The 108,477-nt window shown below is 55.1% G+C and overlaps 7 protein-coding genes across 15 annotated transcripts in view; 5 read left to right on the top strand and 2 right to left on the bottom strand.

Annotated features, from left to right (window-relative positions):
- Positions 1 to 10,927, top strand: part of MYH14 (myosin heavy chain 14) — a 90,641-nt gene extending 79,714 nt beyond the window's left edge. For all 7 annotated transcript variants that reach the window (XM_032387957.1, XM_032387953.1, XM_032387955.1 and 4 more), the window contains 4 exons: positions 5,296 to 5,504; positions 8,170 to 8,278; positions 9,864 to 10,036; positions 10,144 to 10,927. In XM_032387957.1, the coding sequence (XP_032243848.1) occupies positions 5,296 to 5,504; positions 8,170 to 8,278; positions 9,864 to 10,036; positions 10,144 to 10,297 (645 nt within the window). In that variant the 3' untranslated portion in view covers positions 10,298 to 10,927. The remainder of the gene's footprint in view (positions 1 to 5,295; positions 5,505 to 8,169; positions 8,279 to 9,863; positions 10,037 to 10,143) is intronic.
- Positions 10,928 to 18,894: 7,967 nt separating this feature from the next.
- On the bottom strand, positions 18,895 to 27,267 carry KCNC3 (potassium voltage-gated channel subfamily C member 3). Its single transcript, XM_032387964.1, has 4 exons — positions 26,383 to 27,267; positions 21,086 to 22,193; positions 19,249 to 19,440; positions 18,895 to 18,998 (listed from the first exon to the last, which is right to left on the bottom strand). The coding sequence occupies exons 1-4, from the start codon at positions 27,265 to 27,267 to the stop codon at positions 18,895 to 18,897; spliced, it is 2,289 nt and encodes a 762-aa protein (XP_032243855.1).
- Positions 27,268 to 31,619: 4,352 nt separating this feature from the next.
- Positions 31,620 to 40,251, bottom strand: NAPSA (napsin A aspartic peptidase). The gene is made up of 9 exons (XM_032387982.1): positions 40,083 to 40,251; positions 36,598 to 36,739; positions 36,386 to 36,509; positions 36,076 to 36,194; positions 35,528 to 35,727; positions 34,422 to 34,544; positions 34,035 to 34,179; positions 32,193 to 32,291; positions 31,620 to 31,984 (listed from the first exon to the last, which is right to left on the bottom strand). The coding sequence occupies exons 1-9, from the start codon at positions 40,154 to 40,156 to the stop codon at positions 31,745 to 31,747; spliced, it is 1,266 nt and encodes a 421-aa protein (XP_032243873.1). The 5' UTR covers positions 40,157 to 40,251; the 3' UTR covers positions 31,620 to 31,744.
- Positions 40,252 to 51,994: 11,743 nt separating this feature from the next.
- NR1H2 (nuclear receptor subfamily 1 group H member 2) lies at positions 51,995 to 58,572 on the top strand. 2 transcript variants are annotated; one of them, XM_032387979.1, is made up of 10 exons: positions 51,995 to 52,127; positions 52,246 to 52,379; positions 53,023 to 53,084; positions 53,165 to 53,296; positions 53,633 to 53,923; positions 54,005 to 54,267; positions 54,487 to 54,666; positions 55,323 to 55,422; positions 57,401 to 57,609; positions 57,988 to 58,572. In XM_032387979.1, exons 3-10 carry the CDS (start codon positions 53,042 to 53,044, stop codon positions 58,132 to 58,134), a joined length of 1,365 nt encoding a protein of 454 aa, XP_032243870.1. In that variant the 5' UTR covers positions 51,995 to 52,127; positions 52,246 to 52,379; positions 53,023 to 53,041; the 3' UTR covers positions 58,135 to 58,572. The 2 variants fall into 2 exon arrangements, with proteins under 2 accessions (XP_032243870.1, XP_032243871.1); XM_032387980.1 differs by having other exon boundaries at positions 51,995 to 52,131.
- A 1,389-nt stretch (positions 58,573 to 59,961) lies between these two features.
- On the top strand, positions 59,962 to 84,498 carry POLD1 (DNA polymerase delta 1, catalytic subunit). The gene is made up of 27 exons (XM_032387959.1): positions 59,962 to 60,034; positions 69,251 to 69,496; positions 69,827 to 69,940; positions 71,659 to 71,808; positions 71,891 to 72,016; positions 72,087 to 72,255; positions 72,334 to 72,415; positions 72,492 to 72,621; positions 73,109 to 73,275; positions 73,589 to 73,693; positions 75,302 to 75,442; positions 75,525 to 75,635; positions 75,996 to 76,187; positions 76,373 to 76,461; positions 76,532 to 76,648; positions 76,848 to 76,961; positions 77,277 to 77,424; positions 79,927 to 80,022; positions 80,135 to 80,272; positions 81,172 to 81,347; positions 81,693 to 81,845; positions 81,987 to 82,089; positions 82,854 to 82,986; positions 83,073 to 83,186; positions 83,531 to 83,583; positions 83,673 to 83,770; positions 84,315 to 84,498. The coding sequence occupies exons 2-27, from the start codon at positions 69,295 to 69,297 to the stop codon at positions 84,418 to 84,420; spliced, it is 3,327 nt and encodes a 1,108-aa protein (XP_032243850.1). The 5' UTR covers positions 59,962 to 60,034; positions 69,251 to 69,294; the 3' UTR covers positions 84,421 to 84,498.
- Positions 84,499 to 85,443: 945 nt separating this feature from the next.
- On the top strand, positions 85,444 to 90,694 carry SPIB (Spi-B transcription factor). Of its 2 annotated transcripts, XM_032388017.1 has the most exons (6): positions 85,444 to 85,466; positions 86,434 to 86,461; positions 88,099 to 88,171; positions 88,458 to 88,672; positions 89,050 to 89,200; positions 90,396 to 90,694. In XM_032388017.1, exons 1-6 carry the CDS (start codon positions 85,444 to 85,446, stop codon positions 90,692 to 90,694), a joined length of 789 nt encoding a protein of 262 aa, XP_032243908.1. The 2 variants fall into 2 exon arrangements, with proteins under 2 accessions (XP_032243908.1, XP_032243909.1); XM_032388018.1 differs by lacking the exons at positions 85,444 to 85,466; positions 86,434 to 86,461; positions 88,458 to 88,672 and having other exon boundaries at positions 88,106 to 88,171.
- Positions 90,695 to 94,243: 3,549 nt separating this feature from the next.
- The window catches only part of MYBPC2 (myosin binding protein C2), a 24,201-nt gene continuing 9,967 nt past the window's right edge, over positions 94,244 to 108,477 (top strand). Inside the window, exons 1-15 of the mRNA XM_032387958.1 lie at positions 94,244 to 94,416; positions 95,499 to 95,588; positions 96,128 to 96,214; positions 96,424 to 96,572; positions 96,990 to 97,107; positions 97,802 to 97,850; positions 98,032 to 98,091; positions 100,182 to 100,375; positions 100,628 to 100,760; positions 102,618 to 102,742; positions 102,821 to 102,926; positions 104,284 to 104,456; positions 106,304 to 106,469; positions 107,861 to 107,967; positions 108,318 to 108,347. Of these exons, the coding sequence (XP_032243849.1) occupies positions 94,398 to 94,416; positions 95,499 to 95,588; positions 96,128 to 96,214; positions 96,424 to 96,572; positions 96,990 to 97,107; positions 97,802 to 97,850; positions 98,032 to 98,091; positions 100,182 to 100,375; positions 100,628 to 100,760; positions 102,618 to 102,742; positions 102,821 to 102,926; positions 104,284 to 104,456; positions 106,304 to 106,469; positions 107,861 to 107,967; positions 108,318 to 108,347 (1,606 nt within the window). The 5' untranslated portion in view covers positions 94,244 to 94,397. The remainder of the gene's footprint in view (positions 94,417 to 95,498; positions 95,589 to 96,127; positions 96,215 to 96,423; positions 96,573 to 96,989; positions 97,108 to 97,801; positions 97,851 to 98,031; positions 98,092 to 100,181; positions 100,376 to 100,627; positions 100,761 to 102,617; positions 102,743 to 102,820; positions 102,927 to 104,283; positions 104,457 to 106,303; positions 106,470 to 107,860; positions 107,968 to 108,317; positions 108,348 to 108,477) is intronic.

Raw genomic sequence — 108,477 nt, 5'->3', positions numbered from 1 at the left:
CCTTCATTCTTCCCCTCCTGCTACATTCTTCTTCTTCTTTTTTTCTTTCTTAACATATATTGCATTATTTGTTTCAGAGGTACAGATCTGAGATTCAACAGTCTTGCACAATTCACAGCGCTTACCAGAACACATACCCTCCCCAGTGTCCATCACCCAGTCACCCCATCCCTCCCACCCCACCCCCCACTCCAGCAACCCTCAGTTTGTTTCCTGAGATTAAGAATTCCTCATATCAGTGAGGTCATATGATACATGTCTTTCTCTGTTTGACTTATTTCGCTCAGCATAATACCCTCCAGTTCCATCCACGTCGTTGCAAATGGCAAGATCTCATTCCTTTTGATGGCTGCATAATATTCCATTGTATATATATATACCACATCTTCTTTATCCATTCATCTGTCGATGGACATCTTGGCTCTTTCCACAGTTTGGCTATTGTGGACATTGCTGCTATAAACATCGGGGTGCACGTAGCCTTTCAGGTCCCTACTTTTGTATCTTTGGGGTAAATACCCAGGAGTGCAATTGCTGGATCATATGGTAGCTCTATTTTCAACTTTTTGAGGAACCTCCATACTGTTTTCCAGAGTGGCTGCACCAGTAGAGCCTCTGTCTTAACTGTGATCACTACTCTATCTCCAGAACCTAAAACAGTGCCGGGTGCTCATTAGAAGTGAGGTAAATAAGCCTACCTGCCCTAGTGAAGGGAGCACAGGATCCTACAGCCATACACGGAATGATGGGACTTAACCGAACCTGCGTCCTTGGCTGTTAGTGAAAAGGAGAATGTCTTTAAAAATCAAAATGGGGGTGGGGCGGTGTGCCTGGGTGGCTCAGTCAGTGAGGCATCTGACTCTAGGTTTCAGCTCAGGTCATGATCTCGGGCTCCTGGGATCGAGCCCCTGAGTTGGGTCTGTACTCGGCAGGGAGTCTGCTTCTCTCCCTCTGCCCCTCCCCCCTGCTCATGTATGTGCACACACATGTGCTCTGTCTCTAAAGTAAAATAAATAAGTCTTTAAAAAAAATCAAAATGGGGGCAGAGCACCTGGGTGGCTCAGTTGGTTAAGCGTCTGACTTCGGCTCAGGTCATGATCCCAGGGTCCTAGGATGAAGCCCCACCTTAGGCTCTGCACTCGTCGCGGAGTCTCCTTGGGACTCCCTCTCCCTCTGCCCGTCCCACCTTCTCTCTCTCTCTCTCTCTAAAGTAACTCTTTTTAAAAATCAAAATGAAACTTAAAAAGACACAAAAAAGGATTTACAAGAAAATAGCAAATATTGAAGACTGGCTAAGAGGATTCAACATACAGTAATGGGAGTCCCCAAAGAAGAAGACCCAGGCAGGAGGACAGAGCAAATAACCTGAGAGCATAATGCAAGAACTTTCCTGAAATAATACAGTTGGAAGCTACATACTGGAAGAGCACACTGTGTACCCAAGGATATTGACCTATCAAAACTTACACCAATTGGGACATCTGGGTGGTTCAGTTGGTTAAGCGGCTGCCTTCGGCTCAGGTGATGATCCCAGGGTCCTGGGATTGAGTCCCTCATCAGGCTTCTTGCTCAGCTGGGAGCCCGCTTCTCCCTCTGCCTGCCGTTCCCCCTGCTTGTGGCTCTCTCTCTCTCTCTCTGACACATAAATAAAATCTTTAAAAACAAACGAACAACAACAAAAAAACCACAAGAAAGAAAAAAAAACAAAAATCAAACAAAAAAAATACCAACGGGCACCTGGGTGGCTCAGTCAGTTAAGCATCTGCCTTTGGCTCAGGTCATGATCCTGGAGTCCTGGGATCAGGCCCCACATCAGGCTCCCTGCTCAATAGGGACTCTGCTTCTTCCTCTCCCTCTGTCCCTTCTTCTCTTTCTCTCTCACTCACTCTCTCTTTCAAATACATAAATAAAATCTTTAAAAAAAACTGATACCAAGACAGATGCTAGTGAAACTATGGAACAAATAAGGGGGGTGGGTATCCTTATTCATCTAGGGAAAAATGAGCACATGATCTGCAAGGAAAAGAAAATTAGATTGTCATCAGATTTTTGAGAGCAAGATTTCATGCTGCAAGAAAATGGAAGGATATAGTTAAGATTCTCAGAGAAAGATATGAGCCATGGGTTTTGCACCCAGCAAAACTTCCTTCCAAGTTTAAAGGACAGAGACGAGGTGCCAGCATGCAGGAGCTCAGGGGCCGCGTTCCCACAAGTGATTCCTGAGGAATCTACGAGACCAGTGGTTCTCAAAGTGACCCCAAGGCCGGCAGCATCAGCATCACCTGAGAACTTGCTGGAAATGGAAGTTCGAGGGCCTCAGCCAAACCCAAGTGAGTGAGGAATGCCAGAGGTGGGGCCCAGTAATCTGCTTTAACAAGTCTTCCAGGTTCTGAGGCACGCTGCCTCTGAGAGCCACCACCCCAGAGAACCAGGTTCAGATGATCGATCGGAATCATTAGAGAGACACCAGCGTGAGGGCGTAACGAGCGTGAGGTTTGCTCATTGTTCTAAGACTCAGTGAGGGCTGAAAAGGAGTAAAAAAGGTACAAGCTGTCTGCTCAGTTGTGTGTAGTGCAACTATTTTTAAATTAAGAGAATGGGCAAATATGTAAAAAAAAAAAAAAAAGTATTACTAGATTGAGTAATTATATTGGTGGTGACAGTATTTGCGGTGTGTTTCTGAGACCATCACGTGTGTAACGTGGGATAAAGTAAATGAGTAAAGATGGCACATCCACATTCTGTTGCCGTCCGAGCCTGTAAGCATGTAAGCACCTAAATGTAGATGTGTCATGAGGAGAGGCTAAATTAAAACCAAGCAAAACCCTGTGGTTCTGAATTGGACTTGCACGTGTTCACATGAACTTGTGAGGTATTTTGTAGAGAGCCATCCTATCTGTCCAGAAGGCCTGAGAACAATAGCCAGTCCAGTAGCCATGAGCATCCCTGGTACCCAAGTTTGTGGTCCAGAAATGCCATGTTCCGCTAAAAGAAACTGCAACTTCTTTACAAACGGCTGATTCCAGATCTGAAACAGGAAATGAACAAGAGGAGCCTGGAGTGTCTGGTCATACCATGCCTTGGTCTGCTCAGGCTGCCGAATCGGCTGCGGGTGGGGGGGTGGATGGCGGGTGCCTCACACGACAGACATTTATTTCTCACAGTTCTGGAGGCTGGGAGTCCAAGATCAAGGTGCCAGTGAGGTAGATTTTATTCTGAGGCCTCTCTCGTGACTTGGAAGCAGCCACCATGTGGGCGCATGCGCAGGGAGAGAGTGCTTTCTCTCTTTTTCTTTTTTTTTTAAAGATTTTATTTATTTATTTGACAGAGAGAAAGGGAACACAAGCAGAGGGAGTGGGAGAGGGAGAAGCAGGCTTCCCGCAGAGCAGGGAGCCCGATGCGGGGCTCGATCCCAGGACCCTGGGATCATGACCTGAGCCGAAGGCAGACGCTTAACGACTGAGCCACCCAGGCGCCCCGAGAGAGTGCTTTCTCTTGAAGCTCCTTATAAAGGCGCTGATGCCATCATGGGGGTCCCACCCTTATGGCCTCATCTAACCCTAATCGCCTCCCAAAGTCCCTGTCACAAGATCCCACCACATTGGGGCTTAAGGCTTCAACATAGGAATTTTGGGGGGACACAAGCATTGAGTCCACAACATACCAGTTATCAAGGAAGCTAGCATGCATTTTTTTTTTTTTTTTATAGATTTTATTTATTTATTTGAGAAAGAGAGAGAGCACAAGCAGGGGGAGCAGCGGAGTAAGAGGGAGAAGTAGGCTCCCTGCTGAGCAGGGAGCCTGATGCAGGACTCGATCCAGGACTCTGGGATCATGACCTGAGCCGAAGGCAGACGTTTAACCAACTGAGCCACCAGGCGCCCCAGGAGCTGGCCTACTTATGTTAAAAAACACCTAGACATCAACCAGGAGAGGCTCCTGTTGGCCCCAAATGGAGCAATTGGAGCTTCTACAAGAATAATAATCACAACTGCTTTAAATCTGTCCAATCTGTTTAAATCCATGAGTTCACAGTGATTTTCTTTCAATACTCATTAGTCACTACATTAGTTTCCTAGGGCAGCCATGACAAAGTACCCCAAACCAGGTAGCTTTAAAACAATGGCAACTTAGGAGCTCCTGGGTGGCTCAGCCAGGTAAGCGTCTGACTCTTGAGCTCAGCTCAGGTCTTGATCAGGGTTGTGAATTCAAGCTCAACACCAGGCATGGAGCCTACTTAAAAAAATAAATAAAGTGTATTCATAGGGTTTTTTTTTTTTTTTAAAGAAACATACACAAAAGTTTTCAAATGGGCAAGATTCAATTATAGGATCTAGGCCTTCATCTTTGAGTGATAAAACTTGAAAGAGGAGCAAAGAAGTGATTACCGTGAAAGTCAGGGTGGTGTGCTGTTTTGTGGGGAAGGTAGGGGTTGATATTAGGGTGGTGACATGCAGGGCCTTCTGGAATGGCAACATTCTATTTCTTCACCTGGGTGGGAGTGACAGTGGTGTTTGCCTTTTGTTAACTCCTGACGTCATAGACTTGATCAGTTTCTGACTTCCTGCATTACAGTTTCGTTTTCCAATAAAAAGTTAAAAAAAAAAAGCATATGCTAATCACCATGCCGATGTGTTCCTGTGAGGACACAGTGTAATAAAGTATGAATCAGACTGGATCTGACTCACTTCCTTAGCCCCGGCGCAGGACCTCACTCGGAGTACGAGCTGAATAAATAAACAGGAACTATTATTAGAGGTGTGTTTACACATTCTCAGTGTAGTAGTTACTGTTGTTGAGCTGGCATTTCTTAAAATGATCCCGCACGTCACCCATATCAGAACCACCTGAGGTGCTTGTTGAAAATACGGAATCATGGACCCACCCACCCCCACCCCAGATCAGCTGGAAGCAGAATTTCTGGGGGGTAGGACCCTGCGGTCTGCATCTTTTTCACAAGCTCCCCAGATGATCCCAGTGCAAACAGAAGTGTGATAACCCTTCGAATGGACTCATTCACAGAGGTAGAATTTATAGCATTTAGTTTGTGATAGTCTTGTGGACTTATTAAAATAGCAGAAAGCTATTGAAAAGGTTAAAACCCGGGGCTGGCGCTGCTGTTGGCTGCTAAGCCAATCAGGAAAAATACATGTTGACATTTATTATTTAGTATGTACCAGGCTCTGTGCTCTGCACTTAACCATTGTCAACTCAATTGTGGGAGGTGCCTGAATTTACCTACCGTCTTCCCTCTGAGACTTCCCCATGATGGTTCTGCTTTTCCCACTGCTACAGGTGGAATCACTGACTGCAGAGCTGTCAGCTGAGCGAAGTTTCTCGGCCAAGGCAGAGAGTGGGCGACAGCAGCTTGAGCGGCAGATACAAGAGCTCCGGGGGCGCCTAGGTGAGGAGGACGCTGGGGCCCGGGCCCGCCAGAAGATGATCATCGCCGCCCTTGAGTCTAAGCTGGCCCAGGCTGAGGAGCAGCTGGAGCAGGAGAGCAGGTGGGTGTTAGAGGAGGGCACAGCTGGAGGGTGATCCCCACATTCTGGTCAGGGAGATGAAGGGGAGCTGTGTTACAAGCACCTGGTTTAGAAACATCCAAAAGGCATCATAATATTAATGATTGCTGATTTCCTCTATTATTTAGGATGCTTTGGGCTGCAAGTAACTGCACTCCCACTAAGAATATGATTTAAACAGTAACGTAGGGGCGCCTGGGTGGCTCAGTCGGTTGAGCATCTGACTCTTGGCTTTGGCTTGGGTCATGATCTCAGAGTTATGGAATCGAGCCCCATGTCAGGCTCCATACTCAGCATGGAGTCTGCTAATCCCTCTCCCTCTGCTCCTCCCTGCTCCCACACAGTCTCTCTCTAAAATAAATAAATCTCCAAACAGTAATGTAGCAGTTAGCTCTAGCTGCATAACAAACAAGCCTAAACTTTAGTGGCTTAAAACAACAACCATTTCTTATTATTCATGAGTCCTTGGCTGGCTGATAGGTTCTGCTGATCTGAGCGTGGGGGCTTCATTCATGCATCCATAGCCGAGTCAGTTAGATGGATTTGCTGATCTTGGCTGGGCTCTCATTTGCTTAAGGTCTTGCCTGGGACACTGAGGCTAACTAGTCTCTGCTCCAGACTGGCCCAGGATTGTTCACATGGCAGAGTCCAGGTTCCAAGAGTGAGGGAAAGTGTTAAAGGCTTCTTGGGGCCTAGACTTGGAACTGGTACAATGTCACTTCTGCTGCATCCTCCTGTCACTAAAGCAAGTCGTGTGGCCAGCTCAGATCTAAAGGAATGGTGAAATAGATTCTGTCTCTTGGTGCGAGAAGCTGCAAAATCCTATTGCAAAGGCTGTGGATACAGGAAGAGGTGAGAATTGAGGCCATTTCTGTCCCAGGCAGAGCAGCAGCCTTGGGGACACATGCGGGAGACATCAGGGCATTTGGAGGAGGGTGACTGGTCCTGGGAGCCTGTGACTCAGGAGAGAGATGGGGAGGTGAGAGCCTTGAATGCCAGGCTGAGGAACTCTGTCCTGGGAAGTTGGGAAACCATTGGGGGCTGTGAGCTGGGGAGGGGCAGGACCAGTGCTGGCTGTAGAAAGTCTCCCTGGGGGTCAAGTTGGGAGCAGACTAGAGGACAGAGACTGGGAGCTGGGAGGCCAGGGAAGAGGCTTGGTGCTGGTCCAGGTGGCAGGAGATGAGGCCTAAGCTGGGGCTGGGGTGTGAGGGGATGAAAAAGAGGGGCAGGAGGGATGGAGCTGGGGGCTGATAGGCTGTTGTGGGTATGGGGGAAGAGGACAGTGTTAGGGCTTAAGTCCTGGTGACTGCGGGAATATTGGGGAAACAAGTTGAGTTCACTGGGGAGCATGATGAGCATGAGAGGTCTCAGGGACAGGCAATGGGAACCAGCCCCAGATGGTCATGAAAGAAGGTATTCTCATCCCAGGGCCTGGCCAGGGGCCCAGGGGTTCATGGGAGATGTAGTTTGGGGTCTCTGGGGAGACCTTCCAGAGGTGGATGGATACACCAGTCTGAGCTCCTCCTCCACCGTTATACAGATGGAGAAACTGAGGCTCAGAAGGTATTCATGACCTGCTCAAAGTCACCCTGGGAGCAAGGAGTGGCCAGGGGATCTGTAGCTGAAGGAGCCTCCCCCACCACATCCCTTTCCACGGCTCAAGCCCTCCCACTTCCCCCAGCCCGTGCCTGCCTCTCAGCACACCTGAGGCTGCCGAGCACTGCCCATCGCTAGGGGCCCCTTCACATGGACTTCACCCCGGGTGTGATGGTCCTTGCAGGAGAGGGCAGATGAGCCGGGACCACGGATGGGGAAATTTGGGAGAGGGGAGGGAAAGGCTTTGAGGGGACAGGAGGTGAGGATGGCTTCAGTGTCTGACCTGCAGATCTAGGGGGAGCACAGGGGAGGAGGAGCAGGTTGGGGAGAAGGTGCTGAGCCAGGCGGGGAATGTGAGGCGTGTGCGGGGTCTCGTGGTTGGCCGACGCTGGGGGCCCATCCAGGCTGGAGCTCAGGAGACAGATTTAGCAGATTTAGCAGGCTGCTGATGGGTGTGGAGACCTGGGGTGCAGATGAGCTTGTCCAGAGAAAGGGTATGTGTGTGAGAGGGGAGAAGGAGCCAGCGTGGCTGAGGGGGGAGCTCTGGGCTTCCAGAGTGTCCCACACACATGTAGGGACAGTGGAGAAGGGAGTTGAGAGGGAAGGGACAGGCCAGGTCAGGTGGGAGAGCACAGGCTTGAGCTGGGGGCTCAGGCTGGAGGACAGAGAGGAGGGGACAGGACAGAGTTCAGGGGGCAATGGGACAGGCTGGGCGAGGATAATGCCCCATATCTGACCTGGGGACTGGTGGTCAGTGAGTCAGTTCCCTGAGAGGAGGACTGGGGGCACACAGTGGGGTATGGAGAACTGGTACAGACATGGAGACACTTTCAGGAACATCAGGCATCTTGATACAAGTCAAGGACTAGATGCCCTGGAGTCGGGAGCCTGGGAGCCATGTCTGACCTGAGTAGACTATGGGAGCCACTTGGGGGTGGGAAAGAGGGAAGAGGCCACTCTGAAAACAGGACAGCAGCCACTGGACAAGGCTGAGGGGACAGAACCCCACGTAAGCACCTCTCCTGATTGTCTCCTTCACACCCCTCTCCAGGGAGCGCATCCTCTCCGGCAAGCTGGTGCGCAGAGCCGAGAAGCGCCTTAAGGAGGTGGTGCTCCAGGTGGAGGAGGAGCGGAGGGTGGCTGACCAGCTCCGGGACCAGGTGAGCAGCCAACGTCTCTGGGGAGCACTGTGGGGGATGGTCTCCATGCTATCTTTGTAGGCCGTGAGTTCCCATCGCGAGAGGCCACGTGCGGCCACCATCCTGGGGCTTGGTACATCAGCAGAGAGCTGGAATCAGTGACTTTGTGATCTGTAGATTGTGGAATCTAGGACAGGTCCTGGTGGGGAGCTGAGACAGCTAAGGAGAAGGAAGAAAAACCCTCCCCAGAGGCTAGGCCGGGGCTAAAATCATAACATGTAATGTTTACAAAATGCCTTCTATGTGCCAGGCACTGTGTGAAAGACATAACGTGTAGTACATTTAGTTCTTATCAGAACCCTGTAAGGCAGGTACTATCCTTTTCCCTCTTATTCAGGTGAGAAAGATGAGGCACAGAAAGGTGAAGTAACTTGTTCAAATTACTTAGCTCATAAGAGATGGAGTCTGGGTTCAAACCCCAGGACTCTGGAGGCAGAGTCTGTGCTCTTAATTATTTATTGAGCAGCAACTGTGCCCCCAAGTACTGTACCATGTGGTTTAAAAACAAAAACGTGTCTGCATTCTTTCACCTGCCCCAATGCACAGGTGGGAAAACGGGAAACTTTAAAAGGGGACACAGTTTGTACCAAAGTCACACGGTTAATAGAGACAGAGCCTGCATCAGATCCCAGGTCTCTCTAACTATAGACAGAGTCACCGTGCCCTTAAAAGCTCAGCTGCGGCTTATTCACCCTGCATTCCACAATTATCGGGCACCCAGTACTATATTTGGCATTGGAGATATGGCTGTGAACAAGACAGAGAAGGTTCCCCCGTTCACAGAGCTCACATTTGTAGCATAGGAAAAGGAAGATACCTATAAACAAGGAAAGATGAGGACAGATTGTGACAGGGGCTATGAAGGAACAGGAGAATGAAGAGAGAAGATGTGGAGGATTAGGGAATACTCCCTAGATTGGGGGTGGGGGAGTGGTGTCAGGAAGACCGCTCTAAGGAGGTGTCATATGAATTGAGAACTGAGGGGAGAGAAAGAGCCAGGCAGCGGGAGCAGCAGGTGCAAAGGCCCTGGGGTGTGGAAATAAGTCTGGTGAGTTTAGAGCAAAAAGCAGAGCAGTGTGGCTGGAGAGAAGAATGGGGAAGGGAGTTTGAGTGATAAGAAATGAGGCCAGAGGGGTTGGTGGGAGGCAGATCACACGTGTCCCCTCCCTGGAGACAGAGATGGCAGGGTTTGGGGAGGGTCTTGATGAAGATGGTCTGGCCAATGGGTTTATGGGAAGAAGACCCTGCAGGGCCTGGAACGCCGGACTGAGGGGCTGGGACCTTGTCCCAGCGCCACTAGGGAGCCATGGGAGGGCTTTGAGCAGAGGAGAGATGGGGTCAGCTCTGGGCATAGAAAGACCAAGTGGGGGACAGCCTCACATTTGAAGCTGGGATGGAGGCTGGCAAGAGGATCTAGAACAAAGCATGAACAGAAGGCAAGGCACAGGGTGTGGGGTGTGGGGCAGGAGGGATGGGGCTCTGGGGGCCAAGGGAGTGGGTGAGGACGTCACCTGGAGACTCAACCCAGCCCTCTGCTCCCACCAAGCTGGAGAAGGGCAACCTTCGGGTGAAGCAGCTGAAGCGGCAGCTGGAAGAAGCTGAGGAGGAGGCGTCCCGGGCTCAGTCAGTCCGCCGGAGGCTGCAGCACGAGCTGGAAGATGTCACAGAGGCCTCGGAGTCCATGAACCGCGAGTTGAACACGCTGAGGAACCGGCTCCGGTACGGCCAGCTGCGCATGCGCACCGTCGCTCCATAGGCGCCGCCCCCCAGCTCTCTCTGCCGCCCTCCTTTAACCTCTATCTCTTGGTTTTCCCTTCTCCCTGCAGACGCGGCCCCCTCACCTTCACCACCCGCACGGTGCGCCAGGTCTTCCGACTGGAGGAGGGCGTGGTCTCGGAAGAGGAGGCCGAGGAGGCGGAGCCTGGGGCTGGGCCGCCACCCCAGGAGCCTGATGGGCCCCCGGTGTCCCAGCCCCAGTGACCCCACCCTGTCTCCAGCCATGGCCCCTCCCTCCCTGGCCCCTCGATGCTCCAGTCCCAGGAACCCTCCCTCCGGCTTCTTGCACTTTGGAAATGGTGCCACCCTCTGGCACTGCAGCACTTACCAACCCCATGGTGGGGGGGCGGGGGCGCTGAGACCTCCTGTGAACTCCTACACACAGAGGAGCAGACGAGCAGGGAGACGAGGATTGGGGCTCTCGCTGGGAAGGAGATCGAGGTGTAGTTGGCAAGCTGTGGTCCCGAAGGGCTCCCCTCTATCCTTAATTATTAATGATCTTTATTAGCAAGGGAGCATGGCTCCCCTGCCCTGCGAAGCTAGGGTTCCCATTCCCTTCCCCCACTCCCTCTCTTCCTCTCTCCACTTAGCCCCTGACCCCTGAACTTCTGATCGACAACAGCCTGAGCCCCAGGTCTCCACCAGCCTTTGACCCTTGCAGAGGGGCGGGATAAGGGGACCCCTCTCTCCCCACCTCCCCGCCCCCCCCCCTCTGCCCTCCTTTCTGGTTGCTCTTGTGTGATCACAATTCGGTTGGATTTTCCTGCGGGGGCTGGAGGAGGCCCCATATCCTCCCAGCGTCCAGGCTCTCGCAGAAATAAACTCCAACCCCAACTGGACCTCCATGGGGCTGTAGTGTGTTCCTGCGCAGGGATCTCTGAAGGGGCAGCAGGTGGGGCAGTCTGCTGGTTCGAATCACAGCTGACCAGTGTTGGGAGCCTCCGGGGTACCGGCATTTAATGTGGAAAAACTCATTTCAGCCTCCTTCCCAGGTATTCCCTCCATTATACAGATGGGGAAACAGACTGAGCTGTGCTGTCCCTTGCTCCAAGCCTCCCCGTAAGTGGCAGAAGGGATGCTGCACTCTGGCTGACCCTCAAGTCTTTGCAAAACAGTGACAGAGTGACTGTTGAGCCACCTGTTGAGTAGTGATCCTTTGTTTAACTGAACATGGGCTAAACGTGGGACGCTCGTCTCAACCTTCAACACAACCCCTAGAGGTAGGGATTCCATTGCTTTCCAGCACCTAGAATAGTGCCTGGAATTTAATTGGAATTCATATATTTGCTGAATGAATAGATCACCCCCTCCTGCCCTGTTAGAGTGGTAGAAACAAGCCCGAGAGTTGAGAGACTTGCCCAAGAACACACAGCTACCAAGGAGTTGAACCCACACAGTCTGGCTTCAGAGTGGGCGATATGGAGCATGTGACCCTTGGCCCCTAACCTCTTACTGGAGACCTAGCTCCACTCCTCTCCTAGGGTTGTCACCCTCACCTCAGAGCTCCTATTACCAGGTGCCCTCACAGTTTCAAGTTAGGGGTGTGGATCCCCATTTTTACCATCAGGGAAACTGAGGCAGTCACTTCTCCCCCCCCCCCCCAATCAAACCTCAGAAAAGTGACAAGGTGAGAGCCAGCCATCAAGGGGATGTCTGGACCCCCTAAAGCGCACACCCTTGCTACTTTAATATGACCCCTGTTCTTGAAGACCCAACTCCTCTGCTCCCAAAACTCCCACCCCGGCCCAGATCCGGAGACCTTCCCAGCAAACAGGATGCAACTTTTAAATGAAAAGGAAACTTTTATTTTGGTGGGAAGTGAGAGGGTGGGTGGGAAGGGGGCATGACACTTTTTCTTTGGGGAGGGCAGGTGACATGCGGCAGCTTCTGCATTGGGCGGTTCATGCACCCAGGGTGGGCGTGGGGGAGACTTGGGGGAGGGGCCATACCGACCCCTCCCTCCCTGCCCTGGGGGTGGGCTGAGAAGACCCGCCATTAGCACCAGAGTTGGACGATTTGCAGACCTCCCCTCCCCACACTGACTCCGGACACCCGCCCCCATCCCTGAGAGCGCCCCCTCGCCACTCCTCCCACTTCCCACTGCGACAGGCCAGGCCCGCCCCGCCCACATTTGAGTGAGAGAATCTTATTGCTGTGTGTGTGATGGGGAGGAGGAGCCGCTGAACTCAGGAAGACCCCCGCCGTTCGTTCCTCCCCAATCGCCCCGCCCCCCGCCCCGTGTCCGTGCGTTCCCGGAGCGCAGGAGGGGCGCGACATGCGTGTGGGGAGCGCGTCATGCAGCGCATGCGTGTAGTTGCAGGCACCCTGGCGGCCGGGGAGAAAAGGGGAGCGGGACTTGGAAGTTGTCCCTTTAGCTCTCTCTCTTCCTCCCCGAATCCCACACTGTTGACTTGGGGGATGGGGTCGGTGGTGAAGGACGTGAGTCACGTTCTGTAAAGGGTTATGATTGTGATTATTTTTAAAAGCTGAACTAAAAAGCTGGGTACGTGTGGCAGATTGGCGAGCAGGGGGAGACGTTGGGAAGAGGTCTGTACCCTTCGGAAAAATCCTCACCCCCTTTCCCCGCACTGTTCGGCTTCCGTGAGGGTCAGGGGAATCGGGGGGCTATTTTTTTTTTTTTTTAAAGAAGTTAAACCCTTTGGCAATATAATCAGTCCCCATCCCCATACCCTGGTGTCTGGAGTCCCTAGCCCTTTGCCTCGCCCCACCCCGCTCCCACCAGAACCTGCCCCACCCCTCACCCCTGATTCGTCAGGGTTTAGGGTCCGAGGGAAGGAGGGGGGGGGACTCAAAATGCCCCTTGCATAGGAATCGTTGCATCAAGAATCGTGCTCAGTGACACCCCCCAACCCTCGGGTGGGTGGGGGGTTCCTGAGGCCGTGGGAGCAGAGGGAGGGAGGTTGCTAATTCCGTGGGCCTCCAGCTCCAAAAGGGGGGGGTCCCCTCTAAGGATTCTGGGACCGGTGCGGTCTCTGGGCTTGGGGGAGGTAGCGCATCCTTGAGCCAGGATGGGATATGACAAATGATCTTCCACCCGCGAGCATGGCAGGACGAGGAATGCCGGGGAAGGGTGGGCTGGGATCCCAGCCCCGGTAGGTTTGTCGTTTCCCAAGCTTCTGATGTTCGTGTCCCTTGACGGGGGCACAGGCTCTGCTGTAAGTGGAAACACTCTGCCCTAAATAAACGGTGTCTGGGCCAGGCAGCAGTATCTGGACTTACCGGCTTCTGTGCAAGATGCCATAACGGACACAACTTTTTAGATTAAGTGTCCTTGTACTGCCTAAAACCTTAGCACATCACCAGGGGTACAAATATAACCCTCTGGGAAACATTGATGTCCATTAAGAGGGTCCCTTTGGGGCACCATTTAAGGGGAGGGGCTCTTGGAAGAGGCAGGGCTAGGCATAAGAAAGGGGATGCCCGGGGGAAGGTCTGGTTCCCTGGCATTGCAGACAGGTTGAGCCTATCTTGGAAATTCTAGCATCAGGAGAACCTGAGGTGGATGTCTGATGTCAGAGATTTGGGGATATTTGGAGGAGGGCAGGCCTGAGGATTTGGTGGTGTCCAAGAAATGTCCAAGTGTGGGAAGGATTTGGAGCATCCCAAAGGCTGAAAGTGAGCTGAAGGGCTGGGTCAAGTCTTGGAGGTTTGAGGTGCTGGGATGCAGTCCAGGCAATGGGTGGGGAGGGGCTTGGGGGCAGCATCTGTATGCAGAGGTTAAGTCCCAGGACCCTGTGGGGATTTAGGGGATGCGGGGTGCCAGGGTTGGTCTCAGGAATTCTGGGTGCAGGTCTCATGTCCTGGTAATCTGGAGGGGGTGTTGGGGAATTTTGTGTGCTAGGGCCAGATCATCCCAGAAATTATGAGATGGGAGGTCTGAGTCCATGCAGCAAGAATAGAGGCGAGCAGATCCCTTGGGGGGGGGGGGGGGCCTGGGGAGGGATGAAAGGGTCACATCCACCAGAGGGATCCTCCTAAAGGCTGAGGGAGCAGCTGTCCACAGCACAGCCCTGTGCCTCTGCTTCTACCATCTGAGCTCAGCTCGTTTTTTGGGCTTGAGTGACTGTTCCTCCTTCCCCCACATTGTTGCTAATATATATATTTTTTACATCAATGTGATGGGTTGCCCTCCTGGGGTGAAGGGTAGGAGGCTAGGATACCCTCCCGTGGCTGAAAGGCCAGCCCGACTCCCTTGAGGTCCCCGCCCCCTTCCCAGAATGCCCCTTCCCTCATTCGCGTGGCATGCAGCCCCTGGCGGCTTATTGCTGAGGTGGAGTTGGGGGCGGGGTCCAGGTTGAGAGAGGCATGCAGAGTAGGGGAGAGGCGCCCCAAAATGTAATTGGCATAATTTGGACGTATTTACAGGAGTTTATGGGAGCGGGAAGTCCTATGGCTCATGGAGACCTGAGAAGGCTTTATTTGGGGGTGCGGGAGTGGAGAGTTGGGGGGGCTGGACTTTGGCTCCTCCCCCTCCATCCTGGGGGCCCAGGTAGGGGTGAGGGGTCCGGGGGTGTCTGCTGGCGTCGTCGTCTCGGTTGCATATTATTAATGACTTTTTGATTTTTTAAAAAAAAAACCCTTTCCCCCACCCCCCACCCCCAGCTCCTTTGACCTTCTTCCCTGTCACCCCCGAGTCCCCCCACGGGGGGGAGGGGAGCGCTAGAGGATGGAGGGCAGGGTTGGGGGAGCGCGGCGGGCGGCCCTGGGAGAGCCAGGGGGAGTGGCAAGGGGCGCCAGGCGCAGGGACACCCCGCTCAGGCCCGCGATGCTGCTCAGGCTGCGGGATTTCTCGTAACCTGGGGGGGGGGGGGGGGGTCAGAAACACGGGAGGAAGCATGGAGATGGGGGTGCAGGGAAAGGGTCCAACAGGGAAGCAGGGGAGAAACGGCCAGAAGGGATAAGAGACGGAGAAAGAAAGAGAGAGAGGCAGAGAGACAGAAAGAGGTTAAGCAGAGGGTCAGGGATAGAGACGGTGAGGGAGACAGAGGGGATGAGAGACGAGACAGTCAGACACCAAGACATAACAAGACAGATGGCGGAGGCAGAGAGATGGACAGAGGCGGACCAAGGAGATGGAGAGAGAGAGGTGAACAAATTGGACAGTCAGTCAGCATCAGGGAGAAAGGTTCAGACATGGGGAAGGGGGAGAGACCCGGGGTTAGGAGGCAGGGTGGCGCCCGCCCACCGAGCCTCCCTCACCCCAACCCAACCGCAGCCCGCCCCCCACCTCCCCCCCCCTCCCCCGTTGGCCCCCTTATCTGAGGCAAAAAGGTGGGGGGGCAGCAAGGCGGATGGTGGGCAGCACGGGCATGGGGAGGGAGCTCGGGCATGGGGAGGGAGCTCGGTGGAATGCATGTAGGGGGAGCAGCCGGTGGGAGGGCTCAGGTGGGGGCTGACCTAGTTGTGGGGAAAGGGGCAAGGCAGGAGATGGGGCTGTGAGGGGGGGCAAGGAGGTAAAGCTGGCAGTGCCCCCGGAGGGGCTAGAGAGCAGTCTGAGAGGGGCAAGGCTCACCTGAAGGTTGTAATGGGGTATCTTTAAAGGGTCATGAAGTCTTGAGGCGGAAACCTTCTGATGGGAAGGTTCGACAGTGTCTTGATAGCCAAAGGGGGTCTAAGATTGGGGAGTATGTGTGTGGTTTCTTGAAAGCTTGGGAAGATCTGAGTTCTGCCAGTGTCTGGGGGAAGTTCTAGTGCTTCTCTCGGCGATGCCAAGAGGTCTGTCTGGATAAGGGCATCTTGACCAGAGGAGAGGGGGCCTGGGGGGTGGGGGTTGGAAGCCCAGCATCTTGGGGAGACCCCCTCCCAGCCATTCCCAATTGCTAACCTGGGGGGAAGGGGCAGGGGGGGACCGAGGGTCTCGCGAGGTCTCAGGCGGTGACAAGAGCTGGGGACAGAAATACACAGAGTCACGGTGGGGGGAGGGTGGTCAGGGGGAACCCCCCAACACAGCCTCACTGTTGGGGGGACGGAGAAACGCCGGAATCTCTTCTTCCTCTCTGGTGTTTTCCGGGGGAAGGGGAGCAGTGAAATGGGGGCGGCCAAAGACATCAAATATGGAAGGAGCTTCCGGGGTGGCTGGGGGTGGGTGGGGAGGGTGGGAAGGAGGACCAAGGAAGGGAGGTGGGGGGAGGGTTGGGGAAGAAGGGGGTACAGGTGTCAGGTGTTGGACTCAGGAGGCTGGTGTAAGAAGAAGGGAAGGGTCATGGGGTGGGCAAGGGGCGGGCCAGGGGGAATGGTCTTGGGAGAAGGAGTGGGGGGACAGTAGTGGAAGGGGGGGTCACCCAGGAAGGACAGAGAGAAAGGGAGGAGCTTGGGAGTGCAGGAATGGGGAGGGATCCAGGACCCAGGGGCAGAGAACTCAGTCAGCCCCATCAGCTCCAGCCATTATTTGAGTTCAATGAATGGATTTTGGCATCAGAGGCAAGAGCAGCGGAGACCTCCACCCACCCACCCCCACTCCACCCTCCCTTCCATTCCCAAATCCTCCACACTCCCTCTGCCCCTCAATTCTCTGGGGGCCCACCTAGACCTGGGGGGGGGGGACAAAGGGTGGAAGGGGACTGGGTGCAAGCAGGGGGAGGGATGAGGTGGGAGCAGGGAAGGGGGGGATGAGATGAAAATGGAGGATGAATTGGGGCAGATGGAGGGATGGAATGAGAAGAGCCACAGTCCCTCCTGGACTAGGAATCTGGAAGCCTGGGTTCTCATCCCTGTCTGCTCTGTGGATGGGTTTGTTCATGGCCCCCCTGAACTTCTGTGAAACAAGGGGCTTGAGACAAGGGTGTCCCTGCAGGCTCCCCAAGTCCCACGACAGCATCTTCCTAGGCTGCAGACAGGGACTCTTTGGGCTATATCTCTGTATTTCTAAAGAAGGTTCCACAGATGGTTGCTGACGGATTAAGTGATAGATAGGTCAAGTGCCATCAGGCAGCTTCCTGTCACTTTGAAGATCAAATCCAGCCTCTCACCAAAACCCCTCATGATCCTCCCCCCCATACTCTGTCTGACACCCCCCTCCCCTCAGCTACTCAGTTTCAGCCACACTTCCCTCCTTGCTCTTCCTTTGACAAACCAAGCTCATCCCACCTCAGTATCCCCTGGAACTTTGCACTTGCTGTTCCTTCTGCCCCACTGGTCCTTTTTACCGTTCAGATTTCTGTGTTACCTCCTCAAAAAGGCCTTTGCAGAACCCCCTCATCTGAAGTGGCCAGAGTAGGCATCTTGTTCGTTTATTTGATTTTCTGCTTCCTCTGATCAGGAGGTGGCAAACTTTTCCTGCAAAGGGCTAATTCCTAAATATTTTCAGCTCTGCGGGCCACACGTTCTCCGTGGCAACTCTTCCACTCTACTGTTGTAGCACGACAGTGGCTGTGTTCCAATAAAGCTTTATTTACAAAACAGCTTGCTGGCAGACCTGGCCCATGGGCTGAAGTGTGTTAACCCGTGCTGTAACGTGTACGCTCTGTGATGGCAGATTCTTGCTTTGGGCGCTGCCAAATCTCCAGTGCCTGGAACTGTGCCCTCAGTAATTAGCTGCTCGATGGATGGATGGATGGATGGATGGATGGATGGATGGATGGATGGAGGAAGCAAGCTCTATGTGTTAAGTTAGGGTTGCTATGAAGATTGCAGAATATGTGTTCACTTCCTGGCATGAGATAAATGCTAGACTGTGTTTGCTGAAAGATTCATCTACTACCTCGCCACTCTGTCCCCGACGTCTCCTCACTGCCAGTCCCCCAGCCTTGTCCCTCCCCAGCCCACCCGGATCCCTGACTCCCTCTACCTTGTCCCTTCCTCTCCATCCCTGTGCACAACCCTGAGCTGGGCCCAGGTGGCATCCTCCCCCTGGACCTTCATCCCAGCCTGTGACCTCCAGCCTCCTGACCTCCAATCCATCCGCACACAGCCCAGGAGCTGACCTGCCCTCCCCGGGGCCCTAAACAAGGTCCTGGCCCTTCAGCCCAGCCTGGCTTTCCTGCCTGTCTGCCTGCCAGTCCCCAGTGTCCTCAGCTTTGCTTGTGCTGGTCCCTCTGGCCGCTACCCTCTAATGGGATCACTTCTTCACTTGAGGTCAGGCTAACTCCAGACATCAGTTCCTTCAGGAAGCCTTCCCCGTCACTTCCCTCCTACCCGGGGGAGTTTCGAGTGTTCCTCATACTGCGCATCCCCGTGCTACCTCCACTTCCAGAGATCACCTCAAATAGGGACTTTCTAGGTCGGTGTCTGTCTCTCCCATCAAACTGGGAGCTCCTCTGGGGGTGGGGGGATGGTCTTCTGCCCTGCTGATTCCCTGTGCCTAGCACCGCTCCAGGAACGTGTGGGTACTCTGTAAGCGCTGGCCAGTTCACAAGCCACTGGGTGAGTGACTGAGTCTTCCTCACCCCGGCGTGCACCCAGAAGTGTCCTGGGTGTGCACCCTGTTTTCTTAATTGAATAATAATAATAATAATAATAATAAAACACCCGGGGGGAGGCAGGGAGAAAGATGTGGATGGGGGGTGAGGATGGGGGGTCAGTCGTGAGGGCAGGGAAGGGAGGTCAGGCACATGGTGGGGAGGGCTGGGTTAGTTCTGGGGGGTTAGTGAGGGGCAGGGCAAGTCCTGGGCAGGTGGGTGTGGGGTCAGTGTCGTGGCTGCAGGTTAATCGGATGGAGCTGTTCAGTGAGGGGATGGGAGTCTCGGTCAGTGGGGGCTGCATGTTCTCAGAGGGGTTAGTCAGGAGGGAGGTGGGGATCAAAGGGTGGGGGCTACTTACCCCGGGGGGAGGGGATTCGTCCGCTAGGGGGATATCCAGGCTGCAGCGTTGGCGTTGAGGTCGGGCAAGAAGCTTGGGGGACCTGGCTTACGCCAGTCTGGGGGGGGGAGGGGGGGGGCACCAATGGCTGGGGGTGGGGGAAGAGGCCAGAGGGTCCAGGGGGGGGGGGGGGGGGGGGGGGAGAAGGAAGAAAGACAGGTGAAGGGTCAGTGGTGAGGAAATTTGGGGGTGGGGGGTCTGGGAGGAAGGGAATTTGGGGCCAGGGGATGGGTGAAGGGAAGTCCAGCACCTCCTCCCCCATCTCCCTCTCCCCCCTCCCCTGAGGGAGGGAGAGAGAGAGAGGGAGGGTCCCAGGGGGCCGGTGGAGGGCACCTCACCTTTCCGGATGGAGCCATCAGGGGAAGGGGCATAGTCGGTGAGGAGGAAGCAGGCTCGGTCCCGGCTATAGCGTCCTCGGCTCCCGGGGGTGATGGGGCTCTTGTCTTCCGGGGACATGGCGGGCTGGTCGATGGCTGGGCAGTCCTCGTGGGCAAGCGCAGCTGCAGCAGGGTCCCCGTTGGGGCGTGGATCTGCACCAGGGGGTCAAACAGAGACACAAAGGAGGTGTGGGAACTCAAGGTGGGGGTGAGACTAGCAAGGAGGGTGTTGGAGAATGTTGGGTGCTGGAAGTAGATGATTGAGGGGCAGGGGGTCTCGAGGAGGTGACAGGAGGGGTGCACAATTGGAAGCAGGGTGTCAGGGCGTGTGCCTGGTGGGTTGAGGGAGCAGGTCATTGGGGGAGGGTGTTGAGTACTGGGAAGGACAACAGGGAGAGGGAAGGGTGGTTAGGCGTGGGTGTGGAGGGAGGGCGTTGAGCGGTAGGAAGCGGTGGTCGGGCCAGGTGTTGGGTGCTGGGAAGGGCAGGACTGGGGTGGGGTGTTGGGCACTTGGAGGGTGGTTGGGAAGCGAGCTGGGTGCTGGGAAAGAGGCTGGGTTAGAGTGCTGGGTGGGCAGTTGGTTGAAGTGAACTAAGTAGGGCAGGACTAGGGTGCAGTGTTGGGTTGGTAGGGTGCATGGCTTGGGATGGGTTTGGAAGGATGGCTGGGGAATCTAGGGGGTTGGGAGGGAGTTGTTTAGGGAAGGTGTTGGGTGCTGGAAAGGGCACAGTGGGGAAGGGTTGGGAAGGTGACAGAGGAGGGAGGGGGAGGTGGGGGTCCCCCAGGCTCTGACTTAAGCTATTTTTAATTGGTGTGAAACTGGGTCAGTGGCTGAGGGAGCAAGATGAGGGCTGGGCGCCCAGCTCCCTTTCTTGACCTACTTAAGTCACGGGGGTGGGGCCCACCAGCCTCTCCCTGCCCCGGACTGCCGCCCCCAATCACCGCCTCAGAGACGCAGACTCTCTGGCGGGGGGTGGGGGTGGGGGCGCAACACTCGGTCAACTTTCTTCTCCCTCATCTCCTTCGCTTCACCTCTTTATCTCGGCAGCCTCTCTGTGAGTCTCTCAGACCCCTCTCAGGCTGCTCTCAGAGCCAGAGACGGGGCCCTGGGACCCGAGTCACTGTCACGTGGCCGGTCACCCTCTGGGCCTATCTTCCTGGCCTCTATCTGCCTCTGGGTTTTTAAGTCTTGTCTCCTCTCTTGGGATGCGAAGGATTCGGACAAAGTGGACAACCCGCAGGAGGCCCAGCACGTCTTTAGCAGCCTTGGAGCTGGGGCCTGAGAGTCCCACCTCGAGATAGAAGGGCAAGATGGCCACACAGTCGAACCTGAACTCTCTGCCACTGACCCCCCCCCCCCCCACTGCTCCCTCCATCTGTCCTCTCTCTCCCGCTCTCAGGGACAATCGCTTGGTTTCTGACTGTCGCTTTTAGACGCTCTTCTCAGGGTCATGGCTGGAAGACTCAGAGACTGCAGCTGTCCCTTGGCCAGGTTTCCGGCCGGCCTGTGATTCCCCCTCGCCGGAGGCTGATTACTCTGCCTCCCTGGTCCCCCGGAATATCTTGGCTGTCCCTGGAATATCTGTCTCTCCCCAAACTGTCTCTCACACAGAATCTGTTTCTGTGCCTTTTCACTGACCTCAGCAATAGCCTTTCGCTCTTCCCTCTCCCCTCTGTCGTGACCCCCCCGTCTCTCTTAACCTCAGCAGTGACCTCCTGCCCCCTCGAAACCTCTCCGCCTCCTCCCACGGGTCTCTGCCTGTACTCCCCCCACCCACCCCTCATGCACCCTTCTCACCTGCTCGGTTGATCTCAATGACTTCCTCCTGAGCCAATGGGCAAGGCTCCCCAGGGGCTGGCAGAGGAGGCAGCCCCATGATCCCGAGCCCACCCGCTCCCCCCCTGAGCAGCCCGGGGTGCGTGTGGGGGCCCGGTGGATAGGCCCCAGCCACAGTCACCCCCACGGAAGGTGGGGTGATGGGGGGCGGGGGGCTGATACCACCGCTGCCGTGGTGGGGGTGGTGCGGGGGGGGCGGGGGAGGGTCGGGCTTGCAGTAGTTTGGAGAGCCGGGCTGCGGGGGGCGGGGGATATGTTTGTTCTTCTTCTTGGGCAGCTTCTGCTTGGCCATGGCCAGCGAATAGTACATGCCAAAGTTGTTGACAATGACGGGCACGGGCATGGCGATGGTGAGCACCCCCGCCAGGGCACACAGTGCCCCGACCAGCATCCCCGACCACGTCTTGGGGTACATGTCTCCGTAGCCCAGGGTCGTCATGGTGACCACGGCCCACCAGAAGCCGATGGGGATGTTCTTGAAGTAGGTGTGATTGGAGCCCAGGATGTCATCGGGGTCAGCGCCGATGCGCTCCGCGTAGTAGATCATGGTGGCGAAGATGAGCACGCCCAGCGCCAGGAAGATGATGAGCAGCAGGAACTCGTTGGTGCTGGCACGGAGTGTGTGGCCCAGCACGCGCAGCCCCACAAAATGGCGCGTGAGCTTGAAGATGCGAAGGATTCGGACAAAGCGGACAACCCGCAGGAAGCCCAGCACGTCTTTAGCAGCCTTGGAGCTGAGGCCTGAGAGTCCCACCTCGAGATAGAAGGGCAAGATGGCCACACAGTCGATGATGTTGAGGCTGCTCTTGAGAAATTCCACCTTGTCGGGGCAGAAGGTGATGCGCATGAGGAACTCGAAGGTGAACCAGACCACACACACGCCCTCCACATAGGTCAGGAAGGGCTCCGTCTCCACCTCCACATTGGTGATGTTCTCTGGTGGAGCCCCGGGGATCGGGGAGGCCTGTGTCACCGTCTTGTTGCTGATATGGATGAAGCCTTCATGGGTCTCCAGGCAGAAGGTGGTTATGGAGATGAGGATGAAGAAGAGGGAGGCGAAGGCTACATACTGTGAGGCAGGGCAGGAGAGAGAGGGCAAAAGGTGACCCAGGCATCTGGTCAACCAGCCATATCCACAAGACCCTCCCAGTGGCCCCTTTTCCCAGCCCCCCAAACCCCGAGAAACCCCATGCCTCCATCACAGCCTGCATCCTGCTGTCCCCTCTAACGCTGAAAAAAGGGAGGGAAAGGAGGAGGCAGCTCTCCCCAGCTTGGGATAGGAGCTGGCTCCAGCAGTGGAAACAGATGGGCAACTGTTTTCATGGAAACAGCGACTTCTGGTCCTTTACTCTGTCTCCCAGACCACTTCCCCATACCCTGTGTCCCATCTCAGGACTCCCCAGCAGGGTCCAAGGATTCTGGGGGAGGGATGGGGTGGGGTGGGGTGGGGTGAGACCAAGATCACTCACCCTCTGTGTATCAGAGGCTTTGGAGCTCGGCTTGGAGCCAAGGGAAGGAGAAGAGAAGGTGGGTGGGGAGGCGGAATCCCCGAGATGGTTAAGAAAACCTGGATTTGAATCCAGCTTTTCCTGTGCCTAATTTGGGCAAGGAGATTAAGCTTTCCACACCTCAGTGTTTTTTTGTTTTGTTTTGTTTTGTTTTTACCAGATTATTATGAGGATTATATGAGTATACAAAAGTCTTGGCTTCAGAAACAGTGCTTGGCCCAGCGTCTGGAACTCAGTAAGAAAGTCTGAGCTCCTATTAGGGTATGCGGGCATCAGTTAGTTGGGGGCAAGGTCGAGGCCTTCAGAGAGGAGCCAGGGTTTTAAGGACCCTGGTTCCAATGTCTGGCCTCAGAGAAGGGAGAAAGTTGGGTGTCACCCTCACCCAGAGAGGACAGTAAATGGCTGGAACCACAGAGGGGTATTAGGGCCATAAATAGGAAAAGAAGTGAAGGGTGAAGTCTGCAAAAATTGAAAAGGATAGAAGGAAGGAGGGTTGGGGTTTCAGGCTCTGGAGAGGAAGGGAGGGTGGGGGGCCTAAGCGTCAGGGGAGATGGTGGAGCTAGGGCCACAGAGGTGAGGAGGCTTTAGCCAAAAGTGCAGAGAAGGGGGTGGGGCACACATGGGTTATTTCAGGATGGGGAGGACCAGAGTCCTGCACGCAATGGTGTGGATTTTGAAGAAAACCTTGAGGAGCAGAGGGGGATGCAGTCAAGATCTTAGAGAAGGAAGGAGACAGAGCTGGCCCCTGGAGGTGACAGTGGGCTTTATCAAATATGCAGAGAGGAGAAGAAAAGAGTGGGGTTAGTGCCTTGCAGGAAGGAGATGGGTGTTAAGGCAAAGAGGGGGCTTTAGTCAGTTGGGTAGAGGAGGAAGGAGGGCCTGGGTAGCTTGAGTTTTAATGAGGGATGCAGAGAAAAGCGGGGGCCCAGGGTCCGACTGCAGACAGGACCCCAGACCTTGCGGTGGGCTGGGGGCCTGCACAGCCCCTCAGCCACTCTCCTTCCTCCACAGGCCTGGGGGGCGGGGTCTGGGCTTGGGGAGGCTCAACTTTAATCTGAAGCGCAGAGCAGAGAGGGCCCTGGACCTTGGGGTGGGCTGGGGTCAGCGCTGGCCCTCTCTGCCCCGTCCCCCTCCTCGTTTCTCTGCAGTGGTTTAAGAGGCCGGAGGCCGCCGCACAGCGCATGCCCGGTGCTCCTCCGCCCCCTCCGAGCCGGGTGCGCGGCGCAGGCTGCGGCACCGCAGTGGGGGCGGGCCGGCCGGGCCGGGGGGCGGGGCGCGCAGCGGCCAGCACCGCGGCCAGCTCCCCCGCCGCAGTGCGCAGCCGCCGCGGCTGAGAGCGGTCTTAACCCCTTCCGGGCCGGAGCAGAGCAAGGAGGGCGCAGCCGCAGTGCCGCCGCTACACCTCGGGAGGCAGCGGGCCAGTTTAACTCCTTCCCTCCCAGGGCAAGGAAGGAAAGATGGGCACACCCGTCGCAGTGCACAGCTGTAGAGGCTGGACAGCGTCGGGACCGGTTTAACCCCTTGCCCCGAGGTGGTTCAAAAGCAGAAGGGGCAGGAGGGCAAGGAGTCCCTGTAAGAAGGAAAGGAAAAATTACGGGGAAGGGAGCGAGGATGAGGTAGGGCCGTACTCTCCACGTTGCACTGGCAACTCCAACTCTGTCAAGCTCTCTCACTTGTAGGCTGGAAAGTACTTGGCAAGCCGACACTCAAAACCATTTGTGGAGTAAGTGAGTGACAAGCCCCCCTCCCCTGTAACTGTCCCGAACCTCTCTTCTCACCTCAGCACCCTTCAATGGGGTTACGAGAGAAGGGCGCCCCAGGCCATGGGGGAGGGGGCCACTCAGAGGCCTGAGGGGGCATTTAGGGTCAAGTCCCTTCGGAACCTCGTCCTCCCCACCTCCCCCCACCCAGCCCCAAATCTCGCCAACTCAGCGCTTCCTGGGACCAAACTTTATGCGGTGCCTCTGGGCTTCCCCCCCCCCCCGCTTCGCTCCCTCCCCTGGCGCGAATGCGGCACTGCGGCTCCGCGTCCTTCCCGGCCCAGGACACGGCACGGTGGGGGGAGGGGGGCGGACCGGTTCCTCCGGGTGTTTGGGTCCCCGGGAGGCTGGGGGGGGGCCCGGAGTTGTTCCTCTTTCTCCTCCTTTCTGATCCCCCCATTTTGAACTGTCCCCCTCTCTTTCAACACAGGGAGGAAGTTAGTAGGAGGAAGAGGTTCAAGGGAGAACAAAGGGGGAGGGTAGCTATTTAACCTAGGAAGTTAGAGATGTTTGAAGGAAGTTTTGGGGGGAAGATGAAGGGAGCTTTGGGGAAAATCTGGCATTTCAAGGGAGATAAGGCTAGAGTGTGTGCGCTCTGGTTCACTCTGGGGGTAGGTTTGGATGGTGGGAGGGCGGGGAGCTTGGGAAAGACGGAGTGAGCAGGGTGGGGTAGGGGCCAGTGGAAAGATACCAAGGCAGAGTGGAAAGAATTGGAAGCTACTTTGGGAAGGAAGTTTTGGGACAGATAAATGGGGGGTGGGGGGGAGGAGTCCCAAAGATTGAGGTTCATTAAAGTTCTGGAACAGGAGGAAAAGTCAGTTGATTGACTTGGAAAAGGACTGGGAGGCTCTGGATAGGGGATCCCAGAGATAAAGAGTGGGAAGGGAGAAGAAGCTGGGAGAATCTGTGGATGAAGAAGAAGGCATATGGGAGCTTCTGGAGAGGAAAGACATATTATGGGGGCTCAAGACTCTTCTGGAGACACTGAGGAGGAGTGTGAAAGGCTTGGGGGAAGTCTGGAGCTTTATAGGGAAAGTCCTTGGGATGGGAGTTGGCGTGGAAGATGCAGGAAGCTATGTGAACACAGAGACACAGAGGGGACTGGATAGGGTCCCAGGAGGGAAGGCTCCCCAAGACTCCGTGTTGCAGTAGGGGGAGGGGGAAAGTGTGCTAGCCAGAGCAAGTGGTTTGGGGATTCACAGGGGTCCAGGAGGCTCTGAGATTGAGGCGGAGTCTTCTAAGACTTTAAGAGCAGAAGTGGGGTTCAAAAATAGCCAGAAGACTCAAACTTGGAGAGAGGGGGAGGTGCAGGGAGAGAGGCATAGGGAGAAAGAATCAGGGAGGTGTTGGGAGAACCCAAGGGACTGAGGGTTGGAGAGGGGGCTTCCGAGGAGCTGCAGGGGGGCAGGGAAAGGAGGGGACAGTGGTCACAGGGTCTGGGACGCTGGAGGTTAAGAAGGGAGGTCTTCTGAGGGTCTGGGGATGGTCCAAGAAGCTGAGGGTTGCAGAGGGGTTCTCTAGGGATCTGAGGGGTAACCAAGAGAGGTGAAAAGGATTCACAGGGGCTCAGAAGACTCGGGACTGGAGAAAGTTCTTCTGAGGGTCTCAGAGGAGTCCAGGAATGGGGGTAGTGAGGTTGTTCAGAGAAGCCCAGGAGATTCACAGTCGGGGCAGAAGTTTCTAAGAGTGTTGGGTAGCCTAGGGAAGCCGGGTGGGGTTTGGAGGGATCTGGGGGATTCTGAAGGTTGCGGAAGCGTCTTCTGAGGATCTGGGGATGGCAGGGAGAGGGGGTGTGTTCAGAAAAGTACAGGAGACTCGGGGTTGGAGAAAGAGGCTTCTTCTCTAGAAGAGCCTGGGAGGCCCAGAGACCAGGAAGGCCAGGAGGGGCTGGGACGGGCCAAGGGATTCTGAGGGTTAGGATGGGGCACTCCTGAGGGGCGGGGATCTGGAGGAAACGGTGGAGGGATGGGGGCTCCGAGAGCGCGCTCACCCTGGCGGCCCGCGACGAGTAGGGGTCCTCGAAGAGCGCCCACACACGGGGCTGCCAGCGGCGCCACCACGTGCCGCCCGCGCCGCCCGCGCCCCCTGGCGGCCCCCCGGCGCCGCCGCCCGCGTCCTGGAAGCAGAGGCGCTTGAGCTCGCCGCCCGCGCCGTCCAAGCCGCCGCCGCCCGCACCCGCCTCGTCGTCCAGGCCCGCGTCGTGGGCGCCCGCGGCGTTGGCGGCGTTGGCTGCGCCCGCTGGGTCCGGAGACTCGAAGGAGTCGAGCGCCTCTTCGGCGTCGCGGTGCTGCCGGTAGGTCATCCAGCAGCAGGCCTCCACGTCGGTCTCGTCGATGCCCCAGAAGCCGAGCTCCTCCTCGAAAAGCGGCCCGCACACGTCGGCCGGACAGTGCAGCTTGCCTGTGCGGTAGTAGTTGAGCACGTAGGCGAAGACTCCCGGGTGCCGGTCAAAGAAGAACTCGTCAGCGCCGGGATCGTAGTCGAAGCGCGCCGCCGCCTCGGGCTCCGTCAGGCCGGCCAGCCGCGTCCCCGGCAGGGTGCGCAGCGTCGAGCGGTACGTCTCATGGCGCACGCCGCCCACGTTGATCACGATCTTGCCGCTGTCGCCACCGCCGCCGCCGTGCCGCCCCATGGCCGCCGCCGGCAGCCCGGGGCATGGCTCGGCGCGCCGGCCCCCGGGCCCGCGAGGTGCCGGGGGGCCCGCCGAGGACGCGGCGGGGCCGGGCTGCGCAGACTGCTGCTGCTGCAGCGGCGGCGGGGACGGCGGCGGGGGCAGCGGCGGCGGGGACTCGGGCGGCTGCGGCGGTGGCGCCGGCTGCTGCTTGCTGGCCCCCTGGCGCCCGCGGAAGGACGAGACGCAGACTGAGCTCAGCATTGGTCGGGGGGCGGGGCGGGAGGGGCGGGGCGTAGGGGGCGGGGCCGCAGGGGGAGAGGCAGACAGGATTGGGTGGAGGAGGCGACTAGTGGAGGGGGCGGGGCCGCGGTAGGGGAGGAACAGAACGGATTGGTCTGGGGGAGGTAGGGCGGGGCTGAGGCCGCTAGAAGGTCGGGGACTCCGCACAGCCTAGCTGGACGGGGCGGGGCTGCAGGTGAAGCACACCGATTGGATCTTTCCGAGAGAAGGGGCGGGCGGAGCGAGGTGTTAAGGGGGCGGGACCGGCAACTAACGCTGCGGGGCTGGGCCGCACCGGGAAAACGGGGGAGGTGGGACTAGATATGAGATCTGATTGAACTGAAAAAAGGAGCGGGTGCAGCAGAGGAAAGGGACACGTCCAAACTATTTAAAGATTTCTGACTGGCATGGGGGAGACGGTCCTGATTGGACAGAGAAAGGACCTAAAGGGCTGGCAAGCAGGACCGGGTGGGGAGGGGCGGATGGAGACAGTCGGCTTGGGTCCTTTGCTTTGTCGCGCGGCAGGGCGGACCTTAAGAGGCAGGGCCTGAGAAAGAAAGAGTCCTAATTGGGCTGGGCGAGTGAGGGGGCGAGACTGAACGAGGGGCGGGAACTGAAAATGGAGTGTAGGGAGTACTTTCGCGCGAATAGCACTAGGCTGGACTGACAGAAGGAATAGGGACTGAGACCCAGTGAGGAGGAGCGGACATAAGTGAAGCCTGGAAACCTGAGAGCGTCTGGCTAGGACTAAGAAAGGGGGCGAAGTAAGGAAGGGGAGGGGCAGGGGCTGCAAGTTTGGCCTGGTTAGACAGGGCTGAGCCGGGAGAATGAGTGTCAGAATGGATGGAACGGGACTGAGGAAGGTGGGTGGGGTCTACGAATGGTAGAAAGCCTCTTGAAGGCCCTGTGGGAAGGCAAGACTAAGGGAGGAGCCGGGTTCTAAGAGGCTTGAAAGCAACCAGGCTAGGCGGGGGTGGGGCAGGGTTCAGAGTAGAGAACGGATAATGGGTCCGCTACGGGAAAGGTGAGACCTGCAGGGTACAAAGCTACTGGGCTGTTTGGAAGGGTGGGACCCGGAATGGGGAGTCTTGGGGCTCAGAGAACCTGGGAGAGAGTCATAAGAGTCAGTGGGGCTTCAGAGGGCGGTACAAGAATTTCCAACTGGTGATGAAAAAGGGACCAAGTCTACACAACAGCGGACTGCAGACTGGAGAACCAAGGGATGGATGAGGACTGGTGAAGAGGGAGCCTTAAGGGCGGCGGAGGGGAGAAACCTAAGCGCCGGGAAGGCTAGGCTAGGCTGAGGAAATAAGCGGGGCCAATGAGAAATGGGGCGGGGCTAGGTGTCCAGGAGTCCCGGCGGGAGGGGAGAGAAGGCGGGTTGGGGCGGGGCTAGCTGAGGGGCGTGTCCGGCCCCGCCCCCCTGGCTGGCCAGACGCCGGGTGGCAGGGCGCAGGCGCTGGGGCGGGGCCAGCGGCTGCTGCCGGGGCTGCGGCGGGAGGAGGCGGTGCCTGCGGGAGCGAAGGGGGCGGGTCAGGGGCTGCGGGCTTCCTCCCGCGGCACTATCCCTGGCCCGCCGCCTCCCTCTGCAGGTGCGGCGGCTGGTTCGTATCGCCTACCCACCCACCCCCGCTCCCGTTTCTGTGTCTCTCGATGTCTTTCTCTCCCCTTTCTCTGAGTATTTGTCCCGTCGTCTCTGCCCTCATCACTCTGAGACTCTGGCCCCTCTTTTCTAAGCCTCTACCCTCCCTCTGGGTCTCTGTCCCATTGTTCTCTGAATGTGTCCCCCTCCGAGTCTTTGCCCCCATCCTCTCCCCCAACTGTGTCTCTGTCCCCCACCCCAGTCTCTTTCTCCTGGTCTCTGTACCTTTTCTTCAGGGATTTGCCTCTCTCTCTGGGTCTCTGTCCCCTCCCGGTCTCTGTCCCTCCTCTTTGTGTCTCTGTCCTCCACTCCTCCTCCCCCGCTCCCGCCTCGCCAGTCTGCCCCCTCTCTGGGTCGCTGTCCCCCTTGCTCTAGGCCCCTGTCTCCCTCTCCCTGGGTCTCTGTCCCCTCCAGCCCTCTGTCCCTCTTCTTTGTGCCTCTGTCCTCCACTCCCCTCTCCCAATCTGTACGCCCCACCCCAGTCTCTGCCCGTTCATCTGCGTTTCTGTCCCCCTTGCTCATGTTCTCTGACAACCTCCCTCCTAGTGTCTTTTTTCCCTCCTCCACAACTTTCCCTCTTCTGTAAGTGCCCTTTCTCTTTCTGCCCTTTCTTTTTCTCTCTGTCCCCCTATTCAGGTCTCTATCCTTGCTCCCTGTGTCTCTTTCCTCCATATCCTCTTCCCCCTTCTGAGTCTCTGTCCCCACTTCTTTGGTACTTTGTCCCGCTGTCCTTTGGTCTTTGACCCCCCCCCATCACCCCCTCTAACCCCCATCCTGGCCAGGACTCCAGGCTGCGTCACTGCGGAGAGAGTTGCAGAAGTGGGGCCTGTCCTGCAGACCAGGGAGGTAGTTTCCCTCACCCCCAGACCCTGGGCTCCCCCACTGCCTCCAATTCAGTATCCTTAATCCAGTATCCTTGGGCAGTCCTGAAGCCCCCGATGGGACCCAGGAAGGCAGAGAAAAGACATCGGAGCTTCCCACTCCTCTCTGCCCTGAATTCTGGTGTATCCCCAGGCAGAAGCAGTGAATCTTGAGGTGAGGGACTGGACTTAGGTTGAGGCTTGGGTTGAGTGAGGTTTCTGAGCAAGTCGGGAGTCGGGGTGGAGGCTGGAGCAGGGGTTGGGTAGGCCCGAGGGGTGGGAGTAGGGGCTAGAATAAGAACCTAAATCAGCCATGCTCCCTTATATCCTCTCCCCTCCCCCCAACTCTACTTTTCTCTTCTGCTTTTGACAGCAGCCGGGCACGGGATCAAGTGACCAAATCAGCGTTTTTGCAGAGGCCAGAAGGTGTGGGAGAAGGTGTGAAGGAGAGGGAGGGGGCTGCCATAGGGGAGAGTATGGGATGAGACTCCAGATTAGAGACCATGGGAGTGGCGAGGAGGCCCCAGGACAAGGAGTAACAGGATAGTCCAGACTCCATCAGGCCCTGGGAAAACTGAATGCCATCACTCCCTCATGGCCCTCCCCAGGCCCCAGCAGGTTATCTGGGGGGATTTGTGAGCCTGGGTTCTGTACCCATGGGGTAGGCTTCTGGAGGCATAATGTAGGCTCCGGTTATGGGACACCCAGCCCTGCAAACAGACCAGAGGGAAGTGGACTCGATTTTTGGTGATAGACACCAGTAGGGTGTAGGCCAATGTCCGTCCTCGTCTTCAGATCTTTCCCACCCCTCCTCCTTCCCAGTCTATCCTTTCCCTGCTCCTCCAGGCACAAAATTCCTGAAAGCTCCAAACTCCCACCTCCGTCATCCTCGGTGCCCTCTCTTAATTAACTTCCCCTCCCCCATTCTCCAAGACCCTGGAATTGGGAAAGGGTCTCCCGCTTCCCGATTTCTAGGACCCCAGCTTCGTTCCTCCGCCCCCATTCCTATCAGTTCTAAATCTAGGAAAGAGGGTCTCCTGAGCACTAAAGCTGAAAATATGGAGACTCTCTGCCTACGATCCTTGGTTCCCCAGACCCTCCAAGAACCCTGGCCCCCAAACCTCGTTATTAAGGAAGAATCTCTCCGCTGTAATTTTTGAGTCCTCATCTCCCGGGTCTCCCACCTCCAAAACTGGGATTTGGGCCGTCTTACCGCCCCCGGACCCTGTGCCTTCTCCCCCTCCCCCGTACTCACCCCAAGTCGAGGCGGGGCGGGGATGGGGGAATCCGGGGATAGCGTTGGGGGAGGGGTGACCCAGCCCCGGCAGCTCAGGGCAGCAAGAGGCTGCGGAGGGGGGGGAATGACATCATCGCCGGAGGAGGGACAGCACAGCTCCCCCCAACCCGGGGGCTTCAAGCCCCGCCTTTATGGCGGACCCAGGGGTCTCAGAATCCCAGGGGAGAGAGGAAGAACAGAAAATGAAGTCTGCGGGAATCTCATCCCCACCCCTTAAAACAAGGGTTGGAAAGCCCTTTACGATTCAGCCACCACCCCCCACTGCCACCTGTCGCTGCCGTCGCGACCTGTCGCCTCCCACGCATGTTGTGGCTGCGCCCGCCCCCGGCAAAAGAACACGGCCTGGAATACAAGGTCCGTGATGCTCCGCGGTGCCGGGCGCCTTTGTCTATAGGCGGCATAGGCGAAGGGCTTCATGGGATTCGTAGTACAAGGACCCCCCCCCCCGCACCGGTGGGAGCCCTGCACTGGAGAAAAGGAATGATTCCTTTCTCCTTCCTTTCTTCCTCAACTCCAGAGAGCTGAACACTTATTTTTCTCTCCAAAACTCGTGCGCTTAAAATTAAAAAAAAAGGGCGGGGGGGACCCAGGTAGGGTCAATGTAAATAACGGATTTTTACTGAGTGGCTGGGCCTCGGCTACCACTCGGTGCGCATGCGCCTAGCCAGGGCGCCAACCGGAGAACTGCGCCCGCGCGGGCCCACCCCCTTGTGGTCCTGCTCCCCGAGAGCGAGCGCGCGCCAGCCCCACTCGGGCACCGCCTGTTAGGTTCCCGCGATCGAAGACCGCTACGTAGGACCGCAAGAAGACATCGCCGAGAATCCAGAGGGGCCCTGCAGGCGGAGGCATGTCCAGGGCCTGGAAGCCAGACAAGCAGAGGCGGACGCCACCCCGAGCAATCTGCAGGGCGACAAGAGAGGCCACTGGGTGTCACGCGCACCGAACCCTCCTCTTCTTCCCGGGGAGCCAGAGCTTTGCCCCCGCCCACTATCCCGGGCACCAGAAGTGTTTCTGTGGCCCCTCTTCGGTCCTGGTGATGTCTCATTCCTAGCTCCATCCTCTCAAATCACATCTTATTGCATCACTCTGACTTGTGACGGCCACCTACCTGGATGACATAGTCCTGGGCTGTAAGGTTAAACCAGACCCCACCAAGGAGGAAGGAGATTGGAGGAAGCGTTGGAATTTTCGAGCACTGGATGAGGTACTGAAGGAGAAGAGGAACAAGTGGAGTTGAGGGATTCCTGCTTAAAATAGATGCTCAGGGCCTTGTGTGGTCAAGCTCTGCTGCCTTCTCTAGCCTTCCCAGCTCTCCCCCCAACACACATAATTATTGCCACTTCCTTTAGACTCCCTTTTGATCAAACCTTTTCCTCTATCTACTTGTGGATCAAAAACTGCTGGCCCCGTGAGGGACACCGAGCCCACAGTTGTATTGAAATTGTCTTAGAGTTTCAAAAATTATTTACCAACTGTACACCACGGTGGTACAGGTTGTATCCTTGGCGTCTGCTGCTGTGCAACCTTAGACAAGTTACTTAACCTCTCTGTGCCTCACTTTCCAATTTGAAGGTGTAGTTGATAGTAATACTTCATAGAGATGTTGTGTGAGAAATAAATGAGTTAGTTTGGAAGAATGCCTGACACACAGTAAGAGTGTTACTATTCACGAACCAGGAGGTTTCAGATAATGTTTTCAGCTTTCTCCAGCAAACCAGAAGATCTGGCTTTCCCTGCATGGAAACACTTGGCTGGAGCTGAGTGGCCTAGAGCTGCACTTTTTAGACTGATGGGGTACCTGCTCTCCAGTTTGCCTCCAATCCCACCACCCCCAAGTACCTAAGAATACAATATTAGGCTGTAAATATTGTAAATGTTTACATTTGTAAATGACTGTAATGTCAATGACTACCAGGAAGTCTATCTTCCTTAAAAACCAATAGTAATTACCTTGTTGGGAAGGTAAGGAATGTTGAGAAGTTGATTTCGAGTGTATATATCTCTCTTAGAGACGACAGCATCGAAGTATTGTTCTAAGTACCTTAAGTGGGTTAATTGATTCAATCCCCACAACATACCTAAGAGGTGAGTATTAGTGACCCTACTTTAGAGGTTAGGAAACTGAGGCCAAGGAACATTAAGTGACTTGTCCAAGACAGCACAGCTCGTAAGTGGCAGAGCTGGATCCCAACCCGGGCAAGCCACACCGAACCGCCATGATCTCCCTGGCTCCCTTGGCTCATTACAGGCCCACGTCCTAGGCATTTGACTTGGAGACCCACAAACGGAGTTTTCTCCACCCTCGCAGAAGTGCCAAAGAACAAAGGGATAGAGACAGAAAACCTGACCTGGAAGGACCCTGCCCCCACCCCAAGAGCTGCAGGGCTCCCCGACAGAGAAGTGAGTGAGCAGCTTTGATGTTGCACCAGAGAAGTGAGTGAGCAGCTTTGATGTTGCACCGTGGCCCCCCTCCGGGCCTGAAACTCTCTTGGCACGCTTCTGTGAGCCTCCACTCTCCTGTGTCTCAGGCTGCTTCTGCCCTATCTCTACTTCTACTCTATGTGGATGTTCCCCAAGGCTGCTCCTGGGACCTCTTCTCGCTCCCAGAAGGGGCTCCCCTCTTCCATGGCTCTGAATACTGTCTGAGGGCTGATGGCCGCTAACCATTTCTGGGCTTCCTCCACACCTCCCCAGACCTCTGCAGGCTCCTTAGGCTTCTCATTCCCATTCAGTCCTGAATAAACCTCCATCACCATCTTCTCCTGTCCGGAGTCACTCAGCAGAGGCCTAGAAGGTGTCCTTGCTCCCTCCCACTACCCCCCAGCCTGTCACTCATGATGCCCAGTGCCTTTTGCCCTGGGATACCTCTTAACCACCTATTCCCACCCTCAGGCCCTAGCATCATGCCCAGTGTTTACCATCAAAACCCCACCGGACACTGGGTCCTCACCTCCCCCAACAGCAGGGAGAGTCCTCCAATGGCTGCATGCAGGGCCTGGATTTCTTCAGTGGGTCCTGTGATGAGGGATGTGCCCGTGTCCAGGATGGCAGCACAGCCCTGGGCACAAAGAGTCAGCCCTGTGTCCACGTTCACACTGTGAGGGGGCAAGGGGTGGACGTTGGAGCCAGTGTCCTAGGAGTCCAGGCCCTCAGCCCTTCCTCCCTCAAACACAGCAGCCCTAACTGAGTCCCTTCCTCCCTCAGACCCAGGAGTCTGGGTCCCCAGCCCCCTCCTCCCTCAGACCCAGGAGTCCAGGCCTCCAGCTCCTTTCTCCCAGGACACTGGAGATTAGGCTCTAGCCCATTCCTCCCAGACCTAGAAGGCCAGGCCCCTCACCGCTCCATGTGGATCTGCCAGTAGGCAGGGATCGTGACTGGCAAGAAAGTGAGGGGTGGGATATAGTGAGCTGGATCTGAGCCACCCAGAACCAGCTCTCCTCCATCTGCGGCCGCAGGATCCCTGCAGAGACAAAGTGCTGTCAGTGTCTTGGGTGTTTCCCTTGCCAGCCCCAGGAGGGGCCAAGGAAGGGAATTCCCGCCAAGGGAAGGTCTCCTGGTTCTAGGTGCGGGTAGCGGAATACAGGCAGAGCCTAGATATTGGGACTGGGAGCAAAGCAAGAAGTGAAGAGAAAGGGGACTGTTCTCGATGAAGGTCAGGACTGTAGGGTCCTGGGGGCTTTCCGAAGTGGGGATGGGACTTCCTGATATGGCTGTGAAAGATAAGAACCTTTGGGGTGGAATTTAAGTGGAGCATTGGGGTTTGTGAATTGGCTCTGGCAGGTGTGACTTGGGTAGAAGTGAGGTGGCTTCCTGGGTATGGTGAGACCTTCTGAATTGTAGGTCTCATAGTTCAGAGGTGGTAGACTTCCTAGTTGGCTGAGAGTGGCGGGGAAGAAGGGCAGTGATTCCTGGAGGTGGGGGAGGAGAGGATCTACCCAGAGGTAGATGGGACTTCCTGAGTGGGTTGGACATCAGGGTAACTGAAAGGGCATAAGATTTTATGCCTGTGGGGGATGGGCCTCCAGAGGGAAGGTGGGGACTTCCTGGATGGTGGTTGGGGCTTTCTGAGCATAAGGTCCAGCTTCCTAAAAGGTAGGTGGGACGTCTTAGATTAAAATGAGTAACTTCTGACTTCTGGAATGTGTTCTCAAATGGCATTTGGGCTTTCTGTACAGTGAAGAGGGGGTTCCTAAGTTGAGTAGGTAGGGCATGGAGTTTCCTGGTTTGGGTTTGAAACATGGAGCATTTGAAATGATGGTGAGTGTCTTTAGTAGGTCTTAAGGTTGCTTGGTGAGTGGGACTTTTGAACAGGAGTTACTTATATTGGGTAGGTGATTTGGTGAGTGGAGGATGAGACTTCCTTTATTGGATAAGGGACTTCCTGAAAACAGAGTGTCCTTCTTGGGGCTAGGACTCATAGGAAGGTAGACTCTTCCCCATTACCTGTTGAGGTAGAAGGAGAAGACAGGCTTATCCAGTAGCCCCTGGTCCACCAGTGTATCCAGCGGGGGCCGAACTCCTCCCACAGCCAGAATGGGGAAACCGAGGCCCAGTATCCCATCGAAGTGGGCAAAAGTGAAGACCAGGCTGGGCTCCCACAGAGCCTCTCCAAAAATCACTGATGCACCCTTAATTCCTCCAATCTAGGGATAGATGCAAATGGGGCAAGTTACTTCTTGGAGGACATTACCTACATAACCATGAGTTCTTCCAAACCAAGGCCTGAATCCCATACCTGGAGACTTCTGAAAACAACTCCAACTGCCTAGGATGCTTTGCTTCCGGACTTAAGAAGCCCACCCCTTTAACCAGGAAGCCCCACCCTCGCTTGAGAAGCCCTGCCCCTTTTACCCAAGAAGCCCCGCCCCCTACTTCAGAAGCCTCATCCATTTGCCCTGGAAACCCCACCTCCTAAACCACCTCCCTAAGCCAGATTATTTTAGACATTGGGGTTCTCCCAGGCTCAAGTCTTGGGGTCAGTGGTCACGCACAGTCAGCCTGTCCTCACTCAGGATGCCATCTAGCTTCCCAGTTCCATACTGAATGGCAAACTTGGTCCCATTGGGTTGGAAGGAGCTGGAGGCTTTGGAGTTGAAGCGGTGGTGGAACCCTAGGTCAGAAGACCAGGGAGGTGTCACTGGGGAAAGGGAATCTCCCCAGTGCCTCCTGCCTTTGTGACCTTGTCACCCCTGAAGGCAAGTCAGAAGAGAACAGTGCCTCGAAAATCCTTGGGAAGCCAAGAACCAGCCCCCCTCTTCTCCCATCACCCTTGTAGCCTTATTCTCCGCCATGAAAGCTCACAGCAGGGCACACTGAAGAAGTGGCATCTTATGGACGGGACCCAGAGATTGGAGGAACCAGTGTCAAAGACGACAGAGAAGTTTTGTGGGGGTGTTCCCAGTCCAATTTCCCCATAATACTGGACCTGATGGCAAAACAGGAGAGAGGGGGAATGAAAAGCTTGACTTCTTAAGCGGGGAGGAGGGCAGAGGCTCTCTGGGGCTATGACTCACATTCATGTAGTTAGAGAGAGGTACCAAGATGGGCTTGTCCCCAGGGGATGGGGCCCCCAAACTGGGGGGCACTGCCGGCTTCCCCCATCCCCTCAGTGGGTTCAGGGTCCCACGTCCAGGGTAGACTCGGCGGAGAGGGATCCTGTGGGGGAGAATACTGACAGTTAGGAAACTACTCTTCCTGGAGACTCTCTATAACAGAATTTTCCAAATAGGATATAATGATAAAGGGAATGTCTCTATGGCCCTAAAATAACTGTCATTACCAGAAAGCCTACAATAACAACGTTCGAGGAAACCCAACCAAACACATATCAAACCATGATGACAAATTTCCCCAAAGACTTTACAAGAGCGAGCCATCCCAAACAGACCTTTCCCAGAATCTTTCAATAAGAGACATTCCAAATAACAGAAAATAAGCCATCCTCAGGAAGTTGACATTCACAAAGGTTTCCAAAGACCCTAAACATAAAACTAGCCTTTGCAAAAACCCTCCCGTGCATGCTTCTCATCATGATGTAGGAGGCTATTTTCCTTACTATTGGGGGGGGGGGGGGGGACAAGCACCAAATCCCAATTTCATTCTTTATACTAAACTACGTTCCAGGGGCGCCTGGGTGGCTCAGTCGGTTAAGCATCTGCCTTTGGCTCAGGTCATGATCCCAGAGTCCTGGGATTGAGCCCCGAATCAGGCTCTCTGCTCAGCGAGGAGCCTGCTTCTCCCTCTCCCTCTGCCTGCCACTCTGCCTACTTGTGCTCTCTCTGTCAAATAAAGAAATAAAATCTTAAAAAAAAAAACAAAACTACATTCCAGATAATCAAAGACCTAAGGTGAAATGTAATATTTTTTTAAGATTTTTTTTTATTTATTTGAGAGAGAGAGTGAGCGAGAGAGAGAGAGAACGAGTGGGGGAGGAGCAGAGGGAGAGGGAGAAGCCGACTCTCCCCTGAGCAGAGAGCCCAACGTGGAGCTTGATCCTGATCATGACCTTAGCTGAAGACAGACGCCTAACTGACTGAGCCACCCAGGCGCCCCGTGAAATGTAATATTTAAGAGCACTAGAACGAAGTAAAATGTTTAAATAACTCTGGCTTTTCAAAGCGTGATAACAAGATCAGAAATCTTTGGGGAGAATGTTGATGAATGGGACTCTAAAATTTTAAACCTTTGTACTCCCTGCCTCCAATGCACAAAGCTGTTAAAAAAGTTTTTTAAAATCTAGGGGAAATAATTACAAGTTATATGTCAAAGAGTTAATATCTTTAATATGCAAAGAGCTTTTACAAACAAATAAGAATAAGATAAACAGCCCAGCACTGGGGAGACAATTCTCCAGGTTCTCTCACATTTTCAAAGAGGGACTTTGTCAAGGATTTCCTTTAGTGAACAGCCTTGGGAGAGTCAGTGTCTCCCTCTGGGGCAAAGAGCAAGCAGGTTTATGATCCATTATAAAAGGTTCAAGTTCCCTAAACTTAGGGTTCCTTTCCTGTATTGCACCTCACTGCATGTGCACCTCAGCCAGCCCTCTTCATCTCACCCTGTGGGAACGGGTTCAGAGAACGGATACCCTGGCTACTACTGTTGCCAAGAGTAGTAACCTGTCCTTGTCTCTGACCTGGGAGTCTTGTGTCTTCTTTGAGCAGCCATGAAATGAAACTGTGGCAAACTTGACATTCGGTAGGAAAATAGGCAAAGGACATAAACAGGCAAAAGAAGTACAAACAGCTTCTAAACAAATAACATCTTTTTATGTTAGATGTTCAACCCCAACAGTCATCAAAGGAATACAAATGACAAGAGTCAGAAACCTTTTCTGACCCTGCAGATTGGCAAAGAACCATGAATACTCACTGTTGGCTCAGGGCTATAGATTGATACAAACTTTCTGGAGGATGATTTGGCAAGTATGTATCATAGGGCTTAAAATTGTACACAACTTAATTTCAGTTCAATGAATTTCATCTCTAGGAGATCACTGGACAAGTGCACAAAGATGTGTTTATGAGGATGTATCTAATTTTGAAAACTGGAGACCAACTAGGTAGGACTTGGCTCAGCTACGGAACATGAATAGAATGGAATCCATTCAATCACTAAAAAGGAGAAAGTAGGGGCGCCTGGGTGGCTCAGTCGGTTAAGCGTCTGCCTTTGGCTCAGGTCATGATCCCAGGGTCCCGGGATCGAGTCCCGCATTGGACTCCTTGCTCAGCGGGGAGACTGCTTCTCCCTCTGCTGCTCCTCCTGCTTGTGCTCTCCCTCTCTTTCTCTGTCAAACAAACAAATAAATAAATAAATAAAATGTTTATGTAGTCAAATTAAAAAAAAAAAATAGGAGAAAGTAGCCCTCTATGCCAGTGGTTCTCAAACTTTAGCAGGAAGAGGAATCACCCAGAGCAGGGGTGATGGGCAAAGTTTTTTGTAAAGACTTTGCCCACCATCTGTCTCTGTTGCAACTGCTCACCTCTGTCAGTATAGCATGGAAACGGCCCTGGACAACATGACTGGGTTTTGTCAAACTCCATTTGCAAAAAAACAGGTAGCAGGATGAATTTGGCCCTTGAGCTGAGTGTTTGTCAACCCCTGACGGAGAGTTGAAATTCAGATCTTTTAGTTTCTGATTGACTAGGTCCAAGATGGAGCCTGAGAATTGCATTTCTACCAAGTTCCTGGATCATGCAGATGCTGTTGGTCCTGAAATGACTCTCAGCAAATCACCGCCCTTTGCGCTGGCTTAGGAAATGGCCGTGACCTTTTAGTTTCAAAAAGCAGGTTAGCAAACATCCTGTGTGCTAATATTTTTGTACCTGCTTGTAGTCACTCCTTGGAGCCCCGCTCCCTCACTCACATCTTTGCTGTGCCCTCTCCCCCACCATGACTCAATCTTTGAGAGGTTCAAGAATGTCAAGTGGGGAAAATGTTTCTTGGAAGGGGACCCTCCTCCCCCCCATCAAGAGTTCCAGGGGATGGGAGAAGAGAGGAGAGGAAGTGAGAGATTTGGGTTGGGGGGGACCAGAGGCCAGGGGAGGGGGGAGGTCACTGGGGTCCCCAAAACTGGACTTCTTGAGACCTAAACAGTTTGGAAGTTTGGGGGAGTCACAGCTCTGAGTCTCTAAGATCTTGTTGGGTTGGGGTGTGGGAGTCACATGTCTGGAGACCCCAGTACCAGATCATCAGAGCTCAGGGTGGGATCTGTGGGGTCCTCCCAAAATTTGTCTGGAGAGGAGAGAGAAGGAGTCATCCCAATCGAGGGTCTCCGGGTTGGAGGACCTTGGACTGAAAGGGCTGCCCTCTTAGGACCTATCAGGGTAGAAGCCCTCTTGGGGTGAGAGCCCCGTTTGGAGATCTGCGAACCCAAGAGATAGGAGTCATGGCTCCTGGGATGCCAGGCTTGGGAGTCACTGAACTGGGGGGCCCCCAGACTTAAAGGGCAAGAGGGGGAGAGTCCGTCCCAGGTTTGGGGTGGTGATGGGGTCCCCAGTACCGGATCAGCGAGGCCCCGGCAGGCTCCACAGTCAGCGGCGGCAGCAGCAGCAGCAGGAAATGTAGCCGGGACATCTCTGGGGACCCGGTGTAGACCCGTCCGCGTTTTCTTCCCGCGGAGACTCCACCCTGTGCCCCGCCCACCTCCGGGGTTCGGAGGTGACCGGGACGGGAAGGCTCTCTGTGGGTAAGGGGGCCGGGGGGCGGGAAGCGCCTGGTGTTCCTGGAGGGAATGTGTGGAGTAGTTTTGTAGGGTCCGCGGAGGTGTCAGCGCGCCTCGCTCGCGACTTCAGTGGTGGGGGAGGGGCGGCCTCCCACGGGGGGGGGCGGGGCGATCCTTCCACTACGGTCGCTCTTATTTATGACTTTCATTTCACTTCACTTTTCTGAGACTCATTAACCACAAGGGTTTTCTTGGGCAAGAGAAGGAAGGGCGGGTGTTTTTGAAGGGTCGGGGGGAAGGCGGGGAGGGTTAGACTAGAGGCGCTCCGGCCCATGATAAGTGGGACCCCCGACTCTTACGGGTTTATTTGGGAAATACTGAAACACACACACGCCAATAAAAATAGCCCATAGCCCCATCACCATCGAAAGAGCATAAAAATAGTTGGCAGCGTCTTTGTCTCTGGGCCTGCCCCCTTTTACATTGACTTGGTGTCTCAAATATGAAATGAGCATCAGAAAATCTAGTTAAAATGCAGATTCCTGGGCACCACTCCCAGGGATTCTGATTCCAAAAGCCTGAGATAGAGCCCTAAGAATCTGCATTTTTAGACAAGCCCACTGATCAGGGAGCTGCAAGCATTTCCGAGAAACTATTTGTTTTTTTTGTTTTGTTTTTTTTAAAGATTTTATTTATTTATTTGACAGAGAGAGAGAGAGAGCGAGAGAGGGAGCACAAGCAGGGGGAGTGGGAGAGGGAGAAGCAGGCTTCCCGCGGAGCAGGGAGCCCGATGCAGGGCTCCATCCCAGGACCCTGGGATCATGACCTGAGCCGAAGGCAGACGCTTAACGACTGAGCCACCCAGGCGCCCCCCGAGAAACTATTTGATGTTTTGGTTTTCTAGCTTAGATTTACAAATCAATATCAGCTTGCACATTTTTTTAAGTAAATAAAAGCAGACTGTACTTACTGATCAGTAACTTGTGTTTCTTTTTCTTCACTTAACCATATACCTTGGGCTTCAAGAAAAGTTGAGAGGTGGGGCGCCTGGGTGGCTCAGTTGGTTAAGCCTCTGCCTTTGGCTCAGGTCATGATCCTGGGGTTCCAGGATCGAGCCCCGCATCTGGCATCAGCTCCCTGCTCAGCAGAAGCTTGCTTCTGCCCCTCACCCCGCTCATGCTCTCGCTTGCTCTCTCTCTGAAATAAATAAAATCTTTAAGAAAAGAGAAAGAGAAGGACGCCTGGGTGGCTCAAATGGTTAAGCGTCTGCCTTCCGCTCAGGTCATGATCCTGGGGTCCTGGGATCCAGCCCCACATCAGGCTCCTGGCTCAGCGGGGAGCCTGCTTCTCCCTCTCCCTCTGCCTCTCCGCCTGCTCATGCTCTCTCTCTCTCTCTGTATCTCTGTCTCAAATGAATAAATAAAATCTTTAAAAAAGAAAAAAAAAAGAGAGAGAGAAATTTAGATGTAACATACATATGGTAAAATGTACAAATCTTAAGTGCACAGCACTATGGCTTTATTTATTTTCCCTGACAATTTATTATGAAGATTTTTCAAGCAGTTAACAAAGTTGAAAGAATTGTGTAGTAGGGGTGCCTGGGTGGCTCAGTCGTTAAGCGTCTGCCTTCGGCTCAGGTCATGATCCCAGGGTCCTGGGATCGAGCCCCACATCGGGCTCCCTGCTCTGCGGGAAGCCTGCTTCTCCCTCTCCCACTACCCCCTGCTTGTGTTTCCTCTCTCGCTGTGTCTCTCTCTGTCAAATAAATAAAATCTTAAAAAAAAAAAAAAAAGAATTGTGTAGTAAACCCCATTACCTACCACCTAGATTCTACAATTCACATATTTTGCTGCATTTCCTGTGTTACACATCTATCTAGCTGTCCATTCCTCTATTCGTCCAACAGCCCATCTGTTTTTATTTTATATATATTTCAGATAAGTTGCAGACATTATATTCCTCACCCCTAAACACTTAGCATTTATATCGTTAGCTTGATGGATTTTTGCATATGTATATGCTCCAGTAAACACCACCCAGATCACGATATAAGACATTTCTAGCTGCCCAGAGTGAGAAGGTTCTTTCTCACTCTCTTCCAGTTGGTGTCTCCCCAAAAGTAACTAATACCCTGACCTCTATGACCACAAGTTAGTTTTGCCTGTTTTTGAATGTTACATAAAATGAAGCACATGAATACTCCCTTTGTGCCCCGTTTTATTACTCAGTTTTATGTCCTTGAATATCTTTAAAAACCAGGTGGGGTACTTGACTGGCTCCATCAATAGAACATGCAACTCTGGATCTCGGGGTTGTAAGTTCGAGCCCCATGCGAGGTGTAGAGATTACTTAAAAAAATAAAATCTTAAAAAAAAAAAAAAAAAGGATCAGAGCATATAGATTTACTTCATTCTTTTTTTCCCAAGCCCTTAATTATGAAAAATCTCAGACATACAGCAAAATGGAAAAATTTTTACACTGAACCCTCATATACCCACCACCTAGATTCTACCATTGCTATATTTGCTTGATCACATTTCTTTTTTTTTTTTTTTTTAGGAGATTTTATTTATTTATTTGACAGAGAGAGAGCGAGAGAGCACAAGCTGGGGGAGAGGCAGAGGGAGAGGGAGAAGCAGACTCCCCGCCGAGCAGGCGGCTGTATGCAGGCTCGATCCCAGGACCCTGGGATCATGACCTGAGCCAAAGGAAGATGCTCAACGGACTAAGGCACCCAGGCGCCCCTTGGTCACATTTCTATCCATCTCTCCATCTCTTTATCTAAGTGGTTCTCAACTGGGGAGCTCATTTCCCTATAGGGACATTTGACATTGTCTGGGGACGTTTTGGCTGTCACGACTGGGGTGGGGGTGTCCTGGCATCTAATGGGTAGCGGCTAAGGAAGCTGCTAAGCATACTACAAAGCACAGGACAGCCCCCCCCAACAAAGAATTGCTTGGCCCCAAACGTCAGTAGTGCCCTATTCTGTCTATTCCTCAATCCATCTGATTGTCTTGCTTTCCAGGTAAGTGGTGGACATCAGTATCCTTCGCCCTTTCTACTCAGCATGTCTCATTCTTCAAACAGCTACATTGTATTCCAGGGGTGCCTGGCTGGCTCAGTAGGAAGAGCCTGGAACTCTTGCTCTCAGGGTCCTGAGTTCAAGCCCCATACTGGGTGTAGAGATTACTAAAACAAACAAACAAACTTAAAAAAAAAAAAAGCTACATAATATTCCAGAATATAAATGTAACACTATATAACACTTGCCCTAGGTTGGTTATTCTCCTTTTTCAATATTATAAACAATTTATTTTATAAATAAAATAAAATCTTAAAAAAAAAACTCAACTAAATCTTTAAGACTCATTATAACAAGTCCTGTGCCACTCCTTCTCCCATTTTTTTCCTCCCAAGAAGCAACCACGTTCATTTCTTTTCTTTTCTTTATTTTTTAAAAGATTTTATTTATTTGACAGAGAGAGAGACACAGCGAGAGAGGGAACACAAGCAGGGGGAGTGGGAGAGGGAGAAGCAGGCTTCCTGCTGAGCAGGGAGCCCGATGTGGGGCTCGATCCCAGGACCCTGGGATCATGACCTGGGCCGAAGGCAGACACTTAACGACTGAGCCACCCAGGTGTCCTATTTTCCTTTCTTTTAGCTAATAAATTTGGCATTGTTTCCACATCTCTAAGCACAGTTATATTGCTACTTCTTGCTTTGTTGGTTTTAGGCATTATCCTCTGTTCTGCTGACTCAGAATTCAGGATTTAGCTCTCTTTCCTTTCCTCCCTCTACCCACACTTCTTACACACACTCTCCCCTTTCCTGTTTAATATGGTTATGTAATTATTTTGGTTAGATCAATACCAAGCATTGGGGCTCCTGGATGGGGTTACAAAGTGGGGGGAGGGGAGCTCAGGCAGAGAAGTGGGTCTAAGGTCCCCAAGTTTCAGGAAGTATTCTTAACAGCACCATGAGGAGGTGTGGGCATTTGGTGAAGGGGAATCCTAAAGGAACAACAGCTCAAGGGCTGTAAAAATAATGATGCAAGAGAGAGAAGGAAACATTGCAAGAGGGAAAGTTTTGAGTAGGGAGAGGGAAGGGATTCAGAGCCCAGGTGGAGGGGTTGGCCCTTATGGATGGTCCAAACATGGTCATGGGAGGGCCAGCAGTGTATGTACCTCTGTATGTGAGATAGCAGTGTCCCTGGGGTAAGCACAGGGAAGTTTTCTTCTCGCGGCTTCTATTTTTTCAGCAAAAGAAGAAGTGAGAATGAAGGTGGGGAGGGGCGCTGGAGGTTTTGAGAGAGAAGGTGAGAACATGATTGCTTAGAGGATGGAGAACAGAGCCAGAGAGGCCTTGCAGATCGGTTCTGAATGTTCACTTGAGCTTTGCTGTCACACAGCTCAAGTACGTCCACTCTCAAGCTCAGCTGGGTGGGAGCAGGTACAGAAAAGGCAGAGTCCATTTTAACCAGGGTTGGGGTCTGGCCAGGCAGGTGTGAGCGAGGGAGAAAGAACAAGGAAGGTAATGTAATGTGTGCAAGGACATGACTGTGGTGCTTGCCCACAGCATCTAAGAAAGGGAGAGAGGACATGAGAGGTGGTGAGGCAATAGAGAAAAAAAGGGTAGGACCAAAGGATCAGAGGTACCAATGGCGTCACGGAATTGAAAGGCCCTTTATGGGGCGTCTGGGTGGCTCTGTTGGTTAAGCATCTGCCTTCGGCTCAGGTCATGATCCCAGGATCCTGGATTTGAGCCCCGCATCAAGGCTCCCTGCTCAGTGGGGAGTCTGCTTCACCCTCAGCTCCTCCCCCCACTCATGCTCTCTCTCTCTTTCAAATAAATAAATAAAATCTTTAAAAAAAAAAAAAAAGAAAGGCCCTATATGATTTTGACCCCATTCCCTCTCTGACATTACCTCTCCCCACTCCTCCTCACTCATTCAATCTAGCCACATTGGCCTCCTTGTTGTTCCACAGACAAACCCAGTCACGCTCCTGCCTCAGGGCCTTTGCACAGGCTGTTCTGCCCGAGTGTTTTCCCTCCAGAAAAACCCTATTCAGCTCCTCTCCTCCTTCAAATCTTTACTTAAATATCACCTCCTTAGGGAAGTCTACCCTGAGCACCCTATTGAATATGGCAACCATCCTCTCCCCAAATTTCCCATCTCCTTTACCCTCACCTATTTTTTTTAATAGTAGTCAACCTCTTTGAACATTTAATTGACTCTAAGATGTCATCAGTTGTAAGCCATGTGTATCTTAGAATCAGTGATACTGTCTAAACTGGTAATTCTGTTATCACATTGAATACCCGTTTCCCCATTATAATCTAATCTCCACAAGAGCAGGGATCTTGGTTTGTTTCATTTGCCACTGTGTCCCCAACACCGAGGACAGTGCCCAACACCCAGCAAATGCTCAAGAAAATACTTCCAACAACCCACTTTGAACACCACTGCTTTAGGGGATTTCCCTGACACAGAAGACGGAGAGTCGGTTTCTCCACAATAAATCTTGCTACATCTCCCCCTCCTCTGTCTTGGCAGCTGGAATATTCAGTCTTGACCCCTCAGAATCCCCTCATCCAGATTCTGCCTCCAGTCCTAATTCTTGCTTGCCGCGAGTAAGTGATTTCTGAAAGGTGCTGCCTGCAAATTCCCAAAACGGCCACACGGTGGTGGTGTGGGCCTATTTTCCCAGCCAAGATTAGTCTGTCCCCACCCACCTCATCAGTTTCTTTGGGGTTTTTTGTTTTGTTTTGTTTTGTTTTTGTGTTTTTGTTTTTGTTTTGGTTTTGGTTTTGGTTTAAGAGTCCTAGTCATGATTTATGCACTCTGAGAACCATACTCCCAACACGTAGAAATGAAAAGCCTTGTGATTATTCCCTATTCGGTATAGTGGAAAAACATCTCTAATCAGTCTATTTTACATGACTTCCGATAATACAGTTTCATTTGGTTTTTTTCACATCAATTTCAACATACATTTTCTGAAAGTCTTAAAAACTTAGTATACATGCTATAAAAATGGTGGACTCTACGCACAACATTTTTACATTAACAATAATACTCAATGAGCTTTTTGGAATTATGAAGAACCAGTCTCTCTCTTTTTTAAAAAAAAAATTTTTTTTTTTGGGTGGTCAATCGGTGGCTCAATCGGTTAAGCGTCTGCCTTCAGCTCAGGGTCCTGGGATCGAGAGCGCCGTATCAGGCTCCCTGCTCAGCCAGGAGCCTGCTTCTCCCTCTGCCCCTCCCCCCACTCGTGGGTGCTCGCACTCTCTTGCTCTCTCTCTGAAATAAATAAATAAATCTTTTTAAAAAGTTAAAAATTTATTTATTTGAGAAACAGCGAGAGAGCACGAGAGAGCAGAGGTCGGGGAAGAGCAGAGGGAGAGAAACAAGCAGACTGTGAGCTGAGCTAGACTCTCACAACCCCTGAGATCATGACCCGAGCCAAAAGCTTAACTGACTGAACCACCCAGGCACCCCTTGAGAAACCAGTCTCTTAATTTGACATAATTTACTGTAATCCAACAGGCATTTAAAAAAAAATATGTATTTATCTATTTATTTATTTTAGAGAGAGAGCTTGGGCGAACAGGGGAGGGACATAGGTTGAGAGAGAGAGAAGCAGTCTCCCCGCAGAACTCAGAGCCCCACGCGGGGCTCGATCCCACACCCTGCGACCATGACCTGAGCTGAAATCAAGAGTCAGACGCTTAACCAACTGAGCCACCTAGGCACCCTGGCATTTTGTGTTGTTGTTTTTTTTAAGATTTTTTTTTTCATTTATTTATTTGACAGAGAGAGACACAGAGAGAGAGGGAACACAAGCAGGGGGAGTGGGAGAGGGAGAAGCAGGCTTCCCTCGGAGCAGGGAGCCAGATGCAGGGCTCGATCCCAGGACCCTGGGATCATGACCCGAGCCAAAGGCAGACGCCTAACGACTGAGCCACCCAGGCGCCCCTGGCATTTTGTGTTTTTTAAGATTTTTATTTTTAAATAATCTCTACACCCAACGTGGGGCTCAAACTCCCAACCCGGAGACCAAGAGTCACATGCTTTTCCGACTAAGCCAGCCAGGCACCAGCGGGCAAGCATTTGTTAAGCTCCTACCCTAAGGAAGCAATTAAAAAAAATTTTTTTTTAATTTTTTATTTGTATTTATTTATTTATTTCTAAGATTTTTATTTATTTATTTGATACAGAGAGAGAGATAGTGAGAGAGAGAGAACACAAGCAGGGGGAGCGGCAGGCAGGCAGAAGGAGAGGGAGAAGCAGACTCCCTGCTGAGCAGGGAGCCACATGTGGGACTCCATCCCAGGACCCATGAGCTGAAGGCAGATGCTTAACCAACCTAGCCACCCAGGCGCCCTTTTTAAAATTTTTTTATATGTTACCTCCCCAGTTTCTTGAGCTGAAGTCCTGAAACATCAGGGTCTTTCCAGCCTCCCCTCCTTTGTAAAAGAAGTAGAATAAATGCTTCATCCCTGGCTGCCCTCTGCCCAAGGTAGGTGGGAGATGTCTTCTGAACACACTCAACAAATGGGACCCGATCACCCCTCTTTTGTCACACAGTGGTTTGTGACCGGGTAGACCCCCTCTACCAGACCAGGAGGACTTGGAAGTGAGGCTCAGTCCTCACGCCTTTCTGGGCCTCCAGACTCAGTTTAGCACAATCCCACCGAGGGACTCAGGATTCAACGGGGTAAAGGATTACCAGATTTTTCAAGCCACCATTTTATGTAATCACCCAGCAGCCTTGTAAGAGAGGGATTATGATCCACACTTCACAGAGGGTGGAAACTGGGGTGTGGGGATAGGGGAGGGAATGGCCCTGGTGTGCTCGGCGGGATTTGAACCTCGGTCTTGAAGTTTCAGACACCTTGGAGTCAGCCCAGACACTGGCTTTCACTCAAATCGTCTATTACTTTTGCTTGTGTTCCATTGGCCAGAATCCAGTCACGTGGTTGCAGATAGCTGCAAGAGTATGCTGGGAAATGTAGTCCGCTGGGGTCACCTAGGGTAAGGGAACGTTTTTGTGAACATTGAGCCAATGTTGGACACATCCGACCCACAAGGCCTCCTGATCCGACCGCCCTCTGGCATGATCTTGTCTTGCACCCTCCCCCCGTCCCCACTTCACTCAGCTGCTTCTACTCTGGCCTACTTGCCGCTTTTTTGAATATGCCAAAATTATTCCTACCTGTCTTATTGATCACTTTATTAAGATTTGGCCACAACTTTGGGAAAATTGTGTCCCACGTGGCAATGCTGCCTGAGGCATTTGAGCTGATGATACAGCCCTCCTGTGTCAGACTGCTGTGTCGCTTTTAAATTTACAGTAATTCTCTCTTTTAAAGTAAAATCTGGCTGCCATATTGTGTCTCTTGTGCACCTATGTTGAAGTGGGTATCACTTTATTAAAAATTAGTTTCTATTTACACATCATTTCTGTCGCAGTTGGTGAAGTAAAATGATATTTTGGTATGGGCCCATAATTCAGCTATCTTATCTTTGGATTTCATTTCAGAATAGTAAAGGCAGGGGCACTTGGGTGGCTCAGATGGTTAAGCATCCCAGAATTGGTTTCAGCTCAGGTCTGATCTCAGGATCATGGGATCGAGCCCTGCGTCTGGTTCCGTGCTCAGCAGGAGTCTGCTTGAGTTTCTCCCTCTGCCCCTGCACCCCACTCTCTCTCTCTCTCTCAAATAAATAAATCTTTAAAAGAAGAATAGTAAAGGCAGAATTACACATTACAAAATAACTGTGAGAAAAAGGAAATAGAATTAGCCATCAAAGAAGTATAAATTAAAACCACAGTGAAATATCACTTCACACCCACTAGAATGGCTATAGTCAAAAAGACATAAAAACAAGGACTGGTAAGGATGTAGAGAAATTGAAATTCGTAAATATTGCTGGTAGGACTGTAAAAGGTGCACACAGTTAAGCAGTTCCTTGAAAGGTTAAACATACAGTTACCATATGACCCAGTAATTCCCCTTCTAGGTATATACCCAAGAGAAATGAAAGCGTATGTCTGCACAACAGCTTGTATATGAATGTTCATAGCAGCGATATAGCCAAAAAGAGAAACAATCCAAATGTCCATCGCTGATGAATGGATAAATAAAATGTGGTCTATGCACACAATGTAATATTGTTCAGCCACAACAGAAATTAAGTACAGAAGCGTGCTACAACATAGATGAACCTTGAACACATTATGCTAAATGAAAGAAGCCAGACACTAAGACAGATATTCTAAGATTCCCTTTGTACAAAATGTCTAGAATGGGGAAATCCATAAAGACAAGGAGTAGATTAATGGTTGCCTGGGGCTTGGGGGATGGGATAATTGGGGGTGACAGTGGGTATGGAATTTCTTTTTTCGGGGGGTGACGAAAGTTTTTTTTTTTCTTAAAGATTTTATTTATTTATTTGATGGAGAGAGATAGCGAGAGAGGGAACACAAGCAGGGGGAGCAGCAGAGGGAGAAGCAGGCTTCCCACTGAGCAGGGAGCCGACGCGGGGCTCCATCCCAGGACCCTGGGATCATGACCTGAGCCGAAGGCAGACGCTTAACGACTGAGCCACCCAGGCACCCCCACAAGTGTTCTAAAAGTGATTGTGGTGACAGTTGCAACAATTCTGTGAATCTACTAAAAACCATTGAATTATACACTTTGAATGGGTGAATTTTATGGGTATGTGAATTATACTTCAATTAAGCTGTTACCAAAAAACTAGGGGACATTGGATTTGTTATTAATGAAGACATTGGTCTGCAATTAGGGTCAGATAACAAAACTGCCACTGACAGTGTTGACCTTAAAAATAAAAGTTACTTTACCAGCAAAAAAAAAGGGGGGGGGGGCTTATTTGGGAATAGCAGAGAACTGCAATTCTGGATAAACATGCTATGGCAAAAAACCACAGGTGAGCCCAACAAGAGAGGAACATTATTTAATGGAGAAGAAAGAGGAAGTTGGGAGGGGTTGTTTTGATCGAAAGTCCATTGGAGAAAAGCAAGAGTTCAAGGTGATGACGGTTTCTCATTGGCTGAGTCTGGGGTAGCTGATTTCTTGGAGGAGACGCAATGTACATCTTTCCCTTGTGGAGCCTGTCACTGAGGATTCTTTCCTGTTGAGGATTCTTCTGTTGGGGTCTGTAATTGACAATTCTTCCTGTGATTGACCACTGGAGTGGTCACCACAATCACTTTTAGAACACTTGTGGGGGCTCCTGTGTGGCTCAGTCGTTAAGTGTCTGCCTTCGGCTCAGGTCATGATCCCAGGGTCCTCTCTCTCCCCAGGAGAGCTCCCGCTCCATTTTAGTGAGGTTTCCCTTTATTAATTTTCACACTGGATGCTTAGATGTGCAGGCACTTCCCTTCCTGAATTTTCACACCCTTCCTAAGAACTAGGAATAATTTCCTCCATTTTACAGGTAGGTCAACTGAGAGTAAGGGCGACGTGACTTGCCCCCAATCTGTTGTAATTTACTTTCAGTCTACTTCAGGCTTTTGCACTGTTCTATAGTGAGAAGTTAAAAACAACTTTGGCATCCCCAAGAACAAACACAGTTCTCACGTATTAGGCTCCCCAAGAACACAGTTCTCATGTATTAGGCTCCTTATTTGAATCTGGCCCTGTTCATGGTTTTTGTTTTTGTTTTTGTTTTTACCTCATTTAATTGTAATGACAATCCAATGAGCTCTTGTTGAACCCACTTTGGAAGAGAAAACTGAGGCACAGAGTAAATAGCTTGGCTCCACATTACACAGCCGAGGAAGTGATAGACACTGGTTCATACATCATAGTAATCACTCCTTTTGTTGGTAACATCCTCAGATTCCATAGCTTCAAGGCCATGTGGGAAGGGACAAGACGAACTATAAAAGAGCATGGCTTGGGGCGCCTGGGTGGCTTAGTCGGTTAAGCGTCTGCCCTTGGCTCAGGTCATGATCCCAGGGTTCTGGGATCGAGCCCCGCATCAGGCTCCCTGCTCAGCGGGGAGTCTGCTTCTTCCTCTGCTGCTCCCCCTGCTTGTGTTCCCTCTCTGTCAAATAAATAAAAGCTTAAAAAAAAAAAAAAGAGCGTGTCTCATACGTTCCAACTTCTTAAAGAAATGGTTATATGCTCCATAGAGATCTGATTATCATCAAGAAAAGATTTCGGGACAGTTTCCTTCTTCTACCTATTCAAGTACTGTGAGTTTTCTTTAAAAGCTATGATTTTTATCATTTTGGTATGAGAAGGCTATGCTTCTTTTTTTTTTTTTTTTTTAGTTCTTCCTATTATTTTTTAAATGTATTTTTCCTGGGTCTAAGTTTGTAATCGCGCTGCTTTAAATTCAATTCATTTAAAACCAATAAGCAGCGCGCCTCTAAAATCAGGAAACTCGTTAACAACCAAAAAAGGACAAACATGCTTCAAATCAAACGTGTGCGGAAAGGAGCTAAAGGTCGGGAGATCTATGCCAAGTGAATCCTTGGCCGCGATCCCCAAGAGGCACGGGGACGAGTTAAAGCCGCCCAGCTCCGGGCCGGAAGGTTTGGGACTGGCCACGCCCCCCCCTCCGGCCCGCGCTCGATTGAATTGGTCCGGAACTCTTCTGCCAGGCCTCAGTGGAGCTTCCCCAGACGGTAAACTTCCGGTGAGTATACAACTTCCGTGCGGGGCAGCCGATTTGGCTAGTCCTAAGCGGACCGGAAGTCCGTCACTCCTGACTACCCGCCCCTTTCCTAAAGTGACGCACGGCGGGGTTGCCGGAAGAAGTGGCGAAGTTACTTTTGAGGGGATCCGAGAAGCGGCGGCGTGCCAAAGGATACAGAGAAGGAGGAGGAGGAGCAGAGCAAGGGGACAGAGGCAGGTGCATTAGAGTGTGGGGAGACGCGGGAGGCGCCCCGGGCCCGGGGCTTCCCGGCGTTCCCCGCGCCGCTCCGCTCAGCCCCCTTTCTCTCCTTTGCCCCCTTCCCTTCCGTAGCTCGCGCTGTCTCCGGTTGTTTCCAGGGCAACGGAAGTAGGAGACCCCGAGAGAGGCTGCCCACAAGACCCTCGCGCGCAGCCATGAGCCCCGCCCCCCACTGGTGTTCGGAGAGGGGCGGGACCTGGAGCGAGGTGTGGGGGCGGAGCGTGATGGGAGGAGGGGGAGGCGGGGCATGATGGGAGATGGGGCGGGATCTGGAGGGAGGGGTACCGGAGGGGCGGGGCAAGGGGGAGGGGCGGGGCAAGGGGGAGGGGCGGGGCAAAGGGGTGGGGCGGAGCGTTATGGGTAGAGTGAGGGTGGAACCTGGAAGGTTTGGGCGGGACTTAGAAGGAAAAGATGGGGGCGGAGCATGGGGAGGAGGTGGGGTCAGAGTGGGGGTTGGGGGTGCTCCTTCCGCAGAGGTGGGGAGTAAGAGTAGGTAAGGTGAAACTTGGTGGGGTGGAGGAAGTGAGGGCGGAGCACGATTGAGGCCGAAAGGGCAAGACCTGGAAAGAGGGAGTGGGCGGGATCTGGAGTGGGTGGAGCCTACGGGGGGCGGAGTCTAGGTGGGGTCAGGGTTTGAGACCCAGCAGAGACCTGGAGCGGTAGGGGGTGGGCTCTGTCAGACCCGGAGGAGAGGCTTTATAGGCTGGCAGGGGTTAGAGGTGGGGTCTGTATGCAGTAAAGGAGAAGTCTGGAAAGATGGAAGACAGAAGTGCCCCATCAAGCCCTGGGGCTGGCCTAACCTGACCTTCCCTGGCCCCACAAGGCTCTCAGTCCCTCTGTATTCCGCAGGTTGCTCCGTGACTCCACCATGTCCACCCCCACCACCAGTTCCCTGGACACCCCCTTGCCTGGTGAGTGACCTCTTGCCCAGCCCAGCCCCCACCCCCAGTGCACACTTGTCAGGAGAACTCACTGTGCTTCCCTCCGCCAGGAAATGGCCCGCCTCAACCCAGCGCCCCCTCTTCTTCACCAGCTATAAAGGAGGAGGGTCCTGAACTGTGGCCTGCGGGTCCAGACCCTGATGTCCCGGGCAGTGATTGGGCCCGCTCAGCCTGCAGCGTGGGTGAGCTGGGGCTCAGGGACAGGCGCTGGGAGCTGATGGGCGGTTTGGGAAGGGGGATCTAGGAAGGGAAAAAGATCGGAAATGAGGATGGGAGCCTCCCAATTCCTCATTGATTTTTTTTTTTTTTCCGTACCTACTTGCCCCTTCTTTTTTGGCCTGTGGGCGTATTTTTTTTTCCTACTTGACACCTCTTGTCGTTTGGTCTTTGGGGTTCACTGACACACGCGCCTTTTCTTCTGAATTGCCATCTCCCTGGGTCACTCTCTGTACTCTGGCTCTCTGTTTCTTCTGTCTCGCGGGGCTCCGCGTCTCATGGCTTCTGTGCACCCGCCCCAGTCGTTCCAGACCCTCCAGAGGAACCGGAGCGCAAGCGGAAGAAGGGCCCGGCCCCGAAGATGCTGGGTCATGAGCTGTGCCGCGTGTGCGGGGACAAGGCCTCCGGCTTCCACTACAACGTGCTCAGCTGTGAGGGCTGCAAGGGCTTCTTCCGGCGCAGTGTGGTCCGAGGCGGGGCCAGGCGCTACGCCTGCCGGGGCGGCGGAACCTGCCAGATGGACGCCTTCATGCGGCGCAAGTGCCAGCAGTGCCGGCTGCGCAAATGCAAGGAGGCGGGGATGAGGGAGCAGTGTGAGTGCCGGGGCGGGAGCCGCGCTGGCCGGGCCGCTGCCCAGCCCTGGGGCCTCTGCTGAGGCCCGTGTCTCCCGATAGGCGTCCTCTCCGAAGAACAGATCCGAAAGAAGAAGATTCGCAAGCAGCAGCAGCAGCAGCAGTCGCCCGCGGGGCCGGCGGGCCCCAGCAGCTCAGCCTCCGGGCCCGGGGCCTCCCCTGGAGGGTCTGATGGAGGGGGCCCGAGCTCCGGGGAAGGCGAGGGTGTTCAGCTGACAGCTGCTCAGGAACTAATGATCCAGCAGTTGGTGGCCGCGCAGCTGCAGTGTAACAAGCGCTCCTTCTCTGACCAGCCCAAAGTCACGGTACTGCCCCTCCCGCGGCGGGGCCGCTAGCCCTGAGCCCCGTGGGACGGCCGTGAGCCCCGTGGGGTGGAGCCGGCAGGGCAGGAGGGGGCCAGGCTCCAGAGGGCAGGGCCTTGCAGACGAGGGTCTCCCGGGGCGCGCTCTTTGCCTCCAGGTGTCCCCACAGCCTTGGGCTCAAGGGAGGAGGCCGGAGAGTGACCCTGGCCCCTGTGTCCCCAGCCTTGGCCCCTGGGTGCAGACCCCCAGTCCCGCGATGCCCGCCAGCAGCGTTTCGCCCACTTCACGGAGTTAGCCATCATCTCAGTCCAGGAGATTGTGGATTTCGCCAAACAGGTGCCTGGCTTCCTGCAGCTGGGCCGCGAGGACCAGATCGCTCTCCTGAAGGCGTCTACCATTGAGGTAATGGGCGGCCTGGCCCTTCCTTCCTGCCCACGAGGAAGCCCAGGGTTAAGCCTCAGGACAGCTGTCGGGAGCATGGTGATGAGCCACGTTCCTCCAGTTGTTGCCCTTGTGGGGAGGATACCCTACAGGGGGATGTGAAAATGCTAAACAGGTCATGCGAGCCCCCCATGAGCCAAGGAGAAAAAGGAAACGGGCTGAGGCCGAGAAAAATTGAGGATTGGGCTGGAACGCCGCACTTTAAAGAATGTGGTGCTGGGAAGGCTGTTCGGGAGAGTTGACATTTAAACCAAAGCCACCGTAACAAGTCGGCATTGAGTTCATAGCATATACCGGGCTCCATTCCAAGTGCTGGGGGTGTGGCAGTGAACGAAACAGACAGTTCGTGTCCTCGTGCCTCGAAACCAGCTGGGGAGGGAAGCCTAAGTGGAGGGTGCCGTGGGCACTAAACCCGCAGGAGAGAGAGCTTGGAGTGTCTGACACGCTGACCGCAGGCTGGGGTGGCTGAAGGAACGGGCAGGGGCTGAGGGGCGAGGGATGATCCTGGCGAGATTAGGTCCCCCCCACAGGCCAAGAGAGGAGAGACCGGTGGCTAAAGGGTCATAGGGACTCCTGGAGCCCCTGCCCCTGTCTACTCCTCTCCCTGCTGCCCCCAGATCATGCTGCTAGAGACGGCCAGACGCTACAACCACGAGACGGAGTGCATCACTTTCCTGAAGGACTTCACCTATAGCAAGGATGACTTCCACCGCGCAGGTACGGCAGAGTGGGCTGGGAGGGGGTGGGGCTGGTGCCCCTGCTGGGCCACTACTGGTAGGAGACCTCAGGCCACCTCATTCTTGTCAGAGCCTCCATTCCTTTGTTTCCAAAGCCGGGTGAGCCAGCCTCACGTTGAGATAAGGGTATCTGTATTGAGTGCCGTGTCTCCACAGTGGGATGCAGTGCAGGACGAGGCAGAGGGGTTTCTGCTCACACAGGACATTTTAATACGAATTAAGAGAAGACACTCCTTCCTCCCAAAACCTGGTGTCACTACAGGGAGGCTGGATCTCAGTCCATTGTGAAGTATGCAGCCTACCCAACTGTACAGGGCAGTCCTGGTCCCTGCCCTCCAGGGGCACTTACCTGGGGATGTGACCTAGGCAGTGGGCTTCTGGAGGAAGTGCGGTTGAACTGAGGCCTGAGGCAGTGAGATATGTCAACGATTAGGAAAAGGGAATTGGGGAATAGCATTGCCCACCAGGGAACCCCATGTACAAAAAGGCTGTGTTTCTTCAGTCTCAGTTTTCTCTGTAAGTCCTGCTCTCTCCCATCATTTTTTTCCTGGGGCACTTGTCTGTACTCCCACAAGTGTGTTCCTAACCCCGTCTTCTTCCCTTCTCTAATCCCTGATCATCTCAACCTGCTTTGAGTATGAGCTTGATAGGGGAGCACTGGGCGGGGAGAATGTTTCTGGCAGGGGGCTCAGCATGTACAAAGGCCCCGAGGTGAGGGAAGAGCTGGAATTACAGGGAGGCCCAGGCATCTGGAGCACAGGGAGATGGGGCTGGAGAGAAAGTTGGGGTCCTACCACTTCCCTCCGTGCTCTGCCACTGTCCAGCATCCCTCCCGGGAACATTGCCGGGTGCCCTCACTGGGTTCTCCCGAATGTGTCTGTTCACACAGCAGTCAGAAGGGTCCTGTTCATACCAAGTCAGCTCATGTCCCTCCTCTGCTCAGTACCCTGCATGGCTCCTGACAAGCCAGAGTCCTCGCCATGGCCCACAGGCCCTGCAGGGACCTCTCTGCACTCTTCTCCCATTGCTCACCCTCCTTCTGCCACATTGGCTTCCTTCCTTTTGTTTGAACCCACCAGCTGTGCTCCCACTTCAGGGCATTTGTAGTTGCTGGTCCCTCGGCCAACACGGGTGACCAGCTCATCCTGGTTCACGTGGGAGCTTCATAGTTTCAACATTGAAAGTCTTGAGGCCCAGAAAGCTGCCCAGTTCTGGGCAGAACAGACAGGTGGTACCCACCTGGAGCATTCACACATCCTCGTGACTCGTCGCTTCTCCTCCTTTGAGTTGTCCCTCAAAGGTCCCCCTACAGTGAGGCCTTCCTACAGCGTCACTTGGTAGTGGCCACCTTGTCTGAGATGTTGATTTGGTTCTCGGTGCCCCGTTACCCTTCTGTGAGTTAACCTTGGTCCAGCAGCACCCATCCCTCTGACGGGCTGAATGGTTTACTGACGTGTTTGCCTATCGTCTGTCCTCTCAACCCCCAAATGCAAGTTCCACAGGAGGGGAGGCTTTGTCTTGGAAACAGCTCTACCCCGGGCCTGGCACGTAGTAGGTGCTTGATGAAGTTTGATGACTGAATTAATGAACCACTCTTGGGAATGAGGTTAGGCTTTACTCTAAGCCACGGAAGCCACTTCAGGGTGATGCAGTGTGACCTAGCTTTAAAAATCCTTCCTTTTCCTTAGGGGAGGTACAGGGAAGGTAGGATGGGGTAGTAGGAAATACCGAATAAATGTTCACTCTCGTCACTCATTCCTTGATTCAGGCAAGGGCTAGGGCACACTTACCATGTGCCAGGCGCTCGTCTAAGTGGGGACCCAAGTGAACAGACGTGACGAGAACATTAGAATTACTGCTGTTTCCTTCACCCCGCTGACTAAGCAGCGTCAGGACCCGGGCGTGGGGCCAGTTTGGGGCTGGGGGAGCTTATCAGGCCAGGCCTCCTGCCCCCACAGGCCTGCAGGTGGAGTTCATCAACCCCATCTTCGAGTTCTCACGGGCCATGCGGCGGCTGGGCCTGGACGACGCCGAGTACGCCCTCCTCATCGCCATCAACATCTTCTCAGCTGACCGGCCCAACGTGCAGGAGCCGAGCCGCGTCGAGGCCCTGCAGCAGCCCTACGTGGAGGCCCTGCTCTCCTACACGCGCATCAAGAGGCCACAGGTATGCGGCTCCTGGAGCTACCCAGAGCCCAGCCCCTCCTGAGGCCTTGGCAGGGACAGGAAGTCCACACCCACGTGGAGTCAGCCTGGGGCTGAGGTCTTGCTTCCTCATCTGAGCCCGGCTCCCCTGGCAGCACTCTGAGCTCTGGTTGATGTCCTCTCCGTAGAGTCTGTCCTCAGGCCTCTGTCCCCGACCAAGGAGCCAGGCCTGGTGCAGGCATAGGGGTGGGAGGGCCCCACACTCTGCCCGGCCACTCCCCACACTGCTGTCCTGGATCAGCCCAGGGAGGGAGGCTCTCCTCGTGGTCCAGGTGGGCTGCCCAGAGCCTCACAGGGCAGGAGCCCGGCCAGCGCCCACCTTCGTCCTGTCCCCCTGCAGGACCAGCTGCGCTTCCCTCGAATGCTGATGAAGCTTGTGAGCCTGCGCACGCTGAGCTCTGTGCACTCGGAGCAGGTCTTTGCCCTGCGGCTCCAAGACAAGAAGCTGCCGCCTCTGCTGTCTGAGATCTGGGACGTCCACGAGTGAGGGGCCTGGCCACTCTGCCCCACAGCCCTGCACCCTCCAACGAATGGACATTGTCACCCCTTCCTCCTCCTGGAGTGGGAAGGGGCCGGGCCTGGGGTCCCACCTTGTGGCTTAGAGCACAAGCCCTGGCCCCACGAGCCCTCAGCCCTCAGATGAGCCCAGTTAGGGTCCAGGAGGCTCCCTCCCTGCCCACTGAGTCTTCCTGGGAGGGCTGGATGGGTCATAGATCCCAACCTCTGACTCTCCTAGCACTACCAGCTGCCCTCCCCACCCAGCTTACACCTCAAGCTCACTGCGCAATGCACCTTGAACAGAGGGATTGGGGGGCCTGTGGCTCTCCCCTACAGACTGAGAAACCACAGGCCCCCTCTCTCTGTTCCTTTTATTTAATAAAAACTAAAAAAAGACAAAAACAGGAAAATAAAGTATGACTAGAAATCTGCCCTGAGCCAGAGTGAGTCTAGGATACATACAGGGGATGGGCTGTTAGGGTCTTTATTGATACCAGCCCCCCGAACTTTTACTAGGCTGGTGGAAGGTTCAGGGTGATGTGACTGGGCTCTGCAAGGGGGGGGGGGGGGAATTGCAGGAGAGGCTGACAGCCTTGGTGTCCTCTCCGTGTACAAGGTGAGTTGGAGCCTATTGAAGGACAAAGGGAATTTCAGTGGATGAAGGGACCAGGGCTTTCACTAGGCAAAAAATACTTGCTGAAGCCACTTGTGGGCTAGGAACTGTGCTGGCCCTTGTGGGGATGCAGATGTTATTCATCCAACAAATATATATGGGGCACTTATTATGTGGCAAACATAATTTTAGGCACTGGACACATGGGAGAACAAGATAAAAATCCTCAGAGGTGCCTACCAGTCAGGGCTGGCAGTGCGGGGATGGTAGGGGCCAGCTAGAGGGTGAGAGAATAGGGGCTTTAATGGGGGGCAGCACGCTGCTGTGTGGGGACCTAGAGGTAGAAGGCAGGGAAGTCCTCACACAGGATATCATGACCCATCTGGGATCTAAAGCAAGACGAGGGGGCTTGGCCCCCAAATTGAGGGAAGGGCACATGCCAAGTCTGGAAGGTGAGCGGCTCAGGTGAATTCAGAGTCAGGTCGGGCTGTGGAATTCTCTTAGTTCCTCCTTCGCCTGGGCCAGGCCCTGAGCGGTCACCGCTGTGAGCTGGATGCACAGCCCTGGCTAAGGGTGAAGGGGGTGTTGCTTGGAGGGATGGGCTGGGTACTGAAAGGTGTGTTTTTTAGAGCGAGTTGGCGGGGGGAAGGTGACGGAAGTGACTAGTTACAAGCCGTCGTCCCATTCCAAGCAGTCTGCCTGGCGCCCCCAGGTGTGGCCGCCCTGCGCGGAGTCTAGTTCACGGATGGGTAAACTGAAGCCGTGAGACAGGAGGCTGACCAGACCTCCCCTCCACGGGGAGGGCAGACGTCGGGTGGCCAGCAGGACAGCAGCCAGGAAGTCCTCCCGACGTAGTCTCCGGCACAAAGCACGCGGGCAAGCAGAGGAGTGGCGCGCCGCGCCGGCGGGCGGGAGGCGGGGCCGGAAGGACAGGTGGCGGGCCGCGCAGCTGCGCGCGCAGATAGTGGAAATCCGCGAAGGTATCGTAAGGAGGGGGCGTGGTTTGGCAGGAGTTGCACTCCCTCAAGACGGGGCGGGGTTTGGCGAGAATTTATAGGAAATGGAAAGAGGCCACCTGCCAAGTTGGAAAGATGGGGCGTGGCCTATCCCCAGTCGACGGAGGGGCGCGGCCCCGAGCCCCTGTGGGGCGTGGTCTCGCCCTACTTGGGCGGGAGGGGCGTGGCCCAGCTCCGCGCCCAGTGGCTCTGAGCCTGCGCGCGCCGGAGTCAGGGGTCACGGCGGCGTAGGCTGTGGCGGGAAACGCTGTTTGAAGCGGGTGAGTAAGGGGAGTAGGGCGATTGCAGGGATTCGGCCCGACAGGGAAGGAGGATGGAGGAGCTGGGCATGGAGGCCTGAGGAAGGGGGGCGAGGGGCGAGGAGGCGGGAGGGATCCCTTTGGCTCTGGGGCGCGCGGTACACGGGCAAGGGCCGGTTGTCGTGGGAGCGTGCGCCGGGTCGCGCGGGAAGATGACTGGGTCTGGGGGGCCCTCGACGTGCGGGGGGCGCTTGTGCTGGGCGCCTGGCCCCCGGGGCGAGCTGGGGGATGCACCCTGGAGGGTCTTTGGGGCGACGGGATCCCGGACGCATTGGAGGACTGAATTGGTGCACATGGGGGCATGGTGTCATCCTTTATTCACTAAATATTGAGTACCCTGTGCCAGGCACTGTTCTAGAAGCAAAGGCTACAGCCCGAACAAGTCAGAGAAAGTCCTTGCTTGGGGAGAAGACAGACAGTAGACAAGTGATAAGTAATAACGGTAAAGCAGTACTTTCGGTGTTTGATATATTATACGAAGTGAGATAAAACAGGGTAGACAGTCTCTTTAGCTGGAGTCATAAAAAATCGCCCCTCTGGGGAAGTGACATTTGACAGAGAAGTCGGCCATGTAAAGAAAGGCCGGAACAGAGAGACCATCAAGTGCAAAGGCCCTGAGGCAGGAAGAAGTTTGGTGTGTTTGTAGCTGGAGCCAAGAAAACAGGTGACGTTGGAAGACATGTTGGGAACCCGATCCTTGTAGAGGTTGGTGTGGGGTTTGTCTTTTATTCTAGCTTCCACAGGGAGCCATGAAAGGTTTTGAGCATCAGAGCAACAGGACCCGCCTGCGTTTTGAAAAATTCACAGGCTGCTGAGTGAAGATGGGATTGTAGTGGGAACAAGAGTGGAAAGAGGAAGGCCAGTTAGGAGGCAAGAGGGGATAGTAGGTGGCTCAGACTGCAGTGCTGTCAGTCTCAGGTTGTCTTTGGAGTTTGAGCCAGCAGGGTGTAAGGAAGAAGAGCTCAGATGGCTGGGATATGTGGTTTGAGTAACAGGTTGGATGGAGAAGGCTGAGGTGGAACGGGTTTGGGGTGCCACTCTGAGGTGGCAGTGAGTGGGCAGAGTGATGTCAACTTCTCAGCTTCATAGCCCCACTCGTGCCAGGAACCTGTGGTTACCTGTCTCTCCCCCTCCTTGCTGTATATCACCACCCAAGCCTCCTGTCCCCTAGAGAGGTTCCTTACTCACTGACGGCCTTTGCAACGCTGTGTCCTTCTCATGCAATGCTCTTCCTTCTCTTCAGTCCTTCTTTCAGTCAGCTGCTCTTATGGCAGGCCCTTTGCTGGGCAGTGGGAAGCCGATGATAATTCAGTTTGGTTGGGGGGAGGACAGGAGATCTCAATCCAGAGTGCTATGAACCAATACGAGGCAGCACTAGTCTTGGGGAGGCGAGAGAAGCGGCAGGGGCTCAGGGAAGACTTGTAGAGTTGGTGATACTTGAGAGGAGTCTAAACTGACACAACTCGAAGTGGCCTGTGTTGCAGGCACTGTGCTGAGTGATGCTGGGACCCCAACTTGAGCGAGACCCTGACCCCTGTTTTTGAGGAGCTCACATTCTGAAGCAGTTCCGGGTGCAGTCGGTGCCTCCAGGGGCTGCTGCGTGTCCTGGAAGAGTTTAACTGGAGCTGAGTCTCTGTGGATGCAGAGGAGTTAAGTGGCTGGAAAAAGGGGTGATCTCATCCAGCAAACACTTCCCAAAGCCAGGCCCTGTGCTGGGCAACGTCGAGGACCCAGAGAAGCGGCAGACCCTGCCCTGTCCTGAAGGGATTCTATCTGGTGAGGGAGTCAGACACAGGCCCAGATGGTCCCTGGCCTGCCACAAGGGTAGCAGGAGTCAGGGAGGCCCACGGGAGGGACAAGGCCAAAGCATGGGAAGTGTGTAGTTTCCTGGAGGGCAAGAGCGAATAGTTACTTTTGTGTGTGAGCCAGGATACGGGGGGTGAGCAAGCAGAGGAATCCATCGCCAGTCTGTGTCCCCTGCTGGACAGAGAGCAGTTCACCCGTGGAGGCCGGCAGTCTGCGATGCTGGTTAACAGTGGGGCTCTGGAGCGAGCCTGCCTCTCTTTGAACCCTCCAAGCTAGCTGTGCCACCTTGGGCAGGTAGCTTCACCTCTCTGGGCCTCTTGGTTCTAGTCATTGTGTTGGAGGGTAACTTTTGCTTACCTTGGAAGTTTTTGTGAAGGTTCTGTGAGTTCCTTCATTCTTCATTCGGTAGATGTTAATATATAGAGCACATCCTCTGTCCCAGGCCCTCTTCAGGGTGCACGAGACATAGCAGGAAACAAGACAAAATCTTGGTCACACAGAGTTTTTCATTCACATTGTGGGACGGACAGTGAACAAGATAAGTAAGCAGTGGTTCTCAGAATCAAGTGGCCTTGGAATCCCTGCAGGGCTTGTTACCCCAGATTACGAGACCGCACCCCCAGAGGGTTTGATTCTGTGGGGTCTGACCCTGAGCATTCCAACAAGTTTCTACCTGAAGCTCAAGCTGCAGGTCCGGGACCATGCTTTGAGAACGCTAAGAACTGATACAGTGCATCCCACAGCAATAAGTGCCATCTGGAAAAAGGAAGCAGAGAAAGGGGTTGGAGAGTATCAGCATGGGGCACTGGAGATTGTCCTTTTAAACAGGACTCACTGGGGGCACCTGACTGGCTCAGTCAGTGGAGCATGCAACTCTTGATCTCAGGGCTGTGAATTCGAGCCCCACGTTGGGTGTAGAGATTACTTAAAAGTCTTAAAAAAAAAATAAACAGACCTCACTGAGAAGGTAACATTTGAGCAAAAACCTGAAGGAGGAAAGGGAGGAGACCATGGGAACATCTGGGGAAGAGTATTTGGTAGGGCAGAGGGAACAGTCTGTGCAAAGGTCCTGAGGTAGGACCAAGCCTGGAATGCTTAAGGAACAGAGAGGAAACAAGTGGCTGGAGCCAAATGAACAAGAGGGAGAGGGCAGGAGATAGTGTCTAAAAAGGAAGGGGGTGATTGCACAGGGTCCTGTGGGCCACCCTGCGGACATTGCTTCAGCTCTGCATGAGATGGGACCCAGGGGCAGGTTCTGAGCAGAGGAGGGATGGGATCATCTGACCTATTCGTACAGGATCCCTCTGGCTGCTGTGTGAAGAATACACTGATGGGGGCAGGGTGGAATGAGGGACACCCTGGGAGGAGGCCCTTCATTCATTCAACAGATGGTTTTTAAGCACCTACTGTGTACCAGGCTCTGCGGCAGACTCTGGAACGCTCCGGTGGTAAAACCGACCAGATCCCTGCCCGCTCTGGGCTCGTGGCTTGTCTTCCAGCAGGGGGAGACAGACCAAAAGCAATGCACAAAAGAAAGTTGCAGAAAATCTTAGCCAGAGGGACCAGGCTGGGATCCGTGCAGGTGCTGGGAAGTGGTGAGACTCAGGTCTCGTAGAGCCTATGAGATTTGCTGGTGGAACAAGCATGTGGTCTGAGGGGAGGAGAGAAGCTGGAGTGACTCCAAGGTTGGTGACCTGATGGGAGCTGCCTTTTGCTGAACTGGGGGAGACTGGGAGGTGCAAGGAGCAGGTTTGCAGGGAGATGAGGGGCTTGGCTTTGGAGTGCAGGATGCCTAAGCAGACATCCTCATGGTGAGCAGCTGCCTCTGTCAGGCTGGGGCCCTGGGGAGCGGTCTGGGCCAGAATCAGGAAGGGAAGCCTGGTGAGCATAGAGGTGGCAGTGAAAGCGGTGGGATTGGGAGAGATGGGATGAGAACACCGAGGGAGGGAGCGTCCCAGAAACCAGCGTCTTAGCCGGGGCAGGGTGTGCACCCAGCATTGTTGTCTCTTTGCCAATGGAGGGTCCAGAAAGGGAGAGATCACGTGTTTCCCCAGCTGCTGTCCTGTGCCTGGGCAACTGAGAGGACACACAGGGGCCTCTTTCCTTCTCATGCTACCTTGCCTGACTGCCCTCCCACCACACCCTCCAGGTCCCTACCTGCAGCTCAGAACTCTGTGTCTCTCTGGCTGCTTGCGAGGCTGGAGCAGAGGCCTCCAGGCTTTTTCCTCCTGTGAGATAAGCTACCTGTAGACACAGTGCGCATTCAGAAGTCACAAAAGGAGAGTCTGTTCCAAGTCCTCCTTATACAGAACTCTTGTATGCACGGTCAGAGCAGCGCTACTCGTAATAGGCAACAGGTGCACACAGCCCCGATGTTCACTGACGGACGAAAGGATAAACACAACGTGATACAGCCACATGGTGAGGAAGTATTCAGGCATGAAAAGGAACGAAGCACTGACCCATGCTGCATCATGGGTAGACCTTGAACACATTATCCTAAGTGGAAGAAGCCAGACACCAATGGACACGTATTCTAAGGTTCCACATCTAGGAAATGCCCAGAATGGGCAAATCCATAGCAACAGACAAAGTAGATTAGTGGTTGCTTTGGACTGGGAGAAGTGGGGTGGGGGTGATGGCCAAGTGGTGTGGGGTTTCATTTTGGGGTGATGAAAAGGTTCTAAGATTGGCCATGGTGATGGTCACACGAGCTCTGAATATACTAAGAGCCATTGAACTATACACCTGAAACGCATGGGTCATATGCTATGTGAATTCTATCTCAATAAAACTGTCCCGTTCTGTCCCCCCTCCCCCCCACCCTGGGAAGCCAGTGTTACCAGTTTATTATCTATTTTTCCAGAATTAGGCATTGACAACAGACATGCTTTGGGGTGCCTGGGTGGTTCAGTTGGTTAAGCATCTGCCTTTGACTCAGGTCGTGATCTTGGGGTCCTGGGATCGAGCCCCCTGTTGGGTTCCCTGCTCAGTGGGGAGTATGCTTCTCCCTCTCCCTCTGTCCCCCCCCAAAAATAAATGAAATCTTAAAAAAATAAAAAATAAGTTTCCTGCCCCTTCCCCCCCACCCCCTTTCATGACATTGACATTTTTGAAGATTCCCGACAGGTAGTTTTGCAGCCCAGTCCTTTGGTTTGTTTCCTAATGAAAGAATCAGGGCAAACATTTTTTAGACTTTTTTTTTTAATACAAGAAGATAACAGTGTGAGTAAGTACACCATTTTACACCTCGCTTTCTCTAACTATGGGTCTTTGAGAGCCCTCCACATCAGTACATAGAGCGCTTCCTCATTCCTTTATACAGCTGCATAATATTCCATGGAACGGAGTTAATGTAATTTATTTAAACAGCCCCCCAGGGGAGGACATTTAGGTGGTTTCCAGTCTTTTGTGATCGCAAACAATGCTGCCGGAAATAACCTCGTAAATGCAGATTTTCATACGTGATAGTATATCCCTAGCATAAACCCTAGATGCAGAATTGTGGCCTTCCAGCTTTCACGTTTTCATTGAGGTGGAATTTACATACAGTGAAATGCACATGTTCTCAAGTGGACAGTTGTAGGTAAGTTAAAAATTTTATTTATTTATTTGAGAGAAAGAGTATGAACGGGGTTGGGGGCAGAGGGAGAGGTAGAAGCAGACTCCCCCGCTGAGCAAGGAGCCCGATGCGGGGCTCAATCCCAGGACCCTGAGATCATGACCTGAGCTGAAGGCAGACTTTTTTTTTTTTTTAAGATTTTATTTTATTTTTTGACAGAGAGCGACAGCGAGAGAGGGAACACAAGCAGGGGGAGTGGGAGAGGGAGAAGCAGGCTTCCCGCCAAACGGGGAGCCTGATGCGGGGCTTGATTCCAGGACTCCCAGGACTCCGGGATCACGACCTGAGCCGAAGGCAGACGCTTAACGACTGAGCCACCCAGGCGCCCCTAGGTGCCTGAGGTTAACCATTTAGTACGTTCACAGTGTTATGCATCCACCACCTCTGTCTACTTCCAGAACATTTTCATCCCCCCAAAAAGGAAACCCCATGCCCCTGAGCAATCATTCCCCGTTCCTCCGATGTGTACTGTGCGTCTGGCTGTTTCCATGCAGCATGTTTTCGAGATTCGTCCATCCTGTGTGTCAGTAGCTGCCTACTGTCTAATGCTGAGGAGTAGTCCAGCGGCCACCAGCCCAAACATTTGCAACAACACATCCCCAGTCAGTTCAGAATTTTTCTGTGCTGTATTTGTTAAGGTCTAGGCTAAGCTGCTGTAACAGAGACCCTACAGCACAGTGGCCCAGGCAAGACACAAGTGTATTTCTCCACACAACTGCCCTAAGGTAGGCAGCTCTGCCCCAGAAGGTTGTCGAGGGGCCTGGGTTCCTTCCGTCTTGGAGCCCTGCATTCCCTGCAGTGTTGTCCATGTCCCCGTGGTCAAGGTCGGTCACCACCACTATATCCATGTTCCAGCCATCAAGAAGGGGGAAGAGGCTATAGAGGGAAGCTTCTTTTGAAGGATGTCCCGGAAGTTGCACACCTCACAGTCATTCTTTCCATGAGATAACAATGTGACCATCCCTAGCAGTGCACCCTGGGAAATGTAGTCTTGGGTTGTGTTTTCTGTGGCAGCCGCAAGGCAAGAGGTTGGTTACAAGAAGGACGAAGGGGAGACTGGGTATGGGGTTGGGTGGGGGGAGTTATGGGATCCAGAGGTGTTCACTGGAACCCAGGGCAGCTGACCTGTCCCCTCCCCACCCTCCCTCCCAGCTGGGTCCGGAGTCTGCCCTAGGTTCCTATAAATCTCTCTCTAGGCCTAGATGCCAGGAGACGTGTACTTTTTAAAAACTTATTTCTCTTTTTAAAATAATTTTAGGGGCGCCTGGGTGGCTCATGGTTAAGCGTCTGCCTTCGGCTCAGGTCATGATCCCAGGGTCCTGGGATCGAGCCCCACATTGGGCTCCTGGCTCAGCAAGGAGCCTGGTTCTCCCTCTCCCTCTGCCTCTCTCCCTGCTCATGCTTTCTCTCTCTCTCTCTCTGTATCTCTGTGTCTCAAATGAATAAATAAAAGTTTTTAAAAAAATAAAATAATTTTAAACTATGGGAAGATCAAAAGAATAATAATACAAAGAACACCTGTATACCCTTTACCCAGATTACGTGTTTTAACATTTCTCCCTCTGCTTTTTTTTTTTTTTAAGAATTTTTATTTATTTATTTGACAGAGAGAGAGAGAGCACAAGCATGGGGAGCAGCAGGTAGAGGGAGAAGCAGACTCCCCACCGAGCAGGGAGCCCGACGTGGGGCTCGATCCCAGGACCCTGGGATCACGACCCGAGCCGAAGGCAGACACTCAACTGACTGAGCCACCCAGGCGCCCCTTTTTTTTTAAACAGGTACTTCTTTCGTTTCCTAAGTGCTATGCATCGTGATGGCACTAACTCCCCCCTCCAAGGTATCACAGAACACAGAGCAGGTTTGAAACTCCCGCTAGGTTACAGATCACAATTACTTCCAAGTGGTCTTCACAGTTAAGAAGGGCATATGTTTCAGAAGGCATGGTCTTTTTGTTTTATGATTTGCACGTGCTCAAGCTTTATTTTTCTCCTCTCTACACATATGCCACCTAAAGACTTTTTTTCAAAATAGGTTGCATGTATCATGGCTATTTACCCTTAAACAGTTGAGAATGTATTTTCTTAGAATATTCTCTTACTGAACCAGAGTGAAGTTACCAACCTGAATGGGCTTAATTTGAATACGGTCTTTTGTCAAACCTACCAGAGGTTATGTACTTTCATGGCAACATATCTTGTCAAAACATGCCGCAAAATACTTTTTTATATGTTGCAATTAAGAAAACATATAAACAGGGGCACCTGACAGGCTTAGTCAGAAGAGCACGCAACTCTTGATCTCAGGGTTGTGAGTTCGAGCCCCACGTTGGGCATAGAGATTACTTAAATAAACTTAAAAAGTCACGTTTATAAAAGTACAACAACAAAACATAAATGTGTAAATTGCAGCCTTCTTTTGGTTTTTTGTTGTGTTTGCTACCTTGGATCCTGGATGGGGAAGAGTACTATAAAGGGCATTTTTTGGAAAATGGACTCTTTGTTTATGTCGTTACTGAGTCGTTGTTAAATGTCCTGGATTTGATCACACTGTGCTTGTTTAAAAGAATGTCCTTAATAGAGGGCGCCTTGGTGGCTCAGTCAGTTAAGCGTCTACCTTCAGCTCAGGTCATGATCTTGCGGTCCTGGGATCAAGCCCTGCATCGGGCTCCCCACTCAGCGGGGAGTCTGCTCGTCCCTCTCCCTCTGCCTCTCCCCCTGCTCGTGCGCGCACTCTCTCTCTCTCTTTCTCTCAAATAAATAAAATTTTTAAAAAGAGAGCATGTCCTTGGGGTGCCTGGCTGTCTCAGTTGGTAGAGCACGTGACTCTTGATCTCAGGGTCGTGAGTTCAAGCCCCACGTTGGGTGTGGAACGTACTTAAAAAAAGGAAGAGAGAGAGAATGTCCTTGTCCTTCAGCAATACATGCTAAAGTATGCAGAGGTCAAGGGGCATGGTATCTATCTGACAGGCAACTAGCTCAAATGGCTTGGGAAAATAACGTAACGACGTGTGCATATTTTTTTTTTTTTTTTTTTTTTTTTAAAGATTTTATTTATTTATTTGAGACAGAGAGAATGAGAGAGAGCGAGTACATGAGAGGGGGGAGGGTCAGAGGGAGAAGCAGACTCCCTGCTGAGCAGGGAGCCCGATGCGGGACTCGATCCAGGGACTCCAGGATCATGACCTGAGCCGAAGGCAGTCGCTTAACCAACTGAGCCACCCAGGCGCCCACGACGTGTGCATATTACATCTATTACATACAGGGGGCTGCTGAAACCAGTGTGGCAACAAATTGATACTCGGGGAATCTGGGTGAAGGATATGCAGTTCTGCAAATTTGAAATGATTTCAAAAGAGAAAGGGCTTCTTTTTTTGTTTTGTTTTGAAGGGAGATGGGAAGCCTCTGAAGTGTTTTGGGCTGGGAAGGGACCAGATCAGATTTGTGTTTCAGGCCTGGGCAGGTGGGGAGACGGGTGGGCGACGGCATCAGAGACAGAGGTTTATGGGAAAGAAAGGGATGTGCTAAGGACCAAGTCTGTGGTGGGTGGAGGGCAGGCAGCCAGGTAAAGGGATGTGGAAGGTTTGAGCGTGTGAGGAAAGGGTTAAGCTGAGGTGGGGAGTGGGCTGTAATTATAGTAACTAATGATTATTCGGCATGGCGACTGCCAGCACCCTGTGAGCCTGTGGGTAGAGTCGTGCGACTCCTGGGAATTAAAAGGCTCATGGTCATGGTGGGTGCATGGGGGGCCAGGAAGAAGACAGGAACCCTCCCGCAGCCCTGACTAGCCCAGCGGGATGGATGGCAAGCGGCGGCCAGGCCCAGGGCCTGGGGTGCCCCCGAAGCGGGCCCGTGGGGGCCTCTGGGATGAGGATGAGCCATCTCAGCCATCCCAGTTCGAGGAGGAGCTAGCGCTGATGGAGGAGATGGAGGCAGAACACAGGCTGCAGGAACAGGAGGAGGAGCTGCTGCAGCCGGGCCTGGACGGAGCAGTGGATGGTGAGGCCTGAACCCCCTGCACCCACACACCCATCCTGCCTGGGAACCACGTCAGCCACGGAGCTCACCTGTAACCTCTGGCCTCTGGCCCACACTGAGCCCCCACGGAATGCTGACCTTTGACCCTGTGCCAGTATGCCACCTTTGTTGCCTGCAGCTCCTGCTCTGACCTTGACCCCCTAATCTCTCCTGAGTTACCTGCCGGATCCAGAGTACCACGTCCACCTGACTTTCCTTTGGCACATCAGATGCCACCTGAGAGGTCATGGGCTGGGCTGGGTGGACCACGACTCCATGTAGCCTGCTTGTCTCCCCTTCCCCCCAACCCAGGGCAGTTCTCCCCAACGGCCATAGATGCCCGCTGGCTGCGGCCCACCCCGCCCCCCCTGGACCCCCAGACGGAGCCCCTCATCTTCCAGCAGTTGGAGATCGACCATTACGTGGGTGAGCTTGGTGGACAGAGGCCTGGTGGGGGGGAGGAGGGGCCCTGGGCTTTGAGGGAGGACATGGACACAGTGCCCACGCAGGTGGCCAGGGCTGTGGGTGCCCAGAGGGGCAGCAAGAGGGGAAGGGGGCACGGTGTCCCGCAGGGCTTTTTGGAGGTGGGGAGTGTCTCCCAATTGAGGCCTGAAGGTAAGAGCTGGCTCCTTGCTGAGGGGACACGCGTGTGGTTTGACGTCCATCCGTCCATCTGTCCATCCAGTGTCAGGAACACAGCATCTGCATTGAGCTGGGCCCTGTTTCAGTCAGACCAGGTCCCTGCTCTTCGAGGCTCACCTTCTGAAAGGATAGGCAAAATAAAAAAGGAAATGGAACCTCAGGTGGCGATGAGGGTTATGGAAGGACCTAAGGTAGGGCAGAGGTGCCAGACTGCGCATCTCGGAGGTCTGAGGAGGCACCAAGGAGCCATGGGGCGGTCTGGAAGAGGGATTCTGGACAGAGGGTCCTGAGGAGGGAGAGTTCTGGAATGTTCAAGGAACAGCCAGGAGCCCAGGGCGGCAGGAGCAGGGGGCGAAGATGCGGGTAGGGGCGGCCTGTGTGACCCTGTCTGCCCAGGCAAGGACCTGGGGGCTCCGTTCTGCGCGGGTTGGAAAGCCTTTGGCTGGAGAGACCCATGCCGACTCGCAGGTTAGAAGGCTGCCCTCTAAGAGAGTGAAGAGACAAGCTACAGGCAGGGAGGAAACGTTCACAGTCCACATATCTGACACAAAACCAGTACCACGAATATGTAAAGAACGTTCAGATCTCAACAGTCAGAAAACAGTCCAGTCTGGGAGGGGGCAGAACACTTGAACAGTTCCCTCGAGGATGCACAGTGGCAAATCAGCCCTGGAGGTGACGCTCCGTGTCACTGGCTGTCGGGACGATGCACATGGCAGCCACGGTGAGACACGCTCCTATCAGAAGAGCTAACGCACACGCGCACCGAGGACACCAGGTGCTGATGAGGATGCGGGGCAACTGGAACGCTTGCTCGCGCCCTCCCGGTGGGAACGTGGTGGGTGGCAGCCCCTCTGGGAAACAGCCTGGAAGTTTCTTAGAGTTCAGCCTACCCTTTTCCACCACGCCCCCCAGCTTTATTGAGATACAAGACTTAAATCTCCTCTTTTCATAGGACCAGGCAGTCCCCCCCTAGATATTTCCCCTAGGGTTCCTCTGACGGGAGCCAGCAGACCGTGTAGTTCCATTTCTATGGACAGTCTCAAAAAGACAGAAGTAAATGGCCGAGAGCGGACGGACCACCAGTGCCCGGGCTTGTGGTGGGAAGGGGTGTGGTGACAAAAGCACGTCTCTCAGGAGCTGTTTGGAGTGACAGACCTGTCTTGCGCCCCGATTTTGGTGGTGGTCACACGACTCTGTATGTGTGTTAAAGCTCATAACACTGTACACGCGAAGTCGGTGTTATTTTCTAAAAGAAAATATTTTTTTGCAAAAAAAGGCAGGGGGCTCGCTCTAGCCCTACGGTAGCAAACGGACTCTAGGGGGACAAAGATGGAAACGGAGGCCAGCGGGGAGGCGGTCAAGGCGGAGTGAACAGCAGGCAGATGCCCCCCAAACTGCAGGAACTAGGGGGCTGTGTTCCCAGCCCAGGAGGAGCCTGGGGAGGCAAGCCTTTAAGGAGCCTGAAGGGGTCGCCCCTGCGATATCCCGTGACCCCCCAGGCCCAGCCCAGCCCCCGCCTGGAGCACCCCCGCCGTCGTCGTGTGGCCCCGTGCCCGTGCTCCGTGCCTTCGGAGTTACCGACGAGGGCGTGTCCGTCTGCTGCCACATCCACGGCTTTGCGCCCTACTTCTATACCCCAGCGCCCCCTGGTGAGTGGCCCTGACCCTCGAGACCTGCTCTCGCCCCCGCCGCCCCCGCCCCCCGTGCTTCTGACCGGCTCGCCCGCACCAGGTTTTGGGCCCGAGCACCTGGGTGACCTGCAGCGGGAGCTGAATGCGGCCATCAGCAGGGACCAGCGTGGAGGGAAGGAGCTCACGGGGCCGGCGGTGCTGTCTGTGGAGCTGTGCTCCCGGGAGAGTGAGTGCCGCCCCGGGGGCCAGGCGGGTCGGGGTCCCCGTGGGCCGGTGCCAGCCTCATCTGTCCGCAGGCATGTTCGGGTACCAAGGGCACGGCCCCTCCCCGTTTCTGCGCATCACCCTGGCACTGCCGCGCCTCATGGCCCCCGCCCGCCGCCTCCTGGAGCAGGGCATCCGTGTGGCAGGCCTGGGCACCCCCAGCTTCGCGCCCTATGAGGCCAACGTCGATTTTGAGATCCGGTACAGCCCCTGCCTGTCTTCAGCTCCACCCCCGCCGCCCCCGCCAGCTTCCCCCTGCTGATCCTCGTCTCCCTCCAGGTTCATGGTGGACACGGACATCGTGGGCTGCAACTGGTTGGAACTCCCGGCAGAGAAATACGTCCTGAGGCTGGAGGGGAAGGTCCGGGGCTCCCCAGGGCGCAGGGGGGAGCCCAGAGCCGGGACCCCGCAGCCCCTGACAGGCCCCATCCCTACAGGCCACACTGTGTCAGCTGGAGGCGGACGTGCTGTGGTCTGACGTCGTCAGTCACCCGCCGGAAGGGCAGTGGCAGCGCATCGCACCCCTGCGCGTGCTCAGCTTTGACATCGAGTGTGCTGGCCGCAAAGGTCTGTCTCCGGGGCCAGGAGCTCCTCCTGCCCTCCCTTTAGATACTGGTGACATGCCGGTCTTGCCCCAGCAGTCCCCGCACTTCCTGAGCTCACTCTCGGGAAGAAGGGAGTGAACATGCAAGTGGATAGGTCATCGTAAGATTCTCCATCGAAGGAGGATGGTGGTGACAGTGACAGGGCAGCTCAGACAGGTGGGCAGGGAAGGCCTCCGGGGTGATGAGGCAAGCCTTGTGAAGAGGGATGGGCAGCCTCCCCCAACACACACACACACACACACGCGCACACACCCCTCTGCAGAGAATAGCGAGCACAAAGGCCCTGGGGCAGGGCCATCCCAGTGGGTTGTGCGGGGTCTGCAGGCGGTGGGGGTAGAGCGGAGTAGACAGGCTGGGGAGATTTGGAGGTGCAGCCGCCCTGATGTGTCATGAAGGAAAAGGAGGAGTCTGGTCCCCTGCATCCATCCCCCTTCTTCTTCCCTGTGCAGGTATCTTCCCTGAACCCGAGCGGGACCCTGTGATCCAGATCTGCTCACTGGGCCTGCGCTGGGGTGAGCCGGAGCCCTTCCTGCGCCTGGCGCTCACCCTACGGCCCTGCGCCCCTATCCTGGGCGCCAAAGTGCAGAGCTACGAGCGGGAGGAGGAACTGCTGCAGGTGGCCCTTGTTTCATTTCCCCTCATTTCCTCAGAACCCCCCCACCCAGCCTCCACATCCCAGGCTCAAGGCCTCTGGACGCTGAGACACCCAGTCCACGGGTTCAGATCCCTTTGCTTTGCAGGGGTGAACATTTCCCCTCTGAGTTCTGTGTTATTTTCAGGAGCACCTGCTCAGTCTTTCTACAATGGGCAGAAGGGCTCTAGGGTTGCTCTGGGGGGGCTTCTGGAATGTTCCAGGAGTGGGGAGGACCCACGCCAGGGGGACGATCAGGATGACAAACCAGGGTGACCTGGTGTGCTCCCACCCCCAGGCATGGTCAACCTTCATTCGCACCATGGACCCTGATGTGATCACCGGCTACAACATTCAGAACTTTGACCTTCCGTACCTCATCTCCCGGGCCCAGACTCTCAAGGTAGGGCAGGCAGGTGGGGGAGGCTTGCCTTCAGAAGCCCCACTGGGGGCTCAAGGGGTGGGCGGCCACCCTGCTCCTCCTCGCTGCCTTCTCCCTTGTGGCTCTGTCCCCCGCGGTGGTCTGTCTTGCTGTGGACCTGCAGCCCACCGCCCCCCAGTGGCTCCAGGGACATCGCTGAAAACAGCCCTGGCCCCATCCCTGCCCTGCTCAAAGTCCAGAAGGTTATCGTGGTTTTTGCCGAGGCAAGGAGGGCACTTATGGTTAAGTAAGGAAAGGCTTGTGTGTCTGAGGGGCAGACTGAAGCGTGCACAGGTATAGCGTCTTATCTTCTGGACTTTAAAATATGTCAGTAAAAAAATAAGGGAAAGGGGGGGTTCCTCGAAGCGTGTGGCAATGCCTTGAGGCTTGTTGAATCTGGGGGTGACCGTGTGGGGTGCGTTCGCTTGCTAGGGCTGCCAGAACCCAGGACTGCGGACTTGTGTCATCCCAAGCCCAAGATCAGAGCCTCCCAGGGCTGGTTCCTTCTGAGGCCTCTCCTAGCTTCTGGTTGTCTCAGACATTCCTGGGGTGTGGAAGGCCATCTCCCTAATTCTTCAGCTTGTCTTCCTTCTATGAGTGTCTCTGCTCAAATCTCCCCTTTTTCTTTTTTTCCCCTCTTTTTCTAAGGATGCGGTTGTAGGGGATCAGGGCCCACGCTGGTGACCTCGTCTTAGCTCGATCACCTGTAAAGACCCTATTTCTGAATGAGGTTACATTCTGAAGCGTTGGCAAGTTAGGCCTTCAACATATTTGGTGGGGGCGAGGAGACAATTCCGCTCACAGTGGGGGTTATATTATATTATTCATTCTTCTTCCTTATGTTTGGTCTGTTTTGTAATGAAAAATAAAAAGCACGTTTGGGGAGCCTGGCTGGCTCAGTCACTAGAGCGTGCGGCTCTTGATCTCAGGGTCGTGGGCATGGAACCTACTTAAATAAAATTGAATGCTATTAAAAAAAAAAGTCACGTTAACGGCCCCCAACAGCGCCAGGAAGAAGTCCATCCCTGTCCGTCAGGCATTTATACACGGGGCACTGCTCCTCTCCCCTCCGTCCCCTGACCTGCTATTCCACCGGCTCAGACCTCTCCTCTCTACCCTGGCCCTCCCGCCTTCCCTTCCGGTACCACTCTCTCCTGACCTCAGACCTAGCTGTCCGTGCTGCCCCCTGCTGTGCTCCCACCCAACTCTCCCCCAGGCCCCCCAGCCCACGCACACACCACCTTCCCACTGAGCTCAGATCGTCCCCAGCTCTGCTCCTCCAGCTGCCCATCTGAGGGCAGCTCCCCAGCCACTGGGCACCATCCTTAGCCTCTCAGCCCCACGGCCATCAGGCCTCTGACTCTCCCCGTCCTGCCACGCCTCCCTGGCCCCAGAGGCTTTTCCTGCATCAGAACTGCCCCTGCTTCTGGCCACCCAGCCCTGGGCTCCCTGCAGGAAGAGCGTGGCATCCCAGGTGGCGTCGTGGCCCGTCTGGTCTCCATGCCTCTGGCGTGGCCCTGTGGGGGGCAGGTCCCCAGATCTGGCTGCTCCCCACCGCAGCTCCGCCCTGCCCGCGGGCTTTGCCTCCAGGTGCATACGTTCCCCTTCCTGGGCCGCGTGTCTGGCCTCCGCTCCAACATCCGGGACTCGTCCTTCCAGTCCAAGCAGACGGGCCGCCGGGACAGCAAGGTGGTCAGCGTGGTGGGCCGCGTGCAGATGGACATGCTGCAGGTATGCGGGCCGGGCCGGGCGGGTGCCCGCCTCACAGGACTGCCGCCGGGGCCCCGGGCCCACCCTGCGCCCCCTGCCGCAGGTGCTGCTGCGGGAGTACAAGCTCCGCTCCTACACGCTCAACGCCGTGAGCTTCCACTTCCTGGGCGAGCAGAAAGAGGACGTGCAGCACAGCATCATCACCGACCTGCAGGTGCCTGGCTGCCGGCCTGTGACCTCTGACCCCTCCTTCCACCTGCTCTGACCTCAGCCTCCCGCCTTCCTGACCGGGGGCTTCAGCCTCCCAGCTCTTCTCCCGACTTTGACCTTGACCTCTTGCTTTTGATTGGCGACCTCACCCTGCAGGTGTGACTCCCCATTCCTGCCCGCTCACATGACCTCTGGCACTGCGACCTTTATTCCGCTCTCCTGCCCGCCCCTCTAGTCCACACTTGCCCTTCAGACGGCGCCCTCCTCCCTCGGACCCTGTCAACTCCCTGACCTCCCCCCGCCCGCTCCGTACCCAGACCCTCGCCCTCTGCCTGACCCTGACGCCAGCCGTGCGTGTCCCCAGAACGGGAATGACCAGACGCGCCGCCGGCTGGCTGTGTACTGCCTCAAGGACGCCTTCCTGCCCCTGCGGCTGCTGGAGCGGCTCATGGTGCTGGTGAACGCCATGGAGATGGCGCGGGTCACTGGCGTGCCCCTCGGCTACCTGCTCAGCCGTGGCCAGCAGGTCAAGGTCGTGTCCCAGCTGCTGCGGCAGGTCAGTGGGCGGAGCTGAGGGTGGGCCCGGTGACAACACCCCCAGCAAGTGCCACTCCTGGCCTCTGGTCGCTCGTTGTGGCTCCTGGGCCGTGACACCCGGCTGCCCTTCCCTGCTCCTCCTCCTCCCTCTTCTGGTCTGCCCTGCCCATTCCTGCCTCCACTTACCGACTTCTGCCCTCCCAGGCCATGCGCGAGGGACTGCTGATGCCCGTGGTAAAGACGGAGGGCGGCGAGGACTACACGGGAGCCACAGTCATCGAGCCCCTCAAAGGGTGAGGCCCCGTGGCTGCGGGGGGAGGGTGGCTCGGGATTCCTGGGCCTGATTCCTCTGCACCCTCCTAGGTACTACGATGTGCCCATCGCCACCCTGGACTTCTCCTCTCTGTACCCGTCCATCATGATGGCCCACAATCTGTGCTACACCACGCTCCTGCGGCCCGGGGCTGCCCAGAAACTAGGGTATGGCCCCCTCTTCATCCTGTGTACCCCAGGACTGCCTGGGGGCTAGCTCTAGTCTGGGCAGGGCCGGGGGCCCAGAAATAGTGGGGAGGGGAGTAGAGGGGAGACTCGAGAGGTGGGGAGAACCTGAAGGGTCTGGAGGAGGAAGAGATGGGGAAGCCAGGTTCACGCCCTTCCCCCCCCCCATCCTCTGACCCAGGCTGACCGAGGATCAGTTCATCAAGACACCCACAGGGGATGAGTTTGTGAAGACATCAGTGCGGAAAGGGCTGCTGCCCCAGATCCTGGAGAACCTGCTCAGCGCCCGGAAGAGGTGGGTTCTTGAGCATCACACCCACCCCCGCTCAAACTTGCTGAGGCTCCTCGTCAGTCCCTGTCCCTTGTGGGTCACTCCAGGATTGCTATGCCACACTTAACTGCAGCCCTGTGCGACTTAGAACAAGACGCCCCTCCAGACTGCTCCCATCGGCCCCCTCTGCTGGGCGCCTCTCTGCAGTGCCCAGCCTCCACACCAGTACACGGCACTCATTTCTAGAAAGGCACCCTAACCGGTGCCAGGCCCTGGCCTCTCATCTCTCCCTGAGATCTGGGGCACTGTGTCAGTAGCCTTGGCTTCCTGTCCTTCCAGGGCCAAGGCTGAGCTGGCCAAGGAGACAGACCCCCTGCGTCGGCAGGTCTTGGACGGGCGGCAGCTGGCACTGAAAGTGAGCGCCAACTCTGTCTATGGCTTCACTGGTGCCCAGGTGGGCAAGCTGCCGTGCCTGGAGATCTCTCAGGTGAGTGCTCGGTTTCCACAGTAGGCAGGGGGGAGCAGACAACCCCTCCCTAGGAGAACCAGCTCTCCGTGTGGTAGAGGTCACGTTGCCCCAACTCGCTGAACATTCTCTGTGGGTCCAGCAGGTGGCAAAACGGACGAGGGTTCCTGCCCTCCTGCAGCACGCAGCCTCGGGGGTACACGGACGGTGACAGCAGTAAATGCGTGTAGGAAGGCAGTTGGCGCCAAGGGCTCGGCAGGCAGATGAAGCAGGGGAGGGAGGGGGAGTGGTGGGGTGAGCGGAGGTTTTGTTCATTGCTCATTCATTCCGTTTGTCATAGTCGATCTGACAGACCCCGCCCACCTCCTCCCCTGGTCGGGGTGGGGATGCAGAGGGCAGGTTCCCTCCCGCCTGTTGGGAGAACAGGGCTGTGTCTCTGTTCATGGGGGCTGGGGCAGTGCGGGGGGCCAACCAGTAGCCCAGCCGGGCTCTGACGCTGGATTTGCTGGGCGCGCTCCGTCACTGAAGGAGCGGGTGTGAAGGTGCTTCTTCCCACCCCAGGTGTGAAGGTGCTTGGTCCGTGCTCTGCTCTGAGAGCCCGCTGCCTCCCTCCCTGCCCTGCAGCAGCGTCCCAGGCCTGTTTACCAGAGGCAGCTCTGCTGCTCGGACAGGAAAACAGATCCACGGTCAGATCACAGAGGATCTGGGTCTGAGGTTCTGCCAGGCTGGGATCAGTGCCTCGGCTCGTGGCCTTAGAAAGGTCTTCCTGTCCAGCTCCTTTCCCTGGGCTTTGGGTCTCGGCACATTCCAAACTTGGTTGCTCCCAGCCATGGGAAGCTCCCTCTGTATCTGTCACTATGTCAGTCCTCATGTGGCTCTGGGTGGAAGACTTTGAAGAATTGCCGGTGACTGGGCTTTTTGGTGGGAGAGGCCTGTGTACACACCCACCCACCTTCAGTCCCAGGGCCCCCGAGATCACCCTCCCCTCCTGTGATCCACTAGAAGGACTGGAGGAACTCAGAAAAGCCATCACACTCGTGATTATGACCTAATACAGTTAAAGGATAGGGATTAAAATCAGCCAAGGGCAAAGGCACGGAGCTTCTAATTGTCTCTCCCAGTGGAGTCATGCAGACAGTGCTCATTCCTCCCAGCACTGATGTGTGACGACGTGCACGGAGTGTTTCCCACTAGGGGAGCTCACTGGAGCCTCTGTGTCCCGGGTTTTTATTGGGGTCAGTCACGTAGGCACGGAGCCATCTGTGCGACTGACCTTCGTTACTTGGTCTCCGGCCCTTACAGACAGAGGTCAGGCTGATACCGTGTGGCCCAAGGCCTCACTGTGAGTCATGTTGTTAGGATAGTCCAAGGTCCTAGGTGAACAAAGACACTCTCTTAGGATGTTCCAAGGGCTTAGAGGTTCCCTGTAAAAGCCAGGCCTCTCTTTGGGCAAGGTTCATCCCATAGTGCATCCCACCCAAACTCCTCTCATTGGCCTTTCATAGTTCCTTGGGGCGTCCCCAGCCTCCTTGGTGGAAAGAGGTGGGTGTTTGGCTGCCAGACTCCAGCCCCTGAGCAGAGGCCAGGCCAGGGGGGTTTGGCTTTCTTTCCCCTGGAGCTCCCTCATCAGGGCTACTGCTTCCTCATCTTGTCTGTCTTTTCCTTCTTCACCCTTTCCTCTGTCCCTCTCTCATGCCTGTTTCTTAGCCTCTTTTCTTATTGCTGTCTCTCAGGCTTATAGGGGCAGGGAGATGGAATAAAAAACCAAAACCGAAACCACAGAATCATTCCAGGAAAAGATGAAGGAAAGAAAAAGGGACACAGAACAGGTGAAACAAACAGAAGGCAGATAGTAAAGTGGTAGATTTAAGCCCAGATATGATCAATAATTACACTAAATGTAAGTCGCCTAAATGCTCTAGTTAAAAGACAGAGGTCTTCTGACTGGGTCCAAACAAACCAAAACAGAAGAGTCACACCCATTTCTCCTTGGTGTGTGCCCCCTGGCCCCCCACTGCCCCAGCTTCAGTTTCCTGTAAAGTAAGACTGTTGGAAAGTTTCTCCATCAGGCTAGCACAACTCTCGACCCTGGGGGGCATTTAACAGCATGTAAGGTCATTTCCGGTTGCCCAAGGATGTGGGGTAGCACTGCTGGCTTTCAGGGAGGGGGCCAGGAGTGCCGGCGGTCCTGCACCATGGAGAGCTGCCTGCAGGGTCACCACATGCAGGGCATCTCTGTGGAGGGAAACGGGGTGCTGATGGCCTCTTCTGGCCTCGGCCTTGCCAACATGCCTTTTTTTGCAGTCATTCCTCTTCTGTGCCCAGAGCTCTGGGCCAGGGAGCCAGTTCTTTCCAACAGACCTAAGGAGCAGCTTAGTAGCCCCATTTTGTAGATTCGGAAATCAAGGCTCAGAGGGGCGGAGTCACTCGTCCGAGCCCCCAGGAGGTCGCGGGTGGCACCCAGAGCCTGTGTTCACTGTAGATGGCTCCTGGGCCCTCACTGCCTGGTTCTCTCCCTGACAGAGCGTCACTGGGTTCGGGCGCCAGATGATTGAGAAAACAAAGCAGCTCGTGGAGTCCAAGTACACGGTGGAGAATGGCTATGGCGCCCACGCCAAGGTCAGAGGCCACCCCACCTGCTGTCCAGGGATGGGCCCGGGGCTGGTTGGGGGAGTGCAAGGGGTTGGCCCCCTTCTCCCCCTGCCTCCCCATCACACACACCCCTCCCCAGGTGGTGTATGGTGACACTGACTCAGTCATGTGCCGATTTGGTGTCTCCTCTGTGGCCGAGGCGATGGCTCTGGGGCGGGAGGCCGCAGACTGGGTGTCAGGCCACTTTCCCCCACCGATCCGGCTCGAGTTTGAAAAGGTAAGTGGGAGCCTCCCTCGGGGCTTGGAGTGGGCAGGTGTGGGCCTTGCAGGTTTCAGAGGATCTCTGATTCTTGGTGCCTGCGAAGTTTAAGAATGCATTCTCGTGAGGTTCCCTTGGTATGTCAGCATCTGGAGAACCCCAGTGTAGCTCAGGGTCTCTCCATTTTGGGGTGCCCTGATCTGGGTACTCTGGGTATCCCATTCTTTATGTTCACATGCCCCAGTTTTGAGGTATTTTGCTGGCTGGATTCTCGTGAGTTTGAAAACCTCTAAAGCCTTGGGCTTTGCTCTACAGGACAAGGTGTATTTTTTGAAAACCTTGTCAGTCTTAGAGCATCTCTGGTTTTGGGTGTGGGGGCTGCTTCGGGCGCTGGGGACCCTGATGGGGCGAATCTTGGATCGGGGCACCATTCATTGGCCAGTGCTCCTTGGCGCCCAGCAGGAATCAGGCTAGGGTCTGGGGACTCACACTGCATGTTATTCCCAAGGTTCAGACTTGGGGTCAGGTCTTGGGTATATCTGCTCACAAATTTGGAGCTTCCCAATTTTGAGAAGCCCCTACCTCAGGGCTCACTCCTGGGCCTAAGTCTCAGCTCCTTGTACCCCTGTCTGCCTCAGGTCTGTTCTAGACCCAGATTTGGGGCTCTCCAGGCTACACCCCCATGTCTGGATCTTGTGCTTTAGGACCTATCTCTAGGTTTATCCCAGTCTCTGTTTCACATCTGAGGCCCCTGGAATGCTGAGGGTGTCCCTGGGCTCAGGCGCTGGGGTCTTAGGGTCCATGCCCCCCAGTGTCCCAATCCTGCATTGCACAGACCAGCCCTGTGTGTCCTGTTTCTGAGGGAAGTCTCAGGCCTCTGGAAGTCTCGAGGGTCTCAGCCATGGGTCCCCCTCCAGGTCTACTTTCCCTACCTGCTCATCAGCAAGAAGCGGTACGCCGGCCTGCTCTTCTCCTCCCGGCCGGACGCTCATGACCGCATGGACTGCAAGGGCCTGGAGGCCGTGCGCCGGGACAACTGCCCCCTCGTGGCCAACCTCGTCACTGCGTCCCTGCGCCGCCTGCTCATTGACAGGTGGGTGGGACCCTACCCTACCCGCAGCCCCTCTCCCTCAGACCCAGGGGTCCAGGCCCCCAGCCTCCTCCTCCCCTGGGGACACAGGTGTCAGGGCCAGTTCGTCCTCAGTGGGGGAACGGTGGAAAGAGTGTGGGGTTGGACAGCTGTGGGTCTGGGCCCCGCCTCTGCCACCTTGCAGCCTGTGGCCTGGCCCTGTCCCTCCCCGCCTTGGGCCTCAGCCCCCAGAGCACATCCTGGCCCCCCAGGCTCGGGGGTGGTGGAGGTACCAGCCCGGCCCGCGGCAGCCGCTGGCGACACACACACATCCTCCTCCCCCCCCCCCCCCCCCCCCGGTCCCTGCAGAGATCCCGCGGGCGCTGTGGCCCACGCGCAGGACGTCATCTCCGACTTGCTGTGTAACCGCATCGACATCTCCCAGCTGGTCATCACCAAGGAGCTGACCCGCGCGGCCGCGGACTACGCTGGCAAGCAGGCCCATGTGGAGCTGGCCGAGAGGTCCGCCCGGCGCGGTGGGGGGTGCGGGGCCGCCCAGAAAGAGCCCCTCTCCTGCCAGCTGGGCGCCGCTTCCTACGCCCCCCGCCCGCCCCCGCCGTCCCACCTGCTCTCACCCGCCCGGCCGCCCCGGTCTCCCCGCAGGATGAGGAAGCGGGACCCCGGGAGTGCGCCCAGCTTGGGCGACCGTGTCCCCTACGTGATCATCGGCGCTGCCAAGGGCGTGGCTGCCTACATGAAGTCCGAGGTCAGGCCCACCTGGGCTGCCAGCCCCGCCCAGCTCCCCTCAGCTCTCACTTCTGCTTTCCAAGCCTGGCGGCTGGTGGGGGGGTGTGTTTCCCTCTGTGGGCCCCATGGGGCCCTGAGAACCGCCCCCAACACACCCCTGGGAGTTGGCTCCATGCTGCCTCTCTCCCAGGCCTCCTGTGCCCTCTGGAGGCCCCCCCATTATTCTGACCCCTCCTTCACTCCCCCTACAGAGGCCCCAGCCTCACTGTGCACACCGGCTCTCACCGTCTCTGTTTCTGTGTGTCTCTCTCCTTGGTCCTTGCTCTCCAACCCATAATTCTCTAGGATTCATGTCCTCCCCCATTCCACCCTGATGGCCAGTGACCCCCACGACCCCTTCCTCAGTCCCCAGTTCCGGTCCCGCCCCCCCATATCTTGGCTTCTAGCCTTCGCCCCCCCCACCCCCACCCGGCTACTGTCCACCTTCACACCCCCCAGCAGTGACCTCTGACCTTTGCTTGGTAACCTGAGGACCGCCACCCATGGACCCCAGCGTGGATCACAGCTCACGGCCAGGGACCCCTCCTGGTCTCTGACACCATCCCAGACCCATGCCCCCCGTTGATGCCACACTCCGCGGGGAGGCCCCTGTGCCCGCTGACTGCCCCACGCCGCCGCCCGCAGTCACGCCTGGGAGCCCCACGCCAGCGGCTCCCAGCGCCCTTGGCCGCGCAGCGTGCTGCCGCCGCCCCGCATGACGGCTGCCGGCCGCTGTGTCCGCAGGACCCCCTCTTCGTGCTGGAGCACAGCCTGCCCATCGACACGCAGTACTACCTGGAGCAGCAGCTCGCCAAGCCGCTCCTGCGCATCTTCGAGCCCATCCTGGGCGAGGGCCGCGCCGAGGCCGTGCTGCTCAGTACTCCGGGGGAATGCCCGGCGCGGGGCGGGTGGGCGCCGGGGCGCGCGGACGGCCCCAGGCCCACTGCTTGCTCTCACCTGCAGGGGGTGACCACACGCGCTGCAAGACCGTGCTCACGGGCAAGGTGGGCGGCCTCCTGGCCTTTGCCAAACGCCACAGCTGCTGCATCGGCTGCCGCACGGTCCTCGGTCACCAGGGTGAGCCCCGGCCCCCGGCCCCGGGCCCCCGGCCCCCACCCCCCACCCGGTTCCTCCATCGCTGAGGTTCCCGGTCCCCGCCCTACGAGCTGGCAGCGCCACCCGGATGGGCCCTGGCCCCTGGGTGGGGGCTCCCGTTTCCAGGCACCCCCTCGAGGGTCCTGGGCCCCCCGCCCAGGGAGTTCCCCGGGGAGTTTTCTCCCACACACTTGCTCCCTTGTTCTCTTGTCTCCGGGGACTTTCAGAAGCCGGGATGGGCAGCGGGTGGGGAAGGGGCAGGGATAGGGCGGCCCGGGCCCTGGCTGGGCCCCAGCTCCCCTGTGCCGCCCCGCCCCCTCTGCCAGGAGCCGTGTGCAAGTTCTGCCAGCCTCGGGAGTCCGAGCTGTATCAGAAGGAGGTGAGGGGCGGAGGGGGTGGGGGGGCGGGGGGGCGGCGAGGGGAGGGCGCGGAGGGGGCCGGGGCCACCTTCAGCCCTCTCGCCCCCAGGTGTCCCACCTGAACGCCCTGGAGGAGCGCTTCTCGCGCCTCTGGACCCAGTGCCAGCGCTGTCAGGGCAGCCTGCACGAGGATGTCATCTGCACCAGGTACGCGGGGGCCCGCCTGCCGCCTGCCCTCCCAGCTCCCGGGCCTGGGCACCGGAGCCATGACCCGAAGGCCCTGGGGGGCGCGCTGGCTGACTTTCTGGGTGTCCCGGCCTTGCTGCGGGGAGGGCTCGCTCCGGGGGCCAGCAGCTGCCCAGGAAATGACCGCGGTTCTCTCTCTTCTGCTCTTACACGCACACACACACACACACACACACACACACACACACACACACACACGCACACACACGCATGCGCACCTCGGCCCTGGCCCCCTCCCCCAGGCCGGGCCAGGCTTTCCCCAGGGAACAGGTGGGCGGGGCTGGTTCCCACGCCAGGTGACAGGTGATATACGGCTGGTGGAGCCCAGCGCCTCCGCGGGTACCCGCTGTTACAGCTCCCCCCATGCCCGCTGAGCAAACAGCCTGCCCCTGGAGGGGGGTTGGGTGGGCAGCAGGCGGGGGCCAAAGTCCTGGGAACGGCCCCGGCCCCATCAGCGGGCCGGGCAGCGCCCCAGTCCTGACCCTGACCCCCACCCCACCCACAGCCGGGACTGCCCCATCTTCTACATGCGCAAGAAGGTTCGGAAGGACCTGGAAGACCAGGAGCAGCTTCTGAGGCGCTTTGGCCCTCCCGGCCCTGAGGCCTGGTGACCTCTGACCGGGGCAGGCTTCTCACCAGGGCTGGGGGGCGGGGGGGCAGTATTGGCAGAGAATTAATAAAGTTCAGGCCTTTTGTTTCCTGGCACCTTGTGGTCTTTGGTGGGTGGGGTCCACTGTCATGAACCCTGGCCCAGGTGGGTCATCTCCACTCACTGGGGTCCCCTGACCCCCAGGAAACCCCCGCTGACTTCCTCACCTTCCCTCCAAGACCCCTGGGCTCCCAGCACTGCTGCCAGCCCCATGAAAGTCGTGCCTGCCTCAGTCTCCCCCTGTGACCCTCCCTCAAGGCCCTGAGTGAACGTCTAACCACACATCCTCCTCTGCCTGGACCGCCCCGCCCTCCAGGTGCTGACCTGTTTCCTCCAGGCCTGGGGCAGCCCCTCGCACAGAAGCTCCCACTCCCCGGCACAACCCAGGGGACGCCCCCCGTCCCATGTCATACACCCACGATGTTTCCACCTTGGGGTCCTCACAGGCTCTGGGCCTGGGTTTTCCTCAGAGACACCCCCCCCCCCCAGGCCACATCCACTCCTGAGAGTCCCGGCAGCCCCGCCTTGCTTTCTGACCCCATCGGTGCTTGAATCTGCCCCTCGATGTCATGTGCCCCCCATCCCCAGCAACCCACTCCCCCTCTGGTTCCTGGGCCTGGGTCGAGCCCACCCCGTTTACTGACCCTCACTTCACTGACCACAGGACCCCTTGGCTTCCCTACTTCCTTAGGGTCCCCCTGAATCCAGTTCCTCTCCCATCTCCACCCCTCAGGGTCAGCCCCCCATTCCCACCCCAACTGTGGGGATCCCCAAATCGAGATGGCCCCTGGGCCTGCCCTCTCCACCACGTGACCAAGGGGTTGTGCAATCCAGCCCCCTCCCCTGACCCTCCCCGAGGGGATTTTCGAGGAGGGCTGTGTTCTGTGCAGGCCAGCCGGCACCCCTGCCCCCCCCCAGGGGGCTGGGCCAAGGTATAAATAGGGGTGGTGGCTGAAGCAGGCAGCAAACCCAGCCCAGCGCCACCATGCTTGCCCTGGAGGCTGCACAGTAAGTGCGGGTTCCCTAAAGGAAGGCGTCCCCCTGCACTTAGGCCCCTCTGCTAGGCCTCCCTCAGGGGTGGTGGTCTGCCCCACTCAGGGGGCAGGGGGGTGGGAGGGAGGGGGTCCACACTGCCTTTTGCCCCTTCTAGATCTCTCTTTACCTCTCCTACCTCGGCTTCCTTCCTCCATCCTATCCCTGTCTCTCTCAGACCTCGAAAATCTCTCCTTAGGATGCTTGCCTGTCTCCCCTCCTGCTGACGGCCTCTTCTAGGCGGCCCTCCAGGCCTGTCTGTCCCCCCAGCCTCCCACTGGGCCTCACCAAACCTCTGGCTTGCTCACTTGTTGCCCACTCTGCGGCTCGCCATATCATTTTTGTTTCTGGGGCTCTATTCTCTGCTTCCTGCTCCCTCTCTGTCTCTGTCCCCGTCTCTTTCCAGTTCTTTGTCTGTCTGTCTGCTCTCTCCTGCTGTCTCCCTGTCTCTCCCCTGGCCCCATCTGCCTATCTCTGGGACTCAACCACTTCCTGCATCAGCGAATGTCTCTCTCCACACCTTCCTCCCTTCCCTCCTCTCCCAGCTCCTTCCCATCCCTGCCCAGCGGCTCTCCATCTCTCCTCTGGTCCAAGGTGGACCCATTTAACCGACTCGCTGACGGAGGCCCCCTCCCTGCCCCCACCGGCCCACTGGCGCCCACACCGCCTCTCCAGGGACTTTCTCTCCCTCACTTTCCCTGCCCCCCAACCAGCCTCTCTCTATGCAAATCCCAGGGGAGGGGGGACATTTGCCTGTTCCCCCCCACCCCCACTTCCTGTCCCCGCTCGAGTGTGGTGGGGCTGGTCTCGCACAAGGACATACAGCAGCAGAGCTGCAGTGGTCGCAGCTGCAACCGCCGCCCCCCGCCCCATCGGCTCCCAACCACTCAGACTCAGGTGGCTGAAGGCACCCTGACATGCCCCTGTGTCTCTCCCCCTCCAGGCTCGACGGGCCACACTTCAGCTGTCTGGTGAGTCGGGGCCCTGGGGGCCAGGGTGGGTGGGGGGAGACCCACATGGCCCACCTTGACCGCCTGCCTCAGTTTCCCCTTCCACTCTTTCCTGTCACTTTGTCTTTCTGACTCCCCCTCCGTATCTCCCACCAGCACCCTCCTCCTCACCTGCCCCATCCCCTTCATGGACCTTTCTCCACCGTCTCTTCAGCTCTCAGGCTCTGGGTCCACTTCCTGGCATGGGGAGGATGGGGGTCCTTGTGTCTTTGGCTTTGTGTCTCTTCCTCCGCCCGCCCCACATTCAGCGAACCTGTTTATTCCTTCTTTCCTTCTCTTCTTTGCTAAACTGTATTTTCGAAAGCCAGTCTAATAGTTCGGACACGCAGGGTACTCTACTCACCACCCATAACCCACAACCCCGTCTGAGAACTAAAACCTCACTCACTCGTGGACGCCCTGCCATCAGCATGGCCCACCTGCCCTCAACCTGACAAGTTTTCTGCTTTTTTTTTTTTTTAATGGAGGTATAACCTACAAGTTGGCAAAGTGGCAGATCTTGTGTGCAGCCCGGTGACATTTCACATTACGCACACATCTGTGTAACAGCGAACCAGACCAACACATAGAACATTTCCTTCCCTCTGGAAGATTCCCAATCAACAATCACCCCTCCCCCCTGGAATCTTTTCCAACACGGATTAGTTTTGCCTGGTTTTGACCTTGATCCGAAGTGCATCATGCAGGATGTCCCCTTTTGGGTCTGGCTTCCTTCATCAACGTTCAGTGTGTATCGGGCATTGTTTTGTTGTTGTTGTTGTTTTTAAGTAAACTCTCTCCCCAGCGTGGGGCTTGAACTCATGACCCGAGATCAAGAGTTGCATGCTCCACTGACAGCCAGCCAGATGCTCCAGCCTTGCTTCTTTTCCCTTGCTGTATAGTACTCTGCTATAGGACCCCCCCACCCACCCACACCCCAACACCACCAGTTTATCCATTCTCCCATCCACGGGCTATTTCTCGCTTGGGGATATTAGAAAAGCTGTTCTCGAACAAAGCTACTTTGTGGACGTATGTTTTCAGTCCCTTGGGGGAATACCTGGGAGTGAGGCTGCTGGGACGTCTGGATGTCTAGCTTTGGTCTTTACTATAATTGCTAAAGCAACACACGACTCTTGGGGTAGATCAAAGCGATACAGAGGTGAATAAAGAAGCATTGAGATTTTCTTTGCCTCTGTAGAAACACTTCCACCCCTGGGACAGGCGAGCCTGGGGGAATTGGTCCACACTTTCCCCACGCCTTCCTGGAGCCCCCGGTCTTAGCAGGTGCTGGCTGCCATGTCCCTCTCTGAGAGCCTGGGTCTCGGGGTTTCTGCGCATCTCCGCCTGTGTCTTTCATTCTCTGTGTGTGTGTTCTAGCTGTGTTGTGGGGTGTGGGGGTGTGCTCCTGCTGTGTTGTGTGTGTCCCTGCTTTCTGTATCTCTGTATATCTATCTCTTGGCCCCTGTCTCTGGTGCCCGGTCTCTGTGTCTCTTTCTTTCCTTCTCCCAGCCCTCCCCTCTTCTCCCCTGTCCCTGTCAGAATCCTCCTGCTGGCCCAGATGGGGTGGGGGCTCCCCGAAGCCTGGGATGACCCCTCTTCCTCCCCCACCCCATCAGTACCCAGATGGCGTCTTTTATGACCTGGACAGCTGCAAACATCCCAGCTACCCCGACTCAGAGGGGGCTTCTGGTGAGTGGCCCTGCCCTAGCCATCCTCCTGACCTGGACCTCGGGCCCATTTCACAGATGGGGGAGCTGAGTCCCAGGGGAGGATGTCACCTAGTTCAGCAGGATAAGGTTAGCCCAGGTCTCCAGACCTCCTCCCCTTTCCTCTCCCACCCACCCTCTTGCCCATGCAAATTCTGGGGCCAGAGATTTGCAAGGCCCACAATGGCCTCTCTGTGCTGGGGGCTTCGAGTGGGAGGGGCTGAGGCCAGACCTGACTTCTGACTCAGCGCCCTCCCACCCTCCCCCAGACTCCCTGTGGGGCTGGGACCTCAGTCCAGCTGTCCCAGCCGCCTCCTATGAAGCCTTCAACCCAGCTGTGGCTACCTTCAGCCACCCCCAGAGTGTCCAGCTCTGTTATGGACCCTCAACCTACAGCCCCGTGGGGAACCTCGACCCGGCCCCCAGCCTAGAAGCCCCGGGGCCCAGCTTCCCAGCGTACCCCACGGAGGACTTCACCAGCCAGGTGAGGGGAAGGGACACGATTAACATTCCCATCATTTGATCGAGATTTACTAGATGCCAGGCAGCTTGTGAAAGCCTTTGTAAACCTCTGAGGTTAGGGACCGTTTTCACTCCATTGCATGGACCAGCCAACACAGGCACGGATGTTAGGCAAGGGGCAGCCTAGAAGGCCATGATCTGTGTTGGGCAGGCTTTCAGGGAGGGGGCCTGGGCGTCCCTTGGCCATGCCACGGAGATCTAAACCGAGGCCAGAGTGCAGGCTGTAAAGAGAGTGGGGAGGGCCACAGTGGGGACCCAGGAGGAGGAAGCTGAGGGAAGAGCGCAGAGGGAGGGAGGGAAGGGGGTCCTTGGACTGCAGGTGATCCTGACCTTTTGCAGACCATGGGCCCCCCGGCGTATGCCCCATACCCCAGCCCTGTGCTGTCGGAGGAGGAGGATCTCCTGCTGGACAGCCCCACCCTGGAAGTTTCAGACAGCGAGTCGGATGAGGCCCTCATGGCTGGCCCCGAGGGGAGGGGATCTGAGGCAGGTACGTAGGAGCTAGTGGGGTGGGGTGGGGCTCCAAATGGAGATGGGGGGCTAAAGGAACCCCGGCTTCTCAAGCATCTACTGTGCTGAGGGCGGTTCCCTGTGTGACCTGGGGCAAATGACTACCTCTCTTTGCCTGAGTTTCCGATCTATAATGGGGATGACAGTAAGTGTCTATTACTGGTGTGCGGGGGGGATTAAGTGGGATGATATAGGTAAATGAGAGCAGTGCTTGGCCCAGAGTGGGCAATCAGTAAGTCTCCACCGTTATTGAAACAACAGCGCCGGACATAATCACCACATCAACACCAGTCCATGGAACCCCTGTTTCCACCCATGTCCCTCACATGTAGTATGCTCAACTCCTGGGCGGTTAGGATCAGGAGTTACTTTCCCTACCTGGCTCTCGGTTTCCCATCTGTAAAATGGGCGGCAGCAGCCCCATCTCCTGGTGTTCTGAGGAAGATGAAATGAGCTCATAACTGCAAATGCCTAGCACTAAGTGCTTCACTTAGTTTGTAAGGTTTGTAAAAGTAACACGCGCGCACACACACACACACACACACACACACAGCCTCATTTATAGCTGAGGAGAGGCCAGCTCAGAGAGGTTAAGTAGCCACCTCAAGGTCACTCAGTGCTGGGGAATGGCAGACGGGGGGTTCTTGTAGCCAATGCCCTGCTATGAAGAGCCCCCTCTCCGGCTTCGGGGGGCCTTTGCTCCTTGTAGGAGCCCAAGAGTCAGACCCCCGAAGCTTCCAGGATCCCAGGCCCTCTGGGGCTGAGAAATGGCTAGGCGGGTTCAAACCCACTCCAGATCTCGTCACCACCACTCAGCGCCCTGTTATAAGCCTTTGAGGAGCCCTGGCAGCCCATTTCACAGATCCTCTCATCCATACGCAGGGCAGATACGTGTTACTACGTGCCGGCCACGGGCAGGGCAGAGGAGAGACGCACAAACCCAAGATAAAGCAAAGCAGGGGGATGGGAGCTCCGGGGGAACAGCTTCAGGGAGGAGAGCGGCTGGCCTCCGATGGGGGTGGTGGCCGCCCAAGTCGGAGCCACCTCCCTCGCCCCAGTGCTCTCGGCCGGGAGACTGAGGCTTGCCGGGGGCCCGGGGGCGGGGGCGAAGCGGGGTGGGCGTCGGGGCGGCGCCCAAAGGCCCCCTCCCCCTAACGCGTCCCCGCCCACCGCAGGGGCCCGCAAGAAGCTGCGCTTGTACCAGTTCTTGCTGGGGCTGCTGACGCGCGGAGACATGCGCGACTGCGTGTGGTGGGTGGAACCGGGCGCCGGCGTCTTCCAGTTCTCGTCCAAGCACAAGGAGCTCCTGGCGCGCCGCTGGGGCCAGCAGAAGGGCAACCGCAAGCGCATGACCTACCAGAAGCTGGCGCGCGCCCTGCGCAACTACGCCAAGACCGGCGAGATCCGCAAGGTCAAGCGCAAGCTCACCTACCAGTTTGACAGTGCACTGCTGCCCGCCGCCCGCCGGGCCTGAGCCCCGCGCGGGCTCTCCGGGGCTCCACGTCTGCGGCACGTTGGCGTCCCCACACCCTAGGTCATAGGACCCGTGGATTCCCCACACTGCGGGGAGGGGGGGGTGCTGCCTTAATCCCTAAGCCCTGCTCAGGGCCCCTCTGGGACACGCCCCCACTCCAATCGTGTCTGGGGCCCCTCTGGGATTTCCTTGTCATGTTCAGGATCCCCAGGGTCCTCATGTCTTGGGTCACAGGACCCAGAGAGGACTATACTATATGTCTGCGTGGAGGGGGTGGGCAGGACCGTGCTTCCAGAATCCCAAGAGCTTCTCTGGGATCCCCTTGTGGTGTCTGAGATCGTCCAACCAAGCCTGGGACCTCTCTGAGCTCCCTTGTGTGTCTGAGATTCCTTAATCGCATCTGGGAAGGGTGAGCCCACAGATCATCACACAGGGAGGGGGTTGCTGATGGCGACCCTAAGCCCTGTCCAGCCACGGTTTCTCTGGGATCCCCTTCTCATGTCTGACACTCTCCTGTCAGATCTGAGATCTCCTACTTATGTATGGGGCCTTCTGGAAACCCTTTATCACATCTCAGATCTCTGTGCCCATCTGTGACTCTCTTGTCCTGTTCCCCCAAATACGTTTGTCATCTTGAGATCCCCAATTCTCTGGAACCACTGTGCTATCACTTTTTTGTGTGTGTCTGGAATTCTCCAATCACATCTAGGGTGCCTCTGGGATCCTTTGGCCATGTCTAAAAACACCCTTGTCAGGTCTAAGGGGGGACCTCAGTGAACCCTGTCTTGTCCAGGCCGCCTCTGGGATACCCTTGTCTGTCTGGGATCCTTCCAATCACATCTGGGGCCTCCTTGGGATCCCCTATCTGCTAGGCCCCTTTGGGGACCCCATCAGCAGAACTGAATTCTCACAGGGACCCTCCCTTTCCTGCGGTGCCCTCTGTAGGGCCAAGCTAGGGATCGTTCTGGCCAGTCAACTGATTTCTGGGTGATCTTGGCAGCCCTCCCATGTCATCTCTAACCAGAGGTCTCACATTGGTACCCCCACTCCTCCAGATCCCTTTGGGACAAATCAGATCTCTGGTGGTGGGTCCTTCTTTAGTTCACTGCAACAGTGAGGGAGATTTTGCATATTCCTTTCAAACTTTGCACAATCCAGCAAAGGTGGGCAGCTCTGCGGTGCAGAGAGGCTGGAGGAGGGGGCAGCCACTCCTAACAGGGCACCTGTTCTCCAATCTGTCCCAGTCCCCGCTGTCCCTGGCTGTCAGACCCCAGTGGCTTCTCTTGGTCGCCTGTTGGCCCCCAACCATTTGCATTTCAACCCTGGTATGAACCCACGGAGGTGAAGCTTGGGTTCACCGTGGGAGCTCTGATTCGAACCCTGTGGGGGTGTCACAGACTGTGGGCTAAGATGCCAGAATCCCAGGTCCTTGAGTCTTCGTGGCTGGGGGATCTAGGGTGAAAGACTTGCTGCTTCTGGGCCTCAGTTTGTCCCTTCTGTGAAAGGGGAGAGGAGGAGGAGGAGGAAGATAGAAAAAGTCCCTTGCAGCCCTGCTGAGCCTTTGATACATCTTCTGGAAATCTACCCCACCACCCATTCATTGACGTCCAGGAGGAGGAGGACAAGGAAGGAGCTTCAAGGACCCAGAGAGGGAAGAGGTCCTTGTGGGGCACATAGCTGCTGGTAGCAGAGCCCAGGCTGGGACCTGCCCTCCAAAGGACAGCACACACACCCTCACCCTGGAATGGGGGCAGGGTGGGAAGAGAGTGCCAGGGACAAAATGTCCCCAGGGCCTCCTCTTGCAAATGAGGTACCTTTTGCAAAAACTATCTTCATCACCCCAAGTGTGGAATAAAATAAAATAAAACAAAATAAAACAAAACAAAACAAATCAAGGTAGACAGACTTCCTAGGACCCTTTGTTAGGGACGGCAATGCTGTCTGTCGGCCCAGGCCTGCTGACCTTCAGAGACACTGCGCGGCTGCGACGCGAACCACAAGACAGGAGATGGAAGAGGCCTAAGAGCCTCACCTTTGAGCTTTGAAGGCCGCGGTAAAGGGCTTCAGATGCGGGCACTGCTGGTTCGGTTCAGTTTCTCTCTCTCTCTCTTTTTTATAAAGATTTTTTATTTTTAAGCAATCTCTACACCTAACAAGGGGTTCCAACTCTCAACCCCGAAATCAGGAGTCGCCTGTTCTTCCAGGCTGAGCCAGCCAGGCGCCCTCCCTCTCTTCCCCACCGTCTCCCTGCTTCCCTTTCCGTCAGGGTCTCTGTCCCCCCTTCTGCATTTCTGTCCTCCTTCTCTGTACGTCTGCCCCCCTCTCTCTGGATACAGCACCCGGGCGGGCAGGCCGGGCGGGAGGCTCCTGGTGGCAGCGCAGCCCTCTGGCTCCCGCCGCTACACCTCAGAACTGGGCCCGCGGGAACGGTGTGGCAGTCTGCCTGGCAACCTGTGACGTCACAGAGAGGCTGCCTCCGGGTTGGCTCGACGCTCCCGGGAGGCGGGGCAGTTTCCGGCTCGCAGGGGGTTTTGGAAAAGCGGGTGAGGGGGCAGATGGACAGGAAGAAAATCGGGAGGGACTTGTCTTCACTCAAACCTGCTCCCTCAGCCACAGTTGCTTCCTCTCCCGTCCTCCGCCTTAACCCCAAGCCCCCACACCCTTCTCCCTCTCACACTCACCTCGCCTTCCTCCCCATAACACCTACTGCCCCTCAAAGACCCCTCTCTTCCCCCAATCCCCCCCTTCTGGCCTCCTTCACCTCCCCCCATCCGGCGTCCAGCCACCACCACCCCCATTCTGAAAGCCACAGGTCCCCCTGCTGGGAAGGGCGCCAACGTCCGGGCAGCCCTCCAGGGCCTTCCCGGTCTCCCCACCCGCCCCTCTGGGGGCACTCGCTCCCTCCCCCGCGTCCGGTGCCCGCCGCGCCCGCTCCGGGAACCGTCGCGGGGAGCCGGCCGGCTCGGTCCCAGGAGGGGCAGCGGCCAATCCGGGGTTCCAGGTGGCAGGGGCCGCAGGCCTTCGGATGTGCTCTCGCCCAGGGGCGGGACTCGAGAGTCGCCGAGCCTCAGTGCCCCTCCTGCTGGCACAGAGACCTCCCCCCACCCCCGCAGCCGTCCTGCCTACGCTGGGAAACCGGACCCTCCCTCGCAGCTCCGGTTTCCCGAAAACTCCTGACTTGCAGATACTAAGAATGGCTTTCTAGACCGTCTTCCCCTTTTGCCCCTACGGCAGAGTTCTGGCTCGGAGCCCTCACCCATTTTAGACCCCAGCCCCTTCCTCCCCCGCCTCCTAGGAGGTAGGAGTCCAGGCCCTCATCCTTCTCCATTTTCCTGGACCCAAGAATCTGAGCCCCAGACCCAGAAGTCCAGGCCCTGCTCCCTCAGCGGGAGTCCTCGCCTCCAGCACGCCCTTCCTGGGACCCGGGTGTCTGAACCCCAGGCCACTTCTCCCCAGGGACCTGGCATTCAGCCATCTCTCCTGGTCCAGATGTTATTTCTCACCCTTCAGAACTCGCCCCGGGAATGTGGGGCAGCCAGGGAGGGCCGGGAGGCAAGTCTGATGCCTCCCACAGCCTCCTGGGAGTCTCTGGACTCCTTAAAGAGCTCCCTCTGGGGGCCCACCTGTCCTCCCTAGGGCCCTGAGGGACAAGCTGCCTCCGAGGAGCGAGGAGCGAGCGAGGAGCGAGAGGAGGTCTGCTGACATGCCTGAGGCAGAACCAGGTGGCTTTCAGGACTGCCCTCCCTGGGGGGAGAGGCGCTCCCCTTTTCTGAATGGGGGCTAAGGGCTCCTCTGTAGGTTTGGGAGAATGGGATGTGTTCTCTGTGTGGGGAGGGGTTCCCTTCCTTGTGTGGGGTGGGGGGGGTCCCATATCTGTGTTGGGTGGGTGGGTCTCCTTCCCTGTGCAGTGAGGGTGTTCCTTTCTCTGTAGGGATTTGGGGGGGCCCATCTCTGGGTGCAGATGAAGATTCTCTGAATTTGAGTCCTTTTTCTCCATAGGGATGGGAGTGCTGTGTACGTAGACCAGGGAGTCTTTGCATGGTGATTGGGGTCCTCTACCTTTGGGGATGGAGTCCTCTTCATAGGGAGCGGGACGCTTCTCTGAGTGAGGACTGAGTCCTTTCTCTGTAGGGGAGTGGAGTCCTTGTGTGTATAGAAATTAGGGGGTCCTGTCTCTGTGGTGAGGAGAGCTCTTGTCTGTATAAGGAATTCTATAGGAATCTGGGCTTCCCCATGAAGGAATTAGGGGGCCCTCTCCATATAGGGGCCCTTTATGTGACCCTTTATGTGCAGTTTGATGCTCTTCTTTGAATGGGACAGGGGGCATTTGTTTACATGGGGATGCTGCTTTCTCTCTCTGAAGAACTGAACAGAAGAGATGCAAGTCCCTGGGAGGGACCCTCCTCCTGGGGTGTCCAGACTGCTGGCATCAGGCCAACCAGGCTGTGGAGTGGGGGGTCCAGGCCCTCACTGCAGCTGGGGTGCTGGTGGGCCAGGAGCCAGTAGGCAGGGCAGGTGAAAGATGTGGTCAGCACAAGGTGTCCGGTTTCCAGCCCAGGGAAAGAGCTAATTATACCCCCAGGACCCAAAAGGTCAGGGCCTGGTGGCCTGAGTGGATGGGACATGGCTTGCCTGGGGCAAGGGGAAACCCGATAGCTGAGACTCTCAGGATTACAGATAAATTTACACATGAAGGGGCAGGACTTCTGGATCTGAGGGAGGAGGGGGCGGGCCTGGACTCCTGGGTTTTGGAAGAGGAGAGCACTGAGCACTTGCTCAACTGAGAACATCTTTTACCTCGCAGTAGCCAAAAAGGCCCCCAAAGGCAAAGAGGCTGCCAAACCAGCTCCCAAGGAAGCCCCCCCTGAGGAGGCTCCTGTAGAGGCCCCCAAAGGTGAGACAATGTTCCTGTGGGATCTGCAGAACCTGGCTCTTCATCCTCCAGGCTCCCCTTGCCTCTCTGCACCCACCCTGCTCTCTCTCCTTTAGCCCTACCTCCAGAGCTAATCCATCCTTCCCCTGCTCACAATCCTCCATGGCTCCCCAGTGCCTCCAGGTTAGAGCCCAGCCCCTCAGCCTGGCCCTCAAGCCCCCCGGCGACTGGCTGATTCATCTCCGAGTTCTGCCCAGCTCTGAATGCCGCAATCTATCTCCACACCTCTCCTACCCCAAAGCCGCATTCAAACAATCCAGTCCACCTCCCTCCAGTTCACAAATGGGGAAACTGAGGCCCAAAGGGGTGGGGGAGACTGGCCAAGGTCATGCAGCCACCTGGGTGACACATGGTATTTCCCAAGTCAGGAGAAGCCACTTTGCTCCATGCTTTGGCATTTGAGCAGAGGGACCCTCACAGGCTCTAAGCCCCACTCCTTAAGTGGCCTGCTGCCCCTTCCCCAGCCTGCCTCAGATCCCCTAATCCTGTCTCCTGAGCAGAAGCCCCACCTGAGGACCAGTCTCCCACTGCTGAGGAGCCCACTGGCATTTTCCTGAAGAAGCCAGACTCTGTGTCGGTGGAGAATGGTGAGGGGGGATGAGGGAGGAGGGGTTGGGGACCAGGACTCCTGGGCCTGAGGGAGGAGGGGCTGGAGGTCTGGACTCCCGGGTTAGATGGAGGAGGGGGCTGGGGACCAGGGCTCCTGGGTCTGAGGGGGGAGAAGCTCACCGTCCTCTCTGTAGAGTCTCATGGTTCTTGTCCGGCCACTCCCTCCCATCCCCCACCCCCCATCCAGGAAAAGACGCGGTGATCTTGGCCAAGGTGAACGGGAAGGAGCTCCCAGGGAAACCCACCGTCAAGTGGTTCAAGGGGAAGTGGCTGGAGCTGGGCAGCAAGAGCGGGGCCCGATTCTCTTTCAAGGAGTCCCACGACTCGGCCAGCAATGTGAGGACCCCGTGGGGACACTGGGGGCATGTGGGCTGGGGATGGAGGTTGTGCAGCCCCCAATTCTCAGAAGGCCTGTTGCCTGAGGCCTGGAGCCCCTGTAGATGGAAAACAGGACCTCTAGGGAGAGAGGTTGTGCGGGGCTGCTTGGCGGAGATTGTGGGGACGGGCTGGGAGAATGTTTGGGCTAGGGCAGGGTGCACTTGACCGGTGTGTGCATTCCCAGAAAGGTCTCAGGGGTCAGGGATGGGGGCCCCCCAGGGGTAAGGGTTGTCCAGTCATGCGAAGAGACAGCTGGCTCCTCCAGTGGAATCAGGGTGAGGACCCAGAGAGGGAGATGTGCGCTGGGCTCTGGGGGGTGTGGGGTGGTGCTGGGGAGGAGTCACCCGCACCCACACCCCTGGCCCCGGCCCCCAGGTGTACACCGTGGAGCTGCACATTGGGAAGGTGGTCCTGGGGGACCGCGGGAGTTACCGCCTTGAGGTCAAAGCCGAGGACTTCTGCGACAGCTGTGCCTTCAACATCGATGTGGAGGGTGCGCTGGAGGGGGTGGGGGGTGGGGAGCAAAGGGTTGTGGGGGGGCAGGGCTGGGGCAGATGTTTCAGTCTGGTGTAGGAGAGCATACAGATGTGGGGGTGAGATTGGGGAGGAGGGAGTAGATGCAGGGGTCAAGGCCTTCAAAATTGGGAAAATAGTCCATGGGCTTAGACCATGAGGAGGTGTGGACTCGGGGGTGAGAGGGAGCAGAGTTTTGGGTGCCCACTTGAAGGCTGAGAAGGTGAGTTAAGTAGATCCCAGGGTCACAGTGCACAGGCTTGAGAAGGTAGCCATAAAGGCTTGGGAAGCGAGGGTGTCCAGGTTTAGGGCGAGGGCGCACAAGCTTGGTGGGAGGCTATTGCAGATTTGGGGGAATATGTGTGGACCCCTGAAGGTGCACAGGCTCTGGGGTCTACAGCCCAGGATGTGTGGGGCTTAAATATGGAGGACACAGGGAAGGCGGTTGCCCATGCCTGGGGAGAAGAGCATGCTGGCCCAAGTGTGAGGCGGGACAGGCTACTTGGGAGTGGTGCGGCAGCGAGGGCAACAGGTATCCACGTCCAAGTGACAGGGTGTGCTGATCCAAGACAGGGGGCCTGGGTGGAGCTTGTGCAGGCCTGGAGGGGCACTTTTGGTCTTAGATCAGGCCTTGCCTCCAGCTCACCTTCTGTCCCATCATCTCCTCTCCTCAGTGCCCCGTCAGGATGCCTTTGGGCAGGGTCTAGAAAGCTTCAAGCGTTCGTAAGTGATCCTGGAGCCTGGGAAGAGGTGGAGGGGGGTGCTGGTGTCTGCTGGTGCCAAGGACTATGGGAGTGTCTCCCCTGGGAGGGGGAGCTGTGGGAGAAGGGAGGAGTGGGGAGACACTGAGGTCCTGAGGGCACAGGACCTCTGTGGGGTTCACACACCCTCTCAATGGCCACAGGGGTGAAGGGAAGGCAGAAGATGCGGGTGAGCTGGATTTCAGTGGCCTGTTGAAGAAGAGGTAAGCCTACCCCACCTGGCCTAGAGAGGGGAGATGGGACTCAAAGAGGAGAAGGATGGTGGGTGAGGCTCCACTGCCAGCTCTGGACTCCCCATTTCCCCCTCCACAACCTCCTGCGTCTACCCATTCCCCACCCACCTGGCCATCTGTCCATCCACCTAGCCACCATTTACCTACACCTTTACCTACAACCGCACCCACTCAACCATCTGCTGGCCAGTTTACCTACCTACCGACCCTTCAATCCATCATCCTCACAGCCATTTTTCCTGTTCACTTAGGCTCTAATTCATTTGCACATCCCCCTGTTCACCCAGCCAAATACCCATCTATCCATTCTGGGGAGGGGGGGTCCACCCATCCACTCACCAATCTCATCCATCCATCCAACCAGCTACCTATGTATCCATTGACTAATCTAACCATTCACCTACCTGCCCATTTGCCCATCCATCTGCCCACATATCCATTCATCTACGCGCCATCTTCCCACCTGTCCCTCCACTCATCTGCCATTACACTCAGCCACCCATTCAGGAACCCATCCATTCATCCATCACCCACCCACCCCATAATCCCATTTCCTGCCTATGGAGGCACCATCTATCCACCTTTCCATCACCCATCTTGTCTATCATCCATCTTTCTTCCCACCTGTGTATCTGTCTGCACCTGCATCTCTCTCCCAACTGAATCCATTATCCCACGTGCCTACTGAGCCAGGCATTCCTTTATCAACTCTTCACCTCTTTAATGACACACCCATCCAACCAGATAGCTCTCTCTTTGATTGATCTATATGAAATTGCTGTTCTTTAGGTAAAAATGATTGGATATTGGCAATTTTATAGTGTTCAACATGAGGCTGGTCCGTTCTCTTGGTTATTCATTATCTGCTGGTCTACCCATCCATTCCTCTACTCATTCATCTATCCCCATAACCAAATCTACAACAATCCCATTACTGATAGATTCATCTCTTTGTCTTTACCCAGACAACCACCTGCCCGGCCATCTCCCCTCAACATATCCAATCAATTGCCTACCCAACCATTTGCCACCAACTCATCAGTCCATCCACTCACCCAGTTATCCTCCATCCACCCATTCACCTATCTCCACGCCACCCATCCTCCACCTACCCACCCATCCATGGACCCACACATCCATCACCTTAGCCATCCATCAAGCCTTGACCCATGTCTGTATTAATTTCCAACCCAATGCTCTGTACATCATTCCAAATATTAATATGTCCCCTGTTTCCCCACTCATCTCTCCTTTCTTTGTTCCCTTCCTTTCCTTCCTTCCTTCTTTCTAGAGATCTACTTACTTTCTCACTCAGCAAACATCTTCTGAAGCCTCCTGTCTACCAGGCCGTGGGCTGAGATCAGTCCTGACATTGAGTCATGGATTGGTTTGGGGAGATGGGTCTGGTCCAGCAGGACATAGAAAGAGACCAAGACTGTTTAGTGTTATCAGAGAGAGGGTCCCCCAGGGGCCTTGTGAGAACCCAGAGGGAAGGCAACTCATTGCCTGGGAAGACCAGGAGTGACTCACAGAGGAGGGAGCTTTGGCACTAGGTCTGAAGAGGAGTCCAACAGGAAGGGAAAGTAGGGAGAGGTCATCTGGGCAGGGAAACATTTTGTGCAAAGGCTGGGAGGCAGGAGGGGCCTGGAGGGTTCAGGAAAGGCAAGTAACATGCTTGGGTGGTTGTGGGGGTGGTGATAACATGGTGGGTGGGGTCATGACTATCAGCTGAACTGCTGGGGCTTCCTCCTGATGGCAGTGGGGGACCCATGGAAGAATTTTGAACAAGGAAAGGGTGGCATCTGATGTGGAAGTTAGGAATACCCTCCTGGGGCCATGTGGGGAACAGGCTGGAGGGGAAGAGGCAGGATGGAGGCTAGGAGGTCAGGGAGGAGGCTGAGGCCATGGCCCAGGCAGAGAGGAAAGGGGCACCAGGCCCAGAAAGAGAAAGCGGCACAGCAAGTGGGTGAAGGTGGAGGGAGCACTTCACCTTCTAATCCTAACTGCCCCTCCACCGCCCCCCCCCCCCCGCGGCCCCTGCCCGCTCTTCCTGCCCTCAGGGAGGTGGTTGAGGAGGAGAAGAAAAAGAAGAAAGATGATGATGACCTAGGCATCCCCCCTGAAATTTGGGAGCTCCTGAAAGGGGCAAAGAAGAGCGAGTATGAGAAGATCGCCTTCCAGTATGGCATCACTGACCTCCGGGGCATGCTGAAGCGGCTCAAGAAGGCCAAGGTCGAGGTCAAGAAGAGTGCAGGTCAGCACCGCTCTGAGGGGAGGTGGGCCCTGCTGGGGGATCCCATTGTCATGGATATTGGATGTTTGCATCCTGGACCTATCTCTTGAAGGTCCCAACCTAAGGAGTAATAGAGCCCTGTTGTCATGGGAGGCTTCCTGACATTGACCTTGGAGAGCCCATGGTCTGGGAAGGGAGACGTGGCAGCTCTGGGGGCGGCCAGGGCAGTGAGAACCTCTCAGCTCCATGCCCCCTGCATCCCTCAATCTCCAGCCTTCACGAAGAAGCTGGATCCAGCCTACCAAGTGGACAGGGGCAACAAGATCAAGTTGGTGGTGGAGATCAGTGACCCAGACCTTCCCCTTAAGTGGTACAAGAACGGCCAGGAGATCAAACCAAGTAGCAAGTACGTGTTGAGGGACAGTCCCTCGGCTGGGGGCGGGGGGGATCTGAGTACCAGAGAGGCCCCAGGTATAAGGCTGACCACTCTTAACCCAGAAAGAGCGCTCCCTCATCCATATGAAAAATGCAAATACCTCAATAAAAAAAAATTGACAAAGGAGCAGCGCCTGGCTGGCTCAGTCGGCAAAGCTTGTGACTCTTGATGTCGGGGTCATGAGTTCAAGCCCCATATTGGGTGTAGAGGTTACTCTTAAAAAAATCTTTAGGGGCACCTGGGTGGCTCAGTTGGTTAAGCATCTGTCTTTGGCTCAGGTCATGATCCCAGGGTCCTGGGATCGAGCCCTGAGTTGGGCTCCGTGCTCAGCGGGAAGTCTGCTTCTCCCTCTCCCTCTGCCCCTCCTCCTGCTCATGCTCTCTCTCTCTAATAAATAAATAAAGTCTTTAAAAATAAATAAATAAATAAATAATCTTTTAAAAAATTGACAAAGGTAATGAAAATAGGAATTTGGTTGAGAAGAAATCCAAATGGCCAATATGCTGTGGAATACACATTCAACCTTACAAATAACAGCAAAACAATAATAATAATGCAAATAAATAATAGTATTTCTGCTCTCCAAATGGGCAAAGACTTTCCAAAATGATAAAACCCAGTGCTGGAGACGACATAGGGAAATGGGTACACAAATGCTGCTGGTAGGAATGGTACTTGCTAAATCTCTGAAAGGGCACTTCTGAGGGATTTATCCTAAGAGAATTATCATGGTTGTGCATATTTAGCTGTAAGGATGTTCACTAAAGCATTTGCTATTTTAGCAAAAAATGGAAAACAACCAAAATGTATGATTCCTTACTAAAGGAATCTTTAATGTGTAGTCACTAAAAAAGAGATCCTAAAATACATAATATGGGAAGCTGGTCAAGATTAGCAAATAGGAAGAAGCATGGTTCCCATTTCTGCTTCACAAAATGTTAATCTACGTATGTATAGATAAAAAGATTGGAAAGACAGAGGCCAAAATGTTTGCAACAGTTATCTCTTGGATGGGTTCTAGCTTTATTATTTTTTTCTTGGTTGTGTGTGTGTGTATTTTTAAAGTTATTTATTTATTTAAGTAATCTCTACATGCAATGTGGGACTCTAACTCAGGATCTCCAAGATCAAGTGTCAGCATGCTCTTCCTACTTAGCTAGCCAGGCACCCTGGCTGTGTCTTCTAAGTTTCTCATCAGGAGCATGTTGGATAAAATAAAAAGTTAAGTTAGTTAAGGTACAGGTTAAGTTGCTGTAACAGAGTCCCTAGGTTACATTACTTTAAGTGAGAGAGAAATGTATTTCTAACTGATTGAGGCTGGTAGGTTGGCTCTCTTCCTAGAAATTGTTTGGGGACCCAGGTTCCACATTTTTGGCTGCACCATTTCTTGTGGCATTGTCCTCATCTGCAAGATTGAAGCTGGGTCATGGGTACATCTGTGACTGGCAGACAGGAAGGGGGAAGGAGAGAAGTCCAGAGCAAGCAACTCAAAGGTGAAAATGACCTAGCAGTTATGCATGTTGAATCCACTCACATTCCATAGGCCCAAGTTCAGTGGTGCACCATCCCAGCAGCAAAGGAGGCTGGGAAATGTTGTCCTCTAGGTGGGTACCTATGCGCTACTGCTAAATGGAAGGGAAGGATGGATATGGGGGGGCAGTTAGGATTTCCGCTGTGGTTACTTAAATACTAGAAATTAGACCATCTGTCCCCTCCCACACAATTTGGCTCGGAGAGGGAGTGACTTCCCTGAGAACTGGTGGGCAGATCTACCCCAGGGCTGGGATCTCCTCCAGGCTCTAGGCTGAGATAAGATTTTTGCACCAGGCACGTGTTTGAGAACGTTGGTAAGAAGCGAATTCTCACCATCAACAAGTGCACATTGGCGGACGATGCTGCTTATGAGGTTGTTGTCAAAGATGAGAAGTGTTTCACCGAGGTCTTTGTCAAAGGTGAGGCTGAGATTTGGGGAGTGGGGCTCTGGAGCGGGTCCTGAAACTACTGATCTCCTGTCCCTCCATGTCTCACAGAACCTCCAGTCCTGATTGTCAAACCCCTTGAGGACCAGCAGGTGTTTGTGGGTGACCGGGTAGAAATGTCAGTGGAGGTGTCAGAAGATGGTGCCCAGGTCATGTGGTAAGTGACTTTTGATCCCTGAGCTCCATACAGGTGCCCACAGCTTCTTTGCCTCAGCTCTGATGTTTATGAGCCCTCTTAGAGATTCTGGAAATTTACCCAGTAGTCACCAGGAGACCTCAGCCTTTCTCTATAAATCCTGACCTTCACCCATGACCTCTTTCTGGAACTTCTGACCTCTACCCATCTCATCTTCTTCCAGGTCCTTTTCCTGATCCCTGCTATTTCAGATTCATTTACTCATCCATTCAACCAACCATCCATCCTTTGGTCCGTCCACTCATGTATCCATCCATGTATTCATCAACCCATCCATCAACCCCATCCATCCACCCATCTATCCCATTGGTTCATCTGTCCAATCAACCATTCATCCATGTATTCATCAACCCATCCATCATCCCATCCATCCACCCATCTATCCCATTGGTTCATCTGTCCAATCAACCATTCATCCATGTATTCATCAACCCATCCATCACCCCATCCATCCACCCATCTATCCCATTGGTTCATCTGTCCAATCAACCATTCATCCATCTATCCATCCATCCATCCATCCATCCATCCATCCATCCATCCACCCATCCATCCACTCACCCACTCACCCACCCATCTCCTTATCCATTCATCCATCCCCACATCTATTCACCCATCCAACAGATATTTATTGAGTACCTATTATATGATGGCACTCTTCAATGTATTGGAGATATAATGGGGAGAAAATATATCAACATGTCACCCACCCTCTTATAGTTTATAATCTGGTAAACTTCTGGGGTGTATGTGTAGGAGACAGAGACATGCGTTAGTCACATCATCACATGAATAAATACAAAAGTTCTATTTTGGCAAGTGTTTCAGAGGAGCACTAACTGAAGCTATAACCACTTTTTAATAGGAAGAAGGGACTCAGGAGGTCAGGGAAGACTTCCTGGAGGAAGTGGCAATGGAGCTGAGATTTGAATGATGAGGAGGTAGAAAAGAAGTGGGAAGGGAGGAGTTTCTCAGGCAGGGAAGTACCATTTAGAGAGGCCACAATATTTGACATCTCTCTGGGACCCCAGGACTCCCTCCATGCCCTGACATCTCCCAATGACCTTTTTGTGTCCCTTGACCTCCAGCCGGGACCTTGCAGCATCTCCCTGTGGCCTGTGACTTCCTGTGACTCGCCATCCCACCTGTGACCCATCTATTCAAGATGCTTCTGCCAACCTGAATCTCTCCTCCCTCCTGGGACCCTTCTGAGCCCTGACCTCTGCTCAGGACTATCTCTCTGGCCCTCACCCTCTGATATCCAGACCCAGGGCTATGCAGGTCCCTCACTTCTCCCCTTCATGTGCCCTTCACCTAGGATGAAAGATGGTGTGGAAATGACGCGGGAGGATTCCTTCAAGGCTCAATACCGCTTCAAAAAGGATGGGAAGCGTCACATTCTCATCTACTCGGACGTGACCCTGGAGGATAGGGGTCACTACCAGGTCTTGACCAACGGAGGCCAGTGTGAGGCCGAGCTCATTGTGGAAGGTACGGGGCCTCCAGGTGGGGCGGGGGTCACACTAGGTCATGCTTCTCACAGCTCAAAATTGCTCAGGCCCTGGGGTGCCTGGCTGGCTCAGCTGGAAGAACGTGTGACTTGATCTCAGGGTCGTGGGTTCGAGCCCCAAGTTGGGGGTAGAGTTTATTAAATAAATAAACTTAAAAAAATTGCTCAGGGGTGCCTGGGTGGCTCAGTTGGTTAAAGTCCAACTCTTGGTGTCAGCTCAGGTCATGCTCTCGGGGTCCTGGGATTGAGCCCCGTGTCAGGCTCTGTGCTGAGCATGGAGTCTGCTTGTCCCTCTCCCTCTGCTTCTCCCTCTCCGGCTCTCTTTCTCAGATAAATTAATAAATAAAACCTTTAAAAAAAATTGCTCAGGCCCCAAATCTTGCAGCTGTCCCTGACTCCTCTCTTGGCCTCCCACCCTGCCTTCAGTTTACCAGCGAGTCCTGGCAACATCCCGCTCAGAGGATATCCAGGATCTGACCACTCTTCCCCACCTCCGTTGCCCTCACTTGCCCCAGGCCTCCACCCCTCATGCCTGAACGACAGCAGTGGTCACTGGGTGCCCTGTTTTCATGGCCGCCCCCTCCCCCACTCACACACACCAGCCAGAGTGATCCTTGCAGAATGTAAGTCAGATGGTGGAAACTGAGCACACCCTGCTCTCTAGGGCCCAGGTCACTTTCCTGTTATGTAAGATGTCACCCTCTCTACCAGGGGAAGCTGGCTGAAGGCCACAGGGGACTCCATGCACTGCTTTTGCAAACGCTTGTGAGTCTATAATTCCTTAAATATAAAAAACAAACCCCAAACTAAGGTATTTATGAGCCAAATCAATTATGGTATGTCCGTATGTAGCCATAAAAAAGGACAGTTTGAAATGTACTGATACGGAAGGATTTCCAATATACTGTATTGTTAGGTGAAAAAGCAAATATGTTACAATTTGCAAGGAGGGGAGGAGAGGAAGGGAGGGAGGGAGGGAGGAGAGAAAACATATATACCTGTTTGCTTTCATAGTGATAGACTAAATGGATAGTGCCCTTGGAGAAGGGAGGATTGGAGGTGGGTAAGTGGGAGATATCCCCTCTACATCTAAATCCATTTCCTTTATTTTTTAAAAAAGATTTTATTTATTTATTTGAGAGAGAGAGAGCACAAGCAGGGGGAATGGGAAAGGGAGAAGCAGACCCCCACTGAGCACAGAGGCTTGCAGGGCTCGAGCCCAGGACGCCGGAACCATGTCTTGAGCTGAAGGCAGACACCTAACCGACTGAGCCACCCAGGCACCCCCATTTCCTTTATTTTTAAACCATGTAAATGCATCATTTTGTTAAAAAAAAAAAAAAAAAGTAAGTCAGATCCCAGCCGTCTTCGCAACACTCTCTAGTGATTCCTGCCTCGCTGGAGTCTGCTGTGGGGTCCCCAAGGTCTGTGATCTGGCCCCGTCTGCCCCTGCCCATCTCATCTCCTACTACGTCTGCCTCGATCATTGCACGCTGGTCTCCTCGCTGTTTCCCACACCAAGCCTGCTCTGCTCCACAGGGCCTCTGCACATGCTGTTTCCGCTACCTGGGGGACTCTTCTGCATTCTCACATGGACTCTTCCCTGTCTTCGGGCCCCATCACTCCCTCTTATACACTTATGTGTTTCCCTGTTCACCGACTGTCTCCGCACTAGAATATGAGCTCCATAAGGCCAGTGGATGTTTCTGGGTTGTTCATAGCTATATCCCCAGTGACTGGAACAGTGCTCGGCACAGAATAGGTGCTTGCAAATATTTGTGGGCTGACTGGAGTTGTGATGGCCCCATATCCTTCTCTCCCTGTCCAGAGAAACAGCTGGAGGTCCTGCAGGACATTGCGGATCTGACGGTGAAGGCCTCGGAACAGGCCGTGTTTAAGTGCGAGGTGTCTGATGAGAAGGTGACAGGCAAGTGGTACAAGAATGGGATCGAGGTGCGGCCCAGCAAGAGGATCACCATCTCCCACGTGGGGAGGTGCGGAATAGACTGTGGAGGTGGCTGGGGGTGGGGCGGGGGGGGCGTGTGTATCAGTTAGCTATACTGATGGAACAACCATCCCTATACTTAGTGGTTTAAAGGGAAAAGGATGTATTTAATCATGAGTCTGCGGGTTGGTTGGGGGCTGGCTGATCTAGGATGGCCTTTCTCAGGCCTCTGTGGTCAGCTGAAGGTCTGCTCTGCTGGTCTTCTGGGGCTCCGTCAGGACCTCGGCCAGGACACCTGGGCTGCCTCCGCTCTGGTCCATGTGACATCTTATCCTGGCATATGCATGGGGCAGAAGTAGACATCCCGAGAGAGAGCAGAAGCAAACAAGGCCTCTGTGGCCTGGGCTGGGAATGGTCTCCGTGTCACCTCTGCCGTAGTCTCTTGGGCGAAGGAAGCCACAGGCTGCAAGGTCTTATCGCAAGGGGCATGGATACAGGGAGGGGAGAACCTGTGGCCGTATTTGCAAACAGTCTCCTACAAAGTGGGGGAGACATCTAGCTGGAGAAACAAGGGACTGGAATTCAACAGGTAGCACAGGGACATGTAAGAGAAGCACCTGGTAATCTGTGGGATATGGAGAGCCACCGTGACGCCAGAACAGCGTGCCTGAACACACGTGCGCCCCAACACAGTGGTGATTGCATTTCCTGACCATAGCTCTTGGCAGAATGTAGGCTTTCTCCGGGTTCTGTGTAAGGAACCCTGCCTGCCGGTGGTGTCGATAATTCTGAGAATGAATCCTAACGCTTATAGGGCATTTATTATGTGCCAGGGAGATTTTTACTTGCTTTACAACAACCCTGGTGTAGATTGTTATCATGATATCTATTTTATAGATGAAGAAATTGAATGCACAGGGAGCTTAGGTAACTTGCCCGAGGTCACACAGTTAATAAGTGGCAAAGCTGAGATTTGAACCCAGATGATAGCGTTTCAAAACCCAGAATAAAAATGGTGGTCATGGGGGGGGTGGCACCTGGGTGGCTCATTGTGGAAGGCATCTGCCTTTGGCTCAGGGCATGATCTCGGGGTCCTGGGATCGAGCCCCGCCTCGGACTCCACACTCAGTGGGGAGCCTGCTTCTCCCTCTCCCTCTGCCCCTACCCCCGCTCGTGCTCTCTCTCTCAAATTAAAAAAAAAAAAAAAATGGTGGGCATGGGGACGTAGATTGCATTGAAGAGGGTGTTTCTCCAGGCAGCTGTCTGGCTCATTCGGAAACATGTGCGACTCTCGATCTCTGGGTTATGACTTTGAGCCCAGATTGAGATGGTAGAGATTACTTAAATGAATAAACTTGAAAAAAAAAAAAAAGGTGTTTCTCCATGGTGATCCTCAGGGTGACCCACCTGACCCCTGCCTTGTCCCCCCCAACCCCTTAGGTTCCACAAGCTGGTGATTGATGACGTCCGCCCTGAGGATGAGGGAGACTACACATTCGTGCCCGATGGCTATGCCCTGTCCCTCTCGGCCAAGCTCAACTTCCTGGGTGAGGATGCCCCTCTGTGTTCCCCAGGGGCCAAAGCACCCACCTTCCAGACCCCAGGGCCCAGATGCCCTCCTTCAGGATTAGGTTTCCCTAATGTGTATTAGGGGTGACAGCAGGCGTCTGCTGATCTCATGGGAGGTGTCAGATGAGAAGATGGAGGGAGAGAGCACTGTATATTCTGAAGTGTGTCCACCTGGGAGGAAGGGCACTCATGGGCCTGGACCCATCCCCAGCCCCCTAGGTCCCTTGCTAGGTGATGCCAGACCTTCCCTATAGCCTCTGCGGCGGGAGGGTGGGATAAGCGGCCCACTGGATTTAGAGCTAACAGAGCTGTCTTCTCTGTCCTCCAGAAATCAAGGTGGAGTATGTACCCAAGCAAGGTAAGGACCAGGGGCTGCTGTGGTAAGCTGAGGGTCTGGACTCCTGGGTCTGAGGGAGGAGGGGGCTGGGGGCCAGGACTCCTGGATCTGAGGGAGGAGGGGCTGAGGGTCTGGACTCCTGGGTCTGAGG

The sequence above is a fragment of the Phoca vitulina genome, unplaced genomic scaffold (assembly GCF_004348235.1).
Source record: "Phoca vitulina isolate PV1807 unplaced genomic scaffold, GSC_HSeal_1.0 scaffold52, whole genome shotgun sequence".
NCBI classification, from domain to species: domain Eukaryota; kingdom Metazoa; phylum Chordata; class Mammalia; order Carnivora; family Phocidae; genus Phoca; species Phoca vitulina.
Note: the sequence above shows the minus strand (reverse complement) of the source record. Positions and strands in the feature narration are given on the sequence as shown.

Coding starts and splice junctions, on each gene's coding strand:
- KCNC3 (XM_032387964.1), bottom strand. CDS start 27,267: ATGCTGAGCTCAGTCTGCGTCTCGTCCTTCCGCGGGCGCCAGGGGGCC. Junction 22,194..26,382: donor ACTCGTCGCGGGCCGCCAGG/GTGAGCGCGCTC, acceptor CCTGCCTCACAG/TATGTAGCCTTCGCCTCCCT. Junction 19,441..21,085: donor CATTGAGATCAACCGAGCAG/GTGAGAAGGGTG, acceptor CCCCTGGTGCAG/ATCCACGCCCCAACGGGGAC.
- NAPSA (XM_032387982.1), bottom strand. CDS start 40,156: ATGTCCCGGCTACATTTCCTGCTGCTGCTGCTGCCGCCGCTGACTGTG. Junction 35,728..36,075: donor TGAGTGAGGACAGGCTGACT/GTGCGTGACCAC, acceptor ATCTATCCCTAG/ATTGGAGGAATTAAGGGTGC. Junction 34,180..34,421: donor TGGCAGATCCACATGGAGCG/GTGAGGGGCCTG, acceptor GCCCCCTCACAG/TGTGAACGTGGACACAGGGC.
- NR1H2 (XM_032387979.1), top strand. CDS start 53,042: ATGTCCACCCCCACCACCAGTTCCCTGGACACCCCCTTGCCTG. Junction 53,085..53,164: donor CCTGGACACCCCCTTGCCTG/GTGAGTGACCTC, acceptor TCCCTCCGCCAG/GAAATGGCCCGCCTCAACCC. Junction 57,610..57,987: donor CGCGCATCAAGAGGCCACAG/GTATGCGGCTCC, acceptor GTCCCCCTGCAG/GACCAGCTGCGCTTCCCTCG.
- POLD1 (XM_032387959.1), top strand. CDS start 69,295: ATGGATGGCAAGCGGCGGCCAGGCCCAGGGCCTGGGGTGCCCCCGAAG. Junction 72,622..73,108: donor CGAGTGTGCTGGCCGCAAAG/GTCTGTCTCCGG, acceptor TTCCCTGTGCAG/GTATCTTCCCTGAACCCGAG. Junction 83,187..83,530: donor CACGGTCCTCGGTCACCAGG/GTGAGCCCCGGC, acceptor CCCCTCTGCCAG/GAGCCGTGTGCAAGTTCTGC.
- SPIB (XM_032388017.1), top strand. CDS start 85,444: ATGCTTGCCCTGGAGGCTGCACA. Junction 85,467..86,433: donor CTTGCCCTGGAGGCTGCACA/GTAAGTGCGGGT, acceptor CTCCCCCTCCAG/GCTCGACGGGCCACACTTCA. Junction 86,462..88,098: donor GGCCACACTTCAGCTGTCTG/GTGAGTCGGGGC, acceptor CCACCCCATCAG/TACCCAGATGGCGTCTTTTA.